Source organism: Salvelinus fontinalis, chromosome 21 (assembly GCF_029448725.1).
Source record: "Salvelinus fontinalis isolate EN_2023a chromosome 21, ASM2944872v1, whole genome shotgun sequence".
Lineage (NCBI taxonomy): Eukaryota > Metazoa > Chordata > Actinopteri > Salmoniformes > Salmonidae > Salvelinus > Salvelinus fontinalis.
In genome coordinates, this window is record NC_074685.1 from 15,792,773 (window position 1) to 15,936,951 (window position 144,179).

Genomic DNA, 144,179 nt, shown 5'->3' on the forward strand with positions numbered 1-144,179 from the left:
TACTAATGCGTTAGTTCTATTAGCTATGCTAGCAAACATTAGCTAGCTAGAAGGCTACTTAGCTAACTGAGCAGTGTGCTTAATTATCCAGCAGAATGTATGTATCCAAAATGGAAACAAATGGCATAGAGAATTTCAAATCAAATCAAATTTTATTGGTCACCTACACATATTTAGCAGATATTATTGCAGGTGTAGCAAAATACTTATGTTCCTAGCTCCAACAGTGCAGTAGTATCTAACAGTGCAGTAGAATCTAAAATAATTCACAACAATACACACACATTTAAAAGTCAAAGAATAGATTTAAGAAATGTATAAATATTAGATCGAGCAATGTCGGAGTGGCATTGACTAAAATACAGTAGAATAAAATACAGTATATACATGTGAGATGAGTAAAGCAGTATGTAAAGAATATTTAAACATTACTAAAGTGACTAGTGTTCCATTATTAAAGTGGCTAGTGATTCCAATGTATATAGGGCAGCAGCCTCTAAGGTGCAGAGTTGCATAACCGGGTGGAAGCCGGCTAATGATGGCTATTTAACAGGCTGATGGTCTTAAGATAGAAGGTGTTTTTCAGTCTCTCGGCCCCAGCTTTGATGCATCTGTACTCGCCTTCTGGATGATAACAGGGTGAACAGGCCGTGGCTCGGATGGTTGATGTCGTTGATGATCTTTTTTGGCCTTCCTGTGACATTGGGTGCTGTAGGTGTCCTGGAGGGCAGGTAGTTTGCCTCCAGGTAATGTGTTAGGCAGACCACACCACCCTCTGGAGAGCCCAGACGGTGATACAGCCCGACAGAATGCTCTCAATTGTGCATCTGTAGTTTGTGAGGGTTTTAGGAGCCAAGCCAAATTTCTTTAGCCTTCTAAGGTTGAAGATGCACTTTTGCGCCTTCTTCACAACACTGCCTGTGTGGGTGGACCGTTTCAGATTGTCAGTGATGTGTACGCCGAGGAACTTGAAACTTTACACCTTCTCCACTGCGGTCCCGTCGATATGGATAGGGGCATACTCCCTCTGCTGTTTCCTGAAGTCCAATATCAGCTCCTTCATTTTGTTGACGTTGAGTGAGAGGTTATTTTCCTGGCACCACTCTCCCAGTGGCCTCACCTCCTCCCTGTAGGCTGTCTTGTCATTGATGGTAATCAGGCCTACGACTGTTCTGTCGCCTGCAAACTTCATGAGTTGGAGGTGTGCGTGGCCACGCAGTCATGGGTGAACAGGGAGTGCAGGAAGGAGCTAAACACGCACCCTTGTGGGGCCCCTGTGTTGAGGATCAGTGAAGTGGAAGTGTTGTTTCCTACCTTCACCACCTGGGGGCGGTGAAGGTAGTCCAGGACCCAGTTGCACAGTATGGGGTTCAGACCCAGGGCCCCAAGCTTAATGATGAGCTTGGAGGGTACTATGGTGTTGAATGCTGAGCTATAGTCAATGAACAGCATTCTTACATAGGTTTTCCTCTTGTCCAGATGGGAAAGGGCAGTGTGCAGTGCGATGGCGATTGCATCGTCTGTGGATCTATTGTGGCGGTAAGCAAATTGAAGAGGGTCTAGAGTGTCAGGTAAGGTGGAGGTGATATGATCCTTAACTAGCCTCTCAAAGCACTAGTTCAGTTACATTTTCTTTCTTAGGTACAGGAACAATGGTGGAGATCTTGAAGCAAGTGGGAACCGAAGACTGGGATAGGGAGAGATTGAATATGTCCGTAAACACTCCAGCCAGCTCATCTGCGCATGCTCTGAGGACGCGGCTAGGGATGCCGTCTGGGCCGGCAGCCTTGCGAGGGTTAACACACTTAAATGTCTTACTCACGTCGGCCACGGAGAAGGAGACCCCACAGTCCTTGGTAGCGGGCCACGTTGATGGCGCTGTGTTATCCTCAAAGCGGGCGAAGAAGGTGTTAAGCTTGTCCGGAAGCAAGACGTTGGTGTCTGCGACGTGGCTGGTTGTCCCTTTGTGGTCTGTGATTGTCTGTAGACCCTGCCACATATGTCTCATGTCTGAGCCATTGAATTGCGACTCCATTTTGTCTCTGTACTGACGTTTTGCCTGTTTGATTGCCTAACGGAGGGAATAACTACACTGTTTGTATTCGGCCATATTCCCAGTCACCTTGCCATGGTTAAACGCAGTGGTTTGCACTTTCAGTTTTGCGCAAATTCTGCCATCTATCCACAGTTTCTGAATTTACCTTCTCTCCTCTGTCAACATTTTAATTGTTGAACAATGTTTATTTTGCGAAATCTCTTCTGTCTGGCCTTTGCACACTTCCATCCTGATTCTTCAGTGTCAACACAAAATTATGGGGACGTTCCAGGTGGTCTTAATTTCAAGCGCATTTCACAGATGGGCAGATCTCAGAAAGTGGGGGGTACTTCTCCAAAACCAGCAAACCATGCCAATAATATGGCTTCATATCTTCAGATGAGGCTTTCATTCCTGGAATAAATAAGTGTACCAATATATCATCACGGTTTGAAACGTGGGGCAAGAAGACACATCATGGGCGTTGTCCACGGGCCTCCCGGGTGGCGCAGTGGTCTAGGGCACTGCATCGCAGTGCTAGCTGCGCCACCAGAGTCTCTGGGTTCGCGCCCAGGCTCTGTAGCAGCCGGCTGCAACCGGGAGGTCCGTGGGGCGGCGCACAATTGGCATAGTGTCGTCCGGGTTAGGGAGGGTTTGACCGGTAGGGATATCCTTGTCTCAGTATGTAAAATGTAATGAAATGTAATAAAATGTATGCACTCTACTGTAAGTCGCTCTGGATAAGAGCGTCTGCTAAATGACTAAAATGTAAATCTAAAACCAACCATCTGTTCCTGGGACAGAGCAAAAAGGCATCACACCCAAAAGTGAGAAAATAACAATTATTTAACTGTGCAACCATTGAAAATAAGGTTGCATGGTGATACATAAGGGTTCAATATTTATAAATGATTAATAGCTGGAGGTAAATAGTGTCCACTGACTGACTATTGCACTATTCTAATTAATTTGTTATAACCCCTTTATTAATGGTTTATAATGCACTTACAAATGATTAAATTACCGTTAATAACGTAATTACAAACCCTTTATAAACTCTTTACAAATGGATCCTCATTGTAAAGTGTTACCACTGATCTATGGTCAGTTTCTGATTGCCATTGTTGCAACCCCTATTACTAGTCTGTTCGACCTCTCTTTCGTATCGTCCGAGATTCCTAAAGACTGGAAAGCTGCCCCCTCTTCAAAGGGGTAGACCCAAACTAGACCCAAACTGTTACAGATCTATATCCATCCTGCCCTGCCTCTCTAAAGTCTTCGAAAGCCAAGTTAACAAACAGATCACTGACCATTTAGAATCGCACTGTACATTCTCCGCTGTACAATCCGGTTTCCGAGCTGGTCACAGGTGCACCTCAGCCACGCTCAAGGTACTAAACGATATCATAACTGCCATCGTTAAAAGACAGTACTGTGCAGCCGTCTTCATTGACCTGGCCAAGGCTTTCGACTCTGTCAATCACCGTATTCTTATCGGCAGACTCAACAGGTCTTGGTTTCTCAAATGACTGCCTCGCCTGATTCACCAACTATTTCTCAGATAGAGTTCAGTGTGTCAATTCAGTGTGCCTGTTGTCCAGACCTCTGGCAGTCTCTATGGGGGTACCACAGGGTTCAATTCTCGGGCCGACTCTTTACTCTGTATATATAAATGATCTCGCTCTTTCTGCGGGCGATTCCTTGATCCACCTCTTCGCAGACGACACCATTCTGTATACATCTGGCCCTTCTTTGGACAAACCTCCAAATGAGATTCAATGCCATACAACACTCCTTCTGTGGCCTCCAACTGCTCTTAAACGCTAGTAAAACTAAATGCATGCTCTTCAACCGCTCACTGCCCGCACCCAGTCGCATCACTACTCTGGACGGTTCTGACCTAGAATATGTGGACAACTACAAATACCTAGGTGTCTGGCTAGACTGTAAACTCTCCTTCCAAACTCATATTAAGCATCTCCAATCCAAAATTAAATATAGAATCATAGAATGCACATTTGTGGCCTGCTGGAGGTCATTTTGCAGGGCTCTGGCAGTGCACCTCCTTGCACAAAGGCGGAGGTAGCGGTCCTGCTGCTGGGTTGTTGCCCTCCTACGGCCTCCTCCACGTCTCCTGATGTACTGGCCTGTCTCCTGGTAGCGCCTCCATGCTCTGGACACTTCGCTGACAGACACAGCAAACCTTTTTGCCACAGCTCGCATTGATGTGCCATCCTGGATGAACTGCACTACCTGAGCCACTTGTGTGGGTTGTAGACTCCGTCTCATGCTACCACTAGAGTGAAAGCACCGCCAGCATTCAAAAGTGACCAAAACATCAGCCAGGAAGCATAAGAACTGAGAAGTGGTCTGTGGTCACCACCTGCAGAACCATTCCTTTATTGGGGGTGTCTTGCTAATTGCCTATAATTTCCACCTTTTGTCTATTCCATTTGCACAACAGCATGTGAAATTTATTGTCAATCAGTGTTGCTTCCTAAGTTGACAGTTTGATTTCACAGAAGTGTGATTGACTTGGAGTTACATTGTGTTGTTTAAGTGTTCCCTTTATTTTTTTGAGCAGTGTACATTATTCCATATGTGTTATTTCATAGTTTTAATGTCTTCACTATTATTCTACAATGTAGAAAATAGTACAAATAAAGAAAAACCCTTGAATGAGTAGGTGTGTCCAAACTTTTGACTGGTACAGTATATCTTTTTTTGTCTCTGCCATTCAAAAAAAATTGTTATATTCTAGATCAGGGGTGTCAAACTCATTCCACGGAGGGCCTAGTGTCTGCAGGTTTTTGGTTTTTCCTTTCAATAAAGCCCTAGACAACCAGGTGTTAGGGAGTTCCTAACTAATTAGTGATGTTAATTCATCAATCAAGTACAAGGGAGGAGCGAAAACCCGCAGACACTCGGCCCCCCGTGGAATGAGTTTGACACCTGTGTTCTAGATCATTCCTGTAACGGCAGATTTCCTCCTCTTCGTCTGAAGAGGAGGTGTAGCAGGGATTGGACCAAGACGCAGCGTAGTTAGTGTCCATGTTTTAATAATAATCAACTGAACAAGACACAATACATTATAACAAAAGTGAATCTAACCGAAACAGTCCTATCTGGTGTAAATGAACACAAAGACTGAAGACAACCACCCACAAAACCCAACACAAAACAGGCTACCTAAATATGGTTCCCAATCAGAGACAATGACAAACACCTGCCTCTGATTGAGAACCATATTAGGCCAAACAACAAACCCAACATAGAAACACAACATATAGATAACCTACCCAACTCACGCCCTGACCACACTAAAATAAAGACAAAACAGAGGAAAATAAAGGTCAGAACGTGACAATTCCAGTCAGGGTTACAGTGATTTCAAATCCTCCTCCTATCATAAAGTCGGCATAGCTTTCCAAATACTAATGCCCTGAAGGCAAAACATGAAAAACATTTATTCAACACGGTCACAGTCAAGTGTGATCTCGATTAAAATGTCCAGTCTCTTTACCATTGTTATGGATTCCCCTTTGATGCCTCATTGCTGACAGGTGCAGTATATTCCAAGTTTAGCCCAAAGCACAGAGACAACACGGTCAAAATAACCCATATCATACCAAGGAGACAGAACGATAACTGTAGACTAATGGGGGTTCTCCTCTGAGGAATCTTTGAGCTTTGGGCTCTGAACAAGACAGAGGATGGGTATTGTCCCCTGGATGAGTTAAATCGCCCAGTCCACATGGTTATATCCCACTAACTCCCCCAAGAAAGGAAACTGTCACCATGATCATAAGAAGAATGTGTCAACATGGTTGTCATGTGGTAGGCTTTCATGCCTATCTGTCTTTAAATCGCTGCATGAGACCATAATCCATCCATGGGTGTTGATGACATTCATGCCCACTTGAATCCTACTATTACTTTGTCTTTAATCTTTGTGGTATGATCTGCCACAATGCAGTTTCCCACATTTAAAAACGTCAACAGTGTATTTGTGGGTGACCTGTCATGTGACCTCTGTGTCCACATCTGCTTGTAAGAAGACTCATCTGGTATGAGTGGTACAACACTGGTGGTACATTGCCAAACAGTGGTACATTGATTGAATCGAATGAACTTAAACAAAACATTGATCCATGGTGGCCGGAACATGCGTGCATCAGGTTTTTATTGGGTATGGTGCATTGACTCCCATCTAATCTACACGTGAAGCTATACTGTGATGCTTCATTTAACTATGTTAATTTAAAACTCCATTCAGCTTTTGAAGTATGGAAATGCAGCAGTTATTTGTCCAGGCGTATATTAATATTATATTATAATATTATATTAATATTATTATTAATATTAATATTAATATTAATATTAATCATTAATAATATTAATGATTGTCTTTTCCGATATAAAACTAGATAACAGTCTTCGTCATGAATGTACCAATATTTTAGATGAAAGTCTGAATTGTGTGTGGATTGTGGTCGACAGCAGTGCTTCTCAAACAGTGAGTTGGGACCCTTATACAGTGTGAAAAGCTGTCATCAAGGCAAAAGTTGGCTACTTTGAAGAATCTCAAATCTCAAATATATTTTTTATTTGTTTAACACTATTTTGGTTACTACATGATTCCACATGTGTTATTTCATAGTTTTGATATCACTATTATTCTACAATGTAGAAAATAGTAAAAATAAATAAAAATCCTGGAATGAGTAGCTGTGTCCTAACTTTTGACTGGTACTGTATGTTCATATGCAACGTGACGATGGAATGTGTTGAAAGTGTTGTTATTTGTAATATAATAGCATTTATCAGTTCGATAGCTTTATGCTAACCAGGAATTAGTGTTGCTAAATGCTAGCTAGCTCTAGTCTATTAATTTAATTTCACTATTAATTTGACTATTAGTAAAAGTTAATATGTGAATGTGTTTGACTGAATGTGTAAATGTATAGAAATCTGTGGTGGTCATTTAAGATGAGGGAGGAAGACACATTTTTTTTATGAGCATGGCCTTATTTCTATTACAGCATATTGGATGTTTGTCATTCATGTTACATTCACCCAGTTCAACGTAACATCGATAGGTTTAGGCTACTACATGATACTGATATTCAAATTATCCCTATACCTATCATGAGGTATATGTATATACATTGCCAAATGGCAATGACACTGTAGGTATAGCCAACATCTGAATATGACCATCATGAGGTTGCTACAACCTAGCCTATGCTTAAAAGTGTACAATGTAGGTGCACAGGTTGAGAGAACACTTTTAGTAATCAAGGTGACAGTGACACATTCAATACCGCATTGCACACCCTTGCCTGCATCTAGCTGATCTAGGGTGTAATAATTTGTCCAACAGTTGCAAACAAGAGTTTCTACATGGACAAATGCAGGCATGTTCATCCCCATTTCATTCCTTTTGCTTCCATTTAAGAAATGTTTTTCAACAGAATTGGTGGAATTAATACACCCCTGATCACACGCAAACACAGTTCACTTTCATAGAAACCACATACAAACAGAATGATCATTTTGCTCATTGTAATTCCTTCTCGCATCTACCCACACTCATCCTCCTCTCAACTTTTCCCTTTGCTTGTGGCCTTCAGTGCAAAACACATCAGCTGTCTGTGACCAGGTGAAGAAACCTTTCCAAGCCAAACCTTCATATCATAACCGCTAACTGCTACACACAGCGTACACTGTTCTCACCATATTAGCTAGCTAACGTTATAGTCAACATAGCTAATAGAACTAACACATTAGTAAATCTGCTACAATCATGCAGAACAGTGTACAGTCAGCAAGCAGTTTAACAGTCACACCGGCAGGCCCCGGTGGCAATAAATTAATACAACCAAAAGCTTACAGTATCTTGACTCGGAAGAGTTCCAGTGTTGGATAGCCATAGCCACATAGCTAACATAGCATCCCTCTCTGTTTGAGCCGGGTGTTTGAGTAGGCTAAACTAGCTAGCTACATTAGATAGTTAAGTAAGTGAAAGTGAAAGAAAATACTATGAAATACAGCTCTCTCTTTTTCTCTCTTTCTTCTCCTTAATTTTTGAAGAAATTTATTTGTTCAAAACTGTTTGACTATTGTCTTTCTCTCTTTGAGTCAATTACTCACCACATTTTATGCACTGCTAGCTGTAGCTTATGCTTTCAGTACTAGATTTATTTTCTGATCGTGTTTAAAAAATGTCAGTTCATGCTGCAAGAGCTCTGATCTGTTGGAGTATATCCTCAGGAAGTTGTCATAATTACTGAGTAATTCTGTGGAAGGGGGTGAGAACCATGAGCCTCCTAGGTTTTGTATTGAAGTCAATGCGCCCAGAGGACCACAAAAACTAGCTGTCCTTTGGCTACACCATGGTGCTACCCTACAGAGTGCTGTTGAGGCTACTGTAGACCTTCATTGCAAAACAGTGTCTTTTAATAAATTATTTGATGACGTCAATATTTTTAGTATAGTTCAGAAAGAATTATATGTTTAAAAATGTATTCAGCAATGACTAATGCAAGTCTTGGCCATATAGGCTATGCTCCTTCAGGGTAACTCACTGCCCGAGCAAAGCGTCCATATAAAATATAGCCTACGGGCAGTGAGTGCGGTAAGCTATACCAGTCCCCCAAAACAGCAGAACATTACACCAGACTATGTGTAGCTACGGCAGAAGCACCGTTTAAATATTATTGAATGACCACCTAAACTAATCCTATCATGCAAATGAATCCTAAGTAGAATGATAACCATATGTACATACTGAGCGACGTATAACTCCTATCTAACCTTTGTGACGTACCGAAGGGTAGCCTCGCTTGAGACAAGATTAGCTTAATCTTGGCACGTGACCATCTGCCCATCTGCCACGTAGCAGTATGAACGAAGCCACCCTAAAGATGCTATCACTGAACTATATGAGTAGCCTAATCATCTGTGGCCTACATTAAATAGCTACAATAAGAAACCTAAGCAATAAGAACCCAGCCAACCTCCTGTGCTAATATGCACTAAACTATTACCAAAGCAATGCTATTGACTGTGGGCTGAACGCCGACCTAGCAAACTATATAAGGCATGGAATTTACAGATTAATTAATCACTTTTGGCATCCAAAATCTCCTTGGTGTTTAATCTAATATAGCGTCCGTAGGAAACAGAGGACCACGGCCCATGATCTTCAATGTGGATGCAGGGACAGATAGAGAAGCCGTTGAAGCAGCGCCGATGCGAAATGAATGGATGCGTATAGCTCAGGAGAGAGCCTGCAGCATTGGCAGAGGAGACGGAGCTGTGATGAAAACCAGTATCTCATCATTGGTTTGACAGCAACAGTGATGAGTAACAGGTGTGGCCTGTTGTCGCCATTGCAGGTAGCGTAACATAGAAGAGAGGACAGAAAGCAGTGTTAGTTTGAGCAATGATACCTGGCATACATTTACCCTATTAGTTGGGGAATGCTTTACCAACACGGTGAAAAATGTTCAATTTTTTTTTGTTGTCCATAATTAAATCACAAAATTGTGCGATCATGCAATGATTAAAGAGAAATGAATACGAAGTTTATTCGCCAACCGTAAAAAAACTGTAGAAAGCCATAAGACGACTGCCTCTAATAAAATCATTGCCGGAAGATTGCTCCTTTGAAGCCCATGATGCGGAAAAAGCTGTCATCTTGGTGCATGAGGATATTCTACCTATGCAAAATAGCTAATGGACCTCCGGCTGACAGAATCATGATCATATCGCAATACTGCAAGAACTAGGTTTCAGAATCTCAGAACAAATAAATTGTAACATCTTAGCAAATGATGAGATACTGGTTTTCATCACTCCCTCCACCTCCAAATCGATCCCGCTCCAGAGTACAGGCCTCAGTGTAACGCTCATTCCCTTGATGATAAACGCAAATCCGACCATCACCCCTGGTGAGACAAAACCGTGACTCGTCAGAGAAGAGCACATTTTGCCAGTCCTGTCTGGTCCAGCGACGGTGGGTTTGTGCACATAGGCGACGTTGTTGCCGGTGATGTCTGGTGAGGACCTGCCTTACAACAGGCCTACAAGCCCTCAGTCCAGCCTCTCTCAGCCTATTGTGGACACCAGCCCTTGTGCGTTCCTGGTGTAAGTCTGGCAGTTGTTGCCATCCTGTACCTGTCCCACAGGTGTGATGTTCGGATGTACCGATCCTGTGCAGGTGTTATTACACGTGGTCTGCTACTGCGAGGACGATCAGCTGTCCATCCTGTCTCCCTGTAGCGCTGTCTTAGGCGTCTCACAGTACGGCCATTGCAATTTATTGCCCTGGCCACATCTGCAGTCCTCATGCCTCCTTTCAGCATGCCTAAGACACGTTCTTGCAGATGAGCAGGGACCCTGGGCATCTTTCTTTTGGTGTTTTTCAGAGTCAGTAGAAAGGCCTCTTTAGTGTCCTAGGTTTTCATAACTGTGGCCTGAATTGCCTACCGTCTGTAAGCTGTTAGTGTCTTGTCAATAGGGGTGCGCTGTTTTCACTTTGGAAAAAATCGTGCCCAAATTAAACTGCCTCGTACTCTATTCTAGATCGTACAATATGCATATTGTTATTATTATTGGATAGAAAACACTCTCAAGTTTCTAAAACTGTTTGAATTATATCTGTGAGTAAAACAGAACTCATTTTGCAGCAGACTTCCAGACAGGAAGTGAAAAATCTGAAAACGATGCTCTGTTCCAGGGCCTGCCTATTCAATTGCCTAATATTTATCGATATGCATGCACTTCATACGCCTTCCACTAAATGTCAACAGGCAGTGGAAGGTGGAATGGGGTGTCTAGCTTGATCTGAGGCCGAACAAGAGCTTTTGGAGTGACAGGTCTGGAAATTTCTTTGTCTTCTCTGGCGCGCGAAGAACGTCAACATTGGCTTCTGAAAAGCGTTCTGTATACACGGCGGATATCTCCGGCTCTGATTTTATTTGATACATTTTAGAAAACATCATAAAGTAGGTTTTATCAACCGAGTTTCATCAGTTTATTCAACGTTTATTGGGACTTTTGGAGTTTTCCGTTCTTTGCGTCGAGAGAAACTGGGAACGTCATCAACATTGGCTAGCATTGTGGCACAAATTCGACAGGAGAAAAGGACATTCTAAAACCAAACAACGATTTATTCTGGAATAAAGATTCTGATGGAAGCTCAGCAAAAGTAAGAACAATTTATGATGTTATTTCGTATTTCTGTGGAAAATGTTGATTCCTATTCTCTGCCGTTTTGGCGGGCGCTGTCTCGCAATAACGCAAGCTGTTTGTTATGGTAAAGTTATTTAAAAAAATCTAACACGCCGTTTGCATTAAGAACCAGTGTATCTTTCATTTGCCATATAACAAGTATTTTTATGTAAAGTTTATGATGAGTTCTTTGGTCAGATTAGGTGAGTGTCCAAAATAGCTCCGGACATTCTGGTGAATCGATGCTACATTTTCACAATGTATAACCACGATTTGCAGCTCTAAATATGCACATTTTCGAACAAAACATAAGTGTATTGTATAACCTGATGTTATAAGACTGTCATCTGATGAAGTTGGTCAAGGTTAGTGATTCATTTTATATCTTTTGCTTGTTTTTGCGAATACTATCTATGCGGTGAATAAATGCGGTTGTGTGTTTGGCTATTGTGGTAAGCTAATATAATACTATATTGTGTTTTCGCTGTAAAACACTTAAAAAATCGGAAATATTGGCTGGATTCACAAGATGTTTATCTTTCATTTGCTGTACACCATGTATTTTTCATAAATGTTTTATGATGAGTATTTACGTATTTCACGTTGCTCTCTGTAATTATTCTGGCTGCTTTGGTGATATTTTTGATGGTAGCTGCAATGTAAAACTATGATTTATACGTCAAATATGCACATTTTCGAACAAAACATACAGTTATTGTATAACATGTTATAAGACTGTCATCTGAGGAAGTTGTTTCTTGGTTATCCCGGATGAGCCCCCATTATGTTACGCACACCTCTGAGAAGAGGGAACGCAACTCCCTGCTACAACTCAACTCTCTGAAGTGCAAGAGGTATGGACTGTAGGTGCGAGCAAGGATGACACAAAAGCAGATTTTACCGTTTACTTGGATTTATTTTCTTACACGGTAATATGGGGAAAAGGGGCTGGACGGAACCAAAGCAAAGAAAGTAAATATCAAAGTTCCCCCTCTCCTATCTAACCTGCCTACCCACTTAACTTACCTAACTTAGCACCGTCTGGTGCCCTAACCAAAATACAGGGGGTGGTCCGCCCAGGTCTTACCTAGTGTGCCTAGACAGTAAATATACTACGGGTATATGTATGCCCTCGGGCCTCTTGCCTAAGCACTCCCAAAGTGCCTTCTCCTTCCCCCCTGGGAACAAATGAAACAGAGTAATTATTAATGATTTCACAAACACTCAAACACAGAACATAGAAAAACTGCTACCAACAACAACAGTACATACCACACTTTCTGATACACAACCAACACTATATCACAATCTAATTTCTCTCTCTCAATCTCCAAATCTCTACTCCCTATCTCATCTCCTCTCTCCTCTCAATCTCAATCTCCTCTCTCTTGGCAGAACACTGGCTTTTATCTTCTGGGGGCAATGGTGATTAGTGTCAGCTGCTTCTTGACGAGGGGGCGGGGTCAGCTCCAATCACCAATTAGCCTGGGGTTGACCAATCAGCTGGTTGGGGAGTACTTCAGGAAGCCATCTCCTGAAACACACACTCAAATACAAAACAGAACACAGAAACTGGGGAACGTAACAGTGACTAATTATATCTCTATTTGTTCGGTTTTGTGATAGCTACCTATGCGTTAGAAACATGGTGAAAATATGCGGTTGAGTCTTTGGCTATTGTGGTTAGCTAATAGAAATACATATTGTGTTTTCGCTGTAAAACATTTTAAAAATCGGAAATGATGGCTGGATTCACAAGATGTTTATCTTTCATTTGCTGTATTGGACTTGTGATTTCATGAAAATTATATTATATGATATCCCTGTCCCGTTAGGCTAGGCTATGCTAGTCAGCTTTTTTGATGAGGATGCTCCCGGATCCGGGATGGGTATTACTGAAAGGTTAACGACCGTTCCACAGGTGCATGTTCATTAATTGTTTATGGTTCATTGAAAAAGCATGGGAAACAGTGCTTAAACCCTTTACAATGAAGATGTGTGAAGTTATTTGGATTTTTACTAATTATCTTTGAAAAAGGGACGTTTCTTTTTCTCCTGAGTTTACTATGTAAGACATGAAAATAACAAAATGCATCGAGATGGCGCCGACAGACATGGCAGCTCTGCTCATAGCTCCTAAGCAACTTTGCAGTATTTCGTTTTTTTGTGTGTTATTTCTTACATTATTAGCTTAGAATGTTTTTTGTGTTATTACATACAGCCGGAAAGAACTTTTGGATATCAGAGCGACGGTAACTCACCAGCATTACAACCAGAATTGGAATCCCTAATTAGATCCTTTGTTCGTACCACCCAGGGCATTTGAACTTATCCCAGAGGCTGCTCCAGAAAAGGTATTCGGAGTGGACTTCTAGTCCGACTCAGGAGGTGTACACACCATCCACCACTTCCGAGTATATTACTCACTGATGTTCAGTCCTTGGCCAATAAAGTAGAGCTCAGGGCGAGGATCTTCTTCCCGAGAGACATCAGGGGGACTGTAACATACTCTGTTCCATGGAATCATGGCTCCCTCCGGATATCCTGTCCCCGTTCAAGTACATCGTGCAGACAGGAAAAAAGTACTCTCTGGGAAGAAGAAAAGCGGTGGTGTATGTTTCAGATTTAACTACTCATGGTATGATTGTGACAACATACAGGAACTCAAGTCCTTTTGTTCACCCAACCTAGAATCCCTCACAATCAAATGCCGACCATATTACCTCCCAAGAGAATTCTCTTCGGTTATAGTCACAGCCGTGTATATTCCCCCTCAAGCTGATACCACAACGGCCCTCAAGGAACTACACTGGACTTTGTGCAAACTGGAAACCACATATCCTGAGGCCGCATTTATTGTAGCTGGAGATTTTAACAAAGCAAATTTGAGGAGAAAGCTACTGAAGTTCTATCAGCACATTGCCTGTGGTATTCATTCTTCAAAAACTCTCGACCATTGTTACTCCCTCTTCCAGGATGGCTACAAGGCCCTCCCTTTGGCAAATCAGATCACGACTCCATTTTGCTCCTCCCTTCCTATAGGCAGAAACTCAAACAGGAAGTACCCGTGCTAAGGTCTATTCAACGCTGGTCGGACCAATCGGAATCCATGCTTCAATATTGTTTGATCACGTGGACTGGGATATGTTCCAGGTTGCCTTTGAGAATAACATTGATGTACACAAGGACACGGTGGCTGAGTTCATTGGGAAGTGTATAGGGGATGGTGTTCCCACTGTAACTATTAAAACCTACCAAATCCAAAAATCATGGATAGATGGCAGCATTCGTGCAAAACTGAAAGAGCGAACCACCGCAATTAACCACGGCAAGGTGATTGGGAATATGGTTGAATACAAACACAAAAGTGTAGTTATTCCCTCCGTAAGGCAATCAAACAGGCAAAACGTCAGTACAGACACAAAGTGGAGTCACGGCTCAGACGTGAGACATATGTGGCAGGGACTACAGGCAATCACGGATTACAAAGGGAAAACCAGCCATGTCACGGACACCGACATCATGCTTCCAGACAAGCTGAAAACCTTCATTCCCTGTTTTGAGGATAACAGAGTGCCACCAACGTGTCCCGCTTCCAAGGACTGTGGGCTCTCGTCCTCCATGGCTGACGTGAGTAAGACATTTAATGGTGTTAACCCTCGCAAAGCAGCCGGCCCAGATGGCATCCCTAGCGGCGTCCTCAGAGCATGCGCAGAACAGCTGGCTGGAGTGTTTACGGACATATTCAATCTCTCCCTATCCCAGTCTTCTTTCCCCACTTGCTTCAAGGATGTTCACCATTGTTCCTGTACCCAAGAAAGCAAAGGTAACTGAACTAAATGACTATCGCCCTGTAGCACTCACTTCTGTCATCATGAAGTGCTTTGAGAGGCTATTTAAGGATCTCCTCCACCTTAGCTGACACCCTCGACCCACTTCAATTTGCATACCACCCCGATAGGTCCACAGACGTGCAATCACCATCGCACTGCACACTGCACTATCCCATCTGGACAAGAGGAAAACCTGTGTAAGAATGCTGTTCGTTAACTATAGCTCAACCTTCAACACCATAGTACCCTCCAAGCTCATCATTAAGCTTGGGGCCCTGGGTCTGAACCCCTCCCTGTGAAACTGGGTCCTGGATTTCCTTACAGGCCGCCCCCAGTTTGTGAAGGTAGGAAACAACACCTCCACCATGCTGATCCTCAACACAAGGGCCCCACAAGGGTGCGTGCTCAGCCCCCTCCTGTACTCCCTATTCAACCATGACTGCGTGGCCACGCACGCCTCCAACTCAATCATCAAGTTTGCAGACGACGCAACAATAGAAGGCTTGATTACCAACCATGACGAGACAGCCTACAGGGAGGAGGTGAGGGCCCTGGCGTAGTGATGCCAGGAAAATAACCTCTATCTCAAAGTCAACAAAATGAAGGAACTGATCGTGGAATTCAGGAGATAGCTGAGGAAGCACACGCCTATCCACATTGACGGGACCGCAGAGAAGAAAGTGAAAAGCTTCAAGTTCCAAGTTCCTCGGCGTACACATCACTGACAATCAAAAATGGTCCACCCACACAGACAGTGTGGTGAAGAACATCAGGAGGCTGAAATTCAACATCAGGAGGCTGAAATCATTTGGCTTGGCCCCTAAGGACCTCACAAACTTTTACAGATTGAGAGCATCCTGTCGGGCTGTATCACCGCCTGGTACGGCAACCCCACCGACCGCAACCGCAGGGCTCTCCAGAGGGTGGTGAGGTCTGCCTAACTCATCACCGGGGACACACTGTCTGCCCTCCAGGACACCTACAGTACCAGATGTCACAGGAAGGCCAAAAAGATCATCAAGGACATAAACCACCCAAAACACGGCCTGTTCACCCCGCTGTCATCCAAAAGACGAGGTCAGTGCAGGTGCATCAAAGCTGGGACCGAGAGACTGAAAAACAGCTTCTATCTCAAGGCCATCAGACAGTTAAATAGCTATCACTAGCCGGCTACCACCCGGTTACTCAACCCTGCACCTTAGAGGCTGCTGCCCTATCTACATGGAATTACTGGTCACTTTAATAATGGAACACTAATCACTTTAATAATGTTTACATACTGCTTTACTCATTTATATGTACAGTGCAGTCGGAAAGTATTCAGACCCCTTGACTTTTTCCACATTTTGTTATGGTACATTCTTATTCTAAAATTGATTAAATTACTACACACATTACCCCATAATGACAAAGCAAAGCAGGTTTAGAGAATTGTGCAAATTTATACAAAATAAAAAACAGAAAAACCTTATTAACATAATTATTCAGACCCTTTGCTATGACACTCGAAATTGAGCACAGATGCATCCTGTCTCCGTTGATCATCCTTGAGATGTTTCTACAACTTGATCTAAGTCCACCTGTGGTAAATTCAATTGATTGGAGGTGATTTGGAAAGGCACACACCTGTCTATATAAGGTCCCAGAGTTGACAGTGTATGTCAGAGCAAAACCAAGTCATGAGGTCGAAGGAATTGGCTGTAGTGCTCAGAGACAGGATTTTTCAAGGGGAAGGGTACCAAAAAATGTCTGCAGCATTAACGCTCCTCAAGAACACAGTGGCCTCCATCATTCTTAAATGGAAAAAGTTTGGAACCACCAAGACTCTTCCTAGAGCTAGCCACCTGGCCAAACTGAGCAATCGAGGGAGAAGGGCCTTGGTCAGGGAGGTGACCAAGAATCCGATGGTCACTCTGACAGGGCTCTAGAGTTCCTCTGTGGAGATGGGAGAATCTTCCAGAAGGACAACCATCTCCGCAGCACTCCTCCAAACAGGCCTTTATGGTAGTGGCCAGATGGAAGTCAACCCTCAGTAAAAGGCACATGACAGCCCACTTGGAGTTTGCCAAAAGGCACCTAAAGACTCTCAGACCATGAGAAACAAAACTCTCTGGTCTGATGAAAACAAAATTGAACTCTTTGGCCTGAATGCCAAGCTTCACATCTGGGGGAAACCTGGCACAATCCCTACGGTGAACCATGGTGGTGGAACCATCATGATGTGGGTATGTTTTTCAGTGGCAGGGGCTAAGAGACTAGTCAGGTTTGAGGGACCGATTAATGGAGCAAAGTACAGAGAGGTCCTTGATGAAAACCTGCTCCAGAGTGCTCAGAAGTTTCACCTTCCAACAGGACAACAACCCTAAGCACACAGCCAAGACAACGCAGGAGTGGCTTCGGGACAAGTGTCTGAATGTCCTTGAGTGGCCCAGCCAGAGCCCGGACTTGAACCGGATCTAACATCTTTGGAGAGACATGAAAATAGCTGTGCAGGTACGCTCCCCATCCAACCTGACAGAGCTTGAGAGGATCAGCAGAGAAGAATGGGAGAAATTCCCCAAATACAGGTATGCCAAGCTTGTAGCGTCATACGCAAGAAAACTCAATGCTGTAATTGCTGCCAAAGGTGCTTCAACAAAGTACTGAGTAAAGGGCCTGAATACTTATGTATATGTGATATTTCTAGTTTTTTTAAATTATAATTTGCACATTTATTAAAACCTGTTTTTGCTTTGTCTCTAAACCCTCAGAGGTAGTAATCACACCTGTGGGGAGAGCGGCATTCAACTTACCAAACCACATGACCTTTGTTATGGCGGTGTTCAGAACAAGGTTCAGAACACCTCCATAACAAAGGTCAAGGGTAGAGAAAGCTTGTTGGACACTAAGAAAGCTTTATTGTAGAGCATTTAACACAAAATCCAGGGAGGTGCCAGCTGAGTATAAGACTTTCATCTGTATATAAATTGATGAGAGAGCTTCCTACGGCCTGAGCTATGTTGTTGATGTAAATTAAGAAGATTGTGGGGCCAAGGATTGAGCCTTGGAGTACTCCCTTGGTGAAAGGCAGTGGCCAAGACAGATTTTCTGACTTTTTAAACTGCACTCCTTGAGAGAGGTAGTTTGCAAACCAGGCCAAAGATTCCTCAGAGACACCAATACTCCTTAGCTGGCCCGCAAGAATGGATTATCAAGGCACAAGGCGAGACCCATATGCAGACACAGGAGGCAGATGTTTGGAGTCTTACAATGTTTATTAATCCAAAGGGGTAGGCAAGAGAATGGCCATGGACAGGCAAAAAGGTCACAACCAGATCAGAGTTCAGGAGGTACAGAGTGGCAGACAGGCTCGTGGTCAAGGCAGGCAGAATGGTCAGGCAGGCAGGTACAGAGTCCAGAAACAGGCAAGGGTCAAAACCGGGAGGACTAGAAAAAGGAGAATGCAAAAAGCAGGAGACCGAGAAAAACGCTGGTTGACTTGGAAACATACTTGACGAACTGGCACAGAGAGACGGGAAACACAGGGATAAATACACTGGGGAAAACATGCGACACCTGGAGGGAGTGGAGACAATAACGAGGACAGGTGAAACTGATCAGGGTGTGACATGGAATGGTCTACTGTATCAAAAGCTTTGGCCAAGTCAATATAAATAGCAGCACAACATTGCATATAATCAAGGGCAATGGTGACATCATTGAGGACCTTTAAGGTTGCAGTGACACATCCATAACCTGAGCGGAAACCAGATTGCATACCAGAGAGAATTCTATAGACATCAAGAAAGACAGTCAGTTGATTATTGACAAGTTTTTCCAAAATGTTTGATAAACAGGGCAAAATAGAAATAGGCCTATAACAGTTAGGATCAGCTTGATCTCCCCCTTTAAATAAAGGACAAACTGTGGTTGCCTTCCAAGCAATGGGAACCTCCCTAGAAAGGAGAGACAGGTTAAATGGTTGGAGGTAGGCTTGGTGATGATAGGGGCAGCAACCTTAAAGACGAAACGGTCTAAACCATCTGACTGAGATTATTTTTTGGGGTCAAGTTCAAGGAGCTCCTTTAGCACCTCGGACTCAATGACTGCCTGCAGGGAGAAACTTTGTAGCGGGGCAGGGGAAAAAGAGGGAGGAGCATCGGGGAGAGTTGCATTAGAAGGGGTGAGAGATGAGGAAATATTTGACGGGCATGGCTGAGTCAAATAGGAATCCTGACTTAATGAAGTGGTGATTAAAGAGCACAGCTATGTGCTTCTTGTCAGTAACAAACACATCATCAACATTAAGGGACATGGGCAGCTGTGAGGAAGACGGTTTATTCTCCAGGTCTTTAACCGTTTTCCAGAACTTCTTGGGGTTAGACCCGCAGAGAGAGAACTGATCCTTAAAGTAACTAACTTGGGCCTTCTGGATATAAAATATAGCCCATCACTGATAATATACATAATTCCAGTGTTCTCATGAGCTGCGCGATGCATAGTGACAACTACTATCGAAATTGATTCTGCACTAAATAATAAACGCATGCATATAGACTGAAATACTGTCGAATCACCATGATAACATCATCTCCTGCTCATGATTAGAAAACATTGCTACTCACTCCTGTATATTGATGCATTGCCTGTATGCTAGCCTAGAAAAGGCTACTTCCTTCTTATATTACAGGGGATGACTCCCCATGATGGGGTGTGTGTTCACCAATCTGCCTGAAAGCTGGTATTGGGAACAAACAAGTAGCTAGCTATATAATAGGCTACTTCCGAGGCTAATTCTACTTAGCTAGCTAGTTTGTATCCGCTATTGACTGACAACAGTAGAGCAGCAACATGGTTGAACCTCGCAATCAGTGACATCCCCGCAGCAGCCAAACATTGAAACATGAGCATATTGAAAAACGCGGACGAGGTTCAAACTCAGCTAGTGAGCATTCAAAAAGAAAATATTATATCAGAACACAGCACCATAGCGAGAAACATCTAGTTACACAGCAGCGTTGATGCAGAGCAAGAAGCCATCGCATATTAGCAGTAGCAGCAAACTGCAGCAGGATGAGAGAGCAGACCCATAAAGCTTAAATACCCACCCAAGAAGGTAGCCGTGATTGATACTAGCCTCTAATTGATACCATCTCAGCTAATGCTTCAGCTGAGGCGGGGCACTTGGGTTTCCTTTCTAAACTGGCTTCTCTTAAAATGTATCTAGAAATTTTTACTTTTTTAATGTTTCACAATTTTTTTCTCATGAAATTCACTGAGGAGGATGGTCCTCCCCTTCCTCCACTGATGGAGATATTTTTTATTTATTTGAGACCTATTTTTTATACTTAACATGGAATGTGAAAATACTTAATACTACAATACAGTTGTAATGTATACTGAGTGTACAAAACATTAGGAACACTTTCCTAATATTGAGTTGCACCCACTTTTGCCCTCAGAACAGCCTCAATTCATTGGGGGCATGGACTGTACAAGGTGTCGAAAGCATTCCACAGGCATGCTAGCCCATGTTGACTCCAATGCTTCCCACAGTTGTGTTAAGTTGGCTGGATGTAGACCATTCTTGAGACAAACAGGAAACTGTTGAGCGTTGCAGTTCTTGACACAAACCGGTGCACCTGGCACCTACTTCCATACCCCATTCAAAGGCTCTTAAATATTTTGTCTTGCCCATTCATCCTCTGAATGGCACACATACACAATCCATGTCTCAATTGTTACAAGGCTTTAAAATCCTTCTTTAACCTGTCTCCTCCCCTTCATTTACACTGATTGAAGAGATATTTATGTTGCATGAAAGATTGATATAGGTGAATTTAATCTCCTTTAAGATATAATACTCACAATGAGGGAGAGTATTTATTTAGCTAGGCAAGTAGGTTAAGAACAAGTTCTTATATACAATGACTGCCTGGTTGTGATACATCCTGGAATTGAACCAGGGTCTGTAGTGACACCTCTAGCACAGAGATGCAGTGCCTTAGACCGCTGTGCCATTCAGGAGCCAATATAAATAAGTCCATCATATCCTATCACAAAGTGACAGGGTATGTATTGAGTTAAGAGCGCAGATATATTTCTAGCTGTCAAAAGATGCTGAGGGAACATTGTTTCCGTAAACGGCAGGACGGACTAAATGGAAGGATGTACAGTAGACGCCTGCGAATCATCATCATCTTCTTGTCTGGTTCCTTTCATGTTTGACACAGGAAGGAAGTGCATGAACGTACAATACAGAGAAGAATGAAAAGAGGCGATAATAACACACATACACTACATGACCAAAAGTATGTGGACACCTGCTCATTGAATATCATGGGCATTCATATGGGGTTGTTCCCTCTTTGCTGCTATAACAGCCTCCACTCTTCTGGGAAGGCTTTCCACTAGATGTTGGAACATTGCTGCGTGGACTTGTTTCCATTCACCCATAAGAGTATTAGCGAGGTAAGGCACTGATGTTGGGCGATTAGGCCTGGCTCACAGTCAGAGTTCCAATTCATCCCAAAGGTTTTGGATGGAGTTCAGGTCAGGGCTCTGTGCAGGCCAGTCAAGTTCTTCCACACTGATCTCGACAAACCATTTCTGTATGGAGCTCGTTTTGTGCACGGGGGCATTGTCATACTGAAACAGGAAAAGGCCTTCCCCAAACTGTTGCCACAAAGTTGGAAGCACAGAATTGCCTAGAATGTCATTGTATGCTGTAGTGTTAAGATTTCCCTTCACTGGAACTAAGGGGCCTAGCCCGAACCATGAAAAACAGCCACAGATCATTATTCCTCCTTCACCAAACGTTACAGATGGCGCTATGCATTGGGGCATGTAGCATTATCCTGGCATCCGTCAAATCCAGATTTGTCCATCGAACTGCCAGACGGTGAAGCGTGATTCATCACTCCAGAGAACGCTTCCACTGCCCATTGATGGCAAGCTTTACACCACTCCAGCTGACATTGTGCATGGTGATCTTAGGCTTGTGTGCGGCTGCTCGGCCATGGAAACCCATTTCATGAAGCTGACGTTGCTTCCAGTGGCAGTTTGTAACTAGGTAGTGAGTGTTGCAACCAAGGACAGATGATTTTTACGCACTACACGCTTCAGCACTTGGCGGTCCCGTTCTGTGAGTTTGTGGTTGAGCCGTTGTTTCTCCTAGACGCTTCCACTTCACAATAACAGCACTTACAGTTGACCGGAGCAACTCTAGCAGGAATACATTTGACGAACTGTTGGACAGGTGGCATCCTATGACGGCGCCACGTTTAAAGTCACTGAGCTCTTCAGTAAGGCCATTCTACTGCCAATGTTTGTCTATGGAGATTGCATGGCTACGTGCTCGATTTTATACACCTGTCAGCAACGGGTGGGGCTGAAATAACTGAATTCCCTCATTTGAAGGGGTGTCCACATACTTTTGTATTTATAGTGCATTTTAAGTCTTTGTTCACCAGGGCGCTTGATTAGCAAACTCGGAGAGGAAAAGTAAATGTGGTAAACATTAAGTGGTAGGAAACAGCACAGCTTGTGTGCTAGTAGGGGATCAAGGAAGGCTTTGCAGACTTTCCAGATGTAAAAAAGGCATCACTCAACACAATCTATCATCTGCAAGAGGTCCAACACTCACAATTGCATGCAAAGCACTTCCTAAAAAATGAAGCATTCTAAGGCCAGATTTCTTTCTCTCTTGCTAATGGTCCCACACTCCCAAACATGATGCACTGTAACCATGACTACAGCCGATGATTTCTGCTAATACCTTAAAAAACACATTGTCGCACCACATGTCACTTCAGCAGACAATCCAATTATATAAATTTGTCACACATGATACCGACAGGTCTTTACTTTGCCCCAAGTAAGCCTCTGCCCTCTGGCCATGTCTTAACACACCATCAATTAACCAAGTTAATAGAACTCGTCCATGCAATTATGCACATCATTGGTCAAATTGAAGACAAGTTTTAACAGTTTCCTCACAAAACTTTTCATGTCAAATAACGAAGATATTTTGAGAAACAGTGAATACATTTAAGATACTTACCTTTCTTCAGTTATACCCTCTCTGATTATCGCAATAAAATACCGTTTCATGGGGATTTTGTCGAGTTTCATGGTTATTGTGTTGGTACTGTAAAATACTGGAGAATGGTCCTGATACAGATATAGAGATACATGTGCATACTTTGCCCATGATTTCATTTGCATATCGCAGTGTGCTGAGGACAAACTGACCGGAAAATTCTGTGGGTTCTAAATATTTACCCTTGTGGTACTTTGTCATGTGTTCTTGGAGACAAACAGTACAAATTGTGTTGTTAGACATTGTGCTAATCAACAGCATAGCTGCAATACAGCTACTGTAACGTTTTGTGCATGATGGAAAAGATGTCTCAATATTTAACATTTTGTTCTTTATTGCAATGATGTCTAGTGAAGATTCCAAACGGAAGATCAATGTTATTGCGTTGAGAGTAATTCTTCACAAAGTCTCCAAAATGAATGGCACTGCTACTGGTACTGAAAGGGTGCTCTTTGAAAGCAAGGGTGTTAAAGCAAAAAAAAAAAAACGGTTTATCCAAGTGCTACTGCTGCTCCAGTGTGTTATATTACTGGTGACCAATGACAGAAACTCCAAGAGTTGATGTCCTGACCATCTATCTGTGTAATTACTATGGAAAATTGAAATGTTTCTTTACAGAAAGACTAGGTCATCTAAAGTACTGAGGAACAGAAGCAGACATTAAATGCATCACATTTCAGAGCCTAACTTTGCCAGGCATTCAAAATGTCACTGATGTGGTGTTTCAGGAAACACTTGGCACTTGGCAATCAAATCAAATCAAATCTTATTAGTTACATGCGCCGAATACAACAGGGGTAAACCTTAAAGTGAAAGGCTTACTTAAACTTAAAGCCCTTAAACAACAATGCAGTTTAAAAATAATATGAATAAGAAATAAAAGTAACAAGTAATTAAAGAGCTGCAGTAAAATAACAATAGTGAGACTATATACAGGGGGGTACCGGTATAGAGTCAATGTGCGGGGTCACCGGTTAGTTTAGGTAAAATGTACATGTACAATTGAAGTCGGAAGTTTATATACACCTTAGCCATATACATTTAAACTCAGTTTCTCAATTCCTGACATTTAATCCTAGTAAACATTCTCTGTGTAACGGCTTTCTTCCTGGGATGAAGGAGTGGACCAAAATGCAGCGCAGTTAGTGTTCAACATGTTTAATATAACGAACTGTGAACACTTACAACAATACAACACAACAAATGTGAAAACCGAGACAGTCCTATCTGGTGCAGAACACAAACACAGAGACAGGAAACAACCACCCACAATCCCCAACACAAAACAAGCCACCTATATATGATTCTCAATCAGGGACAACGATTGACAGCTGCCTCTGATTGAGAACCATATTAGGCTGAACACAGAAACAGACAAACTAGACACACAACATAGAATGCCCACCCCAACTCACGCCCTGACCATACTAAACAAATACAAAAACAAGGGAAAACAGGTCAGGAACGTGACACTCTGTCTTAGGTCAGTTAGGATCACCACTTTATTTTAAGAATGTTAAATGTCAGAATAATAGTAGAGAGAATTATTTATTTCAGCTTTTATGTCTTTCATCTCATTCCCAGTGGGTCAGAAGTTTACATACACTCAATTAGTACTTGGTAGCATTGCCTTTAAATTGTTTAACTTGGGTCAAACATTTCGGGTAGCCTTCCACAAGCTTCCCACAATAACTTGGGTGAATTTTGTCCCATTCCTCCTGACAGAGCTGGTGTAACTGAGTCAGGTTTGTAGGCCTCCTTGATTGCACATGCGTTTTCAGTTCTGCCCACAAATTTTCTATGGGATTGAGGTCAGGGCTTTGTGATGGCCACTCATGTCTAGGAGACAGAACACTTCTCCTTCCTGAGCGGTATGATGGCTGTGTGGTCCCATGGTGTTTATACTTGCGTACTATTGTTTGTACAGATGAATGTGGTACCTTCAGGCGTTTGAAAATTGCTCCCAAGGATGAACCAGACTTGTGGAGGTCTACAGTTTTGTGGAGGTCTACAGAGGTCTTGGCTGATTTCTTTTGATTTTCCCACGATGTCAAGCAAAGAGGCACTGAGTTTGAAGGTAGGCCTTGAAATACATCCACAGGTACACCTCCAATTGACTCAAATTATGTAAATTAGCCTATCAGAAGTTTTTTCTGGAATTTTCCAAGCTGTTTAAAGGCACAGTCAACTTAGTGTATGTAAACCTCTGACCCACTGGAATTGTGATACAGCAAATTATAAGTGAAATAATCTGTCTATAAACAATTGTTGGAAAAATGACTTGTGTCATGCACAAAGTAGAGAGTTTGTTAGTGGTTGAAAAACGAGTTTTAATGACTCCAACCTAAGTGTATGTAAACTTCCGACTTCAAATGTAGGTAGAGTTATTAAATTGCCTATGCATAGATGATAACAACAGAGAGTAGCAGCGGTGTAAAAGAGGGAGGGGGGGGGCAATGCAAATAGTCTGGGTAGCCATTTGATTAGATGTTCAGGAGTCTTATGGCTTGCGGGTAGAAGCTGTTTAGAAGCCTCTTGAACGTAGACTTGGCACTCCGGTACCGCTTGCCGTGCGGTAGCAGAGAGAACAGTCAATGTCTAGGGTGGCTGGAGTCTTTGACAATTTTTAGGGTCTTCCTCTGACACTGCCTGGTATGAAGGTCCTGGATGGCAGGAAGCTTGGCCCCAGTGATGTACTGGGCCGTACGCACTACCTCCTGTAGTGCCTTGCGGTCGGAGGCCGAGCATTTGCCATACCAGGCGGTGATGCAACCAGTCAGGATGCTTTCGATGTTGCAGCTGTAGAACCTTTTGAGGATCTGAGGACCCATGCCAAATCTTTTCAGTCTCCTGAGGGGGAATAGGTTTTGTCGTGCCCTCTTCACGACTATCTTGGTGTGCTTGGACCATGTTAGTTTGGTGGTGATATGGACACCAAGGAACTTGAAGCTCTCAACCTGATTCACTACAGCCCCGTCGATGAGAATGGGGGCGTGCTCGGGCCTCTCTTTCCTGTAGTCCACAATCATCTCCTTTCTCTTGATCACGTTGAGGGAGAGGTTGTTGTCCTGGCACCACACGGCCCAGTCTCTGACCTCCTCTTATAGGCTGTCTCGTCATTGTCAGTGATCAGGCCTACCGCTGTTGTGTCATCGGCAAACTTAATGATGGTGTTGGAGTCATGCCTGGCCGTGCAGTCATGAGTGAACAGGGAGTACCAGGAGGGGACCGAGGACGCACCCCTGAGGGGCCCCTGTGTTGAGGATCAGCGTGGTGGATGTGTCGTTACCTACCCTTACCACCTGGGGGCAACCCCTCAGGAAGTCCAGTTTCCAGTTGCAGAGGGAAGTGTTTAGTCCCAGGGTCCTTAGCTTATTGATGAGCTTTGAGAGCACTATGGTGTTGAACGCTGAGCTGTAGTCAATGAATAGCAATTCTCACATAGGTGTTCCTTTTGTCCAGGTGGGAAAGGGCAGTATGGAGTGCCATAGAGATTGCATCATCTGTGGATCTGTTGGTTTGGTATGCAAATTGGAGTGGGTCTAGGGTTTCTGGGATAAGGGTGTTGATTTGAGCTGTGACCAGCCTTTCAAAGCACTTCATGGCTACAGACATGAGTGCTATGGGTCGGTAGTCATTTAGGCAGGTTACCTTAGTGTTCTTGGGCACAGGGACTATGGAGGTCTGATTAAAACATGTTGGTGTTACAGACTCGGACAGGGAGAGGTTGAAAATGTCAGTGAAGACACTTGCCAGTTGGTCAGCGCATGCTCGCAGTACACATTCTGGTAATCCGTCTGGCTCTGCAGCCTTGTGAATGTTTACCTGTTTAAAGTTCTTACTCACATCAGCTGCGGAGAGTGTGATCCCACAGTCTTCCGGAATAGCTGGTGCTCTCATGCGTGCTTCAGTGTAATTTGCATCGAAGCGAGCATAGAATTAGTTTAGCTCGTCCGGTAGGCTCGTTTCACTGGGCAGCTCTCGGCTGTGCTTCCCTTTGTAGTCTGTAATGCTGTAATGGTTTGTAGGCCCTGCCACATCCGACGAGCGTCATAGCCGCTGTAGTATGATTCGATCTTAGTCCTGTATTGATGCTTTGCCTGTTTGATGGTTCGTCGGAGGGCATAGCGGGATTTCTTATAAGCTTCCGGGTTAGAATCCCGCTCCTTGAAAGCGGCAGCTCTAGCCTTTAGCTCAGTACGGATGTTGCCTGTAATCCATGGCCTCTGGTTGGTGTATGTATGTACAGTCACTGTGGGGACGACGTCATCGATGCACTTATTGATAAAGCCAATGACTGATGTGGTGTACTCCTCAATGCCATCGGAGGAATCCCAGAACATATTCCAGTCTGTGCTGGCAAAACAGTCCTGTAGTTTAGCATCTGCTTAATCTGACCAGTTTTTTATTGATCGAGTCATTGGTGCTTCTTGCTTGCCAAATGGAGCGTGATGGAGAGCTTTGTCTTAGAACTAATTAAGAGTAATCTTGGAAGGAACTGTGATCATGCAGAACTCACTTTGGGAAGACAATGTACTACAACTATAACATACTATCAGACCTGGGCAGAAAATACTTGAGAAAATACTTGAGGTAGTTGAATATAGTTTATATAGAGTTTCAACTAAAAGGCAACTATTTTCTTTGATATTAAAACACAGGTATCAGAATTTTTAAATTAAAATTAAGATGTATTTTTATTTGATGGCTGCCAAATACTTGACAAAAAAACAGAAATTACAACAGTTAGTTGAATTATATTGTCATAAGCACAGGGTTTGGAGGGCTCTTAGATATGAATCCTAATATAGCCTATAGCCTAGAATTAAATAGATGAGGGACATGGAATCACCTCAACACTAGAGTAGACCCCATTTGCAGCTTCAAAATGAATAATACAGTAAAACTTGACATCAAGTTCTTATACATGTGTAGCAACTTTGGGATTATTACAATAGCAACATTGTTGTTACATAGGACTTTAGAAATTGCTTTATAAGTGCATAATAATGGAGTTATTACATAAATGGAGTAAGGAACAGTAACTATTCCTCTTGTGTACAGTAGTTATAAAAACTCAGCTCATTGCTACATAATTAAAATTGAATTACCAAAGTATTATGTAACAACATGCTAATAATATGTTGTTCTAACAGTAATTACAGTTTGATTATACAGGCACAATAATCGTTTGTTAAGTGTTACTGAGAATGCTAACAGTAATAAACTATGACTAATAAGTGTTGAAAGGAAACAAATTATCCAAAACTGATTCTTGAATAAACTACAGCCAAGGTAGGCGGAAAATCATGTTAGTTGGTATTCTGAGTAAACCATCCCTTTTAAAGATGGTATAGTGTGTGTTTGAATCAAGAATACTTACCCGCAGATGGTTCACATATGGTTCAAAGTTGTTTTTACTAAACTTCCAACTTACTGTTTGCACTGCAGCATTTTCAGGTATCATAAAATTAATTGCAGCTTTCGACCTTTTCAGTGTCATGTTGAAAGAGTCATACTGTAGTTGAGCGTCACAACTTATTTATACTTATCTGTACACAAAATAATTGGCTTTTGTTTGACTTGATTATGTACACCTGGGGCAATGAACATGTCAGAGAATGTACATTTACAGAATGTACAGATAGAAATGTATTGTGTAGATCAAATATGACTGTCAGATAGATTGAATTACTATATTGCGTTCTCTAGTAATTATATTTCTATCTTCAACATGCAGTTCCAGATAAAGCCTTGCCATTAGTTGAAGGCAGTCAATCCAATAGTTTCTGAAAAGTAGTCACTTCCTGAGATCTTTAGTCCCCAAAATGGAGTTGCTGCTTTCTCAGATGTGTATTCAAATCGTTTTAAAACAAGTTACTTTCTGAGATCTGTATTCAACTCGTTTTGAAAAAGTAGTTGCTTCCTGAGATCTGTATTCAAATATGTTTTCAAGTAGTTGCTTTCCCAGATCTGTATTCAAATAGTTTTAAAAAGTAGTCACTTTCTGAGATTTGCATTCAAATAGTTGTAGTCCCCTCCAAAGTAACTATTTGTTCCTGCAAAATAAATAGTTACTTTCCGCAAAGCATAGTTAAAACTGTAGTTATCCCATGTCTGCATACTATTAGTGATAATACTACTGTAATACCAACATGCCTTGAAGTGATGCTGGCAGGCTGAGCTAGATTTATAAGATTACCACTAGCATTATATTTCTGTATATCGGAAATGTCTAAAGGTGTTTTTAATTCCCATCTGAGCCTAGATGACGAAATCCGTTGTACACTCATGGACATCTGGTCAACGAGCCGGATAATGTTAATAGACTGAGTTCGGTGGAGCATCCCAACATGTGTTTATTGCTGATATAAATTATGACCACATCGAGGTCCTGGGAACCTGGCAGTGTCTGCTGCCAGCCAGGAGGAGTGACTGTCAATGACTGTGGAAGGAATCACTCCAATGAACACTCAAAGACTCGCATCAAGGACGCAGGCCAGCGTTCAATGACATCCCACTATCGTCAGCAGAAGCTTTGGAGGCACTGTTTTAATGTTCAAATGACCACCAGCTACAAAATGTAAATCATTTGAAAGCTAGCTATACAAAGGTAAACGTTTGAGTTTGACGTCATCGCAAAGGTTTCCATTGCCTTTCTCCTGGAAGCTGCCAATCCTCTTTCAATTTTATAAATATTTAGCCATAAACATTTTCCAACATCAGGTTCTCTACTTAATATACTGTAACTACACTGAATACAAAAATATATATGCAACATAACACAATATAAAATATTTTACTGAGTTACAGTTCATATAAGGAAATCAGTCAATTTAAATAAATTCATTACGCTCTAGTCTATGGATTTCACATGACTGGGAATACAGATATGCATCTGTTGGTCACGGATACCTTAAAGAAAAGGTAGGCGTGTGGATCAGAAAACCAGTCTTGTGACCATGCAGTGCGACACATCTTCTTCGCATAGAGTTGATCAGGCTGTTGATTGTGGCCTGTGGAATGTTGAACCAGTCCTCTTCAATGGCTGTGTGAAGTTGCTGGATATTGGCGGGAACTGGAACACACTGTCATGCACGTCAATCCAGAGCATCGTAAACATGCTCAATTGGTGACATGTCTGGTGAGTATGCAGACCACTAGAGATCTGGGACATTTTCAGCTTCCAGGAATTGTGTACAGATCCTTGTGACATAGGGCCATGCATTATCATGCTGAAACATGGCACGACAATGGGCCTCAGGAACTCGTCACGGTATCTCTATGCATTCAAATTGCCATCAATAAAATGCAATTGTGTTTGTTTTCCATAGCTTATGCCTGAGCATACCATAACCCCACCATCAACATGGGGTTCTCTGTTCACAACGTTGACATCAGCAAACCATTCGCCAACACGACGCCATACAAGTGGTGTGCGGTTGTGAGGCCAGATGGACGCACTGCCAAATTCTTTAAAATTACATTAGAGGTGGCTTATGGAAAATAAATTAACATTCAATCATCTGGAAACAGCTCTGGTGGACATTCCTGCAGTCAGCATGCTAATTGCACACTCCCTCAAAACTTGAGACATCTGTAGCACTGTGTTGTGTGACAAAACTGCACATTTTAGTATGGCCTTTTGTTGTCCCCAGCACAAGGTGCACCTGTGCAATGATCGTGCTGTTTAATCATCTTCTTGATATGTCACACCTGTCAGGTTAATGGATTATCTTGGCAAAGGCGAAATGGTCACTAACAATGTAAACAACATTTGAGAGAAATAAGCTTTTTGTGCTTATGGAACAATTCTGGGATATTTTATTTCAGCTCATGAAACCAACACTTGACATGTTATGTTTATATTTTTGTTTAGAGTAAAACCTTGAGTTTCAGAAAGTCATAACTAAGAAAAATAGAATGCAGGTATAAATTCTAATCGGATGAGGCCCAAAATCCTTAGTGTCATCTTCATACCAATGAGTAAAGACAAAAAAATATGAAACACATTCCCAGAACCTGTTATGACATCATACGGAGAACACAACATGTAAATCTCATTATCTTAATTTACCGTGGGTCATAAAACTTTAGCAGGAAATAGAGGGAAAAGGATGAGCGAGGGGAGCTTCAACATGTGAACACACAAAATTAAAGGTCCTTCCTGGAAGAGTAATATTGTAACGGCTGATTTCCTCCTCTTCGTCTGAAGAGGAGGTGTAACAGGGATCGGACCAAGACGCAGAGTGGTAAATGTCCATGTTTTAATATAATCCACTGAACACGACAAAAAATACAAAATAACAAAGTAACCTAACCGAAACAGTCCCGTGTGGCATGAACACAGACACAGGAAACAAACACCCACAAACCAACAGTGAAAACAGGCAACCTAAATATGGTTCCCAATCAGAGACAATGCAAAACACCTGTCTCTGATGGAGAACCATATCAGGCCAATTGACAAACCTAAACCTAGAAACACATAACATAGACTGCCCACCCCAACTCACGCCCTGACCATACTAAATAAAGACAAAACAAAGGAAAATAAAGGTCAGAACGTGACAAATATGTCCCCCGTTTGATGTTAAGTCCCCTATATGGGGGACTTTGAGTGGTTCTGGACCGGTTCCGACTGACATTTTGGTGTACAAAGCACTCTGTGAACGCCGTAGGGTCCCTTGCCTTATAGTGCCATGAAGACCCATCTGTTGGCTCTCCGCTTCCACTTTCTCAGCGGAACTGTCTTGAACTGTCAGGTTTCAGACCCCACATTTGCATAGGGAGTGACATGTCACATTTCCAGGAAAACAAGACCACTTTCTTTTGGTCACAGACAGACAAAATCACTGTGTGTTTATCGCTGAAGTTGTTTCAAGTCTTAACACATTTGAATGGTGTCTCAGCAGCGCTCAGCGGACACTCAGGAGAAAATGATCTGTTGTCAGTTACATGAAATATTGCCAAGTATGATCATATTCATTTTAATTATGAGTAAGTGAAATCTTATACAAAGTCGTTTATAATTTAATTCTTATTATGTTTAGAAAGCATTTCAGTCATTTCAAGCCCTATTGCCCCATTTTTGTTCAATAGGAAAAAAACAATATATGATTTTTCGTATTTTCATAATATTTGTACTATGTACTTGAGCTTGTGTCCTCAAATGTGAGTACAACAGCAATTTATAACTATTTTTTAACAGAAAGGTGAGTTCCAGACCTTTCTAAAACCATGCATTCTTACCAGTTGTTTATGGCCATCTCATGAAAAATAACTACATTTGGGTATGTCTATTTGGGTGGAAATAATTGTTTACTCATCATTCAATCAATATGTGTATGTATATAGTGGGAGTAAGAGAAAGCAATAGAGATAGAACAAAATGAAGAGAGAACAAAAATGAAATAGAGAGAGAAAGTTGGAGAGAGTGAAAGAGACAAAAAGAAAGCAAGAGAGACGAGGCATCTTTGCATTATGACATTCCGACTACAGCAGCCCAACACACTGACTCAGCCAGAGTAGCTTCATCTGCAGACGCTGAGCAGAGCAGTGCTGACAGAACCTGTATAAACATGAACAAATATGGGTCTGAAGCCACCAGCCCAGCGGACATTTTATTTTGACGCCTCCATTTGACGTCTTCTCTGAGGTGGGAGTTCCTCTGAGCTTGGTATGATGATGCATGTATATCTTTTAAATAAAATGATGATGTGCTTATCCTTAGCCAACATGCTACCCTATTCCACTGAGAGGTTCACTTCCAGGGAAAAGAGGGCAATTCTGGCAACGTCCCAAAACAAAATCAGATTGGTTTTGAAGCGCACAACTGCAAAGCAGCCATTTGGTGTGTTGTTTTCTGATGTTATTCGTGTGGGATCTGGTATTAGACTGGAAGGCAGTGCAGTAGTTCCCTGAGCCTGGTGAATTCTCATTACAAGATGACAAAGAACTGATTCAGAGAGCCAAAGCCCAGTGACAGAATTACACAGGTGTTGTTGAAGGATGCGCAACTGGGATTTCTGAAACACACTATTTGGCTGAGACTCTCCATCAGCTACAAGGCTAGATGATCATCCTCAGTATAAGTCACATAATCATTTGATAGTCACTCATCACTCCAGTTATTATCTACAGGCAGTGGTGGATGGTAAACATAGATATAGGAGGATGGGCTCATTGTAATGGCTGGAATGGAACAGTATCAAATACATGACATCCATGTGTTCGATACTGTCACGGCTGTCTTCCTCTTCTTCCTCTGAAGAGGTGTAACAAGGATCGGACCAATACGCAGCGTGGTAGGTATCCATGTTTTAATATAGAAAACTGAACTATGAACACCAATACCAAAACAATAAATGTGAACAAACCGTTCCAGTCCCGTGTGGCACAAACACTGACGCAGGAAACAATCACCCACAAAATACCCAAAGAACATGGCTGCCTAAATATGGTTCCCAATCAGAGACAACGATAAACACCTGCCTCTAATTGAGAACCAATCTAGGCAACCATAGACTTACATAAACACCTATAATGAACACAACCCCATAACTCTACAAAAAGACCCTAGACAGTACAAACACCCTAGACGAGACAAAAACACACAAACCACCCTCGTCACACCCTGACCTAACCAAAATAATAAAGAGAACAAAGATAACTAAGGCCAGGGCGTGACAGATACCTTTCCATCCATTCCATTCCAATCATTATGATGAGCCCGTCTTCCTATATATCCACCCACCAGGCTCCTCTGTCTACAAGTGATGAGAAGACACCCAGGTCCATGTAAGTAATCTGCTTCCAGGTGGCAACAATTCCCTCCTTACCTCTCTACTGTGATAGATCCCCAGCAGCATATCACACTGCATACCACTGCGGGCTTGCCTCTGAAGCTATGCAGGGTTGGTCCTGTAGGTCCCTGGATGGGAGACCAGATGCTGCTGGAAGTGGTGTTGGATGGCCAGTAGGGGCCACTTTTCCATCTGGTCTAAGGAGATCCTAGGGCAGTGAAGGGCACATTGCCTTGGGTATGGTGCTGTCTTTTGGATGGGACATTAAATAGGGGTCCTGACTATCTATGGTCATTAAAAAATACCATGGCACTTATTCTAAGAGTAGGGTGTTAACCTCAGTGTCATGCCTAAATTCCCAACCTGGCACCATTCCATCATGGCCACTTAATCATCCCCCGCATTCCTAATGAGCATATATCTCTCTAGCTGATGTGGGGTGAGTGTTCTGGCACAAAAATGGTTGCTGTGCATCACATTGGGGGTGGATGTGATGAGTTCCCTCTCACTATGTAAAGTGCTTTGAGTACCTCAGTTGGTAGAAAAGCGCTATATAAATCCAATCAATTAATGTAATGTTATGACACAAAATGGATGCTTTGTATCGCCCTGGTGGTAGATAAAGTGAGTAAATACCATAGAAATGCTAACTGTTTGCTAAGTTCTACAAAGATGCAATTCATCTTCCATGCAGCGTTGGGTGAAATATTCAATACATTTTAGCTGTGTCCTATACACCTCCTGAAAATCCTGTTGAACCATAATTGTTAACGGCTGGCGCCATGAACTGGCTCTATTGCAAACATCTGCAGCAATCAGTGAGATGACCAAATGGAGGATTCCTGTCATTATCACCAATAGGGATTGTGTTGTTCATATTTTAATGTTATTTGTCTGGAGGTAATCGCTTTTCCGTGGTCCTTTCAACCTTCCTCTTCATTAGCATCTAACATTAGATTAGGCTCTATTGGTTGCTTCAACTTTGTGCTGTATGACCTCATAGTGGTTTTAAGTTTACATTTTTGTAGCCTTTTGCTATTGAGTGCTAAGGGCTCGAGAGATGTAATCGCTTCAGTTTCAGCTCCACCCTCAAATCTGTCCACCAAAACTCACCATATAAATCAAAGGTCATTAACCATGGTGCTGTAGAACTATCTGGTGTGCAGGCTTTAATTCCACCACTAACACATATCATTTAACTCATCAAGATCTTGATGTGTAGACATTGTGTTTGCGCCCGACTAAAACTTTGCATTTAGAGGCTGGTGACCACTAATGTAAATAAAGTCAAACCTGGTCTGGACATTGTAGACTGGGTGAGGGTCAAACCAGGGGCTGGCATTAACAGAAGCCTGACCCATGGAACTAAAGGAAAGACATGCTCATGTCAGTTGTAACCTACCGTAACAAACTCCCACGAAAGAGGTGAGCCAGTCCACTCACCAACATCTTCCAAAATAATTACCACAGTTCAAAAGCCTAATCAACCATTGTGTCATCAATAAAATGTACACTGAACAAAAATATACAATTGACTCATTCATCCCCCTCCTCTCCCCTGTAACTATTCCCCAGGTCGTTGCTGCAAATGAGAACGTGTTCTCAGTCAACTTACCTGGTAAAATAACGGTAAAATAAATAAAATAAAATAAATAAACATAACATGTAAAGTGTTGGGTTCATGTTTCATGAGCTGAAATAAAAGATCCCAGAAATGTTCCATACTCTCCTATTTTGTGCAGAAATTTGCCAAGATAATCCATCTACCTGACAGGTGTGGCATATCAAGAAGCTGAGTAAATAGCATGATCATTACATAGGTGCACCTTGTGCTGGGACAACAAAAGGCCACTCTAAAATGTGCAGTTTTGTCACACAGCACAATGCCAAAGATTTCTTACGCTTTGAGGGAGCGTGCATTTGGCATGCTGACTGCAGGAATGTCCACCAGAGCTATTGCCAGAGAAATTTTTGTTAATTTCTCTACCATAAACAAAAGGCAATGTCGTTTTAGACCGGCCTCACAACCACATACCCAGGATCGTCCGAGATCAGCCTACCGGAAAGCTGATGAAACTGTGGGTTTGCACAAACTGGCAGACCGTCTCAGGGAAGCTCATCTGAGTGTTCGTCGTCCTCACCAGGGTTTTGACTTAACTGTAGTTCAGCATTGTAAATGACTTCAGGCAGATAGCAGACAGCTCGTATGGCGTTATGTGGGTGAGCGGTTTGCTGATGTCAATGTTGTGAACAGAGTGCCCCATGGTGGCGATGGGGTTATAGTATGGGCAGGTATGTGTTACGGACAACGAACACAGCTGCATTTTATCTATGGCAATTTTAATGCATAGAGATACAGTGACAAGATCCTGAGGCCCATTGTCGTGCCTTGTTTCGGCATGATAATGCACAGCTGTACACAATTCCTGGAAGCTGAAAATGTCCCAGTTTTTCCATGGCCTGCATACTCATCAGACAAGTCATCCATTGAGCAGTTTGGGATGCTCTGGATCGATGTGTACGACAGCGTGTTCCAGTTCCTGCCAATATCCATCCATTTCGAACACAGCCATTGAAGAGGAGTGGGTCCACATTCCAAAGTGTTGATCAACTCTATGCAAAGGAGATGTGTCACGCTGCATGAGTCAAATGGTGGTCACACCAGATATTGACTGGTTTTCTGATCCATGCCCCTACACTTTTTTTAAAGGTATCTGTGACCAACAGATGCATAACTGTATTCCCAGTCGTGAAATACATAGATTAGGGCCTAATGAATTTACTTCAATTGACTGATTTCCTTATATGAACTGTAATTCAATAGTCTTTGAAATTGCTGCATGTTGTGTTTATATTTTTGTTTATTACAGATAATCATTCATGTCTCATACAGTACAGATACCAAGTTTGAGGTTTGTTCCTTATGTTGTTGTGTGGCTCGCTGGTTGTCAAGGTGATTTCCCTCCATCTTACTCCCTGTGTCACATTGTTTATGAATAACTGGTTATGTGTTGGTTATTTACTGTCAGTCCCCCTTCTGGACAATAAGTAATTGGCCAAGAGTCTGGCAAAACTCTGTGTTTGCATACTTCTCAATCGCCTGGCTCTCTTGCAGAGGAAGATTCAATAGGCTCACGATCGCCGACCTGACAGTTTGGTCAACGCTATGTTTGGTCATGTCAACCTAAACTTTGACATTGTGCTCCTTTTTTGGTCAGATGGCAAAATAGCATGTAATGGTGTGGAATGCTCAAGCACTATTATTAGTTACTCCAGAAAAGATGTTGACGTTTAAGTGATAAACAGATAAACAGCTAGCTACCTAATCGCCACTCCACTCATACAGGACTGATAAAGGCCTAGTGCACAAATTTGGTGGGTGACATTTTTTTTGCCCCCAATATATATTTTTAAGTATTACGTAAGTGTTCTTTTTTTATTGTGATCAGCACCTCTACTTTCTGCGGCTATGAGCTACCTCCTAAAGTAGTCAAATCGGCACACTACTGGGTAACACTTTATTTGGATAGTCCATCTGTAGATGCTCTACAGACTATCAGCAACATTTCAACTAACTATCTACTAACCCTAACCCTAACTTTAATCCTTATCCTAAACCTAACCCTAACTATAACCTTAGCAAATAGTTGCTTAACAACAGATAGTTTGTTGATGTATGACCATCTGTAGCGCATCTACAGATGGAAAATATGGACTATCCAAATAAAGTGTGACCCACCACTGTGCTAGCTTTCTTTCTCTTTTTGGTCTCTCCATCAGACTGTCAGATTCTTTAGTCCTAGTCCTGTCATACTACAGAAAGAGACCATTGTAAAGGATTTGATTTATCTTCAGAGACAATGTAAGAACTTGATTCAACAAAGATATTAGTATACAGACATCACTGCATCTGTTTCAAACATCTCTCAACCATTTTCACATAAGCTGTATGGTTTGTTTAATGAATCTTTTATGATGCAATGTTTTACCACAAGTCATACCGTTTTTGGTATCTCCTTATTCGACCAATGACAGGAGAGGAAATACCTCTTATGACCCATGGTGCATGATAAAGACAACTTGGACCCGAGGTTGTGTCAGAGGCCTTGTGTTTTCACTGATGATAATTGTAGTGTTTTGGTGATGAAAGTCATGAGCTGGAACTCCTTTGGTCAGATGTATTTGTTTTCACACTCTTTACTTCAAACATCTGGATTTCTCTGGCTGCCTGCTGTTGGGTTAACCCTTTGACCATGTCCTTGAGGTCAATGAGAACAGTATTCTTTCATTACAAGTGTTTATGTCAAACATGAAGTCGCCAGAGCAATTTATCTGCCTGCTACTGTAGATATGGGACAAACATTTGTATTTGTTTTTGTGCGTTGAAAACAATATTGTTGAAAATGTGTTGAATACATCTTGAATAAAGTTACTATGTTATTACTTTGGTAATCAGACTGTAAATATCCTGTGCATTAACCGAGAATTGTCCATGACAAATTTCAAAATGATTATCTAGTGTTGTTGTTACTGCGTAATTTCATGTAACAACAATCAGCATTTGAAATCCGTTGTAAATACTTACAGTGGCAAGAAAAAGTACATGACCCCTTTGGAATTACCTGGATTTCTGCATATATTTTACATAAAATTTGATCTGATCTTCATCTAAGTCACAACAATAGACAAGCACAGTGTGCTTAAACTAATAACACACAAATTATTGTATTTGTATTGTCTTTATTGAGTACATCATTTAAGCATTCACAGTGTAGGTTGGTAAAAGTATTTCAACCTTCTAGGCTAATGACTTCTCCAAAAGTTAATTGTAGTCAGGAGTCAACTAACCTGGAGTGGAATCAATGACACGAGATTGGAGATTTTGGTCAGAGCTGCCCTGCCCCATAAAAAACAACATTTGAGTTTGCTATTCACAAGAAGTATTGCCTGATGTGAACCATGCCTCGAACAAAAGAGATCTCAGAAGACCTAAGATTAAGAATGGTTGCCTTGCATAAAGCTGGAAAGGGTTACAAACCTACTACCTGATTTTTGGATGGAATTACTTGAAATGCTTCCTACACTCAAGGATTATTATTCCCAAACTATACATCAAATGCTCTGGCAAGCAAGCAGAGACCTGAAAAAAACACCATCCAACCAGGAACTGAGTGAGTAATGCTTAGTCTGAAGCAATTTTTGTACTTAAAAAAAAAAAAAAAAAAACTTTTTTATTTTATTTTCAAAAGCCAATTACAATGATACATTTGACTTATTAAAACCTGTTAGGGCTAGACATGCCGCTAGCGGGACACCTCGACAACATCCGGTGAAATTGCAGAGCGCGAAGTTCAAACTACAGAAATATAAATATTTAACATTCATGAAAATACATGTGTAATACATCCAAATAAAGCTTAACTTCTTGTTAATCCAGCCGCTGTGTCAGATTTCAAAAAGGCTTTACGGCGAAAGCAAACCGTGCAATTATCTGAGGACAGTGCCCCGCAAACAAAACCATGAAAAACCTTTTTCAACCAGGCTAGTGCGACACGAAAGTCAGAAATAGCGATATAATAAATGCCTTACCTTTGAAGATCTTCTTCTGTTGGCACTCCAAAAGGTCCTAGTTACATCACAAATGGTCCTTTTGTTCGATAAAGTCCTTCTTTATATCCATAAAAACTCTGTTTAGCTACGCGCTTCAGTCAATAATCGGTTTCCCTCCATCAAAATGCATACAAAATGAATCCCAAACGTTAATAATAAACTTTTCCAAACAAGTTAAGTCTAGGACTAGGGTGCCGCTAGCGGCACACCCCCCCCACCCCCACTGAAAAGGCAGAGCCGCGAAATTCAAATTTTTTTTTTTTTTTAAATATTTAACTTTCACACATTAAAGTCCAATACAGCTAATGAAAGACACAGATCTTGTGAATCCAGCCAACATGTCCGATTTTTAAAATGTTTTACAGGGAAGACACAATATGTAAAGATGTAAATCTATTACCTAAAAACACATTAGCATAATCCACCATCTTTTATTTGTCCACCAACACCAGTAGCTATCACCAATTCGGCTAAACTAAGATATTTATAGCCCCTAACCAAGAAAAAAAACTCATCAGATGACAGTCTGATAACATATTTATGGTATGGGATAGGTTTTGTTAGAAAAATGTGCATATTTCAGGTAGATGGCATAGTTTACAATTGCACCCACCGTCACAAATGGACTAGAATAATTACAATGAGCAACGTGTTTACCACACTACTAATCATCAAACATTTCGTAAAAATACACAGCATACACTAATCGAAAGACACAGATCCTGTGAATACAGACAATATTTCAGATTTTCTAAGTGTCTTACAGCGAAAACACAATAAATCGTTATATTAGCATAGCACATGTGCAAACATTACCCCAGCATTGATTCTAGCCAAAGAGAGCGATAACGTAAACATCGCCAAAATATATTATTTTTTTCACTAACCTTCTCAGAATTCTTCAGATGACACCCCTGTAACATCACATTACAACATACATATACAGTTTGTTCGAAAATGTGCGTATTTAGCCACCAAAATCATGGTTACACAATGACAAAAGTAGCCCAGCTGGTGAGAAAATGTCCGTGCGCCATATTAGACAGTGATCTACTCTTATACATAAATACTCATAAACGTGACTAAAAAATATAGGGTGGACAGGGATTGAGAGACAATTTAATTCTTAATACAATTGCGGAATTACATTTTTTAATTTATCCTTACTTTTCAATACAGTTTGCGCCAAGCGAAGCTACGTCAAAAAACATGGCGTCCTAAGCCACTAAAATGTTTCGACAGAAACACGATTTATCATAATAAAAATGTCCTACTTTGAGCTGTTCTTCCATCAGTATCTTGGGCAAAGGATCCTTTCTTGGGAGTAATCGTCTTTTGGTGGAAAGCTGTCCTCTTGCCATGTGGAAATGCCAACTGCGTTCGGGATGAACTGAAAAGCGTGCCCAACTATTCACATCGTTTCAGAAATAAATGTCCCAAAATCGCACTAAACGGATATAAATTGCTATAAAACGCTTTAAATTAACTACCTTATGATGTTTTTAACTCCTATAACGAGTGAAAAGATGACCGGAGAAATATAACAGGCTAAACTAACGCTTGGAACAGGAGAGGGTCGGTGTCCTCCACGCGCGTTACGCACCAAGAAAAGACTTGCTAGCCTCAGGGTTTTTTAATTTGTAGTGCCTGTGAACGCGCAATCGACCCCATTGGAATCGTCATCACGTAAAGGCATCCAGGGGAAGACGTAAGAAGTGTCCGTATAGTCATAGCAAAAACAGTGCCCTTTTAACTGACTTCAGAACAGTGGCCAACATTTCTGAAATCTGACTCCATGTCAGGGAAATTGCTGTAGAATGGGCTCTGTTCCACTTAGAGACAAAATTTCAACTCCTATAGAAACTATAGACTGTTTTCTATCCAATAATAATAATAATATGCATATTGTACGATCAAGGATTTTGTGGGAAGCCGTTTAAAAAATTACCCAATTAGCATAAATAGTCTCAACAGCGCCCCCATCCTCAACAGGTTAACAAACACGCCCCCATAATGCAAATGAGAATTAAAACAGGTTCAGCCCCTGGTTCGAACGTGATCTTACAGAGTTACTCCACCTCAAGAATTGCATTTGGCAAAAGAAAAGCATTTGGCAGAATGGAAAAGGGCAGCGACAGCAGCAGCAGAAACAGACACAGGACTCCTGGACTTGGGAGGAGATCCTGGACGGCAAGGGACCCTGGGTTCAGCCAGGAGAATATCGCCGTCCCAAGGCAGAGTTGGAGGCAGGGAAGGCAGAGAGGCGCTGGTATGAGGAGGCAGCGCGGCGACGCGGTTGGGAGCCCGAGAGTCAGACCCAAACATTTATTGGGGGGCACACGCGGAGTGTGGCAAAGCTGGGTAGGAGAACTGGGCCAACTCCCCGTGCTTACCGTGGAGTGAGAGGGCATCGTACTGATCAGACACCGTGTTATGCGGTGGAGCGCACGGTGTCCCCAGTACGCGTGCTTAGCCCAGTGCGGGCTATTCCACCTCGCCGCACTGGTAGGGCTAGGTTGGGCATCGAGCCGGGTGTCATGAAGCCGGCCCAACGCATCTGGTCTCCAGTGCGTCTCCTCGTGCCGGCGTACATGGCACCAGCCTTACAAATGGTGTTCCCCCGGTTCGCCAGCATAGCCCAGTGCGGGCTATTCCACCTCGCCGCACTGGCAGGGCTACGGGGACCATTCAACCAGGTAAGGTTGGGCAGGCTCGGTGCTCAAGAGCTCGTGTACTCCTTCACGGTCCGGTATATCCGGTGCCACCTCCACGTACCAGTCCTCCGGTGGCAGCCCCCCGCACCAGGCTGTCTCTCCGTCTCCTCCCTACAGGTGTACCTGCCTGCCCAGCACCGTCTGAGCTGCCTGCCTGCCCAGCGCCGTCTGAGCTGCCTGCCTGCCCAGCGCTGTCTGAGCTGCCTGCCTGCCCAGCGCTGTCTGAGCTGCCTGCCTGCCCAGCGCTGTCTGAGCTGCCTGCCTGCCCAGCGCTGTCTGAACTGCCTGCCTGCCCAGCGCTGTCTGAGCTGCCTGCCTGCCCAGCATCATCTGAGCCGCCCGTCTGTCCCGAGCCGTCAGAGCCGTCCGCCAGACAGGAGCAGCCAGAGCCGTCCGCCAGCCATGACCAGCCAGAGCCGTCAGCCAGCCATGACCAGCCAGAGTCTGTCAGCCATGACCAGCCAGAGTCTGTCAGCCAGGACCTGCCAGAGCCAGCCAGCCAGGACCTGCCAGAGCCAGCCAGCCAGGAGCTGCCAGAGCCAGCCAGCCAGGAGCTGCCAGAGCCAGCCAGCCAGGAGCTGCCAGAGCCAGCCAGCCAGGAGCTGCCAGAGCCAGCCAGCCAGGAGCTGCCAGAGCCCGCCAGCCAGGATCTGCCCCTCAGTCCGGTGCTGCCCCTCAGTCCGGTGCTGCCCCTTAGTCCGGTGCTGCCCCTTGGTCCTGTGGGGTTGATATGGAGGGTGGTTGTTAGGAGGCCACGGGGGCGATTAAGGAGGCGGACAAAAACATTGTTAAAGTGGGGTCCACGTCCCGCGCCAGAGCCACCACCGCGGACAGACGCCCACCCAGACCCTCCCCTAGAGTTTTAGGTGGTGCGCCCGGAGTTCGCACCTTGAGGGGGTGGGGGGGGGGGGGGGGGTTCTGTCACGTTCCTGACCTGTTTTCCCTTGTTTTGTATTTATTTAGTATGGTCAGGGCGTGAGTTGGGTGGGTTGTCTATGTGTTGTTTTCTATGTTGGGGTTTTGTGTGTTCGGCCTGGTATGATTCTCAGTCAGAGGCAGCTGTCAATCGTTGTCCTTGATTGAGAATCATACTTAGGCAGCCGGGGTTTCACGTGCGTTTTGTGGGTGTTTGTTCCTTGTTAGTGTTTCGCCACACGGGACTGTAACGGTATTTTCATTTTGTTATTTTGTATCGCATATTGTTTTCGGGTTATTAAATTACCATGGGAAATAACTACTCTGCATATTGGTCCGATCCTTCTCGCCTCTCCTCGTCCAATGAGGAGGACGACATAGACTATCGTTACACTCACTCCCCCCTATCTGAGATATCTACTGCAGCCCTCATCCTCCACACACAACACACATTCTGCCAGTCACATTCTGTTAAAGGTCCCCAAGCACACACATCCCTGAGTCACTCGTCTTTTCAGTTCGCTGCAGCTAGCGACTGGAACGAGCTGCAACAAACACTCAAACTGGACAGTTTTATCTCAATCTCTTCATTCAAAGGCTCAATCATGGACTCTTACTGACAGTTGTGGCTGCTTTGTGTGAAGTATTGTTGTTTCTACCTTCTTTCCCTTTGTGCTGTTGTCTGTGCACAATAATGTTTGTACCATGTTTTGTGCTGCTACCATGTTGTTTTGCTACTATGTTGTTGTCATGTTGTGTTGCTACGATGCTGTGTTGTCATGTGTGGCTGCCTTGCTATGTTGTTGTCTTAGGTCTCTCTTTATGTAATGTTGTCCCTCTTCTCGTGATGTGTGTTTTGTCCTATACTTATATGTTATTTATTTATTTATTTTTAATCCCGGTCCCCATCCCCGCAGGAGGTTTTTTGCCTTTTGGTAGGCCGTCATTGTAAATAAGAATTTGTTCTTAACTTTTACTGCCTCTGAAACCCGGATCCGGGATCCCCCCCCACCCCCCTCACACTGATTAGCATCGCTAGCATAGCGTCACATTTAAATAGTAGCATCTAAATATCATTAAATCACAAGTCCAAGACACCTAATGAAAGATACAGATCTTGTGAATCAAGTCACCATTTCAGATTTTTAAAATGTTTTACAGGGAAGACAAAATATGTAAATCTATTAGCTAACCATGTTAGCAAAAGACACCCTTTTTCTTTGTCCACCATTTTTTCTCAACACCAGTAGCTATCTCCAATTCGGCTAAACTAAGATATTGATAGCCACTAACCAAGAAAAAAGCTCATCAGATGACAGTCTGATAACATATTTATGGTATAGGATAGGTTTTGTTAGAAAAATGTGCATATTTCAGGTATAAATCATAGTTTGCCATTGCAGCCAGCATCACAAATCTCACCAAAGCTCCTAGAATTACTACAGACAGCAACGTGTATTACCCATTTACTCATCATAAAACATTTCTTAAAAATACACAGCACATAGCAATGGAAAGACACAGATCTTGTGAATTCAGACAACATTTCAGATTTTCTAAGTGTTTTACGGCGAAAACACAATAAATCGTTATATTAGCATACCACATACGCAAACGTTACCCGAGCACTGATTCTAGCCAAAGAGAGCGATATCATATCATCGCCAAAATATATTAATTTTTTCACTAACCTTCTCAGAATCCCTCAGATGACACTCCTGTAACATCATATTACAACATACATATACAGTTTGTTTGAAAATGTGCATATTTAGCCATAAAAAAACGTGGTTATACAATGAAAATAGTAGCAAAACAAGCCTGGTAAAGTCGGTCGCCATCTTTGAGTGATCTAGTTTAATCAATAGCTAATCATATACTTGACTAAAAAATACAGGGTTGACAGGAATCGAAAGACAAATTAGTTCTTAATGCAATCGCTGATTTACATTTTTTAAATTATCCTTACTTTTCAATACAGGTTGCGCCAAGCGAAGCTTTAGCAAACAAGATGGCGACATAAACGTTTAACATTTATCGACAGAAACACGATTTATCATCATAAATTGTTCTTACTGTGAGCTGTTCTTCCATCAGAATCTTGGACAAAGAATTCTTTCTTGGGTCTAATCTTCTTTTGGTCGAAAGATGTCCACTTGTCCGTCGAAATGCCCACTAACGTACGACCGGGAGCCCGAAATGTGCCCAGCACGTCAAAGTGCACAACAAAGCAATGCCTCAAAATCGCACTAAACGGATATAAATTGCTATGAAACGGTTTAAATTAACTACCTTATGATGTTTTTAACTCCTATAACGAGTAGAAACATGTACGGAAAAATATAACTGGCTACACAATGCTTGGAAAAAGAGCCGTTCAGTGTCCTCCGCTCGCATGACGCATCTGGGAAAAAGTTCCTACCTACACGTGTTTTTGTTTCATAGGGGCTGTGATTGGGCAATCGACACCATTCAAATCGTCATCACGTAAAGGCATCCAGGGGAAGACGTAAGCAGTGTCCGTATCCTCATAGCAATAACAGTGGCCTTAAAACTGACTCCAGATCAGGGGCCAAAATGTGTGAAATCTGACTCCATGTCAGGGAAATTGCTGTAGAATGACTTCTGTTCCACTCAGAGACAAAATTCCAACGCCTATAGAAACTAGAGACTGTTTTCTATCCAATAATAGTAATAATATGCATATTGTACGATAATGAATTTAGTATGAAGCCGTTTAATCTGTAATGCAATTATGCTAATGAGAAAACAGCACCCCCTGTAGTCGCAAGAAGTTAACTGACTTTTCTAGTTTAATAAAGGTTAAATAAAATAAATACATAAAGACAGAAGTAGATCAACAACAGAATGGCTTGAACAGAAGAAAATACATCTTCTGGAGTGGCCCAGTCAGTCCTGACCTCAACCCGAATGAGATGATGTGGCACGACCTCAAGAGAGCAGTTCACAACAGGCATCCCAAGAATATTGTGGAACTGAAATAGTTTTGTAAAGAGGAATGGTCCAAAATTCCTCCTGACCATTGTGCAGGTCTGATCCACAACTACAGAAAACGTTTGGTTGAGGTTATTGCTGCTAAAGGAGGGTCAACCAGTCATTAAATCCAAGGGTTCACATACTTTTCCAACCTGCACTGTGAATGTTTACACGGTGTGTTCAATAAAGACATGAAAAATGATAATTGTTTGTGTAACGGTAGTCCTCCTCCTCTTCATCCGAAGAGGAGGAGCATGGATTGAACCAAAACGCAGCTTCTGAAGTTGACATATTTATTTACAGAAAAAGACGAAAAAACACGAACTTCACTATAACCTAACAAAACAACAAAACGGAGTAGACAAACCTGGACATGCGAACTCACATACAACGCAGAACTCACGAACAGGAAAATAGACTACACCAAAAGAACGATATACAAAACAAACCGAACAGTCCCGTATGGTGCGACAAACACTGACACAGGAGACAACCACCCACAACGAACACTGTGAAACAACCTACCTAAATATGACTCTCAATTAGAGAAACGCCAAACACCTGCCTCTAATTGAGAGCCATACCAGGCAACCCTAAACCAACATAGAAACAGACAACATAGAATGCCCACCCAAACTCACGTCCTGACCAACTAACACATACAACAAACTAACAGAAATAGGTCAGGAACGTGACAGTTTGTGTGTTATTAGTTGAAGCAGACTGTGTTTGTCTATTGTTGTGACTTAGATGAAGATCAGAAAACATTTTATGACCAATTTATGCAGTAATCCAGGTAAATCTGAAGGGTTCATAAACTTTTCCTTCCCACTGTATCTGTGCAATTTAATGTAAACCATAACCAAATACCTGAAGGTGTACATCCCTCTCCTAACTCCCTTGTCCTCTCTAATACCATGATCTACCCGCTAATCCAGCTCAAGCCTCCTTTCAACTGTGACAGGGAGTTGTTAGGCCCCGCATCCTGAATGGACATCCATGTTTGACTTCAGCAGGATGCACTGTATCTGTAAGGTTTACTTATGACTCAGACACAAGAACACCTGTGTTGTTTAAAAGAGACTATTGATTTTTTTATTACAGTCTTGCCATCTGTTTGGCAGATTTAGCTTGTGAATGTGACTGGGCACTAGCCTGTTTCAACCTTTTGTCCTACAGTAGGGCCTTGTATCACACCTTTACTTTATATACATCATGTGTTTCTAAATCCATTTTTGAGGGACCCCCACAGTGTGCACATTTTTGTTTTAGTCCAACACTTACACATCAACTTATCAAGTGCCTGGTGACATACTACGAGGGTCCTGACTGTTGTGAAGTCAACCTTTTGGTTACATTACCTATAGTGATGGCTTGCAAGTTGTAGGTGGCTTACATACAAACAAGACACGCTACCCTTCAGAGAGCTCACGACATACGTGTCAAACACATGTGAAGCCTTCACCTCCGTTCAGTAAAAAGAGACAACACAACCTCTCTCACCTCACCACCAAATAAACATCCCATGTCTACAGGGACAGTCCCCCTCTCTAGGGCGCGCCAACAGACTGTCTCCTCATTTTGCTCAGGCAGCCAATGGAGATATAATTTATGTGACTTCACGAGCCATTCATTGGTGTTTGTTTATGATATGTAAATATTTATAACGGCCCAATGTCAAATGATCACCTCTTCTGGAATGCTAGCTACAATAAGTCCAGACAAATCCTGAATGGACACAAAAGAAAAGAACATCGTGAGCCCCATGTCGCTGTGTTTTTCGACAGTTGGTATTGAGCAAAACTGAGGATGAAATGTGTCCGCGTCCTCTGTGGTCTTGGGTTAAGCTTCCGTTTCCATTGTTGTGATTGTGTTTAGATACACAATCCAATGACTCCACTTCCAGAGAAGAGGGTCGTTGGGAGCAGAGAGAAGCAATGTGTCTGATTTAACTCTGTTTGTGCTTACATAGTGACAGTGTGTTTATGGAAGATCCATTAAATGACTGAGGATGAAGTCATCCCCAAAGACTTGAAATACTTTTATTTTTGAGAGAGAAGTCTGAGTTAATAGTAGCACTTAAAAAGGCTAATGTTATAGTGTGTGTTTACAGTACATGAATGCCTTATGTATATGTTTTAGGGTTAAGATAAAAACAGTGAGCACGAGTATGTCTGTAAATGTTTACATTTGTCAACAGACTGCACTAACTAGGGTAACTGTTTGTGATGAGCAGGAAGTGACATGTTGGAAGTCTTGATTGCTACAACATTACTCCTATGACCTATTCCTTATGTGGATGGTAGGACTTGGATAGGTGTTAAAGATGATTGATGACCCCTCTCTATTGTGGTGCCCTCTACAGTGTGAAGGAAGTTGTGCGAAACATAGTGGTGCATTTGGGATAATTTGAATGGTATATAAATCACAAGAACCGATTCATGTCTACTTGATAAGGTTTTCTTTGTAATGCCTCAATTTGAAATTGAACTCTATAGGTACAGTATGAGTTCACTAAGAACTGACTTTTTTCAATGAGTACATATATCTCTCTTTCCATACCTCTCACCAATACATGGTTATGGAAAATGTGTTAATGCCACCCAGGTGTAAATGACTCAGTTTTATTTGATTTGGAACCAGACAGGTTGATTAAATAACTGAATCGCAATCTTTTTGGGTAATACGATCATCAGATGAACCTGAGGGAAACTGAGGGAAAAATAAATCAGTCAGAAAATATATTTTCGACAAGAAACAGAAAAGATATCTCCAGGGATGTGTTCCGCTCCCAGCTATGTTATATTAATGATGGAGAGGAAGTGTACAATATAAAACAAAGTGTTGAATTTGGCTCCTCCTGGAAATCAATGGGGAATTTGCGATTGGCTTGGCTTCCACACAGAGCACAGTTAGTCTGTTTAGGTGATATGTGCTCAGTTGAGCTGTAATTGTGTAGTTGAGACCAGTGAAGCGATTACAAACAGGTGTCAGAGACCAGAACCAGGGGTAGCATTTGTTTGGAGCCCTCTGTCAACAAGCATCTCAATTTGAGACAGCTGTTTTTAACCATATAAAAAGAGTTAATCATTGTACATTCACATTACTGTACAAGAGCAGAAAATAGCCATAATTATAATTACAGTATAGACCTATAAGAGTGGATATGATGAGAGGTGTCCACTCAATGCAAGAGTAAAAGTATTTCATCCTCCTTGTTCCTTCTGCCTCCCTTCTGAGGGCTTCATAAACATATGGTATAAATGAACAAAGGTGACCCCCCTAAGGCTAAGTCTATAGTTAAAATACTATACTGTCCTTATGGCATGTGATCTCATCAGCATTTACATGCCTACTAACTGTGTCCATCGGATGTGGACTTTTACAGTATATGGGGTTTGCGGGGTTGTATTTTACAGCTCAAATTACCGACACAAAACACCACTCATGTTCCCGTAAAATCGGCTTTTTCCCCATTCCCCAATGCTTCGACACAATGGCAAAAAATGTGTCTGTTTCCTGCCTTTTTCAGCCTCACAGCATCTGTTAAACAAATGAAAGTGTATCTCTGTCAGAAATAAAACTCATCGGTCAGGACTAGAGATGACGAGGGGAGAAAATCCCACGTCATTTTGTCCTCTGATAGATTTGGCTTGTTTTATAAGTGGCAGCTACTCACCATAAGCTTTGTCATTATTTGGGACGTGCATAAATGGAATGAGTCATATACAGTTGTCTTGAATGAAAATGCAACTCAATACTCCCAAATACTGACCTGAAATGTGGTGGGGAATATATCCAGAATCAGGTATCAGCCATCCTGCAGCATTTCTGCATTATTTCAACTTTGAAGTTCATTAACTCTTATCTAGTAAGCTACATGCAACTTTGACGAAAGTCCCATCAGCTGACTGCAGCCACCCAGTACTTTACTGTGTAACAGAGGTTGTGGATGGAGAAGATGAGCTGTGTATTATCAGTGGGAGAATCAGCCTTGTCTGCCGCCTGATGTGTGTGTGTGAATACATGTGCATGCATGTGGGTGTATCTCTCCCTCTCTCGGTCTCTCTGTCCCTCTGTCTGTCTTTGTGTCTAAGGATTTGTTTGTGTAGGGAGATAAGGAGAGTGATGGATGGCAGGGAGGCTGGCTATCTCACTCCAAGTCTTTTTTGTCTGGGGAACCTGGGTTAAGATGGGCAACAGATGACTGAAGGGACTTAGTTATCACAGGGCTATAGTCGAGACCTGTGGTCAGTAGTGAATGGGCACCGGTTGCCATGGCGCCATTGAATGCCCCGCTTTGGGGCAGTTGGTGGGTCATGTGTAGGGACTCGCTACGGGAGTCTCAACCTATTGAATGGAAGTCCATCATGCATTCATAGATGTGTTGCTTTGTGTCTTTGATTTTAATCAGACACGTGAGAGCTGATTCTTTTAGCCCCTTATGTGTTTGGTACCAGATTGAATTTGGATTAACTTGGCTCATTCAGGAGTACCACTCTACTGCTTTACTGTGACTTTTCTCACAATTTTTTTTCCATCCTCTGTCTTCTCCCTCTAATTTTCTCTCTCACATACAGTCACTCTCTCCCTCTCTTTCACTCTTTGTCATGAGTTGCCAGCAGTCATGTAAAGTACTTAAGTAAAAATACTTTAAAGTACTACTTAAGTAGTTTTTTGGGTATCTGTACTTTACTTGTCTATTCATATTTTTGACTACTTTTACTTTTACTCCACTACATTCCTAAATAAAATAATGTAATTTTTACTCCATACATTTTCACTGATGCCCAAGGGTACTCATTATATTATGAATGCTTAGCAGGACACGCAACTGGTCCAATTCACACACCTATCAAGAGAAAATCCCTGGTCATCCCTACCGCATCTCATCTGGCAGACTCACTAAACACAACATCGTTGTTTGTAAATTATGTCTGAGTGTTGGAGTGTACTTTTGATACTTAACTATATTTTAGCAATTACATTTACTTTTGATGCTTAAAACCAAATACGTTTATACTTTTACTTAAGTAGTATTTTACTGGGTGACTTTCACTTTTACTTGAGTCTTTTTCTATTAACATAACTTTACTTTTACACAAGTATGAATATTGGGTACTTTTTCCACCACCGGTTGCCAGTAAGAACAACAACATACCACTTCAATGCAGCAGCCCAGCTAACTCCAACAGTAAGAAAGAGGGAGGGAGGGAGGGAGGGAGGGAGGGAGGGAGGGAGGGAGGGAGGGAGGGAGGGAGGGAGGGAGGGAGGGAGAAAGGAGAGGAGGGAGTTAAAGTGACAGCTATTTAAGGGCTGTAGTTGAAGAATGGGGGTCTGACCAGAATGCTTCTCTCTCAGTTTAAAAGACCTTTTATCCTCCTCTCTCTTTCTTTCCCACTCTCTCTCTAGCTCGGATCCTCTGTAGGGTCTAGGTGAGGAGATCAGGCGCCTGAGCTATCAGTGGCAGAGGGGCTTTTCGGAACAGAAGCGTCATCAGGTTGGAACACAAGGAGAGAGGTTCCGGAACAGTCTTCAAAGTGGACATCCTTTCAGTCCCCTTTATTGAATGTGCTGGGTTCCAACGAGGCAATTTGTGTGAGCTGGTGCTGAAGGCTGTGGTGGCGTAGCTCTAAACGGTCTGGTCTGCTAAAGGTAAGAATGGGAGATTCATTTATTTTTACCTGGATGAAACTGATCTTGGATCTTTGAATGAGTTGTTGCTGTTATTTAGATAATTGATTACTGTGTCCATATTTAGAAATTGGAAATGTTGAGATTTTTTCAGTCTTCTTGACAGTCAATTGAGATTATTGATGACGTGATCAAACCTTGTGACACTTACATTTATCGTGTTTAGTTGTTCCTGATCATTGTGGAGATGAGATTTTTTTTAAATTGTAAACTTTTTGGGTTATTATGGTCAAACCCTTCAAAGCATACTCAATTCAATTGTCTAATTCAATTTGACATCCAGGTAATTGAATAAAGTGTTTATGAAATATGAATAAGAGAATGTGGAATAATGAGTTTATCATACCAAATGAATTAATGAGTTCTATGAAGCCAATGTACATTTCAAATAAATGGGCAAGAAGCAGGATGAACTCAATAAGAATACAATACTGTCATAATACTTATCCAACAACTGTAGCTTCGTTGTTCTCCTTCTGCCAGGCTTCATTCTTTATTTAGCGACAGATGGCTCTCATTGCTCAGCTTTGCTGAGTCGCTAAAGGGAACCAATTATGGTTTATAGGGAACGATATTAACATACTTCATGCATGCTGAAACTTCTGGGTTTGCCAGTTTGACCCAAGGCTGGGTCTGTGTGATAGAGATGGAGGATTGGGAGACAGACAGAGCAAGGAGAGCATTAGCTGGGTTGAATGACTGATGAGTGATAGAACATGTGGAGGAGCCATCCACCTCTTTGGTCACCTGGGGCTAAAGGGCTTAGAGCCAATGTATGATGTATGAATGGCATAGAGCCAAAAATATTTTTCCAATTTTGCCAGACTGTAGATCAGTGAACTGACTGGACAGTGTGCTTTAGAAAAGAGGAAAGTGTGTGTGTGTGTCTGTGTATATGTGTATTCTTATGTCTGTGAAAGGTGCAGTGGTGTGTGTGTGTGTGTGTGTGTGTATGTCTGTGTGTGAGACAAGCAGAAATGTGTGTGTGTGTGTGGGTTATTCAGGAAGTGTCCCCCCAGGTTTCTGGAAGTCTGGTGAATAATCGTTTGTCTGTGGGCGATGCAATTATGGTCTTGTTTTATATGAGTTTTATATTAAGGAGATTACACAGCAGGAGCAGCAGCAGTTGATACAGCCAGTGTGAGTCATGAGATAAAACAGGCACACTGCATGTCCATTTATTTCTAAATCCATTTGCTCCGCTTAATTGAAATCTCACCGCATGCTGTGTGAGTGGTTGATTTTCATAAGGTTTGCACTCTGTGGTCCTGATGGACAGTGCTTTAAGCCTGTGTGTAACTTACACAGTAGCCTAGTGGAGAACCAGGCTTCTCTAAACGGGAAGCCTTGGGAAGTCCATGGCACAAAGTCAGCTAAAAAAGTGTTGGGAACCCGGTGTAAATCAGTGATGCCTCACAATACGTCAAACCAATCAAATGCCTTGCTTGGGCGGAGGTGCTCACTAGATTAGGGTCGTAGGTGCAACAGTGTGTGAGAATGATCGTGAAATCGACCATGCAGCTACAGGTGAACTTTTGTTTGTTTGTTAATTAACCCAGTATTACTCATTACACTCTTCATAGACTTATAGGTCGAAACATATATAACACAATCATATAGGTCGAAAACACTGTTGCACACGTCCTACAGGCTCACATTTGTAATATTTTCAGTTAATCATAGTGACAATTGTAGCCTAATTCATTTACATAGCACCTTTTTGTTTTCTAAGAGTGTGTATCTGCAACCTAAAAGGGTTCTTTGGCTGTCCCCATAGGGGAACCCTTTAAAGAACCCTTTTTGGTTCCAGGTAGTACCCTTTTTGGTTCCATGTAGAACCCTTTCCACATAGGGTTCTACATGGAACCCAAAAGGGTTCTCCTATGGGGAAAGTTGAAGAACCCTTTTGGAACCCTTTTTTCTGTGTAGTTAGTTTTTTTCCTTGACAATTAAGTAACTGATAAAGACCAAAGTTTATCCACAAAGTTTATCATTGCAAATATGTAGCATAATGCATGATGTCGGTCTCAGATATTAAAATCGTATTTTGCTTTTATTTAAGGTCAATGTTACAACTGCTTCTGGTACAAAGTCACAGATACTTAGAGGTCCTTTGGAAAGAACTGGTATATGTTGGCCCAGAGCAATACCAAAGTATTAGATACAAGAACCTCGAATACCATGTGCGCCTCACAAAAGACCTCATCCAACATCAACATCAAGTCCAGTTTGACATTGCACAGAAAGTCAGCAGGACCATTGGAGAGCAGATGGACCTCATGCAGCCATTTGATAAAGACTGTGAGCTGAAGACAGAGTCTGGAAAGCACTCAATCTCAAGTAGATCTGAAGACATCAACCATAGTAAGTGTGCATCTTGATCAGAAGGTGTTTGCTTTGACACCTGGCAGGTTCTACCCAAACAAATAAACCTGTTGCACAAATTGGACTATGAGGGACTAGTGTTGTGGATCAGGAACCACAAACTGAACACCGTGAGAAGAACAAACTGTCTGCTCTTTTGTAGTGGAGATTTTAGCATGTCAATTTTGGTGGGGCAAACATTTTCTTAGATGCATGCCAGCAAAGCAACTACACAACACTAAACAACACATTAATTGCAATATAATAGTTACAAACGGTCCCAACAAACTATTGGGGCCTACATAAGTCCCAACAGCAGTCCCAACACCTTACCACTGCTACACCTGGCTATCATTGGAGCCTTGTCTGGCAGCAAAACAGTTCATTCAGCCTCATATGTCACGTGGAGCGGAACAGGTGAACCCAAGAGCAGACTCAGACGAGGAGAATGGGATGAGGTAGCCAAGGTATTTATTGAAACATGGGGGGAAGATTGAGTGCAGGCCAGGGGAAGCTCGGGCGGGTTGCTGAAAACCAGGTGCGGAGGCTGAGGCTGGAGCGAGAGGTGTGGTGACAGGGTAAGCAGGTACGGAGGGGAATTCAAGGGAGCGTAGAGTGGGGAATCCAGGACAGAGTAGCAGGACTGACGAGAAGTCGGACTGGAGACAGGGACCAGAGCAGACAGAACTGTAGCGGAGAGGAAAACAGCATCAGGCAAGGGAAACAGCCACAACAGGAACAAACAGCTACAAACATGGACTGACTGGGCAAAGATTTACGATCTGGCAGTGTGTAAGTGGCAGGACTGAGTATTTGTAGAGGTCTTGATTATGGAACAGATTGCAGCTGGTGGGGATCTGCTCTGACTCCAGCACACCTGTCTCCGTCCACACACACACACACACACACACACACACACACACACACACACACACACACACACACACACACACACACACACACACACACACACACACACACACACACACACACACACACAGGGAGAGAGTTATGGGGGACATGCCATGTGTTTTTATTGCCAATGTTGCAAACTAGCTAGCGTAAAGAACAACTTTATACAAAATGTGTCCTACCCGGTCGGAAAACAGTGTCGAGCATAACATGTACCACCCCCTTCATCGAGTGTGTGGGGGGAGGGTTCTTGAAATGTAACATCCAATTATAATATTCCTGCTGGGAGCCAGCAGACCATTATAACCGCTTTTCCAATACACAATTCTCCAGACCTCCAAGGGATGCGTGAAAACAACGTGATTTTGGAGGTATCGGAACGCGAGACAACTTATACAGTAACTGTTGTCGGCAGTATTCTAAACTAATCTTACTAATCTTACTATAAGTAAAATACGTTAGCTACTTCGTGCATTTAAATCATCATTGCTGTCAACCTTTAACACAAAAACCCAAATACCATGTAACATGACTAAGCATTGAGAAAAACTGTTATCTGTGGAGTCACACTTCCCCCAAAACTCAAAGAAGAGGTCACCTCATGCACGTAGAGCTTTTTGAATGGGACATCTGTTAGTTACTACTTGGCCCCAGTCAGGGTCATGAGGTGGAGGGGGCAGATGCTTTGTGGGTCCTCTGCTATGGGGCTGCTTAACAGAGAGAAAGCGACAGGCCTCTGTTGGTGTGGGGGATGTGTGGCTGGACAGGCCTCTGTCATGGGCGTGCAAGTGTGCAGGGGGGAGGGGGGATACTGGTGGTATAGTGGCCCCCTTGAGGCCTTTGCCTCAGGTCCTGCTTTGGAGAAGGTTTTTCCCTCTCATTTTGACCTCCACTCAGTAGAGTGTGACGCCTCAAATATGCAGTTTCTCTCTATTTATCTTTACTGATCAGATAGAAATGTAAATCTTTCTGTTACATGACCCCAGACATGTTTTTGTTCAAGTGGAATAATGTCTATGTAACGGCTGGTGCTCTCCTCATCCTCGGATGAGGTGAGGAGAGAAGGATCTTCAGACCAAAACGCAACTTGCGGGAAATAAGCCATCTTTTTATTCATAACAACGATGAAGATGGCAACACGAAAACAAACACTTTAACAAACTTACAAAATAAGAAAACGACGTAGAACGAAACCTGAACATAAACTTACATAACTAAACATAAACTCACGTACAGGAAACAGACGACATCGAAACGAAACGAAACAAACAAACGCTACAGTCCCGTGTGGCACGAACATACATACTGACACGGAAGACAATCACCCACAACGAACACTGTGACAACGCCTACCTAAATATGACTCTTAATTAGAGGAACGCCAAACACCTGCCTCTAATTAAGAGCCATACCAGGTAACCCAAAACCAACACAGAAACAGAAAACATAGAATGCCCACCCAACCTCACGTCCTGACCAACTAACACACATAACAACTAACATAAATAGGTCAGGAACGTGACATTACCCCCCCCACAAGGTGCGAACTCCGGACGCACCAGCACAAAGTCTAGGGGAGGGTCTGGGTGGGCATCTAACCACGGTGGTGGCTCAGGCTCCGGGCACGGTTCCCACCCCACCATAATCCATCCTAGCTTCCTCCCTCCAAGAATGTCCACCCTCTTTTTTCCCCCACAAAATCCTCTTAATAACATACCTAATAAGGACAACACCGGGACAGAGAGATAAATCAAGACAGAGGGATAGATAAGAATATAGAGGTAGATGAAGATAGAGAGGGAGATCAGGATAGAGGGGCAACTCCGGACTGAAAGGCAGCTCCGGACAGAGAGACAGCTCTGGACTGATGGGCAGTTCTGGGTATCTAGCCTTTTCAGGCTGAAGGGCAGCTCATGGCTGACTGACGAATCTCGACGCTCATGGCTGGCTGACGGCTCTCGACGCTCATGGCAGGCTGACGGCTCTCGACGCTCATGGCAGGCTGACGGCTCTCGACGCTCATGGCAGGCTGACGGCTCTAGCTGCTCATGGCGCTCTGACGGCTCTGGCTGCTCATGGCGCTCTGACGGCTCTGGCTGCTCATGGCGCTCTGACGGCTCTGGCTGCTCATGGCTCTCTGACGGCTCTGGCTGCTCATGGCTCTCTGACGGCTCTGGCTGCTCATGGCTCGCTGGCGGCTCTGGCAGATCCTGTCTGGTTGGCGGCTCTGGCAGATCCTGTCTGGTTGGCGGCTCTGGCAGATCCTGTCTGGTTGGCGGCTCTGGCAGATCCTGTCTGGTTGGCGGCTCTGGCAGATCCTGTCTGGTTGGCGGCTCTGGCAGATCCTGTCTGGCTGACGGCTCTAGCGGCTCCTGTCTGGCTGACGGCTCTAGCGGCTCCTGTCTGGCTGACGGCTCTGTAGGCTCATGGCAGACGGGCGGCTTTGCAGGCTCATGGCAGACGGGCGGCTTTGCAGGCTCCTGGCAGACGGATGGCTCAGACGGCGCTGGGGAGACGGATGGCTCAGATGGCGCTGGGGAGACGGATGGCTCAGATGGCGCTGGGGAGACGGATGGCTCAGATGGCGCTGGGGAGACGGATGGCTCAGATGGCGCTGGGGAGACGGATGGCTCTGGCCGGATACGGTGCACTGTAGACCTGGTGCGTGGTGCCGGAACTGGAGGCACCGGGCTAAGGATAAGCACCTTCCTACTAGTGCGGGGAGCAGGGACAGGGCACACTGAATTCTCAAAGCCCACTCTATAACTGATGCGTGGTACCGGCACTGGTGACGCCGGGCTGAGGACAAGCACATCAGGATTAGTAGGGGGAGAAGATACAGTTTGTACAGGGCTCTGGAGACGCACTGGGAGCTTAGTGCGTGGGGCCGGAACTGGAGGCACCGGGCTAGATACACGCACTACAGGGAGAGTGCGTGGAGGAGGAACAGGGCTCAGGATACGCACTGGTAGCCTAGTGCGTAGTGTAGACACTGTAGGTACTAGGCTGGGGCGGGGAGGTGGTGCCGGAAATACCGGACCGTGGAGGCGTACTGGCACTCTTGAGCATTGAGCCTGCCCAACCTTACCTGGTTGAATACTCCCGGTTGCCCGACCAGTGCGGGGAGGTGGAATAACCCGCACCGGGCTATGTAGGCGAACCGGAGAAACCATGCGTAAGGCAGGTGCCATGTATGCCGGCCCGAGGAGACGCACTGGAGACCAGACGCGTTGAGCCGGCCTCATGACACCTGGCTCAATACCCAATCTAGCCCTCCCAGTGCGGGGAGGTGGAATAACCCGCACTGGGCTATGCACTCGTACAGGAGACACCGTGCGCTCTACTGCGTAACACGGCGCCTGCCCGTACTCCCGCTCTCCACGGTAAGCCTGGGAAGTGGGCGCAGGTCTCCTACCTGCCCTTGGCCCACTACCTCCTAGCCCCCCCCAAGAAATTTTTGGGAATTACTTACGGGCTTTTCGGGCTTCCGTGCCAGACGCGTTCCCTCATAGCTCCGGTTCCTCTCTCCGGTAGCCTCTGCACTCCCCAGTGCCTCCAGCTGCTCCCATGGCTTTTCGGGCTTCCAGCCACGTCTCCTTGCTGCCTCCTTAAACCACCGCTCCTGGGCTTTAGCTGCCTCCCTCTCTTCCTGAGAACGGCGATTTTCTCCTGCCTTAGCCCAGGGACCTTCTCCATTCATTATCTGCTCCCATGTCCAGAAATCCTTGTTTTTCTCCTGTCCCTTACTCCGTTTATTTTTCCCTTGCCGCTTGGTCTTAGCGTGGTGGGTGATTCTGTAACGGCTGGTGCTCTCCTCATCCTCGGATGAGGTGAGGAGAGAAGGATCTTCAGACCAAAACGCAGCTTGCGGGAAATAAGCCATCTTTTTATTTATAACAACGATGAAGATGGCAACACGAAAACAAACACTTTAACAAACTTACAAAATAAGAAAACGACGTAGAACGAAACCTGAACATAAACTTACATAACTAAACATAAACTCACGTACAGGAAACAGACGACATCGAAACGAAACGAAACAAACAAACGCTACAGTCCCGTGTGGCACGAACATACATACTGACACGGAAGACAATCACCCACAACGAACACTGTGACAACGCCTACCTAAATATGACTCTTAATTAGAGGAACGCCAAACACCTGCCTCTAATTAAGAGCCATACCAGGTAACCCAAAACCAACACAGAAACAGAAAACATAGAATGCCCACCCAACCTCACGTCCTGACCAACTAACACACATAACAACTAACATAAATAGGTCAGGAACGTGACAGTCTAGTCCAACTGTATGTACCCTATCAAACTATCTTTCAACATGTAGTTTCAGGTGAACACAATTCAGTTAAAGAAAACCCATTTTGAATGAATCTGACCCCTCTCTACTCTTTATCTGCTGTAGCTTTACCAGAGAACTAACCCAGAACCTTTGATCCACATCCTATTGAATAAAATAATGACATTACTGTATGGAAAAACATGACTGCAATACTCATGTGGATTGATGGACTGATGATGGACTTCTTGATTTTATTTGATCATCTTAGAATACACATGGCCATGTATGGGGCACGGGTTATTGCCTACATATGCAGGATCTGTGTCAAGGAGCGCATACAGACTTTGATATCAGGGCCTGACACTATAAATCTGCTGGGGCGTCTAGACGGGGTGTGTAACAAGTTGCGTGTGGGACTTGGGGTGCAGATGGCTCCATACGGCCTGTGAAAATGTTCAGCTTTTTTATTCACTGCTCTCACTTTCTTGGGGATCTGCCAATGAAGCAGTAGTAAATCTGCTGTGATATCCTGCCAAGCATAAAACCCCACACGCTACTTAAACAAAACGTATGAGGCAATTTGATTATTCAATGACATCCTAATTATTGTCAATTACTGTCGAGTTTCTATATTATTTTCTCACTTGTTTGTAGCATTATCTTGTGGATAATGGTAATTGATACAATTCAGAGGTGGAGTGAAGACTTTCTATTGTATTGTGCAGCAGGCGCTGGGAACGTAATATGACAATACAGATCAGATCGGAAACATATGACCCTGCAATGCATGCCATATCTCAAACTCAGGGCGAGGCAGAGTTTACTACTACTTATTGGCATCTCAATAATTTTTTACAACAGCAAAACTAGGCACAACCATTTAGTAATACCTGAATGAATACCTCATCTGAATGCAGACGGAGGGATGCGTGGTCTAATGAAAATGAATTGTTTGTGTATGTGTGTATGGGTTATGGTTCACATGAGGGAGAGATAGATCTGTGTGTGTGCATGCAACTGCGTGATAACATGTGTCTGTGCATGTGTGTGTGTGAATTTGTGTATGTATGTGTTTGTGTGAACCAACAAGTCACCTCAGGACCTCAGGTATTGCACTCACTACACTCTCACCCACTAAGTGGAAAGGTTCCCCAGCTGTTCCAGCAGCTTGGTCAATCAGCCCTTCCTGTTCCCATTAACGGAAAATAAAAAATCCCAAGGAAAAAACAAAATGAGCAAACAAGCAGATGTGCATGATCGACGGCTGTGTCTGGCACAGACCGGGAAGTCCTGACATGCTGTTAACGCCGCCGAGACAAGAGTTTCGAGACTGTTTTCCATAAGAGGTACACCATGCCGCGCTTCACTCCAACCGTTCCCATGGATATGGTGTTATGAATTACAGAGCGAGAACTGAAAACTCTATATAGACCAAATCCTACTCACTACGTCTGTGTGTAGGTGGTGGTGATGAGTGATAGTGGTGAAGAGAACTTTGCTCTCTCAGCTTCCAATGGAATCAATGAATTGTTGAGTTAGAGATACAGAAGACTAACCGTGGTTACAGTGCCTACGGGACTATGTCTTTGTTTGTAAAGGGATTGTGCTGCAAGACTAAACGTTTGGTTAAATTTGCTCAACAAAATAATATTTACAGTCTGAGACAAAGAAACTCAACAGCATATTAATGAATTAAAAAATATATATTGCTGTGTGGGAAGAATTATGTATTTAATTAATAATATCCCTCTAGAGTCTAAGCCCTGTCTGTGCCGAGGAGGGGTTTGGGGGGGGGGGGGGGGGGGGGGGTTCTACTAAACTATATGGAATTGTTTTAAGGTCATACCAAATATTATTTTGCCATTGGATTTAGCATTTTAAGACCACTTGAAGTATCAAAAAAATATAATGTACTGGAAAAATATTTATGCACACACACACACACACACACACACACACACACACACACACACACACACACACACACACACACACACACACACACATTAGCCCAATACAAACGCATTGAATAACAGATTAACTACATGGAACAAAACAAATCTAAAGGAAGTTTGTTCTGAAGTGTATTTCCTATATCTGAGGGATATACGAAAGATCACGAAACATTATTATTATTATAATTTAAAAAAAAACGTATTTAACCCTTTATTTTGGCACTAAACAGTCTCCACATATACTTTCATTCATTCTTTCAACTGTTACTGACGACCTTCAGAGGAGTCTTGTGTGAGCAAAACAACTGACATATACGGGTTTGTGAGAGTCTCACCTTTCCACAGAGGGGTCATATTAGTGTGTAGCCCAAACTGTTTGGACTTCAGACGAATTCCAAGACGCTTGTGGGGGTTGTAGAGCAAAAAGGAGTCTCATCTTTCCATAGAGGGGTCATAATAGTTTGTAGGCTGCAGACGATTTTGTAAGAAGTCTGATTTTTGGTATGTCTCATGGTCTGACAAACACTGCTCTAGCTATGTCACCTTTCACTGTGAAAGTGTTACATACTGTAGGTGGATGCTGTTGATTGAGACACATGCAATGCAAAAAAACAGATATATCTAGCTTAAACTGACAGATTTTCATGGGGATTTTTAAATAATACTAATTACATTTCCGCGTAGGTGCGGGAATCGACCTTAGGGGGTTTTAACAGTTTTCATTTCTCTCTCCGCCTCTGTCACCCCATATGGGACCAACCATAATGCTCTGAATCGAGCAGCCAGCCTGCCCATTTCTTAGAAAGGTGATACGTCTGTGATATAAGTAACCGTGGACCTGCATTAATGCTTGTCTTAAGCTTCAGGGGGAATTTAGCTAATTGCTAAAGTGTCTGAGCATAAAGGCTGCCCCAGTCTGGACAAACAGTATGACTCGTGCATTAATGCCTTGGTCTTGGACTAGGCAAAACAGATGTCCCGGATCTAGGGCCAACATTCCTCATCCCTGTTTTCCATGTGGGAAAGTTCACAGTTCCACGCCAGGATCGGAGAAGAGTTATAAGGCTCCAGTAATTCTGTTTTAAAGAAAACACTGATATTTATTTATTTTTTCTTTCTAACAAACGTCTCCCTAAGTCCCATGGTGAAAGGGGATGTCCTTGATCAACCCCATTCTGAATCTGAATTATGTGTCTCTGAAATCGCAGGGTGTCCAAAATATATAACTCAAACTAATAATTATAGTTTGTTCTGGGGTTTTTAGTAGCTGTGAATATCATCAATATCTCTGACCATCTCTTGCAGTTAACTTCAAACCTTCCACTGAGATTATTTCCTAGCAGAAAGAAATGGAATCTGTTACATCTTTATCTCTGCAGACACTTCCAACCCAAAATACACGCACGCACGCACGCACATGGAAACGCACGCACGCACGCACGCACATGGAAACGCACGCACGCACGCATGCACATGGAAACGCACGCACGCACGCACATGGAAACGCACGCACGCACGCACATGGAAACGCACGCACGCACATGGAAACGCACGCACGCACATGGAAACGCACGCACGCACGCACATGGAAACGCACGCACGCACGCACGCACACACACACACACACACACACACACTTAAACTTTACTGCTTTTTTAACTCATCCTCCCATAATCTACAAGAGATTAGTACTAAAGATAGGGAAAACCTCCCTGCTGCTCTCAATTTCATACACAAACACAGCAAAACCATACACTTCTGATACAACTCATAAATGAATGAAATCCCATAATTTGGACTTCCCCGTTTCATCATTACACAGCAAATTTGCGGATGTTAAAATCTCGGTGTTGAGGTAAAATGTGTTGTGTTATATCTGAGTGTTGATTCTAGTGGGATTAACATCAGTGGGATTGAAATTGACGCCACCTGCGGTGAATAAATGAAGTGTTATTTGAATCACAGTGAAATCAACACCAGGTGGTGTTGTTGTTACTCAACTGAATTGAGTTAATTAAAATTATATGTTAGTTAAAATGATATGGGAGGGGTATCATTGCCACATTTCCATACATGTTTTGTTGCAGGTTGCTTTTGCGTTAGTTAAATATATATATGTTTCTGCATGCACATTGATTGATTCATTTTTCTTATACTACACAAAGATAAATAACAAATGTTTCTAAACTAATCCAATCTGTAAGTGGTTGGACTTATTTCACCTGTTATTGAGATGGTTGTTCCAGTTTAGACGGTTTAGGTAGTCTCGTTTATCAATCTTCCCTACCTTGACAGTCATTCTATCTGCAGATTGCAGGTGAGTAAAAGTTCCAATTGTTGGATATCCTAACTCTGCCTCGATTCCAATAGGAATGATATAAATCCGATTTTATTTGTCACATGCTCCAAATGCAAAGACGGTAGATTTAATCATGAAATGCGTGTGTTTGTGTATGTGTTTTCGGCATGCGTGTGTGTGTGTGTGTGTGTGCGTATGTAGTGTATGTGAACGTGTGTGGGTTTTGTGCGAGAGTGTCAGTGTAATGTGTGTGGGTGTGTGTGTATGTATAGTGTGTACTGTATAGTCATGTGAGTATGCATAGAGTCAGTACAAGACAGGGTCAGTGCAGATGCTCTGTGTAACCATTAATTAACTATTTCACAACCACAAGCAAACACAGTCATGGGTGGTACAGGTACATCTAAAATTAACTCGAAAGGCACCCTCGGGAATAAATATGCAAATAAGGCTTTACACCCTACAGCGCTAAAACAACACTAACACCACACTTGTTGACTCCCTAACACTGAGAAAGTGTTACAGCAACAGCTCTAATAAAGTGTTAATTTAAGTCTGAATTTGTAACGGCCCTCTTTCGGTGAGTGAGTTGACCAAGGCGCAGCGGGTTGTGAATACATAATGAACTTTATTTAACAAGACGAAACTAAACACACGAAGAACACTTGAATAATTTTACAAAACGAACTAGACAGACCTAAACTATGAACTTACATGAAACGAGGAACACATAAACAGGAACGACCGAACGAACGAACAAACGAACGAGACGAGACAGTACCGTGTGGTGCAACAAACACAGACACAGTGACAATCACCCACAAACAAACAGTGAGAACACCCTACCTTAATATGACTCTCAATTAGAGGAAAACGCAAAACACCTGCCTCTAATCAAGAGCCATACCAGGCAACCCAAAACCAACATAGAAACGGAAAACATAGACTGCCCACCCAAAACTCACGCCCTGACCATCACACACATAAAAAACAACAGAAAACAGGTCAGGAACGTGACAGAACCCCCCCCCTCAAGGTGCGAACGCCGGGCGCACCAGCACAAAGTCCAGGGGAGGGTCTGGGTGGGCATCTGACCACGGTGGTGGCTCAGGCTCCGGACGCTGTCCCCACACCACCATAGTCACTCCCCGCTTCTGTATCCCCCTCCCAATGACCACCCTCCAACTAAAACCACCTAAATGAAGGGGCAGCACCGGGATAAGGGGCAGCACCGGGATAAGGGGCAGCACCGGGATAAGGGGCAGCACCGGGATAAGGGGCAGGTCCGGGCTGAGGGACTCTGGCAGGTCCGGGCTGAGGGACTCTGGCAGGTCCGGGCTGAGGGACTCTGGCAGGTCCGGGCTGAGGGACTCTGGCAGGTCCGGGCTGAGGGACTCTGGCAGGTCCGGGCTGAGTGGCAGCTCCGGACTGAGTGGCAGCTCCGGACTGAGTGGCAGCTCATGACTGTAGGGCAGCTCATGACTGTAGGGCAGCTCATGACTGTAGGGCAGCTCATGACTGTAAGGCAGCTCATGACTGTAGGGCAGCTCATGACTGTAGGGCAGCTCATGACTGTAGGGCAGCTCATGACTGTAGGGCAGCTCATGACCGGAGGGCAGCTCTGGCAGCTCCTGACCGGCTGGCGTCTCTGGCAGCTCCTGACCGGCTGGCGTCTCTGGCAGCTCCTGACCGGCTGGCGGCTCTGGCAGCTCCTGACTGGCTGGCGGCTCTGGCAGCTCCTGACTGGCTGGCGGCTCTGGCAGCTCCTGACTGGCTGGCGGCTCTGGCAGCTCCTGACTGGCTGGCGGCTCTGGCAGCTCCTGACTGGCTGGCGGCTCTGGCAGCTCCTGACTGGCTGGCGGCTCTGGCAGCTCCTGACTGGCTGGCGGCTCTGGCAGCTCCTGACTGGCTGGCGGCTCTGGCAGCTCCTGACTGACGGACGGCTCTAGCGGCTCCTGACTGATGGACGGCTCTAATGGCTCGGGATAGACGGGCGGCTCTAATGGCTCGTGGCAGACGGACGGCTCAGAAGGCGCTGGGCAGACAGATGGCTCAGAAGGCGCTGGGCAGACAGATGGCTCAGACGGCGCTGGGCAGACAGATGGCTCAGACGGCGCTGGGCAGACAGATGGCTCAGACGGCGCTGGGCAGACAGATGGCTCAGACGGCGCTGGGCAGACAGATGGCTCAGACGGCGCTGGGCAGACAGATGGCTCAGACGGCGCTGGGCAGACAGACGACTCAGACGGCGCTAGGCAGACAGACGACTCAGACGGCGCTGGGCAGACAGACGACTCTGCCCTGCTGAGGCGCACAGTAGGCCTGGTGCGTGGTGCCGGAACTGGAGGTACCGGGATGACGGCACGCACTTCAAGGCTAGTGCGGGGAGCAGGGACAGGGCACACTGACCTCTCGAAGCGCACTATAGGCCTGGTGCGTGGTACCGGAACTGGAGGTACCGGGCTGAGGGCACGCACCTCAGGGCGAGTGCGGGGAGAAGGAACAGTGCGTACAGGGCTCTGGAGACGCACAGATGGCTTAGTGCGTGGTGCCGGAACTGGAGGCACTGGGCTGGAGACACGCACCATAGGGAGAGTGCGTGGAGGAGGAACAGGGCTCTTAAAACGCACTGGAAGCCTGGTGCGTGGTGTAGGCACTGGTGGTACTGGGCTGGGGCGAGGAGGTAGCGCCGGAAATACCGGACCGTGTAGGCGTACTGGCTCCCTTGAGCACTGAGCCTGCCCAACCTTACCTGGTTGCATGCTCCCCGTAGCCCGTCCAGTGCGGGGAGGTGGAATAACCCGCACTGGGCTGTGTTGGCGAACCGGGGACACCATGCGTAAGGCTGGTGCCATGTAAGCCGGCCCAAGGAGACGTACTGGTGGCCAGATATGTAGGGCCGGCCTCATGACATTTGGCTCAATGCCCAATCTAGCCCTACCAGTGCGGGGAGGTGGAATAACCCGCACTGGGCTATGCACCCGTACAGGAGACACCGTGCGCTCTACTGCGTAACATGGTGTCTGCCCGTACTCCCGCTCTCCACGGTTAGCCTGGGAAGTGGGCGCAGGTCTCCTACCTGCCCTCGGCCCACTACCTCTTAGCCTCCCCCCAATAAATTTTTGGGTGGTACTCACGGGCTTTTCGGGCTTCCGTGCTAGACGCGTCCCCTCATAACTCCGGTTCCCTTCTCCGGTTGCCTCTGCTCTCCTCAGTGCCTCCAGCTGTTCCCATGGGAGGCGATCCCTTCCAGCCAGGATCTCCTCCCATGTGTAGCAACCTTTCCCGTCCAAAACATCCTCCCAAGTCCATTCCTCCTTCTTGCGCTGCTGCTGTCGTTGCTGTCCGTTAACCCGCTGCTTGATCTAGGTTTGGTGGGTGATTCTGTAACGGCCCTCTTTCGGTGAGTGAGTTGACCAAGGCGCAGGGGGTTGTGAATACATAATGAACTTTATTTAACAAGACGAAACTAAACACACGAAGAACACTTGAATAATTTTACAAAACAACAAAACGAACTAGACAGACCTAAACTATGAACTTACATGAAACGAGGAACACATAAACAGGAACGACCGAACGAACGAACGAACGAACGAGACGAGACGAGACAGTACCGTGTGGTGCAACAAACACAGACACAGTGACAATCACCCACAAACAAACAGTGAGAACACCCTACCTTAATACGACTCTCAATTAGAGGAAAACGCAAAACACCTGCCTCTAATCAAGAGCCATACCAGGCAACCCAAAACCAACATAGAAACGGAAAACATAGACTGCCCACCCAAAACTCACGCCCTGACCATCACACACATAAAAAACAACAGAAAACAGGTCAGGAACGTGACAGAATTTTCAACACCCATGGTGTTAGGGACCCAACACTCTTGGGGTGTTAGTTTATCAACACTTTGAAAAGTGTTAGTTTAATGCAAGGTGGGTGACATACACACTAAGGTGGTGTAAAAAAATATATACATCTCAAATTTGCTGTATACTACCCTTTCCACCAATATTACCCTCACCAGGGAAGAGGTCAGCCAACACAAACTTCAAACCCTTTCAAGAAAAGCAAACAATTTAGGTTACATCCCATCAAACATTTAATCTAAAATCTGTCAGTTGCTAAACTCTGGAATTTCTGGGTATTGCTAACTGAGAAATGTACGTACATGTGGTCCACTCATCATCCACAGAGGCCGTAAATCAAGAGTCTTAGATCCAACAATACTGGTGTAGGATCTTCATTTGAGCCAGTTTGCTAAAACAGGAAATGTGAATTATGTGGATTATAATTAAGACATATTTGTAGGTGTTGATACATTTTTTATAAGGGAAAATCTAACATTTCTACGTGGAAATGAAACTTTTTAAAACCTCAAATACACAACAAGTTTCTATAATGTATCCTTGCCTCCAGGGAATAATGGGGTCCTTGTAATCAGCCTATAACAGATTAACTGCATGTTTGAGTTAGAAACTGACAAATACAGACTCCATATTGATGCAGAGTGTCACGTGGAGCGGAACAGGTGAATCCAAGAGCAGACTCAGATGAGGAGACTTGGATGAGGTAACCAAGGTATTTATTGAAACACCCCCTGTGTTTTCTGAATCATTTTCTGAATCCTTTTCTTCCCTAAGAGTTTATTGAAATGTCGGCCATTTTGTCATTCCTAAATAGTAAGTCCTTATCTGAGTCTGCTCTTGGGTTCAGTTGTTCCGCTCCAGGAAGATTGAGTGCAGGCCAGGGGAGTTCCTGAGGGGAATCCAAGGGAGCGTAGAGTGGGGAATCCAGGACAGAGTAGCAGGACCGACGAGAAGTCTAACTGGAGAAGGGGACCAGAGTCAGAGTGGGCAGAACTGTAGCGGAGAGGAAAACAGTGTCAGGCAAGGAAAACAGCCACAACAGGAACAAACGGCTAGAAACATGGACTGACTGGGCAGAGATCACAATCTGTCAGTGTGGATGTGGCAGGACTGAGTATTTGTAGAGGTCTTGATTATGGAACAGGTTGCAGCTGGTGGGGATCTGCATTGACTCCAGCACACCTGTCTCCGCCCACACAGTCTTACATACACACAGAGAGAGAGGGAGAGAGCACTGGGGGAGTGGCGGTAGATCAAGGAGACACTGGATGAGCACTAGAGGGCGTAAAAGGAGCAGATGTTATAACAGAGGTCGTTGGTTTCACAATCTCTGGTGAAGCATTTACCGACAAATGTGGTAAATAGGACTTGTAATTTATGGGGTCAATTTGTGATGTGTGTATACTAAACACTATGCTAAAACAGTGTACAGGGCATCCACTATAACATCACCCAAACAACGAGTCCTACAATTACTGGGTGGGGAGATGGCTAACTCATGACATTGCAAGACAGTGGAAGGAAGGAATTTGAGAGGCAGATAGGGTGGGAATGGAAAAGGAGCACTGGAATTGCCATCACAGGTGTACTACCGACTGAGCCATGGGCCTGCTATAACATTATTTCCACTGAAACCAGAGAGCAGCAAAATAGATGCTCTGGAATGGTCTTTCTGCAAAGAGCTGACAGAGTCTATAGTGAGCTGACATGGGTTGGCTCATCTCTACAAATCTGGCGTGCCACCTTTCCACTCTGCGTGAACCCTCGTTCCCTTGCCGTTTGAGCTGTCAACTTTGCAGAGTCTACTGTGATACGTATTACTGATGGGATATGCAGAAAATGTATATGTTTTCCTTTCAATTATTTTAAAACCTGAAAGGAGTTGACAGCCACAATAATATTGATTGATCAGTCAGGCTTCTTTTGCCTCATCTGGGGGCTTGTTATATTACATACAACATGAAACTGTCTTAGATCAGGCATGTCGTGAAAGCATGTGGGCTGTAACATAACCTGTAGTCAAGTAGTGTTTATTATGTTCAAATGGAAATTAGTGGGGGAGAGTAACTCTCTGTGTCAACTGCTGAATTTGCAGTCTATTGTGAACTAGGAAATAGGGCTGGGTATGATCAATCCTACTAGACCTGTGGTTTGGCATACCTTCAATGGATCAACCAGGGTCTTGCTACAGTAGTGTCTCCCCTCACACCCACCCAACCTTTGGAAACCCTAAACTCAGTCATCCCTCACTGTTTTCCCACGCTGAGGGAGAAGAACAGTTTGACGTTTCTTCCAATCCGTCTTCCACAAATTACAGGACTACAGTGTCCAGCATATGAAGTCATCAGAGTGATATGCAGTGGCCGGTGGGACTATCGACTATTGGCTGAATCCTAACATGAGATATGTACAAGTAACTCAAACTGTTGCTCCAAATGCACCAATCATATCCAACATGACAGCTGGTGCATAGACCAGCAACAAATGATCAGAGGATCTCCACTTCTTGCAGTCTTTGGCCATCTTCCTGGCATTATTAATGCAAGTTCCGTTTACATATTAATTTCTCAAGCTAGGATCTGGCCCTATGTGTGTGGGTATGCATACTCAGTTTAATGCATGAAACAGCTGGTAAGACCAACATGTACAGTGTGGAGTTAAATAAATCCTATGGAACACAATTTTCCATCCAAACTGCTTATTGACACTAGAATTTTTGTGGTGTCAGAGGAACTGGGGTAAAATACCCAGGAAGAGTCTTTACCGAGTGCTGTGACAGGTCACTCAAAGAGAATAACAGGGATGGGATTTACGATCCCACGTCTCTGGGTCCATATACATCATGACAGTGGATAGTGTCAATATATTGTTTGTAGATCAAAAGTCCTCCCTCATTACCATTTGCTGTCAACATGCCCGGTACATACCGATAGGATCTTAATTTGAGCATTTTCTCACAGCAGGCAAATAATCCTGCAGCAACAGGAAATGTCAATTATTGTGTGGATTACAATTAATTTACATTTTTGTAGGAGTTGATTCATAAATCAAGTCTGACATTTTTAAGTGGAAATTACAAACTTTAGAAGCCTTTGAAGCCTTTGTAGACGCTACATGTTTGCATTTCCTGCACCAACAGGGTGATACAGTACAAATCCTACATCTGTATTCATTTTTGATGAGTACAGAGGTGCAACATGAAACTAGAAATAGTCAGGGTGTCATGCCTGCTTTCCCTCTCTGGAGCTCGAGGGCGCCAAGCTGCACACCTGTCACCGTCATTACGCACAGAAGCTCTCATTGGACTCACCTGGACTCCTTCCCTTTGTTGATTGCCTTCCCTATTTCTGTCTGCTTCCCCGTGGGTTCCCTGTGTCTGCATTAATGTTATGTGTTTATGTCCAGACGCTGTCCTGTCCTGTTCCATGTCCGTTGCTCAGTAAATGTTCACTCCCTGTACTTGCTTCTCGTCTCCAGCGTCAACCCTTACACGGGGTCTTTGGCTCCGAGGGGGAAGTTATTTCAGGTCTCAGGGTGCATATGTTAATCTCTAAAAGCTGTTGGGGGGTGGGGGTCATCTACTATGCTAACATATGTAATTATTTTAATTCATTTTGCTATTTGATTTCGAATTTTAGGACCCCTTTTTATCATGACACAAGGCGAGACCCATATGCAGACACAGGAGGCAGATGGTTGGAGTCTTACAATGTTTATTAAACCAAAAGGAGTAGGCAAGAGAATAGTCATGGACAGGCAAAAGGTCAAAACCAGATCAGAGTCCAGGAGGTACAGAGTGGCAGCCAGGCAGGTACAGTGGCAGACAGGCGGGTATAGAGTCCAGAACAGGCAAGGGTCAAAACTGGGAGGACTAGAAAAAGGAGAATAGCAAAAAGCAGGAGAACGGGAAAAACGCTGGTTGAGTTGGAAAAACATACAAGACGAACTGGCACAGAGAGACAGGAAACACAGGGCTAAATACACTGGGGAAAATCAGCAACACCTGCAGAGTGACAATCACAAGGACAGGTGAAACAGATCAGGGCGTGACACTTTTTGTACCCCAAAAAGATATACCTATACCAAAAAATTAATCATAAGAAATAAGGTGTCTGTCCTATATCTATATAAGAAAGCTCAGGAAGTATATATATTTTTGGACACATATTTAACCCCTTATTTTTGTTAGCACAAAACTACCTACATACTTCCATTCATTTGTTTGGGTTACCTTGAGATGAGTCCCACGACAGAGCAAAACGAAGAACACCATCAAGTTTGTGAGAGTCTCCCCTGGTTTGTAGTGGTTTGTAGGCCAAACCATTCGTACGCTACAGACATTTTTGTGCGAAGACAAATTTTGGGATGTCTCGGTCTGACAAACACTGCAGAAGCTTAGCTATAGGCGGATACAGTGGATTGAGACATAGGCGGATACAGTGGATTGAGACATAGGCGATACAGTGGATTGAGACATAGGCGATACAGTGGATTGAGACATAGGCGGATACAGTGGATTGAGACATAGGCGATACAGTGGATTGAGACATAGGCGGATACAGTGGATTGAGACATAGGCGATACAGTGGATTGAGACATAGGCGATACAGTGGATTGAGACATAGGCGGATACAGTGGATTGAGACATAGGCGGATACAGTGGATTGAGACGCAGCCCATGCAAAAATCTCTAGCTTAAACTGAAGGATTTTGATGTTTTTTTTATTTTTTTACTTAGATTGATACACGGGTGTATCAATAAACTATTTTTAAAACATACATATCTTAAAGGTCCAATGCAGCCGTTTTTATCTCAATATCAAATGATTTCTGGGTAACAATTAAGAACCTTACTGTGATTGTTTTCAATTAAAATGGTCAAAAAGTAACTAAAAAGGCAATTTCTCAAACAAGAATTTTGCTAGGACTGTCTGGGAGTTGCCTGAGTGGGGAGGGGAAAACTGAAAACTAGCTGTTATTGGCAAAGAGGTTTAGACTCAATCTTAGTGGTGTTGTGTCTTTGGCTATGCCGGATTAATTGCTATGACATACTATTCTATAAAATAATTTCTCCGTAATTAATATTACCTGATTGAACTAATCATGTAAATGTAATTAACTAGAGAGGGACACCACAAAATAATATTTATAGAGCTGTTATCTTCCGAATAAACTCTTAAAGATTTAGTAATATTTTACATCCATAGCAGTCAACATTAATCGTCATCTTATTCAGTCTCATCTGAAAGTTGTAAATCCTTGGTTATCTGCAAGAATCCTGGCTAACAAGTTGAATCAGCAATACAAAATTGGGTTTAATTAATTATTTACTAAATACCTAACTAATCACACAGAATCATACATACACAATTAAATCATAACTTGATTACAAATTGCCGTCATAAAGGAAAACGTCCCTAGCGGGCGGAATAGATATGACAGCTTGTTACACAAAGGAAAGGGGCTGGGTTTTAGTGAAAGAGCGGGAGACTGGAACAGAGGCGAAGCTGTGCTATCGTAAATACAGTATCTTATGCATTCTAAATTACCGCCCATTTGAAAAAGGAAAATGCAATAAATATTTACTCTGAGCTGCGCTTCAGTAGGTTGGTGGTAGATGGAAGACCGTGTTGCCAAACCGAGTCCTCTGTCCTTTGAAGAATGTCTCTGGTGTTCACTGGATACGTCGTAGTAACGTCGTTGTGTAGTAGACGGGATACTCTGACTGTCCTTCCTAACCTGCGTTTGTAGCTGCTGTTGCCAACAACGTCTAGGAGGTATCACTTCTATAGTGAATACGAGTTCAAAGTTCATACCATTCACAACCAAAGTTCATGCTGATGTTGGCTTAGTTCTGTAGTTATTATCTGAACCATTCTGACATGGGATCGTCACCCTCATCTCCTCGGAACAGAAGGTTATATTTTTGTCAATGGCTTTATATAGTGGAGGGAGAGGGGTGTGTCTGAAAAGTTTGTAACCCATGTCTCTTCACAGGGGCGGGCCCCTGGTTGAGCAGAGGCCCAAACTTATGAAAACCCAAATCTCTCATTTGCAAGCTAAAATTACATTTAATCTCTTCACAAATAATTTCATATCCAAACATTTGAATTAAACAACAATTCCATGTGAATCCGATACCTCTGATGTTTAGACTTTCCACAGTAGAGTTTGTCATTCTATCATTGATGAGAATGTGTCAGAGGGCAGTCGAACTGACATAATATACCTTAAGTACCACCGCATATGTTCAGTTGGTCGGATTACCAGAATATAGTTCATTTCCCCCCTAACTTCTGATGTTCCCAGAATCTCTATGTTAACCAAGGGGTTTTCTTATGTCACATCAGTATGGTAGGGAGAGGGAAAAAGGGGGAAAGAGGTATTTATGACTGTCATAAACCTACCCCCAGGCCAACGTCATGACAATGGTCTATTAACTAATTTACCGCATGGTAGTGCTGAGCGATTAGTGCTTTTTGATGTCGGTTTGGTTCGATTATTGAAAAATAATCACGGTTTTCGATTTCGGCTATGATACATTTTTTTTACATTAAATGTGCTATGCATTATGTGGATTGAATGCTGTAACACATAATAAATCAATTAATAAAAGCCCCATGATGGTAGTGACTGCCCATTACTGTTTATCACTTATTAACCATAGTTTAGTCACATGATTTTACTTTTATAAAATATTTCATTTGGCAGAGTTGCAAAGAAAAACCCATATCTCAGACTGGCCAATAAAAATAAAAAATTAAGATGGGCAAAAGAACACAGACACTGGACAGAGGAATTCTGCCTAGAAGGCCAACATCACAGAGTCGCCTCTTCACTGTTGACGTTGAGACTGGTGTTTTGCGTGTACTATTTAATGAAGCAGCCAGTTGAGGACTTGTGAGGCATCTGTTTCTCAAACTAGACACTCTAATGTACTTGTCCTCTTGCTCAGTTGTGCACCGGGGCCTCCCACTCCTCTTTCTATTCACTCCTCTTTCTATTCTGGTTAGAGCCAGTTTGCGCTGTTCTGTGAAGGGAGTAGTACACAGCGTTGTACGAGATCTTCAGTTTCTTGGCAATTCCTCGCATGGAATAGCCTTAATTTCTCTGAACAAGAATAGATTGACGAGTTTCAGAAGAAAGTTCTTTGTTTCTGGCCAATTTGAGCCTGTAATCGAACCCACAAATGCTGATACTCAACTAGTCTATAGAAGGACAGTTTTATTGCTTTTTTAAGCAGAACAACAGTTTCCAGCTGTGCTAACATAATTGCAAAATGGTCAATTAGCCTTTAAAAATGATAAACTTGGATTAGCTAACACAACGTGCCATTGGAACACAGGAGTGATGGTTGCTGATAATGGGCCTCTGTACGCCTATGTAGATATTCCATAAAAAATATGTAGTTTCCAGCTACAATAGTCATTGACAACATTTAACAATGTCTACACTGTATTTCTGATCAATTTGGACATTTCTAGGTGACCCCAAACCTTTGAACGGAAGTGTATATACAATTGTTGAACCAAGGAAATGGTGTGTCATGGAAATTCTACACATGGGACACTTGAAGTCAATCTTAAATGAATCATTGCTTATTGTCAGCAAGCTGGAGAGGTCACAGTCAAACTTAGATGCATAAAGTACCGGTCTGAAGTGATCTCCACCAGGGCAGTCCCGTTAGTTCTCTTATGTACTGCTTACACAGACAAGTTATTTTTACATGATTTAGCTTATTCATTATTCATACTTAATTCATCATTAACGTTTGGTTCATGAATGTAACCGACTAATATTTCATGAGGCTTCTTCTCTCCAAGCTGAGAACTTGAAACTGAGATATCCATTTCATTCTCAAAACAAGGTTCTGGGTGCACTGCCAAATTGCAGATATCAATCAGTCACTTGCATGAACACAGAAAATGGTTATTAGAAAAGCACAAACATAGAACACGGAAATTGGTTATTAGAAAAGCACAAACATAAAATGTAATTAATTAATTACCAGCTAAAATTACTGTCAGTTCTGTAGTTAGCTTGATCTCAGTCATTTAACATGCAGCTGACACTTCACAAGTCTCCAAAGATGTCCAGTGATGCAAAAGTAATCTGCGTATATTAGGGTTTAGGTAGCGGGAGAAAAAGTCGCCAACTTTCAACGGCTCACTGTCAAATCAAATCAAACCAAATTTTATTTGTCACATGCGCCGAATACAACAGGTGTAGCCTTACAAGCTTCACAAGCCTTTAACTGAAATTGCAGTTTTAAGAAAATACCCCCCAAAAGTAAGAGATAAGAATAGCAAATAATTAAAGAGCAGCAGTAAATAACAATAGCGGGGCTATATGCATGGGGTGCCAGTACAGAGTCAATGTCAATGTGCGGGTGCAACGGTTTCGAGATAATTGAGGTAATATGTACATGTAGGTAGAGTTATTAAAGTGACTATGCATAGATAATAACAGAGAGTAGCAGCAGCGTTCCGGGGGGGGATGATACAAATAGTCTGAGTAGCCATTTGATTAGCTACAGCCCCGTTGATGAGAATGAGGGCGTGCTTGGTCCTCATTTTCTTGTTATCCACAATCATCTCCTTTGTCTTGATCACGTTGTGGGAGAGGTTGTTGTCCTTGCACCACACGTCAGGTCTCTGACCTCCTCCCTATAGGTTGTCTCATCGTTGTTGGCGATCAGGCCTACCACTGTTGTGTCATCAGCAAGCTCAATGATGGTGTTGGAGTCGTGCCTGGCCGTGCAGTCATGAGGGAACAGGGAGTACAGGAGGGGGCTGAGCACGCGGGGGCCCTCGTGTTGAGGGGCCCCCGTGTTGAGGATCAGCATGGCGGGAGTGTTGTTACCTACCCTTACCTCCTGGGCGCGGCCCATCAGAAGGTCCAGGATCCAGTTGCAGAGGGAGGTGTTTAGTCACAGGGTCCTTTGCTTAGTGATGAGCTTTGAGGGCACTATGGTGTTGAACGCTGAGCTGTAGTCAATGAATAGCATTAACACATTTTGTCCAGGTGTGAAAGGGCAGTGTGGAGTGCAATAGAGATCGCATGATGTGAGCCATGACCAGCCTTTCAAAGCATTTCATGGCTACAGACGTGAGAGCTACGGGTCGGTATTCAGTGGTCGCTTTCCTCAGCGGGAAAAGACACTAAAGGGTTAGGTGTCAATCACTCACAACTTATATAGACAGTGTTCACCCTGTGAGAATAGGTAAATAAAGAGAGGGAGAAAATACTTTAATCTTTTCTCATTTACATCTGAGTGAAACCCATTGATTAGAGGGGGTAATGACATTCACACCGGATGCCTTTACACATCAAACTTCATCCCTCTGGAATGTTATGGCCTTTAGTGTCCGAATTTATCATTGTCAGTTTTACTGGTGCTGTTATCTAGGGTATAATAGACAGAATGCAGTTGGAATGTGCAGGTGTTCAAGTGTAACTACCTCCATTAGTCTGGACAAAAATGTTATGTTGACTTTGTTTGTTGATCTATTTTTACCGTCTTGTAGTTCACGGAGTGCACAGGTTATTGTCTGCCTTTACAAGTTTTACAGTCATGGACGTCTCCCCAGAGTGACCCTGTGAATATGTAGTTATCCATGTGCGTTATTGAGGCTATCTTTGACTTAATATTTTTTGTTTACCTTCCAGGGCCCCTACACTGTTTTCCAGATTTGGCCAGTCTTTGTCCTGATATTCCTAAAGCTGAGTCCAGTTAAGAGAGCCAAACATGAGTACTAAAAGCATTCTAGGCTGCCTCTTCCTGACTCTCCTTTTCAGCCTCTGCCAATCTGGGCTGGTGAGAAAAATACTTAGGCATAAACGGGCGACTCTGACAGCCCCGGGCGGAGACAACATAACCCTCCCCAGTGCTGACCAGCCAGTGATCTTCAACCATGTCTATAACATCAACGTCCCCGCTAGCTCCTTGTGCTCAGTGGACCTGGATGCTCCAGGAAGTACCAGCCTTGAGCCCCAGGACGCAGTTCCGCCATCAGGCCTCCACACCACCGAACATACCATGGATGGGCAGAACCAGATTGTTTTCACCCACCGCATTAACATTCCTCAGCAGGCGTGTGCATGCACCGAAGGGTTCCCGGATTTGAAGGACCTCCTGAGCAGGTTGGAGATGCTGGAGGGAGAGCTGTCCACGCTGAGAGATCAGTGCACTACTGGAGAATCTGGCTTCTGCAGCGCTCAGCCAGTCACAGGTACAGTACTGTATACATGTCAACCTAATCACCTTCAGCTTCTGATTGGCTCATTCAACCCCTCTCCTCTCCCCTGGTCGTTACTGTAAATTATCGTGTGCTCTCACTCAACTTAGCTGGTAAATAAATGGTTAGAAAACACAACACAACAGTTAGGATACTGTAAATCATATAATTGGGACAAGTTTAGGGTGTTTTGAAGGGCAAAGGGTTGAGAAATCCTGGTATATTATAGCATGCTTAGGGTGACTGTCACCTCATCACCTCCCCTTCCTTCGGAGGTACATCTGTTTTACTCAACCTCTGGGAAGCTTCACTGGAATTGAATGTGGGGTTGGGCTTAGCAGTGCTTTCTCTTTTACAGGGAAAAATGTTCTTGAAAATGGAATGAACATCGAAGCATGGACTTACTCCGTTCTGATTAGAAGATTGTTATTCAGGACATAATTGGGTTTTCGAATGTCTCTGGTCTATGATGATAATACTTGTTTACAATATTTCTAAATTACATTTGTTAGAGATGTGGATTGGGGGGTGAGGGGCAGGATTATGATTCACTTAACTCTGCTCCTTTAGGTGAGGTGGGGACCAAGCCTTACTGCAATGGCCGTGGCAACTACAGTGCAGACACCTGTGGCTGTATTTGCAAGCCTGGCTGGAAGGGATCCAACTGCACTGAGTCTGAATGCCCCAATGACTGCCAGGACCAAGGTCGATGCGTAGACGGGAAATGCATCTGCTTCGAGGGCTTTGGCGGGAACGACTGTTTGCTTGAGGTTTGCAAAGTGGACTGTGGTGAGAACGGGCAATGCATTGGCGGGGTCTGCATCTGTCCCGAGGGTTTCACTGGAGAGGACTGTTCTCAGACGGACTGCCTGAACAACTGCCTAGGCCGTGGAAAGTGTGTTGATGAGGAGTGTGTGTGTGAAGAGCCCTGGACGGGTTCTGACTGCTCGGAACTCATCTGCCCCAACGACTGCTATGACCGTGGACGCTGCGTCAATGGAACCTGCTACTGCGAAGAAGGTTTCACCGGGGAGGACTGTGGGGAGACAACCTGCCCCAGCGACTGCATGAGTCATGGTTTCTGTGTGGACGGCCAGTGTGTCTGCAGCTCTGGCTACACCGGAGACGACTGCTCCAAGCTCACCTGCCCCGGTGATTGCAACAATAGAGGTACCTGCTTCAATGGCATGTGTATCTGCGATGCTGGCTACCAAGGAGAAGACTGTAGCCAGCTGGCTTGCCCCAACAACTGCCACAACAGGGGGCAGTGTGTCAATGGGCAGTGCCACTGCGACGTAGGCTACCAGGGAGAGGACTGCTCTGAGCTCTCCTGCCCCAATAACTGCCTCAACCGGGGCCGCTGTGTCAACGGACAGTGTGTATGCGATGAAGGCTTTGGTGGAGAGGACTGTAGTATTAAGACCTGCCCCTCGGACTGCTACGGCCGTGGAGACTGTGTGGACGGCCAATGTGTCTGCTATGCTGGCTTCACTGGTGAGGACTGCAGCGAGCTGAGCTGCCCCAACAATTGCCTGAACCGCGGACGCTGCGTTGACGGGCAGTGCGTCTGCGATGAGGGCTTCACAGGGGAAGACTGCAGTGAGAAGCGCTGTCCCAATGACTGCCTGGGCCAGGGATACTGTGTGGATGGAAAATGTGCCTGCCAGGACAGCTATGCGGGTGACGACTGCTCTGGACTCACCTGCCCTGATAACTGCAACAACAGGGGGCGCTGTGTTAATGGGAAGTGCATTTGTGAGGAGGGATACGTGGGAGACAACTGCGGAGATCTGAGCTGCCTCAACAACTGCCAGGACAAAGGCCGCTGTGTGAATGGACAATGTCTATGTGATGAGGGATACATCGGAGAAGACTGCTCAGAAGGTAAGAATAGTTTCATTCAACTGATTGAGAGAAAAAAAACGGAATAATTGGGTTTAGTTAATTTGTTAATTTTGCATGCTTGATATTTCCATGTGCTGGTTGAATGCCACATTAAATCCAATTACTTATTTTTCCGTTATGTTTTATACTAAAAACTTAATAAAATCCCCAAATACCATTTGAATTAATTTCAAAGGGGTTTTGCGAAAAGGATTAAAACTTCCATCTATGATTTCCTTTGATGCCAAAAGCTGTGCATTTCAGTTGTCTGTACTTCTGTCTCAAAGATCTTTGGCGGTCCAAACCACTACCAGATGTGAGTCTGGGGAAAGCATTAGCTTTGTGTAGAGGATTGTTAGTGGCTGAGTGGCTTTGGATAAAAGTGTCTGCTAAATGGCATATATACAGTATATTATATATTATTATATTGAGGGCATGGGAAACTTAGTGTCTGAGACAGTAAAAAACTCAGAAATATACAAAAATATAACTATTTTCTATCCCTCTATTTTCTTTCTTTCTCGTTCTCTTTAGTTTCCCCTCCAAAGGACCTGACTGTAACAGAGGTCACCACTGAGACAGTGGACCTGACCTGGAATAATGAGATGCTGGTGACAGAGTATCTGATCACTTATGTGCCAAATGGTCCTGGGGGTCTGTATCAGGAGTTCACAGTGGGCGGAGACAAGACTGATGCCACTGTCAGCGAGCTGGAGCCTGGCATCGAGTACCTGATCAACGTCTATGCCATCCTCAGCAACAAGAAGAGCATCCCAATCAGCGCCAGGGTGGCCACATGTAGGTCATGCCCGTTTAACGAGGCTTGCGTAATAAGACATCTTGCCTAAGATCTGAAAACTTGGGTCTCTGAGCAGTCTGGGTTCATGGGAATGTGATCCACTTTAGAAAAAAAGTGTAAAAAAATATTTGCATATTAACTGTGATCAGAATGCTATTCAGTCCAGTGGATAAAATTTCACAGCACAATGTTTTATTTTTAAGAATAAGTGATTCCAACGCAACCACTAGATTTGACTGATGCTTTACAAGTTTTGAAACCACACACACTGTCTCCATGCACCATATTATGTCATCAGGCATAACATATTACTGTCATCAGGCATAACATATTACTGTCATCAGGCATAACATATTACTGTCATCAGGCATAACATATTATTGTCATCAGGCATAACATATTATTGTCATCAGGCATAACATATTATTGTCATCAGGCATAACATATTACTGTCATCAGGCATAACATATTACTGTCATCAGGCATAACATATTATTGTCATCAGGCATAACATATTACTGTCATCAGGCATAACATATTATTGTCATCAGGCATAACATATTACTGTCATCAGGCATAACATATTATTGTCATCAGGCATAACATATTACTGTCATCAGGCATAACATATTACTGTCATCAGGCATAACATATTATTGTCATCAGGCATAACATATTATTGTCATCAGGCATAACATATTATTGTCATCAGGCATAACATATTATTGTCATCAGGCATAACATATTATTGTCATCAGGCATAACATATTACTGTCATCAGGCATAACATATTACTGTCATCAGGCATAACATATTATTGTCATCAGGCATAACATATTATTGTCATCAGGCATAACATATTATTGTCATCAGGCATAACATATTATTGTCATCAGGCATAACATATTATTGTCATGAGGCATAATATATTATTGTCATGAGGCATAACATATTATTGTCATGAGGCATAACATATTATTGTCATGAGGCATAACATATTATTGTCATGAGGCATAACATATTATTGTCATGAGGCATAACATATTATTATCATGAGGCATAACATATTATTGTCATGAGGCATAACATATTATTGTCCTGAGGCATAACATATTATTGTCATGAGGCATAACATATTATTGTCTCTCGCTCTGTCCTGCCAGATCTGCCAGAACCAGAAGGCTTGAAGTTTAAATCGGTGAGGGAGACCTCAATAGAGGTGCTGTGGGATCAGCTGGACATTCCTTTTGATGCCTGGGAGCTCTACATCCGCAACACGGTCAGTCTGTCTGGCTCTCTTTGCAATCTATCCATCTCTCTGCAAGTGATGTCTGCTGGGTCTTGCCTAGAATTCAACTAAACAGCATGGACAAGATGACAGATTTACACAAGCTGGCTTTGCTCTTTTAGTGAGGAGATCTTGAAGTCCTTTGCTATTTATCATGTCCAGTGAAGTAGCAATAACTATCAGGGTTGGGGTCAGTTCAGTTTTCAATTCAGACAACTCAAAATAACAAGGTTAAAAATTAAACATACACAATAAACCACAGATTGCTGTTACACTATTGAAGCGTGCTGTACTTTACACTTTAAAGAATGACGCTGATGTGAACCGGTACATGGAAAATAACTGTGCATTGCCTCAGATCACAAATCTGGGGGCTTATTGTTACTGGCACGTTTTCTGCTCAGCTGCTAATGGCAAAGGTCTGGGCAGCCATAACCCATAATACCCTTCATATTGTTCCCAAGTTCATTTTCACAAAGGGCTGCATCCTCGTTATAACACTCCTCAATGAGGTCTCCCTCAGCCAGGTCATGCTCAGCAGTGTTTATTGCTAATCCCATTCTCCTCAGCGTTTGGGCTTTATTGCCTCATACATAAAATGTAAGGACCTGTAATCCATGATCAGCACTTCATCCCTATTACTATGGGCCAAATGGGCTTTGTTTGCAGCATTCTTATCTGAGGTAATCAAATACCTGCTAAAATAACCATGGACAATTTTAATATTGTAGCAATTGTTATTGTTTAACTCAACATTAACTGTGTGAAATATTTATTTTGTTGATCCAAAGGACAAATTGACGTGGCTTACCTCAGTTAGCCTGTTGGATATGTAAGTAGGCTATGTAGCATGAATGAATCCAGAAATGGTATATTAAAAACAGTATGTATTTGTCCTTTCAGAAAGAGGAGAGTGGGAAGACCCTGACCACCCTTCCATCCTCCCAGACCTTGTATGAGCAGTCCGGGCTTGGTCCTGGTCAGGAGTACGAGGTTTCAGTGGGCGTCATCAAGAACAATACCAGGGGACCTCAGTCTACTAAAATCATCACTACCAGTAAGCTTATGTAATGTTTTTCCCCCCTAGTCAAATGCAGATCTGTATGTGCGAACTGGGAAGCCAACTCTTCTGACATTGTCATGCCATGCATGAATGAATCTAAACCAGGCTTCTCCCACTCATCCTGGCGACCACCCACATCCCATTGGGGTGGATAAGGAAAATGCGTACACCTCTCAAATCACCCAAGCAGACAGAGGAACAACTGAACAGACCAATTTAACGGTCAATCATGGCATGAGGATTAGATGGAAAAAGTGTCTAAACCCCCATTGTCGTTTCACACAGTTCAATTTAACAGTATTTTTTGCAAAAGTGAACAATGCTGAATTTCAGCCCAGCCTGCATATTACAATAGAGAGTCTTTTTATCTTTCAAGGAGCCCTGCCATAAGCTTTTACTGCCAACTGTTAGTCCATACATTAAGGTCAAATGGGTTTCTAGCGTGAAGTATGCTACCTCCTCGTCTATGGAAAAGCCATTTCATTAAAAATTCCTTGTTGATGGAGCCTATAAATATCTTCTCCTTCTGAATTGTGCATCATTTATTTATACAAGCTTAAGTTCAGCACAGCTTTCAAGAATGAGGAATGACAGAAGTAGGTGATTTATACAAAACATGTATGTGATCATTGTCCATAACAAACAGCACATACTTTCACCCTTTTCATTTATTTTGATTTAATCCTTTATCCTTTATTTTGATTTAATCCTTATTTTAGCAGGTAAGTTGACTGAGAACACATTCTCATTTACAGCAACGAGCTGGGGAATAGTTACAGGGGAGAGGAGGGTGGGTGAATGAGCCTGCAATAGTCATCCTTAACATATTGTATTCCTTGTGTCCCTTTCCCCCAGGGATTGATGGGCCCAGGCAGGTAGAGGTGCGTGATGTGACAGACAGCTCAGGATTAGTCACCTGGTTCCATCCCGTGGCTCAGGTGGATGGTGTCACCGTGTCCTACGGCCCCAGCTCCGACCCCACAGAGAGGACCAGCGTGGACCTGTCCACCACAGACAAACAGTACAGCATTGACAGCCTCAGCCCGGACACTGAGTACCAGGTGTCCCTGGTCTCCAGGAGGGGAAACAGCACCAGCGATCCAGTCACTGAGATATTCACCACAGGTTGGGGCTTTATTTTATCCACTTCTGATAAGTGCACTCCTGATAAGTGCAAACTGTGTTTGAGCACACTACAATTTTACAGTCCCAATTCAATTCCATGTCCAGTCCATTTTTTTAAGTGTTACTGATAACATCATGCACGCTTGGATTTATCAAGAGTTCACTGTCAACAGTTTTTATTATATTCCTTTCTTCTTCTTGCATTGTTACAGACCTGGACGCTCCCAAGGACCTGCAGCCACTGGGCCAGACAGACAACAGCGTCACACTGGAGTGGAGAAACAGCCGGGCAGACGTTGACAGCTACAGGGTGAAGTACAGCCCTATCTCTGGGGGTTCCCATGGCGAAGAGGTGTTCCCCCGTGGATCAGGAGACAACACTCAGGCAACTATCACTGGTGAGGGTCAACCATGACCAAATCCCAACATGCAATTATGTCAGTAGAAGCTATAAGGGCTTTTCCCAAGATAGGATTCGCTATGACTTTATTACTCTTGATGTCAATTTAATCAGGTACTCAAATCCTTCTCTGTTCTGCTCGATTGCAGGACTGAAGCTAATCAGGTACTCAAATTCATCTCTGTTCTTCTCCATTACAGGATTGAAGCCGGGTACAGAGTACGGAATTGGTGTGACCGTCATGAAGAACGAGAGGGAGAGCCTGCCTGCCACCACAAACGCAGCAACCAGTGAGAGCATACGTGGACACGTTTTCATAGGATAGCCACTGTTCAACAGCAGTCCAAATATCCACCACCATAAGTGACCACAGACACTCTGCAGTCATATATATATATAGAGAGAGAGAGAGAGAGAGAGAGAGAGAGAGAGAGAGAGAGAGAGAGAGAGAGAGAGAGAGAGAGAGAGAGAGAGAGAGAGAGAGAGAGAGAGAGAGAGAGAGAGAGGAGAGAGAGAGAGAGAGAGAGAGAGAGAGAGAGAGAGAGAGAGAGAGAGAGAGAGAGAGAGAGAGAGAGAGAGAGAGAGAGAGAGAGAGAGAGAGAGAGAGAGAACCTCATAAAGCACCCATCAGAACCTCATAAAGCACCTATGTTTGACTCATATTGTTGCCTAATAATCTGTTGCATTGAAAGTTATATATATATATAAGTGGTTTGGGAAACAATCTTCAAACCTCAGAACTATCATAGTTCTGAAATATGAAAGCACTATACTATCCATTGTTAAAACAGAAAAATGATGTTTGTACTTTCACTACCCTATGAATTTTACCAAAGGCTTGATCATCACTGATTGAAAGCTTTACTACTTTCCTCCACAGACCTTGATGGGCCCAAGGACTTGGAAGTGAGCGAGTCCACAGAGACCAGCATGACACTGGTGTGGAAGAGACCCCGAGCCAAGATCCCCGTCTACAGGCTGGTGTACATCTCCAAGGATGGCCGGAGGGAGGAGGTGGAGGTCCCTGGAACAGCCACCTCCTACAACCTAAACAACCTGACCCCTGGCATGATGTACACTATCACCCTGGTTGCTGAGAGGGGCTCAAAGAAGAGCACACCTGCCACCCTGTCCGCATCTACAGGTGAGGGTTGAAACAGAATCTTCACAACTGACTCCACCCTCGTATTGCAAGGCACAAATATGTGTGGTTGATCCGTTAAGAAAGTAGTTTCAGTTCTGCTCTCTGCAAAAAGCAATTTTCAAGTATACAATACTATTTTGCCAATTTCAAGTCATAGATTTGGTTTCAGGTCTGGGTAAAAAACATAGTCTCTTGTGGGAATCATTCAGCAAGTGCTAAACGTATGGATCCTATTGTACTGCTAACAGTTTTGAATTGCATTATATAATCCTAAGAGATAAAGACATCTGTAACAGCTTTATCAATCCAAACATATTTCACAACACAAGCTCTTGGGAGTGAAATCATTTCCTCATATACATACCATTACATGACAGAAGAAGGTGGAATTACTAAGGGCAAGGGTCCGGTAGTTGTAGGCTGTAACTTAGTTTATTAGTGGAACAAAAATAGACAACACTGAGGCCAACAGTAACAGTGCAGAAAGACACACAATCTCTAAATGTCTCGCTTATCTGAATTTGTGCCTTTGTGTTTCTCTTGTAGCCTCTTTCACGTTTTACATAGCCAACCCGGTCCCTGAGCTTACCACTCCCATAGGCTCGGAGGACAATATCATTAGTTTTGTGTCGTTAGACCCCTCTGACCCAGACCTACAGATCTCAGGGATGGGGCTTGAGCTCGAGGATAAGCTGGGAGAGCTGACTGTCTCAGTTGTAACGTCCGAAGGATTTGAACTTTCGTGGGAACCAAAGGCACATGTTGTCTATGATAGTTATATTTTAGAATGTAGAGACACTCTGGGATTATGGGATGTAAAAGAGGTCCATCTCCATGGAGATGCCAAAGGTTCTAGATTTCAAGGCCTGAGGGAATCCACAGAATATCGAGTAAAGCTTTACGGAGTAAGCAATAGCCAAAGATCCTCTCCGCTTGAAGCAGTCACAGTTACAGGTATATGCTTTACTTTTGGGCTGCATGCCTTCAGTACAATAGATATCCCTTTGTTGTTGAACGTTGCTCATTTTAACTCTACCTGGATAGCAAAGTCAGGATTTTAACAAAAGAGTTGAGAAATTCAAAACCAAACCTTTCATGTTTTGCATGATGGTATTGTGATTATCAACTGCAGTGGTACGCATGGCATGATATTAGATGTTTGTGATAATAACTTCTTTACAAAATGGCCATTTAGCTTCATCCCATCCAGTCACTACTTGCATGCTGAGGACTGCAGTCCTAAAACAGAAAGTGTTGCTTTCAAACTATGAAGAGGAATCCATGCCTTCTCTATTCCAGAGGAATTCAGATGAAGGACATTACTAAAATTGGTTATAGCAAATATAGCAATGGATACTGGGACTGTAAATGCTGTCATTTGCAGGGCATAATTTGCGACTTTCTGTCAGCAACAATACTATCTATTGGTTGTTTAAAAACACCTTGTGGAACCCCACCCCCCCCCCCCAAGTAGGTTTATTATCAGAGAAGTTGATACCTTCTAGCTGAAGAGATAAAGCATTAAGAAAATCTGTGTATTCCTTGGAATGGCTATTCAGAGAGGTTACAATGTCTCCACTGTTTCCTTGCAGATCAGCATGACATCCAGAAAAGTCAATTAGACTATATTTGCACACCAATTTCCTCCTTCATTGGAGTTTTTAAAAGCAACCAATTTGCTCTCTGTATGTCTGTGCCAACAAACTAATCCACTTCACTGTCATTGCTTGCGATCCCATCCACATTGCATTTTCACCCTGAAATGTTTACAGTATTACTTGTAAAGTACAATATTGAAATAGCATATTATGCATCTTGAAACAACAAGACATGAATCAAACTCTAAAGTGTTCGACCAGGGTTCTGTTCCAATATCCATGCTTGCATAGTACACTAGTGGTGACCTAATATGGATATTGAAGCATAAACAAAGTTGTAGGATAACTGGCAGTGCATGGCTTCTTCATCCATTTGAAGTGTACTGGGTACTGTCACTACGGTGGACTATTCGGAACCTTCAAAAATTAATGGCCCTTGTTCAGGGGCCATTAATGCATGAGCTGCTCAGTGTAAATGTACGTCTCCGATGCATGTGGAAGTTTATGGTCCCTGACAACAAGAAAACCTGCACAGCACCATAGAGAGAAAATGGTGATGAGTGATGAATGCAGAATTATTCCTTCCAAACCTCAATGGGAGAAAGTTAGACAAAAGACAATATACCTTTTGTTACTGTAATCAATCATTATGCTTTTGTGGGTATTTATGTTAATCTTTTACTCCACCAGTTATTTCTTCTAACCAGATCTTCTTCCCACAGGTTAACCACTCTTTTTGTTTTTCTTCTGCTCCTTTAGAGGTTACAGGTTACACATTTAATCCTTTTGAATGTACTTTCATTTAGCACCCAAGTCTACCTCTACTGATGTAGTCGCTCTGAGTGTCAAAAGTGCTCAGACGACACAGTCTCCTGACACAGGAGCTGTTCATCCAACAGTCCTTCCTCTGGCTCCTCTGATCACAGAGGGGCCTACGTCTACATCTCTGTACCCCACGGGGGACATCCCCTCTGGGGCTGAACCTGAACCAGAGGGCTCCAGCCTGGAGACGCTAGGGGACCTCAATGTCACAGACGTGAGCCCCACTAGCGTGAGGCTAGCCTGGTCAGCCCCAGATGAAGCCTTTGATAGCTTTTTGGTGGAGGTGAATGCTCTGTCAGGGATGGCACAAGCTCATGTGACCACGGTACCAGGAAGTGCCAGGAAGACCCTTATAGAAGGCTTATCCCCTGGGACACGTTATGAGGTTTCGTTGTATGGGAAGGTAGAGGGGGAGCAGTCTCTGCCTCTTCATGCTTTTGCTAATACAGGTACATGGAGCAGTGATTCTTTGCCATAGACATCCATAACCATCGGTCATCTTTCTCTCCATCCCTCTCTCCATCCTATCCTTATTCATTTCATACATCCTCCCATTCATCCATCTGTCTTTGTATTCATGTGTTCTGTCTCATCATAACTGACTAAGAAAGTGCTGCTGAAACACATCACAGTTTAATCCCTGCAATACATTGTATAGTTGATGTGAAATATATGGAATATATAAAGCAGGGTTCCCTAACTTGCGGCCCGCGGGTGATTTTATTTGTTGTTGCATTTAATTTTTTATTGTTGGACATAAAAGACTGTAAAAACTGCAGCAAATCAACTCCAAGTGATTTCAATTTTGGAAATCTATTCCAAAGTATTCCCACGCATAATAAAGAGATACATGTGATCGTATACAAATGTAAGGTTTGAAATTTGTTTGGGCTTCTTGCACTCAATTTGCAGTATACAAATGATTTGTAATTATGTTACGGCCCCTAACTATCCGCTCAAGAAAGAAATCAGCCCTTGGCTGAATCTAGTTGATGATCCCTGATTATGGGATATAAAACATAACATGATGTGAAATATCGATTTATGATATATTTCATATAGTGTATATTTTATTGACTGTACTATTATCTGTTTGTCTGCTAGAGGAGCTGAGGCCTGTGGTGGCCAACCTCACAGTCTCTGACGTGACATGGGACAGCTTCAATGTGTACTGGACTCCCAAGGACGGGGAGTTTGAGAGCTTTGTCATTGAGGTGACAAACTTAGAGGGAGGTCCAGAGAGTGAGAACCTCACCCTGTCGGCTGATGCCTTCAACCTGGGCATTTCTGGCCTGAGTCCTAACACTTTGTATAGGATTGGCCTGTACGGGCTCCACCAGGGCTCCTTCCAGGAGCCGGTGTATACTGAAGTCACTACAGGTACCTACGAATGGAGGTGTCCCTCAAGGTTCTGTTCTTATCCCTCTCTTTCTTACTTTTTCTTCACTGTGCCTTTTGAGCAATTTCTCTCTATTCCAGTTGGGATCTGTGGTGAACAGCATACACACACACCTGCCTGTTTCCATTCACATTCAAGCATCCATAGCACTGCACGTAGCAAGCAAGATCACTGACGTAACCCTTCAATTTAGCCTTTTTTACCAATGACAGTGTTTCATTCTAACAACACCATACCATGTGTCATTCCTACCCTCCAGCCACTGTGTCAGTCTTTCACCACAGGGCAGGGTGCTGGGCTTCACCCACACAAACCCTTACCCTATAACTGAAACAAGCAAGCTGCCCGCAAGTGACCAACCTCACCCTGTCTCGCCCCCTCCTCACATTCCATCCCATGGCCTGAGTGCATGAAGCCCTCCCCCCTGCCATTACATGCATCGTGGTGAGTTTTCATGTGCTGCAATGATTGCAAAAGAAAACCAAACAACACCTCCTCCCTCCCATCCACATTAAACAGTGTCCATTTGTCATCATTCCATCAACCCCCCCCATCCTCACAGACTGAGTAATTAACCTATAGCTTGTTTGCCTGTTGGAGTCATGCTTTAACTGAGTGGCCAGAACGGCTGAGTGACATTAGAGGTCTATGTATTGGTTTCAGTACGAGAGAGACTGGAAATGTAGGCCTAATAGTATACAATGAACAGTGGAGGCTGCTGAGGGGAGAACAGCTGGCTGGAAAGGAGCAAATGAAATGGCATCAAACACCTGGAAACCATGTGTTTGATGTATTTGACACCGCTCCATTACCATGAGCCTGTTTCTCCCCAATTAAGGTGCCACCAACCTCCTGTGACAATGAATACTATGTACGGTGTGTGTGTTGTAACAACATTAACTCCTCTTTTAGATATTATATTTGTGAAACATTGTTTATTCCAACTATAGTGCAACAAAAACGGCAACTTATTGTCCTACTCAATGCAATGTGTGCATGATTTTAACTTGTTTGTGAATGTCTCCCCTGCACATAAGAGTTTTCCCTTTCCCTTGTCAACAAACTCTTCCAAAGGCATGGAGTGTCTTTAACATCATCACCCATACATGTTATTAACATCATAAATGAATGGCTCTCCTGCTTGGGTTTGGCAATGTACTATCTCACCAACAACATGTCCACTGTCTTCTAGCCCAGGGTTCGCCAACTCCTGTCCTGCAGAGCTACTGTTGTTCCAGCCCAGCACTAACTAAAGGCTACAATTGTTTACTATTTGAAACAGATGAGTTAGTGCTGGGCTGGAATAAAACCTTACATTACACACCCAGTAGCTCTCCAGCACCGGAGTTGGAAACCCCTGCCTTAAGTCACATTTTGACACTAAATTCAACCGTACACTTTTGTCAAAAAGCATACTTGTCAAGTCTAGCAAATCTGAAGCCACCTTTTATTTTAATGGATACCCTGTCCTGTTGACTTTCTTTCTCTCTCCGGCACTTTGGCTATCTGTCACTTTCCCTGTTTGTGTCTATGTCAGTGTCTTACTCTGTCTTGTCTGAACAAACACTGAACAAAACATGCACATCTATTTTTAGAATAAGAGCTAGTCCTGACCTGGCTTAAATTGGAATAATGATGATATCACTTACACTTTATATGGCACAAATGCTATTATTATTCATGTGACACATTATGATCAGTACTGATGTGTTACACTGCAATATATTTGTATCTTTCTTTAGTCTTCACCACATCCCCAAAAGCTTGCCGTTGTATTGTCAGAATTAAAATGTGCATGTCATTCATTTTTCATTATATTCAAAGACTATGGAGAATGGCAGGTTTGAGGTGAGTGCCATGTGAAATTGCACTTATTATTCTCATATATCTTTGATAAACAAAATAATCTACAATCTATTATCATCCCCTTAGACAGATAATTGAATATGTAGCAGCCAAACGAGTGATTTTATAGGCAATAGGCATATTGCTTTTAACATTTTAGCTTATTTCAAAATCCAATAACTGTTTCTTCCTTTAGTGAGCGAGCCAGTGGTTGGCAATCTGTATGTATCTAATTTAACGTCAGAGAGTTTCTCCATCTCCTGGAATGGCACTGAGGGAGAGTTTGACGGTTATGTCCTGGAGATTATTGATTCAGATTGGCTGAAGGAGCCAAAGGAATATAACATATCCCAGAATGCAATGTCTCATGACATCACAGGGCTAAGGCCCAGCACTGACTATATAGCCTACCTCACTGGGATTGTCAAGGGATCACGAACCCATGCTGTCAGTATTATTGCATCAACAGGTATTTCTATTTTGTTTGTTTTATTTATTTCTAAAGCCAGAACGAGCACATTATCACTTTGCTCCACATTGAAGTTTGCAATGCTTTTCTGATAATTTTTCTTGAGCACACATAAATACTATATAGAATACCAATTTTTAGTGACTACACATTGACTTCATTATAATCTGGGTCACTTGAAGTTTTTGACACTGGATTAAATGGAAAACAGTTTATTGAGGGGAAAAAAGGATAGTAACAGTGTGCCACCCTTAAAAAAATGAATGAATGCTGACTTTTCTCTCCTTTGTAGCTGCAGAGCCTGACTTGTCCAGGCTAGTTGTTTCTAACGTTACCTCAGACAGACTTTCACTGTCATGGAGGAGGGGGCAGAAGGCTTTTGATAACTTTATAGTAGAAGTCAGAGAGTCTGCTTTGCCCTCGCAGGCCATGGGCCGCACCCTGCCTGGAGCGGCTCGCGCCACAGTTATGACTGGCCTCAAAGGGAGTACAACCTACGACATCAAACTGTACGCTAGCTCCGCTGGACAGAATACACAGCCCTTATTCGCCGTAGTCACCACAGGTATTGCATCGCATGTATTTTTTTCTCCATATGTTACATTATAACATATTATAATTCCGAATTCAAAAGCTATTACTCTTAACTAGCTCATGAGTAGTCAAACCCCGACATGAAAATAATCATAACTTTATAGTTCCAACCATAGTCCTAGACTGTCAAACAGATAACGTCAATTTTTTATATCACACTCCTCATCTCCCCTAATTCAAAATCACTGTTCTCTTTTGTCCAGAGGCAGTCCCACAGTTGGGCCCAATAGCTGTGTCCGAATCTAGCCCCGATAACTTCACCCTGTCCTGGGGCACAGTGGCTGGTCACTTTGATGGCTTTGTCATCCGGGTCGGCGACCCTGAACAGCTGTTTGATACACTGGAGTTCACGCCGTCTGGCGAGGTCCGTAACATTACAGTCACTGGCCTAGTGGACGCCACTGACTATGACATTGAACTGTACGGTATTTCTCATGGGCGCCGCACCCCTTCCGTTTTAGCCCATGCCATCACAGGTACTATGTAATTTACTCAAATCTTACCACTTATTTTGAAACACTGACAGGGCGGAAATGTGTGTCCCAGTAGCCAAAGAATTACACATGACCTCTCCAGGGACCCACCCAGGTTTAAGCGGGACAAATTTGCAGGTTTTGAATAGTGTTCAAGTGAACATTACAAAGAGGTGTGATGGATACAATATTCTTGGATGAGAATCTTCACTTTAGTGTTTCAACACCCCCTTGTATCTACATGACATGTCCACCGTTTTTAATTAGGAGTTTGTCACCCATTTATAAACATGATATTAATATATTTAAGCTATGTGCATGATTAGATTCTCCTAATTGAATTGGGGCTCGACAAGTCATAGGGCCAACTGCGCCGACGACTACAAGTACCTTTGCAATCATTGCACACATCAACTACCATATGTATTCTCACCACGTCTTACCCCTCCTCTACCCGACCCTAATCCCCCCTCACCCCAAAAAACTCCCACTCCCTCCAGCATCATTACCCAAAGTGGAAAACTTGACCATTTCGGAGATCACCCCATTCGGCTTCCGCGTGTCCTGGAAGGCACATCATCCTCAACAACATGAAGGGGCTCCCTCTACTGGTGGCTTTGGCCACTTTCACATAGTGGTGTCAGACTCAGGCTGGCTACTGGAACCTCAGGAGTTCACTGTCCCTGGCAACCAGAGCTTCTTGGACATTTGGGGCCTGATCACTGGCATAGGCTATGAGGTCAGGCTGACTGGGGTATCCAGTACTGGGCTGGTCTCCCGCCCACTGACCACAGTGGCTGTGACAGGTACCACCCACAGAGGCGTCATGGCTGTTGAAAATGAGGGGGCATGAGCCCCCTACCAATTTGATTAATTTGTAGGATAAAAGGTATACAAGATATAGATAATTTTTCTCACAATTCATTGAAATACATTTAATTCGGTCATCAGTGCCCCCTCAAAAAATAAGGTGCATGATGCCTCTGGCCACACTACACAGTCTGTAGGCTGAAATTCTAAGATGCACACAAGTCACTTGGAGTTAGGATTCGGCCCTGTACAAAGAGGCTTCTCCATCACAGTGAGGTGTCACTTGGGACAGCTTGAGGGATTGGTCACTATTCAGTCGAAGTGAAAACACAGGTTTACTTTACTTACTCAAGGGGTGATTGATTCCCAACTTGTACTTTTACTGTATCACAAAAAACTGGTACGCCCTTCCACTGTAATCTTCTAAGAAAGGATGAAATATTAATGCCATCAATGCTTTTCTTTGGTGGGGAAGCCTCAACACACAACCCTACTACCTCCTCCAACATCTCACTTACTTTTCCAGAGCAATCTGATTACTCTTAATATTTTCTTCATCCTCTTCATGTTTGAAGCATCATGGAGGTCTTGCCTGTGTTTTCAGTTTGAAGCTTAATTGTTACAGCAAAGAAGAGTGTGGTGCTCTGCTTTTTCCTCTCTCGAAAATATGAAAATATGTTTTCATATTTTAAACTGTGTTTTCCCCTCAGATTTCTCATAATGTGACACTGTGAACGTTACGGTGTAAAGGATGCCATTTTCAATGGACACATCACTGTCACTAAGAATTGTTTGAGGTAGGCTAAGCAAGCAATATCTAAGTTTCACCTGTAAATATTAGACTGATAAGGCAGTTAAAAAACTGTCTTTATTTCCAGTTGAAAATGTCTGAGGATGGTTATGGACCATTGATTGGATAGTAGGCCTACACTATAAGTAGGAAAACACAGACAAATCAACATGGCATTTTCAGCATGAAATGTCAGTTGACCTAACCACTCGTTTTCTTATTTACCTTTGAATGCACTGAATGCAGGGCTGGCATTGAGAATGCATGCGGTGTGGATGGATTGTTTTGGCCAAATCCTTGGCTTGATGCAACAATCACAGAGAATAGTAATTGTGGATGTTGACTTGCTAATTGACGTCAATAAATGTCTCCACAACCATGAACGTGTCTATTTCTCAATAAAATAACAAAGGAATGCAAAGCACCTTAACGATTTGAAAGCATGTCAGAGTTGTGGTAGCAAGTTCATGAGAATTTAACCAAAAACTAGGAGTCCTACTCTCTCACCTTTTCCATCTAGTCGCCGACAGTCGCCGTCGTCAAATTTGTTTTCTAGTAATTGGGTGAATGTTTCTCGACAAATACGTCGAATTGAATTCTCTTTCCAACCAGAGGCTGAGCCAGAAGTGGAGCACATGTTTGTCTCGGACATCACTTCAGACAGTTTCCGCCTGGCCTGGACCGCAGATGAAGACATGTTTGATAGATTTGTGATCAAAATTAAGGACTCCACAAAGTTTGCTCATCCACAAGAAGTCAACGTCCTTGGTGACGAGCGAACCAAGGTTTTAACGGGACTCACCGGCGGCACCGAGTACGAAATCGAGCTGTACGGTGTCACTTTGGAACAGCGCTCCCAACCAATTACCGGTGTTGCTCGAACAGGTATTTAAATGAAGGGCCTATTTTCTGACAATCTGAACTATCAGTAAATGCCGAAGCACAATGTGGTCTGCATCTCACATCTCTCGTCTGGTTTCTCTGGAAACAGGTGTCTTGATTACAAGATGCAATACTGATCTTTGTTTTGACTTGGTTTTGTAATAATACCTTTTGTTTTTACTGGTTTTCTTTTCCAAGGGGTATGCCTTCAGGGAAATATTTAAATTGCCACTGATCATTATTTTATGTACTAATAGTCCTAGGCCTGGGAGCATCAAGGGACCAATCAAGTGGCTCCCGATGTGGTGCAGCAGTCTAAGGCACTGCATCTCAATGCTTGAAGTGTCACTACAGACATTCTGGTTCTAATCCAGGCTGTATCACAACCAGCTGGGATTGGGAGTCCCATAGGGTAGGCGCACAATTGGCCTAGCGTTGGCTGGTGTAGGCTGTCATTGTAAATGAAAATGTGTTCTTAACTGACTTGCCTAGTTAAATAAAGGTTACATTTAAAAAATTGGTTTTGCATGTCTCTTTTTCCCCATATGGTATCCTTTTCAGGAATATGGAGACACATTTTTTTGCATTAGATTGTGCTGCTTCTTATGCTTGGCTTTAAATGCAGCTCAAAGTCCATGTGTTCTGATGCCCATTATAGACCAATTTTCATAGCCTATAAATTTTACTGGCCACTAAACTGGTTAGAGTTAAAGACGCAACTTTAAAAAAAATTGTAGCATGTTTGACAAAAGTTTAATGGTTTGGTTCATGCATTAAAATGTGCTCCCTAAAGAGCAGACTTTTTAGCCTTTTGGGAAGTGTGATACTGATGCACCCCTGTTGATCTGTAGATTGCAGTGGGTTTCAATCTTACTCTGGCTGTGGTGATTGTGGTGGGCGTTTGTTGGTTTTCAGCAAATATGTTTTCTCACTGGAATTTTGTGTGTCTTTGTGTGCTTTTCTGATTTGTCATTGTGTATATTGACACACCATAGGGCAATAGGCCTATTCCGTTGAATAAACTGACCTCTGTAGAATCGATTCCTGATCAAAAGTCTAACTCAAACAGATCAATCTAACTTTTCTCATTTTTTGCTTGCCTTTTTAACCCTTACCCCATCGCTGTGCCAGGCCTGGGCGCTCCAAGAGGCATCCACTTCTCTGAAGTGACTGAGTCCTCGGCCATAGTCCACTGGAACATGCCTCGTGCCAGAGTGGATAGCTACCGCATCATCTATGTGCCTCTCCAAGGAGGTGAGTGAATAGCCTCATATCTTATAGTGGCAGTAAAGTCTACCCATTATAATAAGGATATTGGACTGCGTTTATATAGTTCTTTAGGCCTCAAAAAGGCTTCATGTGGCATGGGGGGAGGAATTTCCTCTCCATTGTTTTTCAAATTGGACAAAGCACTCTCTCTAGTGGAATATAGAGTAATCACAAGGTTTCTTCACACAATAATTTACACTAGTGTAGAACTGTGAATATCTGCAGCTGCTACCAAGGAAGGAAACCAGTTCCTTAAAGTGGATTTAACAGTGCGATTTAAGAGCACCATTAAACATATATTTATTTCAGAATAGAAGAACTTAAAGTAGCATAAATGCAATATTTTCTCTCATCAACAGGCAGCCCAATGACAGTGCTAGCAGATGGGACTAAGACCCAGGCCTTGTTGCCTAACATGTTTCCAGGAGTGACCTATCAGGTCACCATCTTTGCTGGGAAGGGCCTGGAGGAGAGTGACCCGGGGGCAGAGAACATCACCACAGGTGTCTGACTACTCTTTAGCATACATTTACGCATTTGACCTTTTACTAAATACATGCAATTATATAATGCGTTTACATTCAAGTCACAGTGCTATGAGGAGGATAGACAGAAGTCTCTGTGTCATGCATAGACATTATGAGCATTTCATAAATCATTAGCTTCATACATTCATACTCAACAGCACATATGGTACTCCTTTACTCTGTCCACCCCAGTCAATTATTCCTGGGAAAAGTATGACATCATTGCATTGGGTTGTTTGCAGGTCATAATACTGTCAGTACAGGTGTTTGTTTGCTGAAGCTGTTGTGGCTACAGGCCTATGTGTGTAACAAAGCTGTGTATTTTCCTCCTTCTTAGCTCTGGACAGGCCTCAAGCTCTTTCTGCTGTCAACGTCACTGACACGACCGCCCTGCTGCTATGGCAACCAGCTCAGGCCACCGTCGATGGCTACGTCATCACCTACAGCGCAGACTCAGGTTTGTGTGTGTTTCACAAGAGGCCCAAGGCACAGATTGCCAGGAGCTGACGTGTATTTGTGTACATTATGTATTTTCATCAATGGTATCCCCCATCACTAGCCAAATAGACACAGCACAATAGGACTGTTGGTGGTGGTAACCGGGTGGTGATATTGTCTCTTTCCTCTGCTGTCTGCAGTGACCCCAGTGATGGAGCACGTTTCTGGGAACACGGTGGAGTTTGAGATGGGTTCCCTAGTCCCTGCCACCCACTACACAGTTGGGGTGTACGCCATGAGGGAGGCACAGAAGAGTGGCACCATCACCACTGAATTCACAACGGGTAGCTCTCAAATTAGATGCTTTATATAGGAGCATTGGGTCTGATTTTCAAACAACAATCAAACTGTGTAATATTTTATTGTTCATAAATTCAATGAAGTGCAATATTGTATTGTCCATGAATTCAATATTAAGACATCTGTGATATCATTATTTAACACGTTTAACATAGTGTTGTATGTGATCCTTCCACTTTCCTGTTTGTGTCTGTAGATGTGGATTCTCCTCATGACCTGGTGGCCAGTAACGTCCAGACAGACAGTGCCACTCTCACCTGGAAGCCTCCGCGTGCCGCCATCACCGGATACATCCTCACCTTCACCTCACCCGACGGCACAGTCCGGGTACGGGTTTATGAGTCCGCACACTGGCCCCCACTATCTATCATCAATGGCTATTTTACAGCTACATTTTCCAAAGTGCTTTACATTATGTATAAAGATTGATTTGATTTGAATACAGGAAGTTGTCCTGAGCCCTACAGCCACATCGTACAGCATGAGTGATCTGAGTGGCTCTTCAGAGTACAGCGTCAGGCTACAGGCCATCGCTGGAGCCCAGCGGAGCCGCCACGTCACCAATGTCTTCACCACCAGTAAGTAGACTGCTACACACACCACCTCCTTCCCCTCACAGCTTTACAATGAGCAGATCTCAAGTGATGCTCTATTTCCTATGTAGTGCACTGTTTTTGATGTGTGTGTGTGTGTGTGTGTGTGTGTGTGTGTGTGTGTGTGTGTGTGTGTGTGTGTGTGTGTGTGTGTGTGTGTGTGTGTGTGTGTGTGTGTGTGTGTGTGTGTGTGTGTGTGTGTGTGTGTAGTTGGAGGGTTATACAGATACCCTAAGGACTGCTCGCAGGCTCTGCTGAATGGAGACACGATCTCTGGCACTTACAACATCTACCTGGGAGGGGAAGAGAGCCAGCCCATCCAGGTCTACTGTGACATGATCACGGACGGAGGAGGATGGATGGTGAAGAACACACACACACACACACACACACACACACACACACACACACACACACACACACACACACACACACACACACACACACACACACACACACAGTCTAAACTCTAAAGTCTAAACTCCAGGTTTGATTGGATTGACCTTTACATGTTTGTGATAACACTGAAGCCAAACCAAAGACATCGGGGCTTGTAAATGACAGGTTCTGTCAACTCTCTTTACAGGTGTTCCTGAGGCGCCAGAATGGAAATCTGGAGTTCTTCAGGAACTGGAAGAATTACACCGGTGGCTTTGGGGACATGAATGATGAATTCTGGTTTGGTGAGTCCACATCTCTCCACCCTTCCTTTATTTGTATTTTATTGTCTCCCTTTATTCAGTATTTGTGGCCAATGCGGAAGTCAAACCACAATCCTGGGGTTGCATCACCATGCTCCAACCAATTGAGCCATAGGAAACAGGAATGGCACTGTGATGTCATTTCCTGTCGTTTCAGGTCTGGCCAACCTCCACAAGATGACGGCATCAGGCCAGTACGAGCTGCGTGTGGACCTGAGGGACAACGGGAAGTCGGCCTACGCTCAGTATGACAAGTTCACCATCGCAGAGCCACGTAGCCGCTACAAGTTGTACTTAGGAAGATACAGCGGCACAGCAGGTAAGGACAATTATTATAATAGCTGTGTTTATTAGTGCTCCTGCATAGAAAATCTAGTCAGATCTAACTTGATTAAAATTCCATTGAAATATACCAATACACTTTACAGTAAAAAAAGTCACAATAAAAGACACAATATAACTGTGATTGAACTATCCATATTTCTTCACACCAGTCAATGTGTTTCTCTTGTTTCCTAGGTGACTCTTTGATCTATCACCATGGTCGGCCCTTCTCCACGTACGACAATGACAACGACATTGCAGTAACCAACTGTGCACTGTCCTATAAGGGTGCCTTCTGGTACAAGAACTGCCATCGTGTCAACCTCATGGGAAAATATGGTGACAATAGTCACAGCAAGGTACAGAAAGTGTGGCCTACAATGTATTGACTTCCTTTCTGCTATCACAAAGTCTGTGTGTGTGTGTGTGTGTGTGTGTGTGTGTGTGTGTGTGTGTGTGTGTGTGTGTGTGTGTGTGTGTGTGTGTGTATGTGTGTGTGTGTGTGTATATATATATTATACTCTGGTCATAGAGTATGAAACAAGATTATTACATGTATTATTTATTACACATACTTTTGAAATACTGCAGTGTGTAAAATGTAAACATGTAAAAAAAAAAGTATACTTTTTTCAGGGTATCAACTGGTTCCATTGGAAGGGACACGAGTATTCAATCCAGTTCGTCGAGATGAAGATTAGACCCGTCAACTTCAGAAACGTTGAAAGCCGACGGAAAAGATCATAGACTTAATACCTGTACATGGTTTTATTGTGAAGATATTTGGTGGAGGGTTTGGAATGGTCAGTATAGGCACTTTTGTGTGTTTGATTTGTTTTATTTTTTGTGTTCATTGGAAAATGTTCAAGCCAAATATGGCTCCTTATGTTATGTCCAAAGATATTTGAATATGCCAATTAAGAATAAGGCAGTTTGATTATGAAATGTGAAACAATGAAAGGAGATTTCAGTTACTCTTATTTTTATGGTGAGGGTAAAAAGAGTAAGTTTCACTCTCGCTCTTATGTTCTATTCTCCCACACTGTTACATTCTCTTTCTGGCAGTTGATTAAAAAAACTTTATGAGCACCGTTAAGCTTTTCAACAAGGCACATGGAAATAATAACGTGGCTTGATGCCACATCCCTCAGTCTCCCCAGACATTGAGGGACGGGGAAATAAATCTATCGAAGTTAAAGGAAAATTCCACTCAAAAACTATATTTTCGTCCACTGTTGATACAGTCCTACAATGTTTTGCATGTCAACAGATACGTTTTCAAGATACTGGACTTTCAAGAAGCGAAGTGTCACTTGCCACATCAGCATAATGATGTAAAATGCATCACATGATGCAAAACGCATCATGATGATGATGTGACACTTTGCTTCTGTAAAAGTCCAATGTCTTGAAACCTTGACTGCTGACCTGCAAAACATTTTGGGACTGTATCAAAGGTGGACGAATGAAAAAAAGACAAAAAAATTGTTTCCTTGTACAGACCTGAGGGCAGGACTGACTAAACTGGGTATCATTTGTTTCATATTGAGTGATTGATATTTCAAATGTCATTTTATATTATTTCAACCTATTGGAACTCATTAATAGTATGTCCTCAAATACAACAAAGCAGGAAAACTATTCCTGAGAAGATTATGGTAGTGAAAATAACCACTGACATCATTGAATACCGGTTTAAATTATGCTTGACATTTTTTTCAACTGAATGAAAAACAGATGTCTATATGAAACCCTCAATACAATAAAATATACTTTGTTAAAAGGTGTCAGCATTTTTCTTGCTGCCAATGTCAAACATACCTGTTTCTTTACTTAAAAGTTTCCCTTCAACAGCAGATGGCAGTGTTGAGTGTTCATGTGTTCATGCCTTAATCATGAGAAAAGTACTCATCAGTATGCATCACACAGATTGAGAGCATATTAACCTCACTAGGGTACGTGGGACATCCCACCTGGCCAACATCCAGTGAAATAGCAGATCACCAAATTCAAAAACAGAAATACTCATTATAAAATGGGCCTAAAATAGCAAAAGTATTCAACAAACAATAATACACATCAACTTACTAGACTACTTCTGTAAAAGTGGCTCTTTAATGTTGTCTTTTTGTAATCTAGGGTAAACAATAAAAAAGTAAGCTCGTATCAAAAGGATTAAATATGCTGTGGTGTCATGTACCTCCAGAGTGATAATATAAAATATTGATATTTTGGTAAGGGGGACATGTTATTTTCTCCTTCTTAGTCTGAAAGCAGCGAATAATGTGGAGCAGCAGATATATAGCTAGGGGAGCCAGCCTGGTCTGGGATCATGTGGTTCTACAGGTCAAGTCAGAAGAATTACTCATGTATCCCTATCTCCTCATGTTAAAGGCTCATGTCTTAATTTGAAAAACCACATAACGGCAGACCCGGTCACTTTCATGTCGACCCATACAGAATAGAAAAAACACATCTGACGCAGGTATCAATTAATGACAGTAATGTAGGTGAAGAAAAACATGGTGTGAAATAGTTGCAAAGACTGTAAGGCTGTGTTTACTGAAAAGTCCCTGGTTGATTTCATCATATACCATGTACATGTAACACACAAACTAACATCCAGCACATAGGCAAGAATTCCCTTTCGGTAATGCGATGATTGGATGATAATATTACTACACAGTAATACAGAACAATAATATTTCATAACTAGGCCTGGATGAAATCAGCTTTTTGATCAAGTTTATTTGTCTGCCTTTTTAATCCATTAAATGTACTGTATTGCAGTGTTTTGATTGACGATTTCAAATCCTACTTGAGGGGTTTAAGGAAATTCTTATTTAATCTGTCTGTATTCATAACATATGAACTTGGGTTGCTGGAGATTTCCACTGGGACATCGTATAGAGACTTTACATGATTGCATGTACTGAATACATTATTACCAATTTAATTTATAGGGCAATGCATAGTTACCTCTCACCCCATCGGCAAATACACATTAGAATAGAACAGAAATATTATTACGCAACATAATGAACAGACATGAACAGTTAGACACATATATCATACATTGTCACACACATAATTAAATAGAACATCTCTATGGTCACAGTTAAATAGGGTCAACAAGTTCAGTAGACAAAATAACGGCATGTTAGTTGACAAATGAATGGATATTTAATGGATAATGTACTGTATGTCAATAATTCTACAGTTGGATATGAGCCTTCATCACATCCTATTTTAGGTCCAGATTCTGGGTACTGGTGGATGCCATTCATGCCTCGGAAGGTCAGTTCTTTGCCAAGGACATTTCAATTCTCTCACACTAGACAAGCTCCAACGGCTTCCTTTGTATCTGTTGTGGAATCTGACTGAGAGCAGCTGGGTTCATGTCGACAAGTGTTGAGTATATAATTATAATAATTTGAAGAGGCGACTCTGGAATGCTGGCTGTCTAGGAGGAGTTGCAAAGAAAAAGCCATATCTCAGACTGGCCAATAAAAATAAAAAGATTAAGATGGGCAAAAGAACACAGACACTGGAGAGATGAACTCTGCCTAGAAGGCCAGCATCCCGGAGTCGCCTCTTCACTGTTGATGTTGAGACTGGTGCTTTACGGGTACTATTTAATGAAGCTGCCAGTTGAAGACTTGTGAGGCATCTGTTTCTCAAACTAGACACTCTAATGTACTTGTCCTTTTGCTCAGTTGTGCACCGTGTCCTCCCACTCCTCTTTCTATTCTGGTTAGAGCCAGTTTGCGCTGTTCTGTGAAGGTAGTAGTACACAGCGTTGTACGAGACCTTCAGTTTCTTGGCAATTCCTCGCATGGAATGGCCTTCATGAACAAGAATAGACTGATGAGTTTCAGAAGAAAGTTCTTTGTTTCTGGCCATTTTGAGCCTGTAATCGAACCCACAAATGCTGATGCTCCAGATACTCAACTAGTCTAAAGAAAGACAGTTTTATTGCTTCTTTAAGCAGAAGAACAATTTTCAGCTGTGCTAACATAATTGCAAAAGGGTCAATGATCAATTAGGCTTTGCATGTACTGGAGTGATGGTTGCTGATAATGGGCCTCTGTACGCCTATGTTGATATTCCTTAAATAGTCATTTACAACATTAACAATGTCTACACTGTATTTCTGATCAATTTGATGTTATTTTAATGGACAAAAAATGTGCTTTTCTTTCAAAAACAAGGACATTTCTAAGTGACCCCTAACTTTTTAACAGTAGTGTTTGATTGACAGTTTGATTTCACAGAAGTGTGATTGACTTGGAGTTACATTGTGTTGTTTAAGTGTTCCCTTTATTTTTTTGAGCAGTGTATATACTTTGGGTGTGATCCAAAATTCTAAATGTTTCATGGAACTGTCATGGCATTGCTGTGCATTGTTCCAGTCAATGTTTGCTCAGCTTTATGTCATTATTAAATAGCTGCCAAAATGTTGCACAATTTGTCCGATAGACAAGCTGTTCCTAAGGATGTAATATAATTCATGACATAACCAACCTAAGAGTGGTGCTTTTTCAGAAAGCCCAGTTTCCGCATCTGGTATTTTGTTCTGTTTTCCCATGTCATATGAGTCATATAATAACGAATGTATTAGCATGTGTAAATATAATCCTAAATGTAATTATGAAAAAAATGCAATTTCCGTACTGCATAAAAACAAATTAGTGATGACATTCTCATTGGTGGTGAACTACTCTGTATGCAAATTCATCAATGCTATGTATTACCAGATACATAATCCCTTTATTAGTCCTATTTCACTTTCGTTATTTAGGCCTACCCTATTGAATCAAATGGGCAATGAAGAAATAGTATCACATTTCCACATGGTATTAGTCCACATTGTGCAAAGGTTAGCATGCATCCGGAGGGAACCTGTTTACATTCACTACGCTATTTAGCCTCAGTGGAACCAATTGGATTGCTATTAATCCCGTTTTTCAAGGAAATATTTTCCCAAGAGTTTGTTATAATGTCTGTGTTATATTTGAATTGGCTGTACTTTCACAGTCCAGAGTTCCTGACACTGTGGCCCGACATATCTAAATCATCTGACACAGGCTTGTCACAGTGCTTCCACGTTTTCCATACTACTGTAAGAGAATTGCAATAGAAAAAAAAGTCTATGTAAATAACACAGGGGATGCTTCATTTCATGCTTCATCTCATCGTTTTATGAACTGAATCGTTCATGTGAAGGCCCTAAAGGCTTAAAAAGGTGTGTTTGTATAGAACACGCATGCCCCTTCCAGAAAGAGCTAGACAGGCCAGGTTGAAACTGAAGCCAAAGCTCAATCTCCCAATCTTAATGACAATATCCATTACGTCTGAAATGATAAAGAATATGCAAATAGGTGACAGGGTTGGGCATACAGACTGAACAAGTCTGAGCGTGGGGATCCAGTTGCAAATGATTGTCTTCAAGGAACTCACTATTTGTCTTCAAGGAACTCACTATTTGCCTTCTAGGAACTCACTTGTTCACTCACTTTTCACATTTCTCTGCCAAGAATGATCAGCCCAATTATTTGTTATTGGATGGAGCCCATGTTCAACCCAAAGATCCTGGTCAAACCAGAAACAAACAACAGATGAGGGGGAGGTATATTCGGAGATGAAGAGGTCTCTGGGAGCTGTATAGTCAAGGTTATCTGTGATGGTTCAAGTGTTTTAAGTCCCCGTTAGTGTAGTAATAACGCAGGCAATAGGCCGACATAGGTGAAAGATGATCCGGCAATGTGCTAGGATATTACGTTTTACATGTAAAATTTGTGATGATCAGTATCTTTCTAATCATAGAGGCCTTTCTATTCCTATACTTAAGAATCGATAACATGAGACAAAAGGGCTATAACATGAGACAAAAGGGCTATGGGGAATATTTTGCAGGATTGTAATTGCAAATGTATGCCCTCGGATCACCTCTGCTGACATCTTGGAGATTTAAGATGGATGTATTTAACGAATGTGTGCTCGTAATTATTGGTAAGAAAATGAGAGTAGGCCTCGCCTGATCAGGGTGACTGAGAGTGTCAGTGACCCCCCACGTACACACACACACACACACACCTATCAACAGTGTGAATTATCCCCTCTAATGGTCATAGGGGCTGTCATATGAGATAAAAGATGCTGCTCATTTAGTTAATTGCTCAGGATTTGATCAAATGTATGGATTTTTGTTGCTATTGTTCCTTTAAGTGGAAAGGAGCTATTTGTTCCCAGGCACTATAGGGCCAGGTTTGTATTTGTATTTGTATTTCTTAGGGATCCCCATTAGCCACTGTCGGGGCAGCAGCTACGATTCCTGGGTTCCAAACACATTCAGGCACTTACATTACATATAAAACAAAAGATAAAACAGTACATCATATAACATTATTACACCACTACATATCTACAATACAAAATGTATAATACCACCATACAGTACAACAATATTACAATGCACGTGTGTATAGAGTGCGTGTGTTAGCCCTTGTGTGCTTATACGTGTGGCTATACCTGTGTATGTGTCTCTTCACAGTCCCCGCTGTTCCATAAGGTGTATTTGACCTGTTTTTAAAATCTGATTCTACTGCTTGCATCAGTTACCTGATGTGGAATAGAGTTCCATGTAGTCATGACTCTATGTAGTACTATGCGCCTCCCATAGTCTGTTCTGGGGATTGTGAAGAGACCTCTGTAGGCATGTCTTGTGGGGTATGCATGGGTGTCCGAGCTGAGTGCTAGTAGTTTAAACAGACAGCTCGTTACATTCAGCTTGTCAACACTTCTTACAAAAACAAGTACTGATGAAGTCAATCTCTCTTCCACTTTGAGCCATGAGAGATTGACATGCATATCATTAATGTTAGCTCCCCGTGTACTTTTAAGGGCCAGCCGTGCTGCCCTATTCGGAGCCAGTTGTAATTTTCCTTCTTTGTGGCACCTGAACACATGACTGAACATGAGGCAGAGCAGTGCTTAATTATGGACAGACTTCTCCCCATCTTAGCTACTATTGTATCAATATGTTTTGACCATAACTGTTTACAATCCAGGGTTACTCCAAGCAGTTTAGTCACCTCAACTTGCTCAATTTCCACATTATTCATTACAAGATTTAGTTGAGGTTTAGGGTTTAGTGAATGATTTGTCCCAAATACAATGCTTTTGGTTTATGAAATAACTTATTCCTTGCCACCCATTCTGAAACTAACTGCAGCTCTTTGTTAACCTGTTGGGGATGGGGGCGCTGTTTAGACTATTTATGCTAATGTGGCTAATTTTTTAAACGGCTTCCCACAAAATCCTTGATCGTACAATATGCATATTATTATTATTATTGGATAGAAAACAGTCTATAGTTTCTATAGGAGTTGAAATTTTGTCTCTAAGTGGAACAGAGCCCATTCTACAGCAATTTCCCTGACATGGAGTCAGATTTGAGAAACGTTGGCCACTTTTCTGAAGTCATTTAAAAGGGCTCTGTCGTTGCTATGACTATACGGACACTTCTTACGTCTTCCCCTGGATGCCTTTACGTGATGACGATTCCAACGGGCTCGATTGCTCGTTCACAGGCCCTACAAATGAAAAAAACCTTTAGCTAGCAAGTCTTTTCTTGCTGCGTAACGCGCGTGGAAGACACCGACCCTCTCCTGTTCCAAGCGTTAGTTTAGCCTGTTATATTTCTCCGGTCATCTTTTCACTCGTTATAGGAGTTACAAACATCACAAAGTAGTTAATTTAACCTGTTGGGGATGGGGGCGCTGTTTAGACTATTTATGCTAATGTGGCTAATTTTTTAAACGGCTTCCCACAAAATCCTTGATCGTACAATATGCATATTATTATTATTATTGGATAGAAAACAGTCTATAGTTTCTATAGGAGTTGAAATTTTGTCTCTAAGTGGAACAGAGCCCATTCTACAGCAATTTCCCTGACATGGAGTCAGATTTGAGAAACGTTGGCCACTTTTCTGAAGTCATTTAAACGGGCACTGTCGTTGCTATGACTATACGGACACTTCTTACGTCTTCCCCTGGATGCCTTTACGTGATGACGATTCCAACGGGCTCGATTGCTCGTTCACAGGCACTACAAATGAAAAAAACCTTTAGCTAGCAAGTCTTTTCTTGCTGCGTAACGCGCGTGGAAGACACCGACCCTCTCCTGTTCCAAGCATTAGTTTAGCCTGTTATATTTCTCCGGTCATCTTTTCACTCGTTATAGGAGTTACAAACATCACAAAGTAGTTAATTTAAAGCGTTTTATAGCAATTTATATCCGTTTAGTGCGATTTTGGGACATTTATTTTTGCAACGATGTGAAAAGTTGGGAACGCTTTTCAGTTCATCCCGAACGTAGTTGACATTTCCACATGGCAAGAGGACAGCTTTCCACCAAAAGACGATTTCTCCCAAGAAAGGATCCTTTGCCCAAGATACTGATGGAAGAACAGCTCAAGGTAGGACATTTTTATTATGATAAATCGTGTTTCTGTCGAAACATTTTAGTGGCTTAGGACGCCATGTTTTTTGACGTAGCTTCGCTTGGCGCAAACTGTATTGAAAAGTAAGGATAAATTAAAAAATGTAATAACGCAATTGTATTAAGAATTAAATTGTCTATCAATCCCTGTCCACCCTATATTTTTTAGTCACGTTTATGAGTATTTATGTATAAGAGTAGATCACTGTCTAAGTGGCGCAAGGACAAATTCTGACCAGCTGAGTTACATTTCACATTGTCTAACCATGATTTTGGTGGCTAAATATAAACATTTTCGATCAAACTGTATATGCATGTTGTAATGTGATGTTACAGGAGTGTCATCGGAAGAATTCTGAGAAGGTTAGTGAAAAAATTAATATCTTTTGGCGATGTTGACTTTTATCGCTCACTTTGGCTAGAATCAATGCTGGGCTGCTAATTGCTATGTGCTAAGCTAATATAACGATTTATTGTGTTTTCGCTGTAAGACACTTAGAAAATCTGAAATATTGTCTGTATTCACAGGATCTGTGTCTTTCGATTCGTGTATGCTGTGTATTTTTACGAAATGTTTGATGATTAGTAGTTAGGTAAACACGTTGCTCATTGTAATTATTCTAGTCCATTTGTGATGGTGGGTGCAATTGTAAACTATGCCATATACCTGAAATATGCACTTTTTTCTAACAAAACCTATCCCATACCATAAATATGTTATCAGACTGTCATCTAATGAGTTTTTTTGTTGGTTAGGGGCTATAAATATCTTAGTTTAGCCGAATTGGTGATGGCTACTGGTGTTGGTGGACAAATAAAAGATGGTGGAATATGCTAATGTGTTTTTAGGTAATAGATGTACATCTTTACATATTGTGTCTTCCCTGTAAAACATTTTAAAAATCGGAAATGTTGACTGGATTCATAAGATCTGTGTCTTTCATTAGCTGTATTGGACTTTAATGTGTGAAAGTTAAATATTTTAAAAAAATATTTTTTTTGAATTTCGCGGCACTGGTTTTTCAGTGGGGGGGGGGGGGGGTGTGCCGCTAGCGCCACGCTGATCCTAGACAGGTTAAAGCGTTTTATAGCAATTTATATCCGTTTAGTGCGATTTTGGGACATTTATTTTTGCAACGATGTGAAAAGTTGGGCACGCTTTTCAGTTCATCCCGAACGTAGTTGACATTTCCACATGGCAAGAGGACAGCTTTCCACCAAAAGACGATTTCTCCCAAGAAAGGATCCTTTGCCCAAGATACTGATGGAAGAACAGCTCAAGGTAGGACATTTTTATTATGATAAATCGTGTTTCTGTCGAAACATTTTAGTGGCTTAGGACGCCATGTTTTTTGACGTAGCTTCGCTTGGCGCAAACTGTATTGAAAAGTAAGGATAAATTAAAAAATGTAATAACGCAATTGTATTAAGAATTAAATTGTCTATCAATCCCTGTCCACCCTATATTTTTTAGTCACGTTTATGAGTATTTATGTATAAGAGTAGATCACTGTCTAAGTGGCGCAAGGACGTTTTCTTTACCAGCTTGTCTACATTTCACATTGTCTAACCATGATTTTGGTGGCTAAATATAAACATTTTCGATCAAACTGTATATGCATGTTGTAATGTGATGTTACAGGAGTGTCATCGGAAGAATTCTGAGAAGGTTAGTGAAAAAATTAATATCTTTTGGCGATGTTGACTTTTATCGCTCACTTTGGCTAGAATCAATGCTGGGCTGCTAATTGCTATGTGCTAAGCTAATATAACGATTTATTGTGTTTTCGCTGTAAGACACTTAGAAAATCTGAAATATTGTCTGTATTCACAGGATCTGTGTCTTTCGATTCGTGTATGCTGTGTATTTTTACGAAATGTTTGATGATTAGTAGTTAGGTAAACACGTTGCTCATTGTAATTATTCTAGTCCATTTGTGATGGTGGGTGCAATTGTAAACTATGCCATATACCTGAAATATGCACTTTTTTCTAACAAAACCTATCCCATACCATAAATATGTTATCAGACTGTCATCTAATGAGTTTTTTTGTTGGTTAGGGGCTATAAATATCTTAGTTTAACCGAATTGGTGATGGCTACTGGTGTTGGTGGACAAATAAAAGATGGTGGATTATGCTAATGTGTTTTTAGGTAATAGATGTACATCTTTACATATTGTGTCTTCCCTGTAAAACATTTTAAAAATCGGAAATGTTGACTGGATTCATAAGATCTGTGTCTTTCATTAGCTGTATTGGACTTTAATGTGTGAAAGTTAAATATTTTAAAAAAATATTTTTTTTGAATTTCGCGGCACTGGTTTTTCAGTGGGGGGGGGGGGGGGGGGTGCCGCTAGCGCCACGCTGATCCTAGACAGGTTAAGAGTCACCCGCATACATAGACACACTGGCTTTACTCAAAGTCGTTAGTAAAGATTGAAAAAAGTAGTGGGCCTAGACAGCTGCCCTGGAGAATTCCTGATTCTACCAGGATTACGTTAGAGAGGCTTCCATTAAAGAACACCCTGTGTGTTCTGTTAGACAGGTAACTCTTTATTCACAGTATAGCAGGGGGTGTAAAGCCATAACACATACATTTTTTCAGCACCAGACTATGATCGATAATGACTGAAGTCTAACAAAACAGCCCCCACAATCTTTTTATCATAAATTTTTCACAATTTGTGTAAGTGCTGCGCACGTTATAAGCGTGCTGGAAGTCTGTTGTCAATTCATTTACTGTAAAATAGCATTGTATCTGGCCAAACACAATTTCTTCCAAAAGTTTACTAAGGGTTGGTAACAGGCTGATTGGTCGGCTATATGAGCCAGTAAAGGGGGCTTTACTACTCTTGGATAGCAAGGAAGGGTGGGACAGGAACAGAATTAAATGGCTAATTGATAATTTTATTTAACGTTTTATTTAAGTCATGACGGTCATTGTTTCTGAGACAAAATGTTAAACCATTTTCAAAATAAGAACCCTTTTATGGTACTTTGTGTCATCATTGCTCTCTCTCTCTCTTCCCCTCCCCCTCCCTCTCTCCTATGACTTTAGCTCTATAGCTTTAGCTGTGACATAACAGACTCAGTCAGCCCCAAAGCTTCTGCAGCATGGGCTCTATGAGAGAGAGAAAGGCAAAGAGGAATGAAAGCTCATTCAGAGCAGCAGGTTTATTTTAGGGTCCTACTGGATAAAAGTAGATTAACATCACAATGAATCCTTGGGTACTCAGACGCAGGAGTCAGGTCCTCACAGGCCCTGCTGGAGCACAAATGTTTTTAAATCTCAATCTGTGTTATGACTGCTAAGTATAGATCTGATCAAATGTCATACCGGTGATGTGTCCGATTTTGACGAGTGCCACGGGGGGACTGGGACATCAGGGCAGCACGCTTTAGTTAGGTGGAGAGTGTGTTTGATGAGTTAAACTGTGGTTAAAGATGTCTCCAGACCGTATAGGGTTCACTACAATATGAAAGTTCATGTGCATTGAGAAAATGTTCATTATGTTTAACTTTTTAGGGATAGGGGGCAGCATTTTCACTTTGGATGAATTGCGTGCGTGCCCATAGTGAACTGCCTCCTACTCTGTCCTAGATGCTAATATATGCATATTATTATTGCTATTGGGTAGAAAACACTCTGAAGTTTCTAAAACTGTTTGAATTATGTCTGTGAGTATAACAGAACTCATATGGCAGGCTAACTTCCAAACAGGAAGTGGAAATTCTGAGGCTGGTGTTTTTTCTACTCATCATCTATTAAAATCCCAGGAAGATATAGATTTGTTTGCACTTCCTACGCCTTCCACTAGATGTCAACAGTTGGTAGAACGTTGAATGCAGTGTATACTGTGATGTGGGACCGGATGGGAGGTGTTTCAGTCAGTGGTCTGGCAGATTGCCAGTTCCTGGTCATGCGCATTCCTCATGATATCGCGTGCGTTCTATAACTTTTAAAGACACGGAGGAATTCTATGATATATGTGATAACAACATCCTGAAGATTGACTCTCTACTAAGTTTGACCAGTTTATTCGACTTGTAATATAACTTTTTGAAGTTTTCGTCCGACGTTATGCGTCACTTGCACGAGCGTTTGGATATGTGTACTATTTGTGGCCTGCTGGAGGTCATTTTGCAGGGCTCTGGCAGTGCTACTCCTTGCACAAAGGCGGCGGTAGCGGTCCTGCTGCTGGGTTGTTGCCCTCCTACGGCCTCCTCCACGTCTCCTGATGTACTGGCCTGTCTCCTGGTAGCGCCTCCATGCTCTGGACACTACGCTGACAGACACAGCAAACCTTCTTGCCACAGCTCGCATTGATGTGCCATCCTGGATGAGCTGCACTACCTGAGCCACTTGTGTGTGTTGTAGACTCCGTCTCATGTTACCACTAGAGTGAAAGCACCGCCAGCATTCAAAAGTGACCAAAACATCAGCCAGGAAGCATAGGAACTGAGAAGTGGTCTGTGGTCACCACCTGCAGAATCACTACTTTATTGGGGGTGTCTTGCTAATTGCCTATAATTTCCACCTTTTGTGTATTCCATTTGCACAACAGCATGTGCAATTTATTGTCAATCAGTGTTGCTTCCTAAGTGGACAGTTTGATTTCACAGAAGTGTGATTGACTTGGAGTTACATTGTGTTGTTTAAGTGTTCCTTTTATTTTTTTGAGCAGTGTATAAAATGGCCCCCAGAGTGGCGCAGAGGTCTAAGGCACTGCATCGCAGTGCTTGAGGCATCACTACAGACCCGGGTTCGATCCGAGGCTGTGTTGCAGCCGGCTGTGACCGGGAGACCCATGAGGTGCACAGTTAGCCCAGCGTTGCCCGGGTTAGGGGAAGGTTTGGCTAGCCGGGATGTTCTTGTTCCATCGCGCTCTAGTGACTCCTTGTGGCGGGCTGGGCATATGCAAACTGACTTCGGTGGCCAGTTGTGCAGTGGGGCTTGGCAGGGTCGTGTTTCGGAAGACGCATGGCTTTCGACCTTCGTCTCTCCCAAGTTCATACGGAATTCAAATATCTAATCGTATGACCATCTTATTAAAACAATTCCATATGTTAGCTTAGTAAACCCCCCCTGACAGCTTAGACGTTTAGAGGTAAAAAATCACATCACCAAGTATAATATTCCTACATGCACTCCATGCTCTTCTTAATCCTATTTCATGATTACACTTTGTTTTTTAACCTGTCTAGGATCAGCGTGGCGCTAGCGGCACCCCCCCCCCCCCACTGAAAAACCAGTGCCGCGAAATTCAAAAAAAATATTTTTTTTAAATATTTAACTTTCACACATTAAAGTCCAATACAGCTAATGAAAGACACAGATCTTGTGAATCCAGTCAACTTGTCCGATTTTTAAAATGTTTTACAGGGAAGACACAATATGTAAAGATGTACATCTATTACCTAAAAACACATTAGCATAATCCACCATCTTTTATTTGTCCACCAACACCAGTAGCCATCACCAATTCGACTAAACTAAGATATTTATAGCCCCTAACCAACAAAAAAACTCATCAGATGACAGTCTGATAACATATTTATGGTATGGGATAGGTTTTGTTAGAAAAAAGTGCATATTTCAGGTAGATGGCATTGGTTACAATTGCACCCACCATCACAAATGGACTAGAATAATTACAATGAGCAACGTGTTTACCTAACTACTAATCATCAAACATTTCGTAAAAATACACAGCATACACGAATCGAAAGACACAGATCCTGTGAATACAGACAATATTTCAGATTTTCTAAGTGTCTTACAGCGAAAACACAATAAATCGTTATATTAGCTTAGCACATAGCAATTAGCAGCCCAGCATTGATTCTAGCCAAAGTGAGCGATAAAAGTCAACATCGCCAAAAGATATTAATTTTTTCACTAACCTTCTCAGAATTCTTCCGATGACACTCCTGTAACATCACATTACAACATGCATATACAGTTTGATCGAAAATGTTTATATTTAGCCACCAAAATCATGGTTAGACAATGTGAAATGTAGACAAGCTGGTAAAGAAAAAGTCCTTGCGCCACTTAGACAGTGATCTACTCTTATACATAAATACTCATTGTAATGGCTGTCGCTTTCCTCATCCTCAGATGAGGTGAGGAGAGAAGGATCTTCAGACCAAAATGCGGAGTCAGGGAAATAAGCCATCTTTATTACAAATACGACGGCCACTAAACAAAACAAAACACTTTCAAAACTTACACAAAATAACAAAACGTAACGAACGGAACCTGAACATAAACTTACATCGACAAACGTAAACTCACGAACAGGAACGTTACATCGAAACGTACGAACAGCCAAACAGCCCCGAAGTGAATAACATCGAACACAACGAAGACATCACAGGAGACAATCACCCACAAACAAACAGTGAGAATGCCCTACCTAAATATGACTCTTAATTAGAGGCAAACGCAAACCACCTGCCTCTAATCAAGAGCCATACCAGGCAAACCAAAACCAACATAGAAACAGATAACATAGAATGCCCACCCAACCTCACGTCCTGACCAACTAACACACAAAAACTAACATAAATAGGTCAGGAACGTGACAGTACCCCCCCCACAAGGTGCGAACTCCGGACGCACCAGCACAAAGTCTAGGGGAGGGTCTGGGTGGGCATCTAACCACGGTGGTGGCTCAGGCTCCGGGCGCGGTTCCCACCCCACCATAATCCATCCTAGCCTCCTCCCTCCAAGAATGTCCACCCTCTTTCTTCCCCCACAAAATCCTCTTAATAAAATATCTAAGAATAACAATACCGGGACAGAGAGATAAACCAAGACAGAGGGATAGATAAGAATATAGAGGTAGAAAAAGATAGAGAGGGAGATCAGGATAGAGGGGCAACTCCGGACTGAAAGGCAGCTCCGGACAGAGAGACAGCTCTGGACTGATGGGCAGTTCTGGGTATCTAGCCTTTTCAGGCTGAAGGGCAGCTCATGGCTGACTGACGACTCTCGACGCTCATGGCAGGCTGACGGCTCTCGACGCTCATGGCAGGCTGACGGCTCTCGACGCTCATGGCAGGCTGACGGCTCTCGACGCTCATGGCAGGCTGGCGGCTCTCGACGCTCATGGCGCTCTGACGGCTCTCGACGCTCATGGCGCTCTGACGGCTCTCGACGCTCATGGCGCTCTGACGGCTCTCGACGCTCATGGCGCTCTGACGGCTCTTGACGCTCATGGCGCTCTGACGGCTCTGGCTGCTCATGGCGTTCTGACGGCTCTGGCTGCTCATGGCTCGCTGGCGGCTCTGGCAGATCCTGTCTGGTTTGCGGCTCTGGCAGATCCTGTCTGGTTGGCGGCTCTGGCAGATCCTGTCTGGTTGGCGGCTCTGGCAGATCCTGTCTGGTTGGCGGCTCTGGCAGATCCTGTCTGGTTGGCGGCTCTGGCAGATCCTGTCTGGTTGGCGGCTCTGGCAGATCCTGTCTGGCTGACGGCTCTAGCGGCTCCTGTCTGGCTGACGGCTCTAGCGGCTCCTGTCTGGCTGACGGCTCTGTAGGCTCATGGCAGACGGGCGGCTTTGCAGGCTCATGGCAGACGGGCGGCTTTGCAGGCTCATGGCAGACGGATGGCTCAGATGGCGCTGGGGAGACGGATGGCTCAGATGGCGCTGGGGAGACGGATGGCTCAGATGGCGCTGGGGAGACGGATGGCTCAGATGGCGCTGGGGAGACGGATGGCTCAGATGGCGCTAGGGAGACGGATGGCTCTGGCCGGATACGGTACACTGTAGACCTGGTGCGTGGTGCCGGAACTGGAGGCACCGTGCTAATGACAAGCACCTTCCTACTAGTGCGGGGAGCAGGGACAGGGCACACTGTATTCTCAAAGCCTACTCTATCCCTGATGCGTGGTACCGGCACTGGTGACGCCGGGCTGAGGACAAGCACATCAGGATTAGTAGGGGGAGAATATACAGTGTGTACAGGGCTCTGGAGACGCACTGGTAGCTTAGTGCGTGGGGCCGGAACTGGAGGCACCGGGCTAGATACACGCACTACAGGGAGAGTGCGTGGAGGAGGAACAGGGCTCAGGATACGCACTGGTAGCCTAGTGCGTAGTGTATACACTGTAGGTACTAGGCTGGGGCGGGGAGGTGGTGCCGGAAATACCGGACCGTGGAGGCGTACTGGCACTCTTGAGCATTGAGCTTGCCCAACCTTACCTGGTTGAATACTCCCGGTTGCCCGACCAGTGCGGGGAGGTGGAATAACCCGCACCGGGCTATGTAGGCGAACCGGGGAAACCATGCGTAAGGCAGGTGCCATGTATGCCGGCCCGAGGAGACGCACTGGAGACCAGACGCGTTGAGCCGGCCTCATGACACCTGGCTCAATACTCAATCTAGCCCTACCAGTGCGGGGAGGTGGAATAACCCGCACTGGGCTATGCACTCGTACAGGAGACACCGTGCGCTCTACTGCGTAACACGGCGCCTGCCCGTACTCCCGCTCTCCACGGTAAGCCTGGGAAGTGGGCGCAGGTCTCCTACCTGCCCTTGGCCCACTATCTCCTAGCCCCCCCCCCAAGAAATTTTTGGGAATTACTTACGGGCTTTTTCGGCTTCCGTGCCAGACGCGTTCCCTCATAGCTCCGGTTCCTCTCCCAGGTAGCCTCTGCTCTCCTCAATGCCTCCACCTGTTCCCATGGGAGGCGATCCCTCCCAGCCAGGATCTCCTCCCAAGTGTAGCAACCCTTTCCATCCAAAACATCGTCCCATGTCCATTGTTCCTTTCTCTCCTGTCCCTTACTCCGTTTCGTTCTCCCTTGCCGCTTGGTCTTAGCGTGGTGGGTGATTCTGTAATGGCTGTCGCTTTCCTCATCCTCAGATGAGGTGAGGAGAGAAGGATCTTCAGACCAAAATGCGGAGTCAGGGAAATAAGCCATCTTTATTACAAATACGACGGCCACTAAACAAAACAAAACACTTTCAAAACTTACACAAAATAACAAAACGTAACGAACGGAACCTGAACATAAACTTACATCGACAAACGTAAACTCACGAACAGGAACGTTACATCGAAACGTACGAACAGCCAAACAGCCCCGAAGTGAATAACATCGAACACAACGAAGACATCACAGGAGACAATCACCCACAAACAAACAGTGAGAATGCCCTACCTAAATATGACTCTTAATTAGAGGCAAACGCAAACCACCTGCCTCTAATCAAGAGCCATACCAGGCAAACCAAAACCAACATAGAAACAGATAACATAGAATGCCCACCCAACCTCACGTCCTGACCAACTAACACACAAAAACTAACATAAATAGGTCAGGAACGTGACACTCATAAACGTGACTAAAAAATATAGGGTGGACAGGGATTGATAGACAATTTAATTCTTAATACAATTGCGTTATTACATTTTTTAATTTATCCTTACTTTTCAATACAGTTTGCGCCAAGCGAAGCTACGTCAAAAAACATGGCGTCCTAAGCCACTAAAATGTTTCGACAGAAACACGATTTATCATAATAAAAATGTCCTACCTTGAGCTGTTCTTCCATCAGTATCTTGGGCAAAGGATCCTTTCTTGGGAGGAATCGTCTTTTGGTGGAAAGCTGTCCTCTTGCCATGTGAAAATGCCAACTGCGTTCGGGATGAACTGAAAGCGTGCCCACCTATTCACAGCGTTAAAGAAATAAATGTCCCAAAATCGCACTAAACGGATATAAATTGCTATAAAACGCTTTAAATTAACTACCTTATGATGTTTTTAACTCCTATAACGAGTGAAAAGATGACCGGAGAAATATAACAGGCTAAACTAACGCTTGGAACAGGTGCGCGCCGGTGTCCTCTAGGCTCATGACGCAGCTCCAAAAGAATGACTAGCTTCAGGGTTTTTTCATTTGTAGGGCCTGTGAACGCGCAATCGACCCCATTGGAATCGTCATCACGTAAAGGCATCCAGGGGAAGACGTAAGAAGTGTCCGTACAGTCATAGCACTATCAGTGCCGTTTTAACTGACTTCAGAACAGTGGCCAACATTTCTGAAATCTGAATCCATGTCAGGGAAATTGCTGTAGAATGGGCTCTGTTCCACTTAGAGACAAAATGTCAACTCCTATAGAAACTATAGACTGTTTTCTATCCAATAATAATAATAATATGCATATTGTACGATCAAGGATTTTGTGGGAAGCCGTTTCAAAAATTAGCCAAATTAGCATAAATAGTCTAAACAGCGCCCCCATCCCCAACAGGTTAACACACTCCTCATTATTGAATTTCCTGTTTCATCCTCAGAGGCTGAGTGATTCTAAACACACACAGCTAACGACGGGTCAAGGCTTTGCAGCTATAAAGAAGATGCAATTTCATATTTCTGATTACACCTTTTACTGGTTTTATATGGAACACTCTTTAAAAAAAAATGTTTTATCCCCTTTTCTCCCCAATTTTCGTGGTATCCAATCGCTAGTAATTACTATCTTGTCTCATCGCTACAACTCCCGTACGGGCTCGGGAGAGACGAAGGTCGAAAGCCACGCGTCCTCCGAAGCACAACCAAACCAAGCCGCACTACTTCTTAACACAACAGAGCCTGGGCGCAAACCCAGAGACTCTGGCGGCGCAGCTAGCACTGCAATGCAGTGCCCTATACCACTGCGCCACCCGGGAGGCTTATATGGAACACTCTTAACCACAGCTTTTTTACCCAGGGTTAGTATCGGAGGGTAATGGTGTGAACGGATTCGGAGACTGTCCAGTGACCACTAGTTCCTTTTAGCCAATCAACTCCATTCTGACCCTGGTCACCTTTCGGTGTATCTGATTCATCTTAATGGAGGTTAAGAGCTTTTCACTTAAAGACCCCAACATATATACTGTACAGCACTTAGTAAAGAGAAATACATTTCTAATTGTTCTAATGTACCCTTTAAGAAATAATGATTAGAAACATATTAAGAGTAATGCTGATGGTGAAATGTGTATGAATGCAGATGAATGTGTAGGGGTAAGAATGTTGGGTGTGAAGTAGATGTATAATGTCTTCTTATGTAGCAATTATAAAGGCTTTATGAATGCCTACATAAGGAGAGCTATTTGGATAAAGAGGATCATGCCATGTTATTTGTATATCTGTATCTCTACAGTGGGAAAACATTTTCATTCAGAAACTTAGCTTTTTGTGGAGATCTCATCAGTATTGACCTTCTGATTTGTACCCCAGCACGAGGAGTTAATGTGTCAGCTTTATGGCTTATGAAATATGTGCTATATCAAAGTACAGCTATAAAGTTCTTTATAAAAAGCTATTCATCACTTTGAGAGACAAGAGAACCCATCAGAGTAACGCTGGATAAATTATCAGCAAAACGAGTCACTGTAAAAATCTGTGAGGACTAGTCATTAACATGATTATTTATTACTCAATAGGTAAAGGTGTTGCCTATAAGCACAGTAGAAGGTTAGGATAGTCCCATTGACCACCTCAAGATTTCCATGGCATTGTACCCTTTGACATACTGTAAATCCCTTAATACAATTCACCATTGGAACTTGCAGTTTATCAAGAAATGTATCAGTTGCATTGAGACATAGCAATGTAGTTATTGTTGCATGATCAGTGATTAGACCTGGGTTTAAATACATGTGTATTTGATTATTTGTTATTTAAATACTTATGTTCTGTGTATTTCAGTATTTTCAAATAATGTAGCCCGAATCAACTACTTCTATTAGAAGTATTTGAAAGTATTTTCAAATAGGTATTTCAAATACTATTTTTAAATACATCGGTTAAATGTTTTTAGTCTGTGTATTTGATTATTTTCAATTACATGCCAATACTTTCCAAGTGTATTTCCAAATACATTCCAATATTCTACTACGTGTCTTTTAAAATAAAAAAATAACTGAATACTTACTTTGAAATGAATAATAAATTAATTATTAATTGAGATAATTTAAATAGTTTTTGAATCCAGTTCTGTCAGTGATATAGAGTTTGTATTTACTCCGCTAAGCCAAACTTTTTATTTGAAAAGATATCCTCAATACGAGGAAAAAAAAATCCTCTCTCTCTATTTCCTCTAAGAAAGAGGTAATCAAGCACAACCAACCACGGTTGCAAAGGTGACCCCACTACACGATGCAAAAAACCAAACATAAAGTGATTCTAGAAATGCCATTTTTATGTTATATTAAAGGTTTTATTATTAAACACATAAAAATTCCATCAGATTATATTGTTGGTGACACTCTTTATGCCTCGCATCAGATTGTTTTCTACAGATCAGAGGGCACAATTATTTAAGTAGCTTTTGGTTGGGAGGTACTGAAACAGGAGGAAATGCTAGATGCATGCACCATTAGATGTTGGCTAGTAGGTAGTATTTTCAACAAATGTCACTGTAGATGATATTGAATGCATATCATGTCCAATGCCACTGGTTCCTTAAAGTCACCTTAGCTCCAGAACCCAAGAACCCCATGGAATGGAATGAGAAGAAATAGTCAAGTATTGAGGAAGACTAAGAGTGGTGAATTCTAACTGGAAATGTGTGTGTCACATTAAGATAGCAAGGAGATGACCCATATCGCCCTCCTTCATATTCAAAGTTCCAGCATTTCTTTAAAGATGAACCCCGCAGAATTAGTCTATTTACAAATGTCTCACAAATGTGAAAGTTTAGACATGCAGAGAAGAACCATTGCCTATAGTCCAGCTCCAGCACTGGACCCAAGTCTTAGTTGACTTGGAAGGGAGTGTAGTGGTCCGGAACCCCTTTCAAATCAAATAGTATTTATCACATCCCCTGAATACTGATGGAGAAAACAGATTTACAGTGGCAGTTGAATATGAAACTGTCAGTTTAAAAATTATTTTGGAGAGCCAACCTATTTTGGGTGGTGGAAACTAGTATTCTTCCTTAATCCCAATTTAACGCGTGCCTGCACTCACTTCGTGCAACCAGCTGGGGACTAAAGCCCCAAAACGTTCACACCGTGCAATCATCAAATTGTACTTTGTTCAATTTCAATTCAGTCATAAATGGGTAGTATGATGATTTGTTTGTGTCTGGGGGTACATAAAGATCTATGGCCTTAAGATATCACTCATAAACATTCCAGATCCTTTATGAATTAGGATAATTGGAAATAGGCCTATCTGCGGCTATGGAGCCCTGGCCTGTTCATCGGACGTGCTGCCTGTCCCGGACCTGCTGTTTTCAGCTCTCTGGGGATGGCGGGAGCGGTGGCGATGCTCTGGATGGTCGGCTATGGAAAGACAACTGACATTTGCTCCTGAGGTGCTGACCTGTTGCACTCTCGACAACCACTGTGATTATTATTATTTGACCCTGCTAGTCATCTATGAACATTTGAACGTCTTGGCCATGTTCTGTTATAATCTCCATCCGGCACAGCCAGAAGAGGACTGGCCACCCCTCATAGCCTGGTTCCTTTCAAGGTTTCTTCCTAAGTTCTGGCCTTTCTAGAGAGTTTTTCCTAGCGACCGTGCTTCTACACCTGCATTGCTTGCTGTTTGGGGTTTTAGGCTGGGTTTCTGTACAGCACTTTGAGATATCAGCTGATGTAAGAAGGACTTTATAAATAAATACGATTTGATTTGATTCACCAAATCGCAAACAACCAATAAAATCATTTGTAGCCCTTAAAACAGGCGTTTTATGCAGGCGTTACAAAACCAAAGCACAACAGCAAAGCTTCTGTCCTGTTCACAATGCACACATTGATCTCGGGTCAGCCCTGCTGTGAAATGCATGCATTGGCCCATTAACAAACGTAATTTATGGGGACACACCCGCACTTCATACAGTACTACAATTCACTCTTACTAATCAGAGCTGATGCCATCTCTGTCATTTCCACAGTGCCTACTGCCTATTTAATTACCAGATCCCTGCTATACTGTACCATCAGTCACTCGCAATTAGATATTCAGGCTCACACATGGGGCGTAATCTTTCACTTTAAGTGAATTAAAAAGGCCAATTCGGGGTCTCTTGAGATCGAGGCTATCATCTGTAGACAGCATTACATTACAGCATCACAGAGGATTACATGTTTTATCTCTTCGAAAGCATGACGTTATTCCCATATATCGATTTCTAGTTAAAACATGGCATCAATTATCCCCACAGATAGCTCGTATCTCATTATTTTGTTTCGCTATCACCTGCAAACCACTCTCTTTTCAGGCTTTGCATTAAAATAATGTGTTCAAGAGGTAATTGAAATGTCGTCAAAAGGCTTTGATTTCACAGAATTCCAAAGACGGCGGATAGATGTTTCAAAGATGTTTCTTTGTCTTGATATCCATCCATGATTACACAAAAGGCTACTGCCCCAACCAAGAATGATCAAGCGTCAAAGCTCAGTCAACTCTAATAACCTTAGGTTGTTTCCATATGAAATGGTTGGCATTCTAGACAAGGGGTGTGTTATCATGGCACCAGCCAGACAGACACTACGTGATCTAATCTATTGCTCCAAGGCAAGCCACCATGTCAGCGCATTACACGCTTAATGGTTAACTCTAAACGAGCATTTACAACATTCATTCTATTACAGGGCAGACTGTCCATCTAGCATAATGCACCCAACAGTATGTGACTTGGCTCGAAAGTCATCTTAATTCCCCTTTAATGATTGTTGATTATGACAGATGACATTACAGAGTTGGCTGCTGGCTATCTGGGCGTCAGGATATGGGCAATGTGAAGTCGAGCATAGGTTGAGCTGAGGTCAACTATTTTCTACTCTAGTCCTCACAGAATAAGTAGGGCCAGGTGTTTTCCCTGTCCATGTGACCTGACCAGAATTCTTTTTTAAGTTGGAGGAAACTCCTGACCCTACTTATGAGCCTTCTAGCAAAAGCATTAAGCCGTCGACTGGCCTTTAACTAGCTAAGCATGGGCTTGACTTAACAGCTTCAGTGTCCCACTTTAGCTCAGGTGGTGAGATAAGATTAATCATGGCAGCGGCTTAAAGCCTGACTCCTCAAATAAAAGCCTTGAGAGACTGTGTGGCTGTCTCAATAGCGTCTAGTGTCTTCCTTGATCCTTGTCTCCTTTACTTAATTTGATGCACTATTGTGATTGGACAAGTGAAGTCCAATTCCCAGCAGAGTACAAATACATGCGTATTTAAATATTTGTATTTTAAATCAGTGGTTGGAACTGGTTCAGGAACAGATCCGAAAACCAATAAAGAAGGACATTTTCTGAGGAACAAAATCAGAACCCGTGAATGAATGTGATCTATACTGTTCCAGAACAGAATCGTTATTTTAAAAGCATGGGAACCGGTTAATAACGTTATTTTACGTTCCAGGCATTTTTTTCCAGTCCCACAAAAAACACAACAAAGCGCCTACGCAAAACCCTCACTTTGTCACTCAGGAACTTATTCCAGTGTCTGCCTGCCAGCTGGAAATCTTTGCCAGTGTGTGTGCATGTGTAGTCTACCTGCCCCTCCCCTACGAAGCATAGGCTACTGTACGCTAATGACATTACAAGCGTCATTCAGAAATTAGGGAGAGATATTTTTAATTAGAATGGATTCACTTTTTCAATGCTAGTGAAGTATACTATAATTATCACATTTCACATTGGATTTATTAACTACAAAATGGTAAGATGTGTTTTTATTTTAATTCTGGTGCCACTATGCACACAAGCTTGTTAGCTATCTATCTCTGGTCCAACGTTAAGCTAACTCTCGGAAGTTCAAAGACATTCAAAGTTCCTTCATAGAAGCCGCTCCTCTGTAGGTATACTTCTGTGGGCCTAATTCAGATAATGCATGTCATAACAAGATGCCCTGCACTTCAAGCCAAGCCTCTTCCTTCACTCTCTCTTGCTCTATCCCCGGCTGCAAAATTTCTGTCGCATCACGTGCTCTACATTTGTCTGTCCAATACATGTAAACAACTGTAGCCTACCTTGCTCACTCCATATTCAAATAATGTAGCCGAATCATATACTTCTACTTTAAGAATTAGAAAATATTTTCTAATAATTTTCTATAAATACTATTTGAAACTATTTTCAAATACACATTTCAAAAACATTTCAAATATTAATAATAATAACAAACAGAAGTGGGTTCAAAAGTATAATGAGTATTTAAATATTTGTATTTGAAAATACACTGTCTGTATTTGAGTATTTTCAACAAATACATGCCAATACTTTCCAAGTGTATTTCCAAATACGTTTCCAATATTCAGCTACTACTACAACTACTTCTACTACTTATCCAAATACTTATCTAAATACATATACATTTTAGTCATTTAGCAGATGCACTTATACAGAGCAACTTACAGTTAGTGCATTCATCTTAAGATAGCTAGATGGGACAACCACATACTTGTCACGCCCTGGCCATAGAGAGGTTTTTATTCTCTATTTTGGTTAGGCCAGGGTGTGACTAGGGTGGGCATTCTAGTTTCTTTATTTCTATGTTTTTTATTTCTTTGTGTTTGGCCAGGTGTGGTTCTCAATCAGAGGCAGCTGTCTATCGTTGTCTCTGACTGAGAACAATACTTTGGTAGCCCTTTTTTTCCACCTGTCTTTGTGGGAAGTTGACTTTGTTTAGGGCACATAGCCTTTAGCTTCACGGTTTGTTGTTGTAGTGTTTGTTGTTTTGTTCAGCGTCTTTTTTCCCAAATAAAGAGAAAATGTACACTCACCACGCTGCACCTTGGTCCGTGACAATACTGTATCACAGTCATAATAGGTCTATTTGTCTTCAATAAAGTAGCTATCAGCAAAGTCAGCGCTAGTAAGTGGAGAAAAAAGTAAAGTGTGAGTGTCTTATTTTTTTGGGGAGGGGGAATCGTGAGGATGGGGGGGGGGGTGCTGTGTGGTTATTTAAGATACTCTTTGAAGAGGTAAGATTTCAGATGTTTTCGGAAGATGGGCAGGGACTCTGCTGTCCTAGCTTCAGGGGGAATATAGATCTTGATGTACTATTGTAAAGTGGCTGTTCCACTGGATGTCATAAGGTGAATGCACCAATTTGTAAGTCGCTCTGGATAAGAGCGTCTGCTAAATGACTTAAATGTAAATGTAAATGTAAGATGGTTCCACCATTGAGTTGCCAGGACAGAGAAGAGCTTGGACTGGGCTGAGCGGGAGTTGCACTCTCATAGGGGTAGGAGGGCCAAGAGACCATAGGTGTCAGAACAGAGTGCTCGGGTTGGGTTGTAGGGTTTTAGCATAGCCTGAAGGTAAAGAGGGGCAGTTCCTCTTGCTGCTCCATAGGCAAGTACCATGGTCTTTTAGTAGATGCAAGCTCTGAATGGAAGCCAGTGGAGTGTGCGGTGGAGCGGGGTGACATGGGAGATCTTGGGAAGGTTGAACACCAGGCGGGCTTCAGCGTTCTGGATAATTTGAAGGGGTTTGATGGCACAAGCAGGGAGCCCAGCCAACAGTGAGTTGCAGTAGTCCAGATGGGAGAAGACACGTGCCTGGATTGGATTAGGACCTGCGGCGCTTCCTGTGTGAGGTAGGGTCACACTCTACGGATGTTGTAGAGCATGAAGCTGCAAGAGCGAGTCACTGCTTTGATGTTGGCAGAGAATGACAGGGTGTTAGGAATCTGGGAGGGGGATACCGTGGAGTTGTCAACCGTGATGGAGAGGTCTTGAAGAGGCAGGCCTTCCCCAGGAGGAAGAGCAGCTCTGTCTTTCGAGGTTGAGATTGAGCTAGTGGGTCGACATCCAAGCTGAGATATCTGCCAGGCAGATACTTACTTTAAAGGGTTTTTGAATGTAATTGAAATACAATAAATAGTATTTGAACCCAGGTCTGATTCCTAGTAAGTTTCCACCATATTGCATTTCCGTGTCCTGGGCTCTTAGACCAACATGAATAAAAGAAAAGAGATGAGGAGAGGAGGCCACTTTAGAGTATTAAGATGCACCATGAGTGTGACTGTGAGTGTCTGCACCTTGGTGGCTATCTATATCTGAGCATGGTGACAAGGAGGGGAGGCAAGGGGATTAGCTGCTTCCTTCGACTGGCAGTGATATAACAGTCTCTAATAATCCATTTCCTAGAAGAAGAAGATAGAAAAAAGAAGGTTAGAAGCTTATAATCACTCTGACTGACAGGAAAGTAGATCATTAAGCATGCCAGTGATATATGGAGTGATTGAATTATTTGTTTAAGAAAGGCTGTCTGTCAGGACAATTGGGTTCATGTTCATTCTGCTGACCTAGGCTACACGTATGTGACTTATCTACTCCAATGCACACAGTTTCATTGATCTGACCAAAGACCGCAATGCATGAGTGAACTGTGAGCGACAGACAGAGCAAAGCATCAGAGAAAGATATTGACATCGTCCTGTCTCGGTCCGCACTCCAAGCTGACTTCAATGGGATTAAGTATGAAATCTATGTCAGTTGGCATGTTAGGGTTGCAGTAGCTACTTTCTAGGCTAACGAGGAGAGGGACTTTGTTCTGTAATGACTTCCAAGAGATCTGATTCTGAGAGTTTGCAATCCCACAGATATGTATGGCAAATATTAACAGAGTATTGTGTAATGCCAAAAGCCCCATCCATCCTCCTTCTATCAGGGCTTTTGAAGACAAGCAGTAGTCTGAATCCTGTACTTATCCTTAACCCCATAACATAATGCTATTTCGTTTGTTTAACTATACTCAATGTATAGCCTGCTTTTGTGTCTATTGTTTTTAAGAGAACTTTAAATTAACCTTTAAAGTTGGCAGTCAAAAACGTGACAACTTCGTGTTTTATATTTAAACACTATGAGGTTGGAATAATGCTGTGACATTGTAAAATTATGATAATGCCCCTTTTAGTGCAAGAGCTGTTTAAAAAGACCACCTGAAATTTCAGCCTGTTTGGGTGGAATGGAGTTTTGGCCTGCCTGGTGACATCAATAGGCAGTAAATTAGTTAATAGACCAATAAAAAAGGAGTTCCAAACCTCTCTGCCAATAACAGCTAGTTATCAGTTTTCCCCTCTCCACTCTGATCACTCCCAGGCAGTCCTAGCGAAATTCTTGAGAAATTGCTCTTTGCTAAGAAGCTATTTTCTTTCTTTTTTGACTATTTTAATTGAAAACAATCACTGTAAGGTACTTAATTGTTAACCAGAAATTATTTGATATTGAGATAAAAACAGCTGAATTGGACCTTTAACGTAACCCTTTCTCTATGTTACTTAAACCTTCTACATGTATTCTAGTACGTTCAATATAGGTCACCAGACGTGGTGCAATCAATATGGTGAAATGATTGGACACTTCCTCAAGTTTTAAGAGATAACGACAGCCTGAGACTCAATATAAAGTTATTTTCAAATATGTGCAGATATGGTAGGTTATGACAGGTTATAAATTCAAAAAGTTGCCATTCTTAACTGGATGTACATCAGCAGTTTTACATCTTCATGGATGAATTGCACCAATGTATCTTTTGTAACTTGCCCTAACTAACCTCAGAGATGAGATCCAGTTCATATTTCATCAATAGATACTGGCAGCCCTCTAGCCCTAAGGAGGAACTGCCTGAGAAGATCAATTTACAAAACATACCAAATATTTTCAAGAAAGTACAGTAAAGTCTACATTATATGGCAAAATGTATTCACACACAATTGAGCCCCACAGTTACCGCATGTACTGTATGTTCAGAAATGGGGATTAGGGGAAGCTTAAAAAGTACGCATTTTTAATTGAAGAAAATTGTTTTACCCTAAATGATAAAGTGCATATAGTACATAATGGGGGTCCCCTAAGATACTCACTAAGCTATTTAAATCCAATAATTGTATCTTCAGGCATGTTTCAAGAACTTGAATAGTTTATTTCAAAAACAATATGTTTCACATTTGTGTTTTTTCATCAGAAATGATTGCTTATGGGTACCTTTGTGTGTGTGTAAAATATTACTGTCCTCAGATGTTTGATTCATGGATTTTAGATGTGAATGCTATATATCCACTGTTTAGCTGGAATGGAATGTTTGTATCCTGTATATTTGACTGTGATATGTGATTGTCTTACCTAGCTATCTTAAGATGAATGCACTTAGTGTCGCTTTGGAGAAGAGCATATGCTAAATTACTCAAATGTCAAATGTAAATGTTTTATACACAGATGTCATATAACTGTATTTTCTTTCTTCTTTTAATTAAATATTGATGTCACTAATGTATCTTTTGTACAGTTCTTTATTAAAAATGTAGTTATTTGTTACATCCATATTCAAGATAGCGCCGACAGAGATGGTCGCCTCGCTTCACGTTCTTAGGAAACTATGCAGTATTTTTTTTAATGTATTATTTCTTACATTGTTACACCAGGAAATCTTAAGTCTTACTACATTTTGATCCAAGATGGCGTAGCAATGTAGACGTGTTTGTTTAGTCCTCTCGTGGACGTTGTATTTTTCGTATTTCTTGGATATATTTTAATTTTTCTATCTCTTTTCGATTTTTAATTCGATTATACCTTCTGGTAACCTACCTCACCCAATGTGATACGGAATCGCTATTATTTTTTAACTTTGGAACACATTCAAGAACCCCCCATTAGCTTACCAGCTAATCAGCTACAAGCTATTTAGCCATTTTTAGCCGCTGCTAGCAGCTTTTACCTTCTGCACAGACACCAGCCCTGTTATTAGCCTGGATATTACTCACCAATTTTACCAGCATCGGACTGTCTCGACAACAACGCCGGATTCCTGCCGTAATCCCTGAGCCACTACTTCTGATCCTCACAGCTAGCTTGCAGCTAGCGCAGCTAGCGCCACTGCCACGAAGCTAGCACCAGTTAGCAAACACAATTATACAATCACAACCTCTCTTTCGCCATCGCCTTCCGGCTTGGATTCTCTGTCGACACGACCACGTCTGGTCTGCAGACCCCATCCGCTGTGCCCTCAACCGGCCTCTGTCTGAGCAGACCCCCTCCGTCTGAGCAGACCACCCCCCGGGCTACTAACTTTAAACGCCGCGTGCTAGCTTAGTGGCGGCTTCCCCGCTCCATCTATGGCTGCCCCCTGGACACTATGATCATTTGGCTACATAGCTGATGCCTGCCGGACTGTCCATTAATTCACGGTACTCCATTCTGTTTATTTGTGTTTTATCTTTCGGCTCTGTGTTTTAACTCAGGCTCTGTGTGTAGTTAATCCGACCCTCTCTGCCTAGTCGTCGCCATTTTTACCTGCTGTTGCTGTGTTAGCTGACTAGCTGCTCTTATCTCACAGGTTGTTTTAGCTAGCTCTCCCAATCAAGACCTGCAATCACTTTATGCCTTACTGTATGTCTCTCTCAAATATCAATATGCCTTGTATACTGTTGTTCAGGCTAGTTATCATTGTTTTGGTTTGCAATGGACCCCGTAGTTCCACTCTCCGTACCTCTGATACCTCCTTTGTCCCACCTCCCACACATGCGGTGACCTCACCCATTGAGACCAGCATGTCCAGAGATACAACCTCTCTTATCATCACCCAGTGCCTGGGCTTGCCTCCGCTGTACCCGTGCCCCACCATACCCCTGTCTGCACATTATGCCCAGAATCTATTCTACCACGCCCATAAATCTGCTCCTTTTATTCCTTGTCCCCAACGCTCTAGGGACCAGTTTTGATAGCCTTTAGCCGCACCCTCATCCTACTACTCCTCTGTTCCTCGGGTGATGTGAGGGTAAACCCAGGCCCTGCATGTCCCCAGGCACCCTCATTTGTTGACTTCTGTGATCGAAAAAGCCTTGGCCTCATGCATGTCAACATCAGAAGCCTCCTCCCTAAGTTTGTCTTACTCACCGCTTTAGCACACTCTGCCAACCCTGATGTCCTTGCCGTGTCTGAATTCTGGATTGGAAGGCCACCAAAATTTCTGAGATTTCCATACCCAACTATAACACTTTCCGTCAAGATAGAACTGCCAAAGGGGGAGGAGTTGCAATCTACTGCAGAGATAGCCTGCAAAGTTCTGTCATACTTTCCAGGTCTATGCCCAAACAGTTCGAACTTCTAATTTTAAAAATTAATCTCTCCAGAAATAAGTCTCTCACTGTTGCCACTGCTACCGACCCCCCTCAGCTCCCAGCTGTGCCCTGGACACCATCTGTGAATTGATCGCTCCCCATCTAGCTTCAGAGTTTGTTCTGTTAGATGACCTAAACTGGGATATGCTTAACACCCCGGCAGTCCTACAATCTAAGCTAGATGCCCTCAATCTCACACAAATCATCAAGGAACCCACCAGGTACAACCCTAAATCCGTAAACATGGGCACCCTAATAGACATTATCCTGACCAACTTGCCCTCCAAATACACCTCTGCTGTCTTCGATCAAGATCTCAGCGATCACTTCCTCATTGCCTGTATCCGCTACGGGTCCGCGGTCAAACGACCACCCCTCATCACTGTCAAACGCTCCCTAAAACACTTCTGCGAGCAGGCCTTTCTAATCGACCTGGCCCGGGTACCCTGGAAGGATATTGACCTCATCCCGTCAGTTGAGGATGCCTGGTCATTCTTTAAAAGTTACTTCCTCACCATATTAGACAAGCATGCTCCGTTCAAAAAATGCAGAACTAAGAACAGATAAAGCCCTTGGTTCACTCCAGACCTGACTGCCCTCGACCAGCACAAAAACATCCTGTGGCGAACTGCAATAGCATCGAAGAGCCCCCGCGATATGCAACTGTTCAGGGAAGTCAGGAACCAATACACGCAGTCAGTCAGGAAAGCATAGGCCAACTTTTTCAAGCAGAAATTTGCATCCTGTAGCTCTAACTCCAAAAAGTTATTGGATAGGGTAAAGTCCATGGAGAACAAGAGCACCTCCTCCCAGCTGCCCACTGCACTGAGGCTAGGTAACACGGTCACCACCGATAAATCCGTGGTAATCGAAAACTTCAACAAGCATTTCTCAATGGCTGGCCATGCCTTCCTCCTGGCGACTCCAACCTTGGCCAACAGCCCCCCCCCCCCCCCCCCCCCCCCCCGCTGCTATTCGCCCAAGCCTCCCCAGCTTCTCCTTTACCCAAATCCAGATAGCTGATGTTCTGAAAACCTGGACCCATACAAATCAGCTGGGCTTGACAATCTGGACCCCCTATTTCTGAAACTGTCCGCCGCCATTGTCGCACCCCCTATTACCAGCCTGTTCAACCTCTCCTTCGTATCATCTGAGATCCCCAAGGATTGGAAAGCTGCCGCTGTCATCCCCCTCTTCAAAGGGGGAGACACCCTGGACCCAAACTGTTACAGACCTATATCCATCCTGCCCTGCCTAGCTAAGGTCTTCGAAAGCCAAGTCAACAAACAGATCACTGACCATCTCGAGTCCCACCGTACCTTCTCCGCTGTGCAATCCGGTTTCCGAGCCGGTCACGGGTGCACCTCAGCCACGCTCAAGGTACTAAACGATATCATAACCACCATCGATAAAAGACAGTACTGTGCAGCAGTCTTCATCGACCTGGCCAAGGCTTTCGACTCTGTCAATCACCATATTCTTATCGGCAGACTCAGTAGCCTCGGTTTTTCTAATGACTGCCTTGCCTGGTTCACCAACTACTTTGCAGACAGAGTTCAGTGTGTCAAATCGGAGGGCATGTTGTCCGGTCCTCTGGCAGTCTCTATGGGGGTACCACAGGGTTCAATTCTCGGGCCGACTCTTTTCTCTGTATACATCAATGATGTTGCTCTTGCTGCGGGCGATTCCCTGATCCACCTCTACGCAGACGACACCATTCTGTATACTTCCGGCCCTTCCCTGGACACTGTGCTATCTAACCTCCAGACGAGCTTCAATGCCATACAACACTCCTTCCGTGGCCTCCAACTGCTCTTAAACGCTAGTAAAACCAAATGCATGCTTTTCAACCGTTCGCTGCCTGCACCCGCACGCCCGACAAGCATCACCACCCTGGACGGTTCCGACCTTGAATATGTGGACTATAAGTACCTAGGTGTCTGGCTAGACTGCAAACTCTCCTTCCAGACTCATATCAAACATCTCCAATCCAAAATCAAATCTAGAGTCGGCTTTCTATTTCGCAACAAAGCCTCCTTCACTCACGCCGCCAAACTTACCCTAGTAAAACTGACCATCCTACCGCTCCTCGACTTCGGCGATGTCATCTACAAAATAGCTTCCAATACTCTACTCAGCAAACTGGATGAAGTTTATCACAGTGCCATCCGTTTTGTTACTAAAGCACCTTATACGACCCACCACTGCGACCTGTATGCCCTAGTCGGCTGGCCCTCGCTACATGTTCGTCGTCAGACCCACTGGCTCCAGATCATCTACAAGGCTATGCTAGGTAAAGTGCCGCCTTATCTCAGTTCACTGGTCACGATGGCTACACCCACCCGTAGCACCCGCTCCAGCAGGTGTATCTCACTGATCATCCCTAAAGCCAAAACCTCATTTGGACGCCTTTCCTTCCAGTTCTCTGCTGCCTGCGACTGGAACAAATTGCAAAAATCTCTGAAGTTGGAGACTTTTATCTCCCTCAACAACTTTAAACATCTGCTATCCGAGCAGCTAACCGATCGCTGCAGCTGTACATAGTCCATCGGTATATAGCCCACCCAATTTACCTACCTCACCCCCCATTCTGCTTTTATTTATTTACTTTTCTGCTCTTTTGCACTCCAGTATCTCTACTTGCACATGATCATCTGATGATTTATCACTCCAGTGTTAATCTGCTAAATTGTAATTATTCGATTTATTGCCTACCTCCTCATGCCTTTTGCACACATTGTATATAGATTCTCTTTTTTTCAACCATGTTATTGACTTGTTTATTGTTTACTCCATGTGTAACTCTGTGTTGTTGTCTGTTCACACTGCTATGCTTTATCTTGGCCAGGTCGCAGTTGCAAATGAGAACTTGTTCTCAACTAGCCTACCTGGTTAAATAAAGGTGAAATAAAATAAATAAAAATAAACATACAGCCGGGAAGAACTATTGGATACAGTTGAAGTCGGAAGTTTACATACACTTAGGTTGGAGTCATTATAACTCGTTTTTCAACCACTCCACAAATTTCTTGTTAACAAACTATAGTTTTGGCAAGTCGGTTAGGACATCTACTTTGTGCATGACACAAGTAATTTTTCCAACAACTGTTTGCAGACAGATTATTTCACTTATAATTCACTGTATCACAACATCATTTGAGTCAATTGGAGGTGTACCTGTGGATGTATTTCAAGGCCTACCTCCAAACGCAGTGCCTTTTTGCTTGACATCATGGGAAAATCAAAAGAAATCAGCCAAGACCTCAGAAAAGAATTGTAGATCTCCACAAGTCTGGTTCATCCTTGGGAGCAATTTCCAAACGCCTGAAAGTACGACGTTCATCTGTACAAACAATAGTACGCAAGTATAAACACCATGGGACCACGCAGCCATCATACCGCCCAGGAAGGAGACGCGTTCTGTCTCCTAGAGATGAACGTACTTTGGTGCGAAAACTGCAAATCAATCCCAGAACAACAGCAAATGACCTTGTGAAGATGCTGGAGGAAACAGGTACAAAAGTATATATATCCACAGTAAAATTAGTCCTATATCAACATAAACTGAAAGGCCGCTCAGCAAGGAAGAAGCCATTGCTCCAACACCGTCGTAAAAAGGCCAGACTACGGTTTGCAAATGCACATGAGGACAAAGATTGTACTTTTTGGAGAAATGTCCTCTGATCTTATGAAACAAAAATAGAACTGTTTGGCCATAATGACCATCGTCCAAAAGTGGGAGGCTTGCAAGCCGAAGAACACCATCCCAACCGTGAAGCACGGGGGTGGCAGCATCATGTTTGTTTGCTGCAGGAAGGACTGGTGCACTTCACAAAACAGATGGCATCATGAGGAAGGGAAAGAATGTGGATATATTGAAGCAGCATCTCAAGACATCAGTCAGGAAGTTAAAGCTTGGTTCTTCCAAATGAACAATGACCCCAAGCATACTTCCAAAGTTGTGGCAAAATGGCTTAAGGACAACAAAGTCAATGTATTGGAGTGGCCATCACAAAGCCCTGACCTCAATCCCATAGAAAATTTGTGGGTAGAACTGAAAAAGCGTATGTGCAAGCAAGGAGGACTACAAACCTGCCTCAGTTACACCAGCTCTGTCAGGAGGAATGGGCCAACTTATTGTGGGAAGCTTGTGGAAGGCTACCTGAAACATTTGACCCAAGTTAAACAATTTAAAGGCAATGCTACCAAATACTAATTGAGTGTATGTAAAATTCTGACCCACTGGGAATGTGATGAAAGAAATAAAAGCTGAAATAAATAATTCTCTCTGCTATTATTCTGACATTTCACATTCTTAAAATAAAGTGGTGATCCTAACTGACCTAAGACAAGACGTTTTTACTAGGATTAAATGTCAGGAATTGTGAAAAACAGAGTTTAAATGTATTTGGCTAAGGTGTATGTAAACTTCCGACTTCAACTGTATAAGAGCAACGTCAACTTACCAACATTACGACTTTCCCGAAGTAGATCCTCTCTTCGGACCACCACCCAGAACAATGGACCTAATCCCAGCAGCTGACCAAAGACAACGGCGATGCAGAAGGGGCAGACAGAGCGGTCTTCTGGTCAGGCTTTGTAAACGGGCACATCGCTCACAACTTCATCTTGCTCGTGCCGGCTTATAGGCAGAAACTTAAACAGGATGTACCAGTGACGAGAACCATTCAACGCTGGACTGACCAATCGGAAGCCACGCTCCAAGTTTGTTTTGATCACGCGGACTGGAATATGTTCCAGTCAGCCTCAGAGAACGACATTGATCTATACACTGACTCAGTGAGTGCGTTTAGAAATAAGTGCATTGGAGTTGTCGTAACCACTGTGACTATTAAAACCTTCCCTAACCAGAAACCGTGGATGGATGGCGGCATTCGCGAAAACTGAAAGCGCAATCCACCGCATTTAACCATGGAAAGAGGTCTGGCGAATATGAACAGTGTAGTTATTCCCTCTGCAAGGCATTCAAACAAGCGGACAGGGACAAGGTGGAGTCGCAATTCAACGGCTCAGACACGAGACGTATGTGGCAGGGTCTACAGGAAATCTGGGACTACAAAAACAAAAACAGCCACGTCACGGATACCGACGTCACGCTTCCAGACAAACTAAACACCTTCTTTGCTCGCTTTGAAGATAATACAGTGCCACCATCGCGGCTCGCTAACAAAGTCTGTGGCCCCCCTCTCTCCTTCTCAGTGGCTGACGTGAGTAAAACATTTAAACATGTTAACCCTCGCAAGGCTGCTGGCCCAGACAGCATCCATAGCCGCGTCCTCAGAGCATGCCAGATGGCTGGTGTGTGTACGTACATATTTAATTGCTTTCTATCCCAGTCTGTTGTCCCCAGATGCTTACCATTGTTCCTGTACCCAAGAAGGCACAGATAACTGTACTAAATGTCTACCACCCATAGCACTAACTTCTGCCATCATGAAGTGCTTTGAGAGGATCATATCAACACCACCTTACTGGTCACCCTAGACCCACTTCAGTTTGCATACCACCCCAAAAGGTCCACAGATGGCACAATCGCAATCGCACTGCACACTGCCCTATCCCATCTGGACAAAAATAATACCTATGTAAGAATGCTGTTCATTGACTACAGTTCAGCATTCAACACCATAGTATCCTCCAAACTCATCATCAAGCTGGAGGCCCTGGGTCTCAACCCCTCCCAGTGCAACTGGGTCCTGGACTTTTTGATGGGCCGCCCGCAGGTGGTGAAGGTAGGAAACAGCATCTCGACTTCACTGACCCTCAACACTGGGACCCCACAAGGGTGTGTGCTCAGCCCTCTCCTGTACTCCCTGTTCACCCACGACTGCGTGGCCATGCATGCCTCCAACTCAATCAGCAAGTTTGCAGACGACACAACAGTAGTGAGCTTGATCACCAACAATGACTAGACAGCCTACAGGGAGGAGGAGAGGGCACTCGGAGTGTGGTGTCAGGAAAACAACCTCTCACTCAATGTCAACAAAACAAAGGATATGATCGTGGACTTCAGGAAAAAGCAGAAGGAGCACCCCCCTATCCACATCGAAGGGTCAGCAGTGGAGAAGGTGTAAAGTTTTAAGTGCCTGGGCGTACACATCACAGACAAACTGAAATGGTCCATCCACACAGACAGTGTGGTGAAGGCGCAAGAGCGCCTCTTCAACTTCAGGAGGCTGAGGAAATTTGGCTTGTCACCCAAAACCCTGACAAACTTTTACAGATGCACAATCGACAGCATCCTGTCGGGTTGTATCACAGCCTGCTACGGAAACTGCACCGCCCTCAACCGAAAGGCTCTCCAGAGGGTGGTGCGGTCTGCATAACGCATCACCGGGGGCAAACTACCTGCCCTCCATGACACCTACAGCACCCGATGTCACAGGAAGGCCAAAAAGATCATCAAGGACAACAACCACCCGAGCCACTGCCTGTTCACACCGCTATTATCCAGAAGGCAGGGTCAGTACAGGTGCATCCAAGCTGGGACCGAGAGATTGAGAAACATTTTCTATCTCAAGGCCATCAGACTGCTAAACAGCAATCACTAACTCAGAGAGGCTGCTGCCCGCATTGAGACCCGATCACTGGACACTTTAATAAATTGTTCACTAGTCACGTTAAAACAATGCCACTCTAAATAACGCCACTTTAATAATGTCTACATATTTTACATTACTCATATCACATGTATATAGTGTATTGAGACCCAATCACTGGACACTTTAATAAATGGATCACTAGTCACTTTATATAATGCCACTTTAATAATGTTTACATATCTTACATTACTCATATCACATGTATATACTGTATTTTATACCATCTACTGCACCTTGCCTATGCTGCTCGGCCATCGCTCATCCATATATCTATATATTCTCATTCACCCCTTTAGATTTGTGTGTATTAGGTAGTTGTTGGGGAATTGTTAGATTACTTGTTAGATTTGTGTGGTTTAGGTAGTTGTTGGGGATTGTTAGATATTACTGCACTGTTGGAACTAGAAGCACAAGCATTTTGCTACACTCGCATTAACATCTGCTGACCATGTGTATGTGACCAATACAATTTGATTTGACTGTGTAAAACCTAGTAGTAGTTATTTCTCTGAGAGGCGGATATATATCATTTTGCAAAAAAACATGATTATTTGTCTCTGAAATGAAACCATCAATTTAAACAAATACAGGTGTGTCAATGAACAACCCCATGCCATGATTAGACAGTGGGAAAAACACACCAAATCTCTTACATAATTTCTTTAAACAATAAAAGCTAATTTACCAACATTTGTGAAAATGGATATATAGCATTTTGGAATGAAACTTTTCACTTACTCTCAAACCTTCCTCGTTTTATTTTTGTAATTTAACAAGGTAAGCCAGTTAAGAACAAATTCTTATTTACAATGACAGCCTACCGGGGAACAGTGGGTTTAACTGCCTTGTTCATGGGCAGAATGACAGATTTTTTTTTACCATGTCAGCTCGGGGATTCAAACCAGCAAACTTTCGGTTACTGGTCCAACGCTCTAACCACTAGGCTACCAGTCGCTCAGCCATAGCATATGATTAGCATATGAATGAGTACGATAACAAATGCAGACTCTTTCCATGATGAGTATGCTCAGGTGCATGCTTTAGTTTTCACTAAATACAAATTCAAATCAGTGCTGGCATTAGATGGATATCACAGGATAGAAGAGCATGCTGTTGAGACGTTAATCTGACAGAACTTTTAAAATGGAAATCCAAACACTGAGATTAAAACACCCCTGTTAAATTGGAATGGAATGGGCCTACAACAGTTTTTTCCCCTACTGTGAGAGTGTGTGCATGCACGTTCACTTCCTTGTCTCAAAGCATGTACCACATCCGCCAACAGTACATACCAACCACAGTCAGAACACATAAATGCGCATCCCATCTCATTACAACTAAGTACCTCAAAACATTTCACATGGGCCCACATCTTCTCTCTTTTTAACATGTACGTCATAATACAAATCATTAAATGCGGCTGACCTCTGCTGGCCTCATTTATAAGCTTAACCGTTGTAAATCTCTGTCCTGAAAATGTCTCTGCAGATTAAGCCCATTAATCAGAGATGTGGGAGCAGAGGAGACCATTAATGTCATCATCTGTGATCAAACGGCAGGAGAATCCACCTAAAGCAGCGTTATTACCCAGGGCCCAGCTGGGCGAGTGTTGCTTCGCTGCAATGTCATTTTCTGCACTACATTTATGACTGTATATAGGCTACTGTATGAGAATCTTATTCAGGTGTTTCAATGTGAACTGTAAGATTCGCTGGTAGCTCTAACTAGCCGTCATACACCTAGTGCAGATCGAACTAATGGTGGAACAAACATTATGAACGATGGGTTAGAGTTGTTCATATAGGCAAATGTGTTTAGAACACCAATTTGAATTCAAGATGGGAAACTACCTTGAACTTGTTAAGGCCTTTAGCTAATGGACACTCCCCCTTTGCCGTATCATTCGGTTTAACTTTGATACCATAATAGCTTTGTGCATAGAGGTATCTTGGAGTTAGGAGTAGAACTAACATTGATAACCAAAATGCAAATTATTTAAAATATTTCAGTATTATAAATTGAGTTTATGATTTACTACTTAAACAAGCTGTGACTAAATGCAGGCATAATCTAGTTTACTTCTGTCATGTTATAAGATGATCACTACATTTTAGTATGGAAACATTTGCTCTATATATTTATTCGTATGTGTGAAAAAGATGCAGTCCGCTGAGGTGTGGCTTGTACTCAGCTCGAGTACAAGTCGAGAGGTTAAGGTCATGTGCTCTGTGGTTTTACATTTTCCGTTCCCCATGCTGACGCAAACAGTAAACACAGTGGTTGTCAGAGGATACGCTTGATCAACCTCATCTATATCCTACATCTCGTAGCTACATCTGCATTCTGGCACTTTAGTTGAGAGGAAGTTCTAGAAGGTGATCGAATTATAACGAAATACTTTTCCGCATGTTTTAAAACTGAACATTCTAGAATTTCCCATCCCGGTGGTTCTAAATGCAGACTAAGGACACTGTACTGATGGGCAGGAGGGTGGTTAGTGTTTGCAATTCAAGGAACTGCAATGGGAAGAATCCAGTCTATATATACTTTTGGTCCGCATTGCTGAAATGATATCCCTCTCTCACACTCCCGCTCTCTGCAGATGATCACTCAAGTTTGCTGGGATGGCCATAACCTCCAGTGAACTATGTGCCTTTTGAGCTGGAGAAATGTTACATAACCTAGGACAAAGACTCATTGCTCCCAGTCAGTCAGGTCTGGTATGGCCTGCTGGCACATCACTGGATGTCTTTGTAACACTTAAAACCTGTTAAAAGACTGTGGTAAACTTGTTACACACAATGGTGGATCGCAGCCAATCCCTACTGGGTTGCTGCTTAAGACTTCACTGTGGATGGAACCAGTAGTTTGTATAAAGGGGTGACAAGACTGTTTTGGTGGGTCAAGGCATTAAATAAGTTAATTAACCACAGCCTGGTTAAGGAACACTGTGCTTACTGTGGTACTGTGCATAACAAAGAAAAATGCTAAAATCAAGTCAAATCTGATAAAAAGACACATTTAAATTTAATACAATTATATCATTAGCATTCTGTATCTGCAAGTAGAAATTAATTGGTGAAATGTAGGAACTGAAAGTCCATTCTAGAATTAAGGGATGAGTGATAAAATAGCTAATACCACATACGCCTATATAAATTCAGTCACAATGTGAATGTTCTCAGAGGGAACAAAGCGTTCAGACGCTCTCGGTTTTCTTATTACTGGTGACATCAATGCTGTGCCATCATGCCATACCCGGAATTTGCATAACCTAAAAAAGACACCCAACTGTACACAGAGTTCTGCAACTGAAAAGGAGCCTTCAGTCTTTTTTCCTTTGAAGTCATCTAGTTGTACTTTTCAGCTGGTATTGATCCATAGATGTCACAATATTCTGGTAAAATGGGCAATTTACTTCAAAAATAGTTTCTTAAACATTTTTATTTCATTTTAACAAAGCCTAATACAGGTTTGAAGACAACTGGGGAACACTGGTAAATCTCAATCTCACCTCACAGGTGACCGTGTCAACTGAAGTACAGTCATTGAGGGTTAAAAGAAAATAAACCTCAAAACGGTGCAGGTTTTTTCCAAAGAACACAGAGATGAAACTTTGGACAAAAGTGACAAACAAGACCATGGCCACCTGAGATCAAACTACAATTATACAACAAACTTGAAAAGGTATTGTATAGTACAATGGGTATTTATCCCAGAGGTGACATAGTAGCTTGAATCCAAACTTGCTTTGTTTTAACTGGTTCTGTAGTTATTGGCCTCGAAGTGAACCAATGTGAGTAAAGCAAAAGAAAAACAGTTAACGACGATTAATCTTAAAAAGAGTAGTTCAATATTTTACAACTTGGATGTTAGATGGTTCCTCACGCTGGAAGTAGCCTATTGGCCATGAGAAACTGTAATCCATGGTTCAGTTCTATAAACACCCACTAAAAAGCTAACAATCAATGAAAGTGATGGGCTATGTGAGCATGTAAAAAAAATGAAATCAATTAAAATCAACTCCATATTTGGTTTGAAGTTACTTAAAAGGTAAGTTGGCCATTACATTTTTTTGTTACGGCCAATAGACTACTTTCAGGGAGAGGTACCGTCTAACATAAAGTTGTAAAATAGTGAACTACTCCTTTAAAATGTGTAAAAAGGAAAATTCTACATGATAACCGTTTTGGTCATACACTGACGCAAGACTGCTAGGCAGTGTGAACAGCATCTCGTAAACACTGCACAGACTATTTTGCTCACGCTTTGTCAAAATCCACTCCCATGGGGGCTCACAAAGGTAATGTGTCATGCATGAAATGCATTGCTGTAAATAGGAATGGGGATTTGAAATAGCTATTGACTCTTGACCAATCAGAATGACGCACATCCACATTGCAGAGCTAAACAGTGGACATGCTGCTTTCCACTAGATGTTGGAACATTGCTGCAGGGACTTGCTTCCATTCAGCCACAAGAACATTTGTGAGGTCGGAAACTGATGTTGGGCGATTAGGCCTGGCTCGCAGTCGGCATTCCAATACAACCCAAAGGTGTTCGAAGGGGTAGAGGTCAGGGCTCTATGCAGGCCAGTCAAGTTCTTCCACACCAATCTTAACTAACCATTTTGATGCTCATAGACGTTGCCACCTCACAATAACAGCACTTACAGTTGACTGGGGCAGCTTTAGCAGGGAAGAAATTTGACTAACTGACTTGTTGGAAAGGTGGCATGCTGACGGTGCGACGTCGAAAGTCACTGAGCTCTTCAGTATGGGCCATTCTACTGCCCATGTTTGTCTATGGAGATTGCATGGCTGTGTGCTCCATTTTAATTTTATTGACTGTGCTTGGATGGTAAGTCTTTAGCTGATAGTCTAAAGTTGAATATAATATTTTATAATTCAAATAAAATCTATTTATCGATATAAATGTTACTATGTTTATCATTCTGGGGACATTGAGTTGAAAAGAAATGTTTCAAGATTATTTGTGTCATGCTAGGTCATACAATATCTATCAATGTGAATTTCCATTGATACATGTTTACAGTGTAGTACAGATTAAAATCCTAATTTTCACTCATGGACATTTGAATTTTTTAATAAAGGGGTGAAAAAACTAAAACTGCAGCAGTGACACTGTTTAATAGAGGGTTGCAGCAAAATTTTGGTACTTTCTCCAAGTAACAGAACCACTATGTATTCATAGACAAAGTCTTACGATATTAAGCAATCATTATTCGAAATGAGTTGATCCACCCCTTTAAACACTCAAAAGATTTTCTGATACAGAAAAAATACTGTAGGGACAAAGTATATGGGAAGATCAAATGTCTCCCAATTTATACTTTTAATAACAATTTGTCATTTAAAAACAGATTTGCTTTGATCTCCTTGTGAAGGGGAAAGGTTATATAACAAAATAAATCTATACTGTTGTTTCCATGGCGATGGTTGAAATGTTGAGTACAACATGCACCATTACGATTGCAGTAATCAACACATATTCCCATTATTCCATGCTAAGAGTGCTCATACTTAAGAGTCATAGGCTACGTCTCAAATGGCACCCTAGTCCCTGTATCCTATAAGGAATAGGCTGCCACTTTGGATGCTATGGGATGCTACCATTGTTTGTTTTTCGACTAAGATCTAGAACATGTGATTCTGTTAGAAATATTTATTGTGACTGAAGCAGCTGTCAAATACTCAAAAGGCTCTCAGCCTGAGAGGAATATCAGTTTGAAGCGAAAAAGTACTAATAAAACACTCCTATTTTATCAGTTGCTGATAAAAATTTGTAATAAAGTATGTTACTATTATTTACTTTCTTAAAATATGAAGCAGTTTTTATCTTGGCATTTTGACACAAAATATCCTCTTGGATATTTACATGGGAAAAATACACTTTTTCAAGCAATAAAAACAAGCTTATATTATGGGTTTGCAAAAGAATAAAAACAACTTTGCAGGAATAAGGGAGACACAGAATTGCATAGAATATTAGGATATAACTGAAAAGGAACTGAGCTTTTTTGGTATGGTAGGTTTTCATCGCTTTGTACTGACATTCTCCTCTGTATATATACATAATTAAGTATTTCCATTTCAAGTTCGTTCATATTTTCACTCATCCACAGTAGAGAACAGTTGAGTCTCTGCACTGGTTAGCAAGGGAAAAGTCCGGAATTCTTGCCACCTTGTCATCTCCTTTGCTACTTTGATTCAACAAGTCCATAGGAGTCTTTTTCAATAAAAAGATTATACTTTGTCAAAAGTGCCATTTTGCTACATTTATCAGTTGATCCACGGTCTGTCACTGAACACTTAAACACACAGGTGTGTTAGACACCCCCAACACCTTTCAGATACTGTTAGTTTTAGTCACAAGGACACACCCACTAACTCTCAAACACTCTCAGACACATACACACAGTAAAAACAAATGGGGAAAAGAGGTGGAACGGTAGAAGAAAAAAAAATATGCACTCGAGTTTTATCTGCGTTTTGACATTCCAGCTGGTAAAGCTTTGAAAATAACAAGCACCATTAGGAAAAGGCCTCCAATGTCCTCCACTCAGGGAGAGAGTTCAGCAGTTTCGCCTTGACTCTGTGCTCCCACAATAAGCACGAGAGTAACAAGACTACATTCAGGCTCTCGCCACTGCTCACAGTCAGTTCACAGTTGCTGAAATGTTTTCAGGCTTCGTTTTGCGGTTGTCTTTAGTCCTTTCCTCTCTTGTGGATAAAAAGTATGTATATGTTAGTAGGCAAGACACATCCTAGCTTTTTAAAATCCTTGAGGACAAAGTCTGAGTAGATGTTTCTGTCCGACTGAATGGCCGGTAAGGTCCTCACCGCCTCTGCTGTGCGTAGACGGGGTGCGCTAGTGTCACATTCAGAGAGTCATTGTGCTGGACCAGTGACGTGTGCTGGTAGTGGAGGACCAGTTCTTTGAGCGAGCTGTACAGGTTGTAAGGCTCAGCGAAGCCGAACCCTGAGGGCGTCTTGTTGATGACACAGTGCTTCACTTCACCTTCCACCCTGGAGAGGAGAGAGAAATGTCAAGTCATGTCCTGTTAGGTCAGGGTTGTACATTTTTGTTACAGCCTAGCACTACGGCACACCTGACTCTACGACTCGACAAACCATCAAGCCCTTGGTCAAGTGAGGTTCTACCCTACACTAAACTAGTCCACGGTTGAGCTGCAATGTTTACACTGAATGCTACACAAGTCTACAGTGTCTGATGTGTGTTTGCAGTGCCAACGTTGATGTACTGAACAGTGTAGAAGCTGATAGCTGGAATACAGGTTGAGGTAAACAGGTTGAGGTAAACAGAAACTGTGTAAAGCAGCACAGTCCCAACCTTCAAGGGAACACATAACACCTGTACCCAAACGGTCTCTGAACTGTGTTTGCAGTACTTCTTAGGTAAATTATGTCAGTAACCAAAGCAGGCAATGTCAGTTCTGGATGAGGTAGATGTGTACACAAATGTACTATA

General features: G+C 42.9%; 2 protein-coding genes across 6 annotated transcripts in view; one reads left to right on the forward strand and one right to left on the reverse strand.

Moving 5' to 3' along the window:
- Positions 1-51,553: 51,553 nt before the first annotated feature.
- On the forward strand, positions 51,554-101,249 carry tnca (tenascin Ca). 2 transcript variants are annotated; one of them, XM_055874096.1, is made up of 28 exons: positions 77,367-77,863; positions 78,440-79,753; positions 80,288-80,551; positions 81,716-81,831; positions 82,744-82,897; positions 83,759-84,028; positions 84,241-84,426; positions 84,629-84,718; positions 85,309-85,572; positions 86,119-86,526; positions 87,977-88,441; positions 89,097-89,372; positions 91,433-91,705; positions 91,998-92,270; positions 92,503-92,775; positions 93,273-93,578; positions 94,985-95,257; positions 96,386-96,508; positions 96,883-97,026; positions 97,388-97,507; positions 97,689-97,832; positions 98,045-98,175; positions 98,294-98,426; positions 98,652-98,803; positions 99,028-99,124; positions 99,300-99,461; positions 99,662-99,825; positions 100,103-101,249. In XM_055874096.1, the coding sequence occupies exons 1-28, from the start codon at positions 77,380-77,382 to the stop codon at positions 100,211-100,213; spliced, it is 7,170 nt and encodes a 2,389-aa protein (XP_055730071.1). In that variant the 5' UTR covers positions 77,367-77,379; the 3' UTR covers positions 100,214-101,249. The 2 variants fall into 2 exon arrangements, with proteins under 2 accessions (XP_055730070.1, XP_055730071.1); XM_055874095.1 differs by lacking the exons at positions 86,119-86,526; positions 87,977-88,441; positions 89,097-89,372; ... (3 more) ...; positions 93,273-93,578; positions 94,985-95,257 and adding an exon at positions 51,554-51,881 and having other exon boundaries at positions 77,301-77,863.
- Positions 101,250-140,093: 38,844 nt separating this feature from the next.
- The window catches only part of LOC129818326 (phosphatidylinositol 3-kinase regulatory subunit alpha), a 74,078-nt gene continuing 69,992 nt past the window's right edge, over positions 140,094-144,179 (reverse strand). For all 4 annotated transcript variants that reach the window (XM_055874097.1, XM_055874099.1, XM_055874100.1 and 1 more), the window contains one exon: positions 140,094-143,716. In XM_055874097.1, the coding sequence (XP_055730072.1) occupies positions 143,527-143,716 (190 nt within the window). In that variant the 3' untranslated portion in view covers positions 140,094-143,526. The remainder of the gene's footprint in view (positions 143,717-144,179) is intronic.

Bases quoted from the DNA above. Each gene is read 5' to 3' on its own strand.
- tnca (XM_055874096.1), top strand. From the start codon at position 77,380: ATGAGTACTAAAAGCATTCTAGGCTGCCTCTTCCTGACTCTCCTTTTC. The intron at 81,832-82,743 runs GTCAGTCTGTCT...TTGTCCTTTCAG, and splicing joins AGCTCTACATCCGCAACACG to AAAGAGGAGAGTGGGAAGAC. The intron at 96,509-96,882 runs GTGAGTGAATAG...TCTCATCAACAG, and splicing joins CTATGTGCCTCTCCAAGGAG to GCAGCCCAATGACAGTGCTA.